Source organism: Phodopus roborovskii, unplaced genomic scaffold, assembly GCF_943737965.1.
Source record: "Phodopus roborovskii unplaced genomic scaffold, PHOROB, whole genome shotgun sequence".
Lineage (NCBI taxonomy): Eukaryota > Metazoa > Chordata > Mammalia > Rodentia > Cricetidae > Phodopus > Phodopus roborovskii.
The window spans coordinates 1,352,539-1,475,723 of record NW_026126598.1 but is presented as its reverse complement, the minus strand read 5'-3'; the positions used below and the strand labels follow the sequence as shown (position 1 = coordinate 1,475,723).

General features: G+C 49.1%; 1 protein-coding gene across 1 annotated transcript; it reads left to right on the top strand.

Moving 5' to 3' along the window:
- The first annotated feature begins 33,884 nt into the window (after positions 1 to 33,884).
- Scarb1 (scavenger receptor class B member 1) lies at positions 33,885 to 101,458 on the top strand. The gene is made up of 13 exons (XM_051205098.1): positions 33,885 to 34,194; positions 73,189 to 73,346; positions 74,564 to 74,705; positions 76,934 to 77,137; positions 78,621 to 78,716; positions 80,095 to 80,210; positions 84,033 to 84,199; positions 89,963 to 90,081; positions 92,777 to 92,850; positions 94,891 to 94,942; positions 95,577 to 95,723; positions 98,250 to 98,378; positions 100,681 to 101,458. Exons 1-12 carry the CDS (start codon positions 34,069 to 34,071, stop codon positions 98,376 to 98,378), a joined length of 1,530 nt encoding a protein of 509 aa, XP_051061055.1. The 5' UTR covers positions 33,885 to 34,068; the 3' UTR covers positions 100,681 to 101,458.
- The last annotated feature ends 21,727 nt before the right edge of the window (positions 101,459 to 123,185 follow it).

Here is a 123,185-nt window from a genome sequence, read left to right as displayed (position 1 = left end):
CAACACCTGGCTCACTTAGGAAGAAAGCCAAACTGTGGAATCATATTCTTTTTTTAATTAACTAAGTTTTAAAAATGTACAATGGCGTTTTACCTGCATGTATGTCTGTGTGAGGATGCTACATTCACTGGAACTGGAGTTATAGACAGTTGTGAACTTCCTTGTGGGTGCTGGGAATTGAACCCAGGACCTTTGAAAGAACAGCTAGAGTGGCCAGTGCTTTTAACAGCTGATCCATCTCTCAAGCCCCAGAATCATATTCTTGTAAAAGGTAAAGAGATGGAAGGTAAGGCTGGGCACCTTTAATCTCAGCACTAGGGAGACAGAGGTAGGTGGATCTGTGTGAGTTTGAGGCCAGCCTGGTCTACAACGTACACAGAGAAACCCTGTCTTGGGGGGAAAAAAGAGACGGAAGGCACCAGCCAAGTGTTGTTTGCCTCTTCACAGATCTCTGACTTGTATGTAGGCAAGCAGCCATACTGCTCATGGACAGCAGCTTTGGATGAGTAGTGAGGACAACCCTGAATGAGTCCTCTGTGGATGAACTGGTGACAGGTGTTTGGTGTCCACCCCTCAGGACCACAAATGGCTGGTTCTGCAAGCAGACTGTTCTACAAGGACAGCTTTCTTCTCTCACGTGAATCAATTTCCTCTGTGTTGTCTGGGAAAACACCTAGCTTTTATCATGGAGAAGAGGAGGGGAGAGGAGAGGAGCTGAGTTCACTGAAATCACACCAGGCACTCTATGTTAGACTGCACTGATATGTGTGTCAGGAGTGTGTGAGAAAGAAAAATCAGAGAAGTCCAAGGTAAGAGGTGATAGCTTTCTCACAAAGGTCCAGATGTGAAGAGTATATAGATCTCTAACTTCAGGGTCTTTGTGGTTCTCTCTCTCTCTTGTTTTTCCTCTTTCTTCCTCCTCTTCTTTTCTCTCACCTTCTTTCCTTTTCTCCTTCTTCCCTCCCTCTTTCTCTCCCTTCCTCCCTCCCTTCCTCCCTCCGTCTCTGAAATGGGTCCTAACTATGTAGCCCCATTTGGCCTGGAACTTAATAGAGTTCCTACCTCTGTCTCTCAAGCTGGAGGAATGGCTCAGTGGTGCACACCTTTAATTCCAACACTTGGGAGGCAGAGGCAGGCTGATCTTTGAATTGGAGGCCAGCCTGGTCTACAGAGTGAGTTTCAGAACAGCCAGAGCTACACACAGAAACATTGTCTCAACCCCCTTTCTGCCCCCCCCAAAAAAAGCATAGAACCTAGGTTCAGTTCCCAGCACTTACATGGCAGCTCACAACCATCTATAACTCCAGTTCTAGGGAAATTACACTGTCTTCTGACTTCTGTGGGCACCAGGAATGCATGTAGCATACATATATGTGTACAAGCATTCACATTTTAAAAAATCTAAAAAGTAAAAAGAAAAACACTGGCCATGTCTGGCAGTTTTCTTGTTCAGTCCCTCAGCATTACAAGATGGCTGTCACGGCTCTAGCCATCACAAAAGAGGAAGGAATGGGAAGGTGAAGTCAATCCCACCTGTTTGTTTAATTTTTATAGCTGAAATAAAAACTGTTATGTATATGAGTACAGTGCCAGCAGAGGCTATAGAAGGCATAGGATCCCTGGAACTAGAAATACAGATAGTTGTGAACTGTCATGTGGGTACAGGGAATGCAACCTGGGCCCTCTGCTTTAGCAATCAGTGTTCTTTAATTGCTGAGTGGCCTCTCCAGTCTCCACATCTGTTTCTTTTATGGAGAAAACAAAGGCCTTCACTTGCTCAGCATCCTTCTGAGGTCCCATTTGTCCTTAGTGTCATTGATCAGAACTGTTAGAAGCTGCTTTTTGTAGCCATGGAGATGACTGGGAAGAAAGGGGTGGGGTTTGCTGATTGGCTTCTGACAGTTCCCCCCCTCCAGCCCCCCTCCAGTGCCTTCCTCAAGGCTTTGATTGGTTTGGGAGGCCAGGCATTGTGACACCTGCCTGTAAACCCAGCACTTGAGAGGCAAAGGCAGGAGGATCATGAGTTCAAGGTCAGCCTGGGCTACAGAATGAGATACTGGCTCAAAAAAAAAAAAAAAAACAAAAACAAAAACAAAAAACAAAAATACAGGGTCTGGGGAGATGGCTCAGTGGTTAAGAGCTCTGGCTGCTCTTCCAGAGGACCTGGATTAAATTCTCAGCATCCATGTGATGGCTTACAACTACCTGTAACTCTAGTCCCAGGGGATACTTTTGACATCTGCAGGTACCAGGCATACATATGATACACAGAAAAATATATAGCCAAGTTACCCATACACATACAATAATTGAAAAAAAAAGAAAAAGAAAAGAAATGGAGACACGCATAAATTCAAAATAAATTTTAAAAAGTCCTGATTGAATACAGAGGTATATATCTTTAATCCCAGCACACAGAATACAGAGGCAGGTGACCCTCTGTGAGTCTGAGGTCAGCCTGGTTTACATAGTGAATTCAGGCCAGCTGGGGCTGCGTAGTTAGACCTTGTCTTAAAACAAAGTCTAGGAAAATGTGACTATTCAAATCTTGTGCTACACCAGGGCCTGGACAGATGTTTTAGTGGTTAAGAGTGCTTGCTGCTCAGCTGAGCGTTGGTAGCACACACACCTTTAATTCCAGCACTCAGGAGGCAGAAGCAGGCAGATCTCTGTGAGTTCGAGGCCAGCTTGGTCTACGGAGCTAGTTCCAGGACAGGCTCCAAAGCCACAGAGAAGCCCTGTCTTGAAAAGCAAACAACAACAAAAGAGTGCTTGCTGCTCTTGCAGAGGATGTAAGTTTGAGTACCAGCACCCTATCATTCCACCATCCATCTACCAACTGAATGCCAATCATCTATCCATCTGGTCAACCATCTGTATAAGTTGGGGTTGTTTTTGTTTGTTTGTTTGTTTGTTTGTTTGTTTGTTTTTCTCCCTCATGCTTTTGACTAAGTACCTGACAAAAAGCAACCCAAGTGGAGAGGAGTTTATTTTGGTTTTCAGTTTCAGGGGATCCAGCCAATTAGAAGGAGAAAGCATGGAGATAGCTGTGACAGCTGGAGGCTGCCAGTTGGACCCACAGTGGGTCAGGAAGCAGACAGAGGATGCTGGTATGCCTGACTCTTTCTAATCCCTCTTCTCTTCAGTTTAGGATCCCAGCCCGTGAGATGGTGCCACCTACATTCAGGTAGGGTCTTTTCTCCCCGGTTTTTCTTCTCTGGAAGCAGCCTCCCAGGTATAAGCTAAGGTCTCCTTACTAATGCCATAGCTACATTTTCTTTTTTTAAGGAAGGGTCTTATGTAACCCAGGTTAACTTTGAACTCTCTACATAGCTAAGGATGACCTTGAACTCCTTATCTTCCTGTCTCTGCCTCCTGAGCACTGGGGTGACAGATATGAGCCACCATGCCTAGTTCATGTTGTATTGGGGTTAAATCCAGGGCTTGTACACATTAGGCAAGCCTCCACCCACTAAGCCACTTTTCCAGCCCCTCTACATTTATAAATCCAATAAGATGGACAACGGAAAGTAATACCATGCCACTAACTGTCAACTTTTGTAAACCTATGCAGATCTGTCTCTGAGACCTGGGATTTAAGGACCTTAAAGAACTAGGTGGACTACAGTCTAATATATAGACAACCTTACTTCATTTGTTTGTTATTCTTTGAATGTAACAAAGAAAACAGTGCTCCAAGGAAGGTTGAGATCACAAGAACATGTAAATAAATGCCAACAAGCATATTCTAAATATTAACAGAGCAACCTTTTCTTGTCTAGTCCAGTCCTGCAGTCTTTCAGTCCCAAATAAATACACAGCCTGGGGCTGGAGAGATAGCTCAGAGGTTAAGAGCACTGGCTGTTCTACCAGAGGACCTGAGTTAAATTCCCAGCAACCACATGGTGGCTCACACCATCTATAGTGAGATCTGGTGCCCTCTTCTGGTGTACAAGCATGCATACAGATAATTGTATACATAATAAATAAAATCTTTAAAATAAATAAATAAATAGTTTGGCCAATGGCTCATCTTACTGGCTAGCTCTCTCTTAATTATTAACGCATTTCAGTTAATCTGTGTATCTCCAAGTCTTGGCTTACCAGAGAATACACGATGTCACATCTTCTCAGTAGCTACTTGGCATCTTTCTGGCATCTCACTGTCTGAGTTTCTCTTCTCTGCCTTCTCCTAGTCTGGCAGTCCTGTATATACTTCCTGCCTGGCTACATCCGGCCTGTCCATTGGATGAAACAGCTTTATCCATCAGCCAACAGGAGAAACATTTTCACAGCATACAGAAGGACATTCCTCATCACTTTCCCAGAACTTTCTCAAGACAGACCAGTTTAAACACAGTTGTCTGGCACCAATATAGACTATTTCTGGGAAAGCAAGAAAGCAAGGCCAAAGGGCATCTCCAGATTCAGGCTACACTAAAGACAGCACTTAGCATATCCTTTCATCAGATTGGGTTCTATAGCCATGTTTTACACCCAACAAGAATAAACATGTCTTATCAATTGAATGTAAATGTTTGTTGTAAGAGGCATGAAATCATGTCCAAGAGCAATCCAGGGCACAAAATATGCCTGAGGTAAAAGTCTTCTATTTGTTTCCCTGGAGCCTCTCTCACAGTTCCTCAAGGCACGGTTCACCATGTATTATTCTTTTGACCATGTTTGAACAAGTAACCATTCTGTCTGTTTTATTATCTACTATCTATCTATCTATCTATCTATCTATCTATCTATCTATCATCTACTCATCAGCCTATTAGCCAGTCTTCCTACTTCTTACTCTTTCCACCCATTTATTTGTCTGAGTCATTAGAAAGTGGATTATAAACCTCACTTTTTTTCTTTGAGGTGCTGGGGATGGAACCCAGAGCCTTGTACATGCTAAGCAAGTTTTCTCCAACCAAGCTGTAACCCTAACCCTCAAACCTCACACAAAGTTTTTATTCTGAGTGTTATCTTGCTGCCCCACAATGTGCAGCCATGTCACTATTATCTAACTAAATTCCAGAACTCTGTGTGTGTGTGTGTGTGTGTGTATGTATGTGTGTGCATGTGTGTGTGTGCGAGTGTGCTTGCTATGGCACATGTGTGGAGTTCTCTCTTTCTACTATGTGGATCCTTGGAATTGAACTCACATTGTTTGGCTTGGCTGCAATTGCCTCTCATTGGCCCTCAATCTTTTTTTTTCTTTAAAAAAAAAAAAAAAAAACAGAACAGTTCACAAACATCCTGTTATCTACAGATACCTTGCTGATTAATAGCCCACCAACACATTTCACCACCTGTCCCATCCCCTAGTCTCCCAAAACCCTGCTACTGGCCCTGACCTCCACTATTGGCTGCCCTGAGTCAATGTGAGTGGGCTGGTGTCTGTCGGTATGACAGCCTCCAATCTGGGGACCAGCTGTCAGGACTAGTGTTAGGACCCCAGTTCCTGAGGTGTCTGGGGTCATCCACCTTTCCATCTTGTTTCTCTCTTGAGTTCTTGGGGTGGCTGAGCGCATTCTTCAGCCTTAGCTCTCTGCTCTTTCTTCCTCACGCTCTGCTGTCTGTCATCTCTGCCTTCCCTGCTCCTTAGAACTCTTCCACTGTCTTAATGTTGTCACTCAGCCACCCCTTTAACATTTCCTCTCCCTGTTACCAATTCAGCACAGTTTACTAAAGATGAAGACTTAAAACCCAAAACCTAACCGATCCAAAACACAGGGCATGACTGCAGAGGGCAGCTTATTGTTGGTCCTAAAGTTGCGCCACCAGGGGAAGCACTGGGGTGTCTCCAGGCTGACGAAAAAAGTGGGCTAAATGGCCAGTTTACATAGCCAGAGAGGAGATTGCTTAAGGGTGTCGCACTAACTCCAGGCATCATATGAGCCACAATGGAGGTCCCTCTCTGACCTGTGTGTAGACTTACCAAGGCTGTTGGTGGCAGAAATATCCAGAATAAGCTTTCCTTTTTTTTTTTTTTTTTTTTTTTTTTTTTTTTTGAGACAGGGTTTCTCTGTGTAGTCTTGGCTGTCATGGAACTTTCTCTGTAGACCAGGCTGATCTCAAAATCACAAAGATCCATCTGCCTCTGCCTCTCAAGTGCTGCTGGGATTAAAGGTGTGCACCACCACCTGGGATGAGCTTTCTTTTGTTAATTTTTATTTATTTATTTTGTGTACAGTGTTCTGTCTGCATGTTTGCCTGCAGGCCAGAAGAGGGCGTTGGATCTCATTGTAGATGGTTGTGAGCCACCATGTGGTCGCTGGGAATTGAACTCAGGATCTTTGGAAGAGTAGCCAATGCTATTAACCTCTGAGCCATGTCTTTAGCCCTGGGGTGAGCTTTCTTAACCAATCCTAGCTGAGGCAGAAGCCAGATTTACAGTCCAGCAGCAAGCATCTTTGGTTACTGTACATTTTCCTTGTGTTGTCTATGGGATGTCCAGAGAACCCAGGCTGACCTGATGGTTGTCCAGCTGGCTGCTTGCTGGACAGTCTTCCATACAAGGCAGCCAGGCACCAGGTAAAAGTCTGGCAGCTGTCAAGCATGACTGGTCTCCAACGTCTTAGCATATTTGTTGGAAAAGTAAACATTCAAACTATGGGCTTGTTAGATGGCTCAGTGGGCAAGGATGTGTGCTGCCAGGTCTGATGAGTTTGATCCCTGGACCCCACATGTGAAAGGAGCAAACCAATTTTTGCAAGGTGTCTCCAACTTCCATGTATGTGCTGTATAGCATGTACATACATACACAATAAGTAAATAAAATGTAAAGTGTGCTTACAATAAAGTCCCTCTGCTAACCTTATTTAATGCAACCAAAAAACCTTAGGGAGAGTAGAGCTTTCAGTTGTCTTAAGTTGCTAATTACATGTGGCTAATAACACGTGGCACCTGTGGTTCAAATACAGACAGGCATTGTGGCTTGGACATATCTTCTCAACACTGGGGAGGCTGAGTCAGAGGACTGCCATGAGTTCAAGACCAGTCTGGATTTCAGAATGAAGCTCTCTCTCAAACAACCGAAAAGACAATGGAGAGTTGAGGCTTAGTACATTAACTGCATTCAAATAAAAGTTGCTCCCCGTTTTGGACTAGCCATGATGCTGTGTCCAGAGCCTGTTTATTAAGCCCCTCCTAGCAGGGCTCCAGTTCTTCAGAATGGTTCAATTAGGGAAAACAGAACATTTTACCCCCCCCCCCCCCAAGTCCTCAGTGACTCAATGTTTTGTGCTTCATTTCTGTCTTTCCAGGTCTGGTTTGGGATGGGGAACTCAAGTCAGAGCTAACATCAAAGGTATCCTACACTCTCCGGGAGGTGATTTACAGCAGCCCCCTGGAGCATCGTGCTGGAGCATTTTAGAGGAGGCCTGAGAGATGCAGAGATGGAAGGAATGTGGTCTCCAGTTCATGCCCTAGCTCTGGTCTGCCTCTTTGTCCCTGGAGCTCTGGCACCAAAAAGCTGATTTTTCATCTCTATAACAACAGTCCCCTGAGCCTACTGGTCACGAGTCACCATCTGCACACCTTGGCAGGTTTGAGGAGTTTCTTCATTGCATGTTCACTGTCTAGCCAGTGACTTCTGGGATACAGCTGGATGTTCCAACAGAGGAAGAAAACAGACTATCTTGAAGACCAGGGAAGGAAGTACAACTAGAATATTTTAGCCCTTTTGTTAGAATCATAGCAATTCTTTAAAAGTATATACATGGCTGGGCAGTGGTGGAGCCCACCTTTAATCCCAGCACTTGGGAGGCAGAAGCAGGTAGATCTCTGTGAGTTCGAGGCCAACCTAGTTTACAGAGTGAGTTCCAGGGCATGTTCCAAAGCCACAGAGAAACCCTTGCTCAATACAAACAAACAAAAAGTTTATACATGCTTGTGAAAAGGTAGCTGTGGGATCTAGTAACAGGAGAGGGGTCCCAGGGCAGCCCCTGAATTTGAAGGACAATGGCTGCTGGGTTTTCTCTTGCAGGAGCAAGGAAACAGAATACAATGTATGCTTCCAACTCTTCCTCCATTTTTTATTTTTATTTTTTATTTTTTTAATGAGACAGGTTCTCACATCATGAGGTAACCTCTGCTGGGCTGCCTGGGAACTCACTATGTAGATCAGAATGGTTTTGAACTCAGAGGGATCAGCCTGCTTCTGCCGTCTGAGTGCTGGGCTTAAAGGTGTGTGTCACCATGTCCTGGCCCCAACTAGTTTAAAAAGATAATTTGGGTTGGATGAGAGGCACGAAGGCTCAAGAGGGTAGAGGTGCTTGCCCACAAACTTGACAACCTGAATTACATCCCAGACGCCACAAGGTGGCAGAAGGGAACCGACTCATAAGAGCAGCTTCTGTGCTCCTGAGCACACACATACACACAGATGATAGATAAGTAAACGAGGGCTGGTGTGTCTCAGCAGCAGATCTCATTGAGTATGCATGCGGCTCTCGTAAATTCTCTAGAACTAATAGAACTAATGTTTCTCTTGTTTTTTTTTTTTTTTGTTTGTTTTGTTTTTGTCTGTGTAGCTTTGGAGGCTGTCCTGGAACTAGCTCTTGTAGACCAGGCTGGTCTCGAACTCACAGAGATTGGTCTGCTTCTACCTTCCCAGTGCTGGGATTAAAGGCAGGCTGTCCCTCCAGCCCCACCAGTGCTTGTTTCAACAGACCAAAATCTAGGCATACTACCCTTCCTGTCAGAATTTGGACACCTTTAATAATAATTAACTTATTAATTAATATTATAATTATATATTTATAATTTATATATAGTTATGTATAATTAATACTATAATCCAGGAAGTAGAAAAGGCTTTTATTTTTATTTTGTGTGGTTCTGGGGATCAAATCCAGGCCCCTTGCCGGGAGGTGGTGGTGCATGCCTTTAATTCCAGAACTCAGGAGGCAGAGGCAGGTGGCTCTCTATGAGTTTGAGACAAGCCTAGTTTACAAAAGCGAGTTCCAGTACAGTCTCCAAAGCCACAGAGAAACCCTGACTCAAAAACCAAACCAAACAAACAAAAAAACCAAACCAAACAAACAAAAAACCCAGGCCCCTCTATGCAATAAGAAAGCTTCACTACTGTCATCTACAAAGAATAATTCCCCTTTAATTCCAGCTTTAGGGGCTCAGATCCTCTCTTTTGACCTCAGTGGGCACCTACAGTCACAGCACACACACATACACACACACTTATACATATTTAAAAATTAAAGTTGAGTGTGGTGGGGCACGCCTTTAATCCGGGCACTAGGGATGGTTCCTTGTAAGTTAAAGACCAGCTTGGTCTATGTAGTTCCATTCCAGCCAAGGTTACTAAGTGAATCCCAGTCTCAAAAAAAGGGGAGAGGGGGAGGAAGCAAAACAAAACAATCCTATGCCTAGTCATGTCTACATGACATTTGCCATCCCCCACAGTAGTCATGGTCCCTGCACCCAGGCCACACAGGAGCCTCAAGACTTTGATCCTTGCTTATCTGTTTGGAAATTAATGGTATCCACGATAACTTTACCTTCAAAGTCAACTCGTGTGTCCTCGAATGAAAAAAGGACCTCGCTGATTATCATTCTTGGCAGAGTTGCTTCCAGTGTGGAAACTGCCTGAAAGCAGGTCTCTGCAGGGAGACTTTGCTCCCGGGGAGGGTGGCTCATGTTGACACATTACCTCCTGTGGCACCAGGTAGAACTGTGCAGAGGTAACAGATCCACAGGGGACTGTCTAAGGTTCAAATCATCTTTAAAAGTGGGGACCTTGAGGTAAAGTGCTGAGTATCTTGTTGGCTTGAAGAGACCAACAAGGGGCTGCCTTTCTTACCTCCTCTTGTGTGGAGTGGCTGATGGTCCCAAGTCTGTTGGCTTAGCTAGGCTGTGTGACATAGAAAAGTCACTATGGAGCTGGGTGTGGTGGTGCACTCCTTTAGTCCCAGTGCCTGGGAGACAGAGGCAGACTGATCTCTGTAAGTTTGAGGCCAGCCTTGTCTACAAAGAGTCTCAAGACAGCTAGGGCGGTTACACAGAGAAACTGTCTTAATGACAGTCACTGTGGTGTCTGTGTCTTCAACAGCACCATACTCACAGCCCTGAGTAGAGAACATCCTGTCTTGGGATAAGCAGATCAGAATGTGGGGCCCAAGCACATGTTCTGTGCAGCCTTGTCACAGAACTGCCTAGATCAGATTGGCCTATGGACCTGTTTGTGGGGCACGATCTTGGTTGTTAATTGATGCAGGAGAGCCAGCCCACTGTGAGTGGTGCCGTTCCCTAGGCAGGTGGTCCTGGGCTGTATGAGAAAGCTGGCTGAACATGAGCCTGTGAACGAGCAGCATCCTCCATGGTTCCTGCCCTGACTCCCCTCAGTGATGGACTAGAAAGCATGAGCTGAATGAAATAAACCCTTCTCTGTCCTAAACTCCTTTTGGTCAATGTTTTATCACAGCAACAGGGGTGAAGCTAGGACACACCAAATCCCCGACACTCATTCAATAATCCCTGCCTGCTGCCTGTTTTTTTTTTTTTTTTTTTTTTTTTTGTTTGTTTTTGTTTTTGTTTTTCAAGACAAGGTTTCTCTGTGTAGCCCTGGCTGTCCTGGAACTCACTTTGTAGATCGGGCCAGCCTAGAACTCAGAGATTCACCTGTCTCTGCCTTCCGAGTGCTGGGATTAAAGAAAGGCATGCACCACCACCGCCACTGCCTGGCCCCTGCCTGTTTCTTCTGGTGCTGAGAGAACCCAGGACCTCATTCATGCCAGACCAGAGCTCCAGCCCTCACTAGCCCTTGAAAAGAAGGATATTTGACCCAGGCTGCAGTGGCTAGACCTCCAGCATGCCATGCTAATGAGGTAAGCTCCTTACGGTGAAACATAGCACATAGACATGAGCACACAGCTTATGGAAACAGAGTGGAAGGGGCTGTGGCTATAGTGGGGGTTGGGGGTTTTCAGGGTGCAGTGTTCTGGGGATGAATGGTGGGAGTGTTATGGATGTGATTGTTCCCCGAAATTATCCTGAAAAGTAGGTTAGGTATTTTAAATTCAGTGGTTTTCAATCTGTGTGTGTGTGTGTAGGGGGGTGTTGAATGTCCCTTTCATAGAGGTGGAATATCAGACATCCTGCATATCTGATACTTACATTATGATTCATAACAGTATCAAAATTATAGTTATGAAGTAGCAACAAAAATGACTTTATGGTCGAGGGTTAGAACCATGACATGAGGAACTAACTGTATTAATGTTTGCAGTATTAGGAAGGTTGAGAACCACTGTTTTAATTAATGGGAGACTGGCAAATGTTGTATAGATTGTGAAATCGGGCCCATCTACCACCCCAGCCTCTGCTGGAATCTCCACATGCTCACAGCCAGGAGGAGAAAGTCTTGGGTCCCCTGCAAGAGCAGCCAGTGTTCTTAACTGCTGGGCTGTCTTTCCAGCCACCTCTGCCACATCTTTGACTGTGATGGGCAGTCTTGGCTGCTTCAGGGTTCCCCATCCCTCTCTGGGCTCTCCAGCTTCTATTGGCCACCAGGCTTTCCTTCAAAATGGCCTCCCAGTCCTCAGCCATCCTTGCCTCTAGTGCCTGCAGAAGATTCCATGAGGTTTGGCATGTCAACAAGCCCTGCCCCAGGCCTCCTAACAGCACCATTTCCCAAGAGAGCTGGGGGCTGTCCTATCTGTCTTTTGCCCTCTTCCCTGTGGCCCAGGCTTTATTTCTTCACCACCACCCCCCCTATTATCCTTTGACAGGATTAAAGGGAGAAACTCAGCATCCAGCACCTGTCCACCTTTTACCTCCCATTCTTTCCCAACAGTAACAGACCAGATCCTGCTTCGGGCCCCTTGTGCCTATGACTCTGCTACCCAGAAAACTCTGTTTTCCTTGGTGATTTCTCAACCATTCAGTTCTGTTTCTGATTGCACTTCCTCTTGACTGGGTATGGTGGTACATACTTTCAATTAGGTGGACTTCAACAAATTTGAGGGCAGCCTGGACTACATACTGAGTTCCAGGCCAGCCAGGGCTACATAGTGAGAGCCTACATAGATAGACAGAGAGACAGACAGACAGACAGCTAATAACAAAACAGAAGCCTCACAGGTGGGCTATCCCTTGGACCATGCAACTAGTGCAATGACACTCTTCTGTCTATATTCCCTTTGAATCTGAAGACCTTAGATACTCCCTACAAATTTTGCCATCTTTGTCTTTTTGATTGGCTTATTTTGCTTTCCCTTATGGGTTCATCCACAATGGAGCTATTGATAGTGTTTCCTTCCTTTTCAAGGCTGAGTAATATTCTACAGTGTTGATAGACCATATATTCGGTCACCCAGAGGAAGACTCTTGAGTTGATGTTCTCCTGGATCACAGATAATATGACCATTGACATGATGAACAGATATGCCTTTGAGACCATATATGCTAAACTCTGTGTCACTGTGGGAAAACATCTGACAGAAACAAGTTGAGAGACAAAGATTTGTTTTGTCTGTGGTTTTCGAGGTTTCTGTTCATCGTGGAAGAAGTGTGTAGGGAGTGGTTTGTCAAGGTGAACAGGAAGCAGTGGCAGGAAGGGCCCAATGGAGATACAGCCTCCAAGAACACCAATCAGACCCTGCCTCTCAGAAGTCCCTTTGAACTTTGAGTCCATCCATGGGTTAAAATACCAATCAGTGCAGAGTCTTAGACCTAACCAGCTCTGGAAACTCCCTCAGGGACACACCCCAAGGTGGCTTCACTAATCTCTTAGGCATCCCTTAATCCAATCAGTGCAGGTCACCAGTCAGGATCAGCCATGGCACCTGGCCTCCAGTGTGTATAGTTGTGCGACCAGAAGGAAAAAAATCCTTGCAAAACATGTTTGAGCTGAACACATGAGACAGAGGGATGGGAAGCAGTGTACTGAGCATGTGCAGAAAGTTTTCTTGGCATTAGTCCCTAGTCCAATTTGCCAGTTGTCAGTGTCAGGAAGAATAAGCAGACAAGTTGTTAACAGAAGCACAAAAGAGGATGTGTGGGGCTGGCAAGAGGGTTCACCAGCTATAGGTACTTGCTACCAAACCTGATGACCTGAGTTCAATCCCTGGGACCAGCATGCTAGAGGGAGAGAACCAATGCCTGCCTGAAAGTTCTCTCTATATATATTTAGTTGTTTTTTTTTTTTTTTTTTTGAGATAGATTTTTCTCTATGTAGCCCTGACTGTCCTGGAACTTGTTCTGTAGACCAGGCTGGCCTTGAACTTGCAGATATTTGCCTGTTTCTTCCTCCTGAGTGCTGGGATTAAAGATGTACACCACCACTGCCTGGCTTTCAAGTTGTTCTTTGATCTTCTATATATGTGCTTTGGCATGTGCACACATACACAGACGTATGTAAAATTTGAGATAGGATCTCACTATGGATGGATGCTAGTAGTGCATGCCTTTAAACCCAGCACTCAGAGGCAGAGGCAGGCTGTGAGTTTGAGGCCAATCTGGCCTACAAAGCAAGTTCCAGGACAGCCAGGGCTACACAGAGAAACCCTGTTTCTGGGAAAAAAAGGGTCTCACTATGTAGATCAGGCTGGCCTTGGACTCAGATCTACCTGTTTAGGTCTCCTGAGTTCCAGGACTACCATGCCTAGCAGGAACACAGCCCTTTGGAAAAAAAAATGTATTGTGTGTATGTGTGAGAGGTATGTATCACACTGAAATCAGAGAGCAACCAGGAGTTGTTTTTTTCCTTCTATTATGTGGGTTCAAGGAATGGAACTTGGGTCACTAGACTTGGTGGAAGGTGCCTTTACCTTCTGAATCATCCCGCTGGTTCCCGACATTCCTGTCTTGTTTGCTGGTTTTCTTTCAAGATAGGGTTTCTCTGCAACAGCCCTGGCTGTCCCAAAACTCATTCTGTAGACCAGGCTGGCCTCGAACTCACAGAAATCCATCTGCCTCTGCCTCCAGAGTTCTGGGACTAAAGGCATGCACTACCATGCACTACATCCTTCATCTTTACAAGGGCCCTGGGGGTTGGACTCTGGCTGCCAAGCTTGTGCAGCAGGGGCTTTACCCACCTGATACTCTCATCAGCTCTCCGTTTAAGTTTTAAAGAAGATTTGGGCTAGAAATAAGTCTTAAGGATTAAGAACACTTGTTGCTTTTGCAAAGACACAGAGTTTGGTTTCCCAGACCCCCTTCCTCCCCTCCCCCCACACACATGTAGGCTCACAACTGCCTGTAAAGCCAGCTCTAGGAGATCTGATGTCCTCTTTTGGCCCCTTAGGACACTAGACACATACAAGGTACACATATACTGCAGACATTTATATATACACATAAATCAGGGTTGGAGAGACTGCTCAATGGTTAAAAGCACTGGATGTTCCAGAGGACCTGGGTTCAATTCCCAGCACCCACATGGCAGCTTACAACTATCTGTAACAGTAGTTCCAGGAGATTAGACACCCTCACACAGACATACATGCAGGCACAGAACAAATGCACATTAATTTAAATAAAAAATATTTTTTTTAAAGTGCAGATTAACTTGTGAGACTCTGGGCCCAGGTTTAGGAACTGACTACTGGAGGAGCAGTATAGTATGTGCTGTTAGCTACTGAGCCATCTCTGCAGCCTCTTACAGTGATAGGCATGGGAGGGGCAGCCGACATGCTTACCATGAGCTCTGCCACTAAGCCACACTGGGCGATGGCTCTGCTCTGGAGAGGGCCCTGCTCTGAGCCTCAGCTGCTGGTCATGCTGTGAATGGAGAGTTCCTGTTTGCTTCTGTGAAGAGGAACTTGATTCCGCCTGGCCCACTGCGCTGACAAAGCTCTGATTTAACTTCTTCATTTCTCAGACTCCATAGATGAGAAATGAGGGGTGGCTGGAAGCACTGCCCCATGGGAAATGTTTTGATCTGAGGTGCAGGCCTGCAGGACGGTTACTGAGGAAGAGAAGGCCCAGAGGTGGGTGGGTGCTGTGGGGATTCTGGATGGCTCCCCAACCAGCACATTTCTGTTCTCTTTCACTTTCAGAGAGCCTAAAGTTCCCATGAGCCATTCAGTAAGTGTGTGCTGTGCAAAATGAGGACCTGCATTGCTTCCCCAGCACTCAGGCTAAAAAGCTGGGCATGGTGGCCCTCATGTGTAATCCCACTGCTGGGGCTTGCTGACTAGAGAGCCTGACTGAATCTAGAAGCTCCCCAGGACAGTGAGAGACTGTCTCAAAAATAAGGTGAATGACTTCTAAGGAACACCTGGGATTGCCCTCTAGGCTACACACACACACACACACACACACACATATGCACACGCACACACACACACACTTACACTAAAAGCTAGAAGAGATGTCTTTCAGCTTTTATTGAAGAGCTTTATAATCTGAAGGTTATTTTTTGACCAACAAGATACAGACAGGTGATGGCCATAGCTTTGGACCCAGCAGACATGCTTCCTCCAACCTGCTCTGGGCAGTGTTAACACAGAGGCCTCCTTCCTGTATCGCCAGCTGCCTCTGCACTGGGAAGTGAGAGCAAACTTAATTTCCCATTTCCCATGTGTTGGTTGGAGGTGCTGGGACTTCAGTCCTTATGTTTTCCTCTCTTCTCTCTGTCTCTGTCTTTGTCTCTCTTTCATTTTTTTGAGTCAGGATTTCTATGTATAGGTTCGGAGCTTGTCCTCAAGCTAGCTCTGTAGACTAGACTGGCCTAGAATTTACAGAGACCCACCTGCTTCTGCTTCCCAAGTGCTGGGACTGAAGGCGTGTGCCACTACTGCCTGGCTTTCCACTCTCTCGTAACTATGATGAAACAACCAAGGCAGGCTGCCTTTACAAAGGGAAAAAAGTAGAGGAGCTGATGGCTCAGCATTGGCTGTTCTTCCAGAATACCCAGGTTCAGTCTTCAGCACAACTGTCTACCATTCCAGCTCCAGGGGCTCTGATGTCTTCTTCTGGCCTCCGGAGGACAGCAGGCAGGATTGTGATACAGAGACATATATATTCAGGCAAGCACTGATACACCAAAAATAATATGACATGGGCTTGGCATGAGCTTTTGAAACTTCAAAGCCCACCCCCAATGACATACTTCCTCCAACGAGGCTACACCTCCCAATCCTTCTAATCCTTTTAAACAGTGCCACTCTCTGGTGACTAAGTATTCAAATATGAGCCTGTGAGGGTCATTCTTATTGAATAACCACATTGGTTAAGCAAGCAAGGTGTACTTAGTTCACTAGGCTCCCTCACACTTAGGTGGCTGTCCAGTGTGAGGTTACTGGAATTTGATAGTTTCTGAGCTACATTTTACCTTCTTATTTGGTGGCTCTATGGCTAGCATTATAATGCTAATATAAGGTATCTGGAAATGCTGCTGGCTTTTTTGGAGCAGGGAGGGGTTGATGATACCTGGGATGTCTGTGTTGAGAAGAAACAGGTATGGGCTGGGAGCTCTGAGCAGTGAGGTATCACCCTGCCATAGTCCAGTCCATAGTAACTCACCAGAAGGGAAGAGCAAGAAAAGTCAGGTGGCTGGTAGTCCCAGGCTAGCCTCAAACTCAATACATCTGCTTCTGACTTTGAGGGCTGGGATTACGTGCATGGGCCATCTCACTCAACTATAAAACCCGAAAAATTGTCCTTTCAGACCTACAGAACCAGGCAGTAGGGTGAAATGAGTCACGGGGGTCCCAGGCCCTCAAAGGAGGCCTGTGCAATGCAAGCTAAGACATGGTAGTGAGGGCTTGGGTTTGGGATTACAAAGAATTTGTCTAGAAAGAATTTGTCAGAAATAACAAAGAATTTGTTTAGAAAGAATGTGTCTAGAAAGAATTTGTCTGAAACAACAACAAAAATCACAGCTAGATTTAAAACAGTGGAAAATGGGCAGGGGTAGAGCTCTTAGCTTTTGGAGTCCTTAACATACAGAGTCCTGGGTTTGAATCTAGCACCATATAAGCCAGCAGTTCTCAACCATCCTAATGCTGTGACCCTTTAATGTGGTTCTTCATGTCATAGTGATCCCCCAACCAAAAAACTGATTTTTATTACTACTTCATAGCTGTAATTGTGCTACTGTGTTTTCTGATTGTCTTAGGTGACCTGTGGGAGAGGATCATTCAACCCTCAGGGAGTTGTGACCCACATGGTGAGAATCACTGACATAAAGAGTGATATACGTGTATGTAATACTAGTACAAGGGAGGTAGGAGCAGAAGGATGAAAAGTTCAAGGACAGCTTGGGCTATATAGTGAGTCTGAGGCTAACTTGGGCTACAGGAGACCTTATTATCAAAAGACAAATACAAACCCAGGAACTATTCTCTCCCAGCCTGGAAGCCGAAATTCCAGATGTGAGGCCCCAGGGTCTGAGCCTTCACACACCCTTTCCTGAAGCCCCCTGAAGCCTCTAAGGTAGCAGTTTTCGACCTGGGGTGGCAACCACATTGGGGGGTGTTGTTCATAGCATTGACTGGGACTATTGGAAATACCAGATCTTTACGATTAATAACAATAGCGACCTTACGGTTATGAAGTCGCAACGAAAATAATTGTAAAACTATATTAAAGGGCCAGGGCAGTAGGAAGGTTGAGAACCACTGTTCCAAGCGTTCCAGGGTTGGTGGGGGCTCAGGGCCAGATATGCTACTCTGGTCTCCACAACAGCTGCCTCTCATCTTCCATGAAGGGGTACACTGAGGGGTTTGGATCAGGTCCATGTAGCCTAGTGTGATTTCTCTAGTCATCCATATCTACAGAGCCCTGCTCCAAAAAGAGAACAGTACAGGGCCAGGCAGGAAGTGGACATATCCATGGGGGCCTGGGGGGCATAGTTCTGCAGAAGAATTCAAGAAACAGGAAAACCAGAAAAATCTATATGGTGCAGGGAGAGAATGTGGACTGAGAGGTGCTAAGGTAGAACTCTGGTCTGGCTGCCATTATAAATCCTGTCTTAGAGCTAAGGAGGAGCAGGTGCCAGCTTTGGACATAGCTATAAGATCTTGTGTCCTGATAAATAGCTTGCTGAGATTGATCTCTCTCACCTGGACACTTTTCTGGTTCCATGAAGGGCAGTTGGGGAAGGGGAGGAGGCAGGGAAAGCAGGGCTTGTTCCCATTTGCTCTGACCCATGTCTCAGATTGCATTAACTTCCCTCCCGGCATGTGAGACCCAAGTTCCCATTCAAGATCCCAGGGCCCAGGAGCACCGGCAGTGGTTCCAAGTCGCAGTTGAGGAAAAGATGTACGGGAGTCAGACAGGAGCCAGAGTCTGAGCATTGTGTGTGTGTGTGTGTGTGTGTGTGTGTGTGTGTGTGTGTGTGTGTGTGGCCTGTGTGGGAGGACCATCCTCCAGTACCAAGCTCAACCTTCAACTCCTGAGGGCTAGTGACTCACAGGTGTAGGGGATGGCCAAGTGACACATGACCTGGCTCAAGAGGAAATCAAAGCCACTTAAGGGGCTGTTAGAATGAACTTGGCCTTTGTGTCAGACCCTAGACGTTGGGGTTTTCAGAGGGCTGGCAAAACACGGAGGGCCCCCAGGGATTGGGTCGGCTCCGTTCCTTCTTGTCTTTCAGATGGCAATTCAGACGCCATGGTTTCACAAAGCCTCTCTGGCTCCAGGTGCCAGCAGGTCCTCCTTTCCTTGGCTCTCTTTTCTCTCCTCCCTTTCTCCTATTGAGATCTGTGAAAAAGCAAGCGACTCAGGTTGTGTTGGAATGAAATAGAAGGCACAATGGCCATAGCTGTGGTTGCAGACAGGCTGGAGCTGAAGCTTGGAGATGTTGCCATGGAAACCCTGAGGTCTTTTTTCATGGGGGGCATTTGAAGCAGGGGCAGAGTGGTTCGAGGGTGCCAGGACAGCTGCTTATGGGGCTGGGAGAAGAGGTGGGGTGTTGGGACAGTTTGTAACTGAATCTTTTTGCAAAAGGCCACAAAGGGAGCAGAACTGCCTCCGCTGGGAGCATTTACTCAGGTATCATTATAAGGTCTTGGTGTGTCAGTCACATGTTTTTCTGCATATGCTGGGATCAGGGAGACACACAATTGATGCATCCCAGGTCCCCTGGCCTGCTGGAAAAGACATGGCCCAGCCACAGATCTTATGTGTGAGCATTCAGGGGTCCACTTGGCATGACCTCATCCTGCTCAAAAGAGACACCATTGCATCCGAGCTAGGAAAGTGTGCATGGCCTGCAAAGACCATGCCAGGCCTGTGTGTCAGCCAGGTGCCCAGGAACAGTTCTCGCCTCAGGAGGGAAACTGAACTCTGCAACTTGATACTTCATGGAGCGAGGGCGGGGCCTGATCCCAGGACACTCTTTCTGTGCCCTGTGGCCTAGCTGTTCTAGGTGTAGTGCCCACTCCAATGTGAGGCAGGAGGCCCTGGCCTTCACAGGTTCTAGGGTGCTGGGCAAGAGGCAGTCAGGACAAGAGTGGTGGTTCTCTGGGTTGGGAAGAGAATATCGCTGAATAAAGCAAGAGTAGTAGGGGTAGCTTTTAATCCCAGCATTCGGGAGGCAGAGGCAGGGGTATCTCTGTGAATTTGAGACCAGTCTGATCCACAGAGCGAGTTCCAGTACAGTCAGAGCCACACAGAACAATCCTGTCTCAAAGGGGGGGGGGAGCTGGAGAGATGGCTCAGTGGTTGAGAACACTGGCTACTCTTCAAGAGGACCTGAATTCAGTTCCCAGCACTTACATGGCAGCTTAAACTCCAGTTCCAGGGGATCTGACACCTTCACCCTAATACACATAAAATAAAGTTAAATACATTTTTAAAAAAGAGAGAAAAGAAAAAACGCTGGAAAGAATGCTCAGTGGTTAAGAGCACTGGTTGTTCTTCCAGAGAATCTGGGTTCAATTTCAGAACCATCTATAATAGGATTTGATGTCTTCTGCCATGAAAATGTACAGGAAGACAGAGCACTCATACACATAAACAAATGAATCTTTTAAAAAATAGGGACTGGTGCTGGGTGTTGGTGGTGCATGCCTTTAATCTTAGCACTCAGGAGGCAGAGGCAAGCAGGATCTCTGTGAGTTTGAGGTCAGCCTGGTCTATAGAGGCTCCAAAATTACAGAGAATCCCAGTCTGGAACCCCCCCACTCCAAAAAAAAAAAAAAACCTCCAGGACACACATAAGAGCCAGAAACTTGCATGTCTGTAATCCCAGCATGCCATGATAGAAATGGGAGGCAGAGACTTGTGGGACAGTCTGGTGTATGGAGCAGTGAACAAAAGATCCTTTTCAAACAAGGTGGGAGGCAAGGACTGCCACCCATGGTTGTCCCTGACCTCCACGTGTGCCATTACACATTAGTGCCAGTACAAATACATGAAAACCCAAAGCACACGTGTGTGTATGCACACACACACACACTACACACACACTAAACAAATTGGAAACAGAATAGCGGGGCAGTCCTGAGGGGCTTGCAGCAGAGCTGGCAGGTCAGGCCTAAGTCTTTTGTTTGAACTTGGACGTGAGGATCCATATACTAGCTCCCTCTTCAGTCAATTTGTCAATTTATGCAAACATGGTCTTACTATGTGTGGTGGCTTGTATAGGAATGGCCCTCATAGACTCACGTGTTTGAATGCTTGGCCTATAGGGAGAGGCACAGTTAGGAGGTGTGGCCTTGTTGGAGGTAATGTGCCACTCTGGAGGAAGGCTTTGAGGTCTCATATATGCTCAAGCCAGGCCTAATGTAGCAGTCTCCTTCTGTTGCCTGCAAGATAAAGAACTTCCAGCTCCTTCTTCAGCACCATGTCTGCCTTCATGCTGCCATGCTTCTTGCCATGACAATAATGGCAAACTGAAATGGTAAACTGAAACAGTAAGCCAGCCCCAAGTAAATGTTTTCCTTTATAAGAGTTGCTGAGGTCATTCATGGTGTCTATTCACAGCAATAGAAACCCTGACTAAGACATTATATAACCCAGGCTAGCCCCCAATTTTGAGCACTCATTCCTCTGCCTCCTGGATGCTGGAATTATAGGCATATACTATCACACCTACAGTCTGGATACCCTCCAACTGTCAGTCCCCCTGCCTCAGCTCTTGGCCCCTGGCTAGAATTCCAGGTGTTTGCTGAAACTCTCATTCATCTCTTTCTTAGAGCTGGTCCTCTGTGTCTTCAGGTGTGCTGAGTAGCTTGATGTCAACTCAACACAAATTAAAGTCATCTGTGAAGAGGTAGCTCAATTGAGAAAATGCCTCTGTTAGATTGTGCTATAGGCAAACCTATGGAGTATTTTCTTTATTAATAATTGATGAGGGAGGGCCCAGCCCATTGTGAGTGGAGCCACACCAGGGCTGGTGGTCCTGGGTTCTATAAGAAAGCACGCTGAGCAACCCAGGAAGAGACAGCCAGTAAGCAAGCAAGCACTCCTCCATTGCCTCTGCATCAGGACCTACCTCCAGGTTCTTATCGTGTTTGAGTTCCCATCCTGTCTCTCTTTAATAATCAACAGTGATATGGAAGTGTGAGCAAAATAAACCCTTTTCTCCCCACCTTGCTTTGATCATGGTGTGTCATCACAGCCATAGAAAACCTAGGTTGCATTTCTGATTTGTGTTCTGGAGGATGTATCTAGTTCTGGCCAATCACCTGCCATGTTGGATGAGGTCTTTGTATGCTAATACCTGTCTGAGCCTGGGAAACAGTTTCTGTGTTATTAGGAACACCACACCTGAAACTATTTTCTTCATAGTGTGCATACACCTGGGTGTGGGTATGTGCATGTGGGTGCAGTGCCCATAGAGGCCAGAAGAGGGCTTCAGATAACACAATTTTGAGCTCTCATGTGCTCAGAATTAAACTCAGGTCCTCTGCAAGAACAGCCTGTCAGTGCTCTTAACCACTGAGCCACCTTTCCAACCCTTAGAATTTTGTATAAAGAATGCTGGGCAGTGGTGGCTCAAGCCTTTAATCTAAGAACTTGGGAGGCAGAGGCAGATGAATCTCAATGAGTTAGAAGCCAGCCTGGTCTACAAAGTGAGTTCCAGGACAGCCAGGACTGTTTACACTTGAAAAACCATTTTAAAAAAAATTGTAGACCAGTGGTTAGTGGTTAAAGTGTTCAAGGCCCATTGCTTACTCCCTGGCATTGAAGTAGTTTGACTTTTTGTGGCTGTCTTTGTTTTCACTCTCTGATCTGAACATCTGGAAAAGCAAGCGCTTTCTGTGGATCTCCAGAGCCCAGCGCTGTCCTGAGCAGGGAAGTTTAATGAATGGGAAATCAAATTCCGGGGCACAATATAGGCTGATGGATGTTTATTTGGGGAGAAATCACTTACACCAGAAACAGATGACCTCAGCAGGGTCATGTTCCAAGGATGCCTCCAGATGCTCTCTATCTCCAACCAGGAAGTAAGGGTGAGAGCTGGGGTCTGGGACCCCAGACCTAGTCCCCCCAAGTCATACCTGCATCTATCCCCACATCCCAATGGGCGTGGTCAGTGCAACAGGTGTGGGCGGGTGGATATTGCACTACAGAAGTTGATCCCTGAATGGTTAAACTCATGAAGCTGCTGAAGTGGGAGTCACCTCCACCTACATCCACTAAGATGCCCTGGAGCAGAGACCTAGCAGTTCAGGATGTTGATGAAGACAGAGTTCCAAGGTGAGCTGGCTCCAGCCATGTCAGTTTCAGAATCAAGGCTTTTGATGAAGATCCAGTGCCAAAAGATCTTGATCATAAGAAGGCTGTTGTCTATTCAGCACTTTACCTCGGCAGCGGACATCCACAGAAGAACAGAAGTGCTTTGCAAAGGCCCCTTTTAGAGACAGCGTCTCCAGGCGGTGGTCACACAAGCCTTTAATCCCAGAACTTGGGAGGCAGAAACAGGTTGATCTCTGTGAGTTCCCTGGACTACAAAGCAAATTCCAGGATAGGCTCAAAAGCTACACGGAGAAACCCTGTCTTGAACACTCCCCCACAAAAAAAGTATTTTAAAGACAGAGCCTTACATAGTTCAGGCTGGCCTTGAACTTGCTAGATAGCGGCGGATGGCCTTCTGCCTCCACTGCCCACGTTATTGAATTACAAGCATGGACCACCACTCTAGACTCGCAGGCTCTTTTTTTTTATTAGTGGGTCTCCAGAATTCCTTTAATATTTTATCAGTCAGAACTTGGTCACATGCCCTCTCCATAGCCAATCACAGCGAGAAGCATGGCACGAGCCGAGTTGGCTTAGATAATGAGTTTTGTTTTTCTTGTTGAGGTGCTAGGTTCCCCTTTTTTTGAACACATGTGGCTACAGGGGGAAGTAAAGCCTCAGCCTGCAAGAAAGGAGAGGGGATGGAGGCTGCAGAGTGTGCTTGTAATCCCAGCATTCTGGAAGCTGAGGCAGAAGGATTGCTGGATCCAAAGCTAGCCTGGACTACACAGAAAGGTCTTGTCTTTCTCTCTCTCTCTTTAAAAATAATGTATTTATTTTTATTTTATGTGCATTGGTGTTTTGCCTGCATGTATGTTTGTATGAGGGTGTCAGATCTTGGAATTACAGACGGCTGTGAACTGCCATGTGGGTTCTGGGAATGGAATCCAGGTCCTCTGGAAGAGCCATCAGTGCTCTCAACTGTTGAGCCATCTCTCCAGCCCAAGGACCTGTCTTAAAATACAAAATACAAGAGAAGAGAGAAAATGGAAGACTGGAGATGCATGGCACTTGCCTTCTGTGCACAAGGCCCTGACAGGACAAAAAGGAGGCTGTGGGAGATAATTAGGGAAAGCTACCAATTGTGCCTATGGTGCATGCTTGTTGTCATATTCCCAAAAAATCCTGGGGCACATTATCCCCCCACACTCCCAGTGGTGTCTAATACTGAGCCCTCTGTTGGGTCTCAACAGTGGCTGCCCTAGTGGTGAGCCGTGCCATCTCATCATGGATTTGCTGTCTCCTGTGACCGAAAGTGCTATGACTAGAAATTTTGACATGATCTGAGGAGTCCTAGGAATTCCTCACCTCTGGCATGTCCTGCATAGAGAGCTGCACAGGTTGGAAGCCACACCAAAGTCAGAGAGTGACTGATGTCAGTGGAATGTGATGAAGGACCCAGGGACATGAGGGTTTGGTGAGTCATCATGTCTGGATCACTTGGGACTTGTTAACTGTGACTGAAGTCAGTCATAGAGTCATAGTGTGCATGCCTTTAATCCTAGAGCTCAGTAGGCAGAGATACATATCTGTGTGAGTTCAAGGCCAACCTGAGTTTCAGGACAGCCAGGGCCTGAGTTTCAGGACAGCCAGGGCTATACACACACACACACACACACACACACACACACACACACCCCTGCCCCCCCAAAAAGTGATTGCCTTCCTTTCTTGTTATGATACAACATCCCTTCAAATACACTTTAAGGGAAGGAGACTTTGTTTCCACTCAGTCTGAGGGTGCTACCCCATCATGTCAAAGTCCTGACAACAGGACTTTGTAGGTAGGTAGCTGTGATAGACCAAAAGACAAGAAGCAGACAGCAGTGATTGCTGGTATTCAGCTCGCTCCCTTTCTCTAGCAGTCCACTACCCAAGCCCACACCAAATCAACCAGCTAGCTGGTGGCCTGAGGGGTCATGGAGGGACTCCTGGTGGAGTAGGTGGACGGTGGGGGTTGGTCTCCTCCCAGTGGCTTCTCCACAGCTTGGGAACACCAGGGCCCCCAGGAGTGCTCCCAGTGGGAATGCATCTCTTGGGGCAATTGGATGTCTCTTCTTCCAATGGTCACAGTCTATTTGAGAGGGAAGGAGACAACACTGGCTTCATTTGGTACCTGAGAAAATGCCATAGAGCTTTGGGAGCCATAGCCCACTGTTCCTGAGTCCTCTTCAGCTCTCCCAGGCCATGTCCAGCCTGAATTTGGAGGGCCAGGAGGCTTCAGGGTGTGTGGGGAAAGGGGCCTCTATGGGCATTTCACATATGTGGTACATAGGCATACATGCAAACACTCTTACACATGAATAAAAATTATACTTTCTTTTTGAGACAGGGTTTCTCTGGGTAGCTCTGACTGTCCTGGAACTCACTCTGTAGACAAGGCTGGCCTCACAGAGATCCACCTGCCTCTGTCTCCTGAGTGTTGGGATTAAAGGCATATGCCACCACTGTCCAGCAAAAACTTTAAAATTTTTGAGAAAGTTTGACCAAGGAATTAATTCAGAGTCCAGTATTAGCCTTCTGGCCAGGTGGTTCTTGTAGTTGAGATTGTCTGTTAGCATCTTTCCAGGTAACAAGGGATGGTATGTAGAGGCCTAAATGGCCTAAGGCTACTAAATTTTGCATTCCTTTTCTCAGGACAGCTATCAACAATGCTCACACGCATATTCTCCAGCAAGAAACATAGACCTACTCTTACGGAGTGTGCAGAGCCCCTGTCATAACCATGGCCAGGAAGAGGGTTTTGGGCTCCCTTGAATGACATTTTCCATGGGAGAGAGTTATATAAACTTTTCTTTATGTACATGTGTGCACCCATTTGTATATGCAGTACTATCAGGAGCCAGAAGGGAGCATCAGATCCCCTGGAACTGGAGTTACAGGTAGTTGTGAGCTGCCTGATGTAGATGTGTGGATCTGAACAAGAATCCTCTGCAAGGATAGTAAGAGTTTACAGCCCAGCTGTCTTTATTTATTGGAGACCTGCCTTTGCCTCCTGAGTGCTGAGATTAAAGGCATGTACCACTACCACTGCCTTGCCTTTTGTTTGTTTAATGTTGTTGTTGTTTTATAAAAAAGAAAAATGAACAACTTGGAAATAAAAACATCACACACCAAAATTAACCAAACCTAAAGTCTATACAATGTAACAATACCAGTTAGAACTGGTATTCCAAATGGAAGCCATAAAACTTCACAGTAAATTAACACCTTTTTTTTTCAAGACAGGGTATCTCTGTGGCCTTGGAGGCTGTCCTGGAACTAGCTCTTGTAGACCAGGCTGGTCTCGAACTCACAGAGATCCACCTGCCTCTGCCTCCCAAGTGCTGGGATTAAAGGCATGCACCACCAATGCCCAGCTAAATTTTACACTTTTAATATAGGATATATTCTATGTACTTGTTCAGCCCCACCCATCTACTGCAGAATTAGATATCTTATTAGATACCTGCATTCAACCCTTTCCTAGTCCCTTATATTTAGTCTTTCTTGTTCTTTTCATGTTATAACATAGCCACATGTTTATTTGTTGGCTTATATACATGTATTATTGGCTAAATTCTGCATATGAGAGATCGTGAGAGCTTACAATATTATACATTCTAAGTCAGTGGTTCTCAACCTGTGGGTGGAAACTCTCTGGGGGCCAGGGGTTGAGAGACCCTTTCATGGGGGTGGCAAATCAGATATCCTGCAACAGATATTTACATTATGATTCATAACAGTATTGAAACTCCTGTTATGAAGTAGTAGCAAAATGGGCTGGAAAATTGGCTCAGAGGTTAAGAGCATTGGCTGTTCTTCCCAGAGGTCCTGAGTTCAATTCTCAGCAACCACATGGTGGCTCACAACCATCTATAATGAGATCTGGTGCCCTCTTCTGGTCTGCAGGGGTACATGCAGAACAATATATAGGGTAAAATAAATATTTAAAAAAGAATATTATATAAAAAAAGAAGTAGCAGCAAAATAATTTTATGGTTGGGGTTCACCACAACATGAGGAACTGTATTAAAGGGTCACAGCATCAGGAAGGTTGAAAACCACTGACCTAAGTTGATCTATTTCCCTGAAAAAAAAAATTTAACTTTGTCTTTATAGCTGGTTAGTATTCCATTTTGTAAAAACACCAACCTTTTGTTATCCACTCTTTGCTACAACAAATAAAGCTTGTCTGTCTATCTCTCCCCAGGCAGGAAGGACAGGCAATGTCCTCTTGTCTCCTGCTGCCATCTTTGTGGGGAACCAATCCCATGTTGGGGGTGTAGCTCAGCAGTCCAGGGAGACCTCCCTCATGTGTGCCTCACCCAAGAGGAGACATCAAAGCTCCTGAAGGACAAAGGTGAGACGTAGCTGGGAGTTCTAGGAAGAGGAAAGTCGCTGAGAAAGAATATAGGGACACACAGGGGGCAGATCTCTGATTTAGACTGTAACAGAGTGTCAGAGCCTGTTTGTTTGGTTTGGTTTGGAGATATATACATATATACATATACATGTATATGTATGTATATATATTATGTACACATATATATTTATTTATTTTTAAATGGGGTTTCATCTGGGTATCTCTGGCTGTTCTGAAACTCACTCTGTAGAGCAGGCTGGCCTCGAACTCACAGAGATCCACCTGCTTCTGCTTCCTTGAGTGTTGGGATTAAAGGCATGTGCCACCACTGTTCGTTGTTTTTTAGACAGGGTCTCAGGATGCAGCCTTGGTTGGAATTCACTAGGTAAACCAGCTGGCCTCGAACTCACAGAAATCCAACTACCTCTGCCTCCTAAGTGTTAGGATTACGGGTGTGTGCTACTGCATACATCTTAACAGTATGTTTAACACTGTTTACCCAAGAATTACCATTCCATTCTGGAATCAATTTAGGATTTTGGAGATCATGTGGTTCACATCCTTCTTTTACCAGGTATGTCTGAAGACTTCTGTAGAAGACACATAAACATACCACAACACACACACACACACACACACACAATCACCCTTGGATCTGTCTGCTTCAGGGACACTGTTGGGTCTCTCCCTACCTCTTCTTGAGACAGGGTCTCATTCAGTAGGTAGCCCAGGCTGACGTTGAACTTCTAACAATCCTCCTGCCTCAGCACCCAGATTACAGACCATACCACCAAGCCTTACTCCAGTTCCTCAGCTCGGCAGTGTAGACTTTCGCCTGTCCTTGGGAGATAATGACAATAAGCTGGGGGTGGGAGTGGGTACAGGACATGAAACTGAGCCATTGCCAGGCATGTGACCATGGTTCACCCATTGTGTTCTCAGGACTCCCCCACAGGCTCCTCCATTCCCCAGACTGTAGATGAGGAAGCAGAGGATTTAACAGCTTTTCGAGGCAGAGGAAGAAGGAAGCCAGGGAAGCTAGAAAGTCCATTGGCTGCCTGCTGAGTGGAGATAAGTCCAAGGGGAAATGGACAGAGGGAAGGACATGGCCAGGATGTGGAGTCCTTGTCATTTTGAAAGGGTGGACAGGAACCAGTGGTCATTGATATGATGTTTGAGCAAGGATGAGGACTCTGGATGCTGGTGTGGGGGGAAGAGGGTGCAGATGTGCAAAGGCCCTGAAGTAGGATCTGGCAGCTTGAGAGGCAGGTGTGGCTACACCAGAGTAGAGCAAAGAATGACAACCTTACCAATTTCAGCAAGGACTTGGGTCTTTACTGTGAGGTAGGAGGAAGCCAGAGAAAAGGGGTATGTGTGTGTATAATTATATATAATACATATTATATCATTTGTATATAGTAAACACACTCATTTATAGTATAAGATTGTGGGCATGGTGGTGCACATCTTTAAGACCAACACGCAGAGGGCAGAAGCAGGCACATCTCTGTGAGTCTGAGACCAGCCAGGGCTACACAGTGTGACTTTGTCTCAAAGGTAAATAACTGTAAGATTCAGTGGCACAGTGACAGGGTAGGAAGGGGAAGTGGGTAGAGCTTAGCCCTGGAAGCCATTCAGTCCCTGTCTGTTTGAATTCACTTATATCATTTCATGCACACTTGGAACTGTGGTCTGTGTCTGGCTTCTCTCCTTTACTGGTGTCTTTTTGGATCCATCCACATGGCAGCATGCATCAGAGACTCAGTATCCACTCCTGTGCACAGACCACATTTGATGTATCCACTCAGTTGCTAGGTGGCTGGACTGCTGTGGAAAACAAGAACACAACCTTGTGCACATGAGTTGCTGAAGGTGTGTGCATTTTTTCTGGGGTATAGACCTGAGAGCTGAATTAGGGCCTCATGGAGTTTCCATGTCCAGCATCAGGGCTTTGGAGGCTGTTCTGGGACTGGGACTAGCTCTTGTAGACCAGACTGGTCTTGAACTCACAGAGATCTGCCTGCCTCTGCCTCCTGAGTGCTGGGATTAAAGGTGTGCCCCACCACTGCCTGGCAAGAGCCATTTACTTGATGCCAGTCAAGCGCTCGTCTGCTGACCCATCCCACCCTCTTTTTACTCTTAGAAATGGACTCTCACTGAGTTGCTAGCCTTGACATCATTCTGTACCCTAGGCTGGCCTTGATCTTGGAAACCTGAGGTGAAAGGATCGTAAGATCAAGGCCAGCCTAGGGTACATAATTATGTCAATGCCAGTGACTTGAGTTTCTTATTGGCTAGCTATATCTTAATTATTAACCCATAATTACTAACATGGATTTTTACATGGTCTTATCTTACCGAGAACACCATACTCACATGTCCTCTCCTCCCAAGATCACTTCGAGACTTTGCTCTCTCCCAGAATCCTCCTTGTCTCCTAGTCCCGCCTATCTTGCTTCCCTATTAGCCAACAGTGTTTTACCCATCAACAAATAAGAGAAACATATGTACAGAAGATTTCCCCCATTATCTCCTCTTTTCTGTCTAAATAAAAAGAAAGGTTTTAACTTTCTTAAATTATATATGACAAAACAGTTATTGATCAAGAACTATAATTATAATATTTAGTTCAATAACATTTAGCAAGATTTAAAAAAACTATTTTATCTATCCTATCTTTGTGATTCTGAAGTCTTATATGTAACTTACCTTTTATCATAACTAAGGAAAACTATAACCATGACTATCTGTTTTCTAGCTGTCTTTGATTACAGAAGGCTCTGTATTGAAGGGGCCCATCAAATGGGGCCTTTAGTACATGACCAACCTGTGCTTTCTCTGACCTCGTGCTGATTGGTTTTCTCAACTTTACACAAACTTGAGTCACAGGGGGAAAGGAAACATTGGTTGAGGAATCACCTCCACCAGATTGGCCTGAGGGCAGAGTGAACAACATTTTTTTTTTTTTTTTTTTTTTATGATTGATGTGGGATGGTCCAGCCCACTATGGGTGGTGCCACTCCTAGGCAGGTGGTCCTGGCCTGGTACAAGAAAGTACACAGAGCAAGCCACAAGAAGCAAGTCAGGAGCAGCATTCCTCCATGACCTCTGCACCAGTTCCTGCCCCAGGTTCCTGTCCTGAGTTCCTGCCTTGGCTTCCCCTAATGATGGGCTGTGAGCTGTAAGCAGAAACAAACCCACTCTTTGCCAAGTTACCTTTGGTCAGTGTTTCATCACAGCCATAGAAAGCAAACTATGATAGACTTTTTCCTGGGGGGGGGGCTTCTCTGCAGGCACCTGGAATCGACCTTCCTCTCCCATCCCAGGCCATCCTGTGTTGTCTCTCTGACTCCCCTCAGCAAGGCCAGTGTTGAGTCACATGCATTGCTTATCCTTTAATGTCTGTTTTCTCTGTGTGTCATCCAATGATAGTGTAGCTTGTCCCCAGAGCCAAGGCCATGGCCAGGGCTCTCTGAAGTAAGCATCACGCAAATTTGGGCCTTGAAGGCTTGGAGACAGTTTGGACTTCATGAGTTGGTCAAGGCAAGTGGGTATCAAGGAAGGGGGATGTGGGGCCCTGGCAGACCTGAGCTTTCTGCTGACTGGCAAACTCCCAGGAACCACTGGCGTCATCAAAATAAAACAACCTAGAGCTGAAGAAGGTTGAAGGCCTCAAAGGATTCAAGGACATCTTATTTTTAAAGGTTTATTTTATTTTTAATTATGTTTTTGTGTGCATTTGTGTACATGATTGCAGGTGCTCGAGGAGGCCAGAGGGATCAGATCCTCTGGAATTGGAGTTAAAGATTGTTATGAGATGCCCAACAAGGGTGCTGGGAGCCAAACTCCTGTTCTCAGGAAGAATAGCAAGTGATTTTAGTCACTGAGTCATCTTTCTAGTCCCCTTTGGTGAATTTTTATTAATTAAATGATTAGTGAGTCCATGAGTAATGAATGAATTCCCTAAAAGTTTGCTTAAACATTTAAAAAGCGTTTTATATGTTTATTTTATTTTTATGGTGGCATATACCTTAATTAATTAATTTATTTTGTAAGATTTATTTGTTTATTATGCACACAATGTTCTGCTGGCATGTATACCTACATGCCAGAAGAGGGCACCAGATCTCATCACAGATGGTTGTGAGTCATGTGGGTGCTGGGAATTGAACTCAGGACCTCTGGAAGAGCAGCAGCCAGTGCTCTTAACCTCTGAGCCATCTCTCCAGTCCCATGTTAATTTAATTTACTTATTTATTGTTTATTTACTTTTGAAACAAGGTCTCACTATGTAGCCTTGGCCATATAGACCAGGCTGGCCTTAAACTCAAAGAGACCCACCTTCTACTCCTGCCTCAGTTTTGGCATCAAAGGTGTACACTGCCTAGCCAGCGGTGGTGGCACAGTTTTAATCCCAGCACTTTAGAGGCAGAGGCAGGTAGATCTCTGTGAGTTCCAGACCAGCTTGGTTAGTCTACAAAGGCTAGTTCAGGACAGGTTCCAAAGCTACATAGGGAAACCCTGTCTCAAAAAAACTAACAGAAAGTTGTGCACTATAGTGCCTAACTACATGTATTTATTTTGTGTGTATATACCTTGTTGGTCAGAAGACAACTTGAAGGAGTCAATTCTTGACTTCCACTAAGTGGGTCCTGGGGTTTGAACTTACTTCATCAGGCTTAGCTGAAGATGACTTTATTCAGTGAAGCATCTTGCCAACTTCAATGCTTAATTTTTTATCCAGCACCTGCTTGGTAGTTTATTAGGCATAGTTCTAGGTGCCAGAGATACACTGATATTAAAAAAAAAAAAAAAAAAAAAAAAAAGGCCAACTTCTGGGATAGAGAGAGATGGCTCAGTGGTTAAGAACCCTTGCAGCTCTTGAAGAAGGCCTGGGTTCAGTTCTCAGCACCCACATGGCAGCACACAACTACCCTTAACTATAGTTTCAGGGGATCTGATGCCCTCTTCTGACCTCCGAGGGAACCAGGCACACACACAGTGCACAGATACATTCAGGAAAGATATTTGCACACATGAAATAAATAAATCTAAAACAAAGAAACTCAATGCTGGTAGTTCCATTGCTGGGGAGACAGAGACAGGAGGGACTATCTCAGGGGCTGGACGGCCAGCCAGTTCCCAGTAGGACATTCTGTCTCAAAGGGCATATTCAGGTGCACCCACAAACATGCACACACCTAGATACAGGAGAAAGACAGATAGGAGGCTGTGAGTTCAGTGGACACAGGGACAGAGGTGGGTGGGGCCTGGGAACATCAACTGAGTTGTACCTGCACATTCCAGGCTTTGGGGAGTGGGGGTGGGAGGGCTGGCCAGCTACCAATGGGCTTAAAGCTCTCAATGGAGTACAGTTCTGATCCCTTCCTCATCACAGAAAAGGGCATGAGGCAGAGGGGACTCAGGGCTCTGTGCTGGGAGTCTTCACAGTTCAGGTTCCTCTGCACCTGTTCCTATTCTGTGCCCCTGATGGAGGTCAGGGCTGGAAATAGGCTGTCTCTCCAGAATTTACCAGATGCTCTGTAAATCCTGACTTGGGGACATTTTGCTCCCAAGAGGAGACCTTCTGGGATTTAATGGGAGCTGGAGTGGCCAAGTATTAGCTTGGGGTACCTGATGGTATCCACTGCCGGGCCATCCTTGTGTGACCCAGGAGGAGTCTTATAGGGCAGCAACACCCTTGAGAGAGCCCAGGACCTGGTCTGTAAGAGGTTGCCAGGGGGAGGCTGTGACACCCAACACATGTGGGACTGGGTTTTCTCAGTTACAGTATCCACTCTTCATGTCCTGAGTGGGAAGCAGGTCTTGCCTCACTAAGTCGCCCTGTGCCTCAGTTTTCTTGGCAGTAACACAGATCGGTTAGGATTAGAGCAGCGGTTCTCAACCTTCTTAATGCTGTAACCCTTTAGTACAGTTCCTCATGTTGTGATGACCCCCAGCCTAAAAAATTTTTCTTTGCTACTTCATAACTGTAATTTTACTACTGTTATGAATAGTAATGTAAATATTTGATATTTCTGATGGTCTTAAGCGATCCCTGTGAAAAAGTCTGTCAAGCTTACAAAGGGGTCGCGATCCACAAGCTGAGAAAACTTGGCTTAGAGGCTCCGGCTGTGTGCTGGGCATGAGCTAACTGCACGCTGGGCAAGTCGGGGAAACACAGAATCCCCACCTCCCTGCTGGTATTCTGAGTGGGGTTTATGTCAGAAAAACGCCCAACTGAGCGCAAATGAGCCAGTGGTGCTGGGTGATAAGCAAGAGTCACCGGGAGCATAGTGGCCAAGCGAGGCATCTCTTCTGTCTGATAAGCCCCTAGAACACCTTCCAGAATGGAGTCGGGGCCCAGAGGGTGTCTGCGGCCTGGAATTCCGAGTGAAGAGTGTGCAAAGGCAGTAAAGGACACGGAATTCCTAGTGGAGATCGTGCAAAGGTCCTGAGAGACAAGGAATTCCGAGTGGACAGCATTCAAAGGCCGGGGAGGGATACGGAATTCGGAATGGAGGGCGTGAGTGGCCCGGAGGCAGGCCCCAGATGACTGCAACTGATGCAAGGCAGGGGATACTGGAGTTGGAGGCATTCGCGCCAGTCCAGAGAAAGAAGAGATCGCAGGAGTAGGGGTAGCCAGTGCAGAGGTGCCAGGGTCTTCTGCGCTCTGTGGAGAGCGCGGTCGTTCCCACTTTAACAAGCGAAAGACAAGGAAGCTCAGAGGGGAGCCCGCAGCAGGAATCCAGGCACACTGTGCACTAGTTCAGAGAGCTGGGACAACTCGAAGGGGCCGCTCCAGATGGAGGCCACGCCCACGACTCATCAGAGCACCGCCCACTTCCCGCCCCCCCTCCCCCCCCCCGGAATCCCGCGCTGCGCGAGGGGGCGGGCTGCTGGGCCATGGCGCATAAAGCCTCTGGCCACCTGCAGGGTTACTGCTGCGCCGACCACTGCCTGGGACTCACCTTGCTGAAGCGTGAGCCTCGGCTTCTGTCATCTCTGTGGCCTCCGTCGCCTCGGTCGTTGTCCCCTTCAGGCCCTGAGCCCCGCGAGCCCGGGCCGCACACGCGGACATGGGCGGCAGCGCCAGGGCGCGCTGGGTGGCGGTGGGGCTGGGCGTCGTGGGGCTGCTGTGCGCTGTGCTCGGCGTGGTTATGATCCTCGTGGTGCCCTCGCTCATCAAACAGCAGGTGCTGAAGGTGAGTGGTGCGTCCTCCGGCGGAGGGGCACAGGGTGGGACAGTGACGCTTCCCACCATCTGGGAGGCCCAGGCTCATTCAGGAGGCTTGGAGGTCTGAGTCACCAGCGTCCCAGGGGCCTGACCCTCACTGAAGCAGAAGTGTGGCCTGGTTGTCCCTGAGTTTCGATTGCTGCTGCCCTGACCTCCAGCCTTTCTACACATCCCGCCTGATGACTGTACCTAGTGACCTTAGGGGTGTGGGCAGCCGGTGGCCCCAGTATCTCTGTAGGTTCCCACGGGCACCCAGTTTTCAGTGGGTACTCTGCCTGGCTCCTCCCGCCCAGATGCCCTAGCGATGCCCTGGCTCGCCCCCACACTGCTTGCCAGCCTGGAGAGTTAAGCAGCTTTCCTCCCCACGCTCTGGCAGAGGCAGACAGTACCCAGCCAGGTCTGCGAGAGCCTCTCTCCTGATCTCACTCAGCCTTAGGTCCCGTTGCCCTTTCAACCGGGGACCTATATTAGGAACGGGCGGAGCCGGTAAAGCCACAGACTCTGCCCCGAGAGCCTGTGACCTCCGATTGAGCCCAGAGCTCATTAAGTCCTGGAGATTACTATGTTATTACACTCCAGCGAAGGATGTTTCTGAGACTCTGAGCTACCCCGGAAGGGGAAACCGAGGCTGGCTGGCTTTTAGGGAACATCCAGTTAGAACTGGACCTGGGATATAGAAGAGGCTGCTGTTACGTGGGTTGATTGACATCTTTCATCTTAGTAGGTTTGTTTACTGGGAGTTTAAGAATGGCTTCGTATACTGTGCCCCATCATAGGGTGAATGAAGGAGGGAATGAATGAAGGTTGCTCTTAGGCTGGCTGCCACCTCCCAGGACCTGGCTAGCCTTCCAGAAGGAGCCATAGGTGACTTTCCTGGAGTTCCGGTGGGCAGATCAGAGTCCTCTTGGCCACACTGTCAGCTAGCGCTTTGGATTTTCCACCCTTGTACCTGAAGATCCTCGGGTCTGGTGGCAAAGAAGTCCCAGGGTCCCAGGGTTGCCGTGTCTGGGGAAGAGGGAAACCCTTTTCCTTTCGAGCATCAGAACTAACAAAGTAGCGGTGACAGCCTTGAGTTAGTGGCAAGCCTGTGGTTTCACCAACACCAAGACCCGCCCTGTGCGCCCAGCACGTGGACTGGCTGCTTGCTTCTCACCCGGATTACGGTGGGTGGAGTGAGCAGGTGACCCCTGCTTTCTTACTTGGGGGTGAGGGGGATATCTCAGCTGGTTCCCAGGCTCCTTTCAAGAGTGTTGTCTTTATTGGATTGTCACAGAGACTAAGGATGTCTGCGGGGTATGGGGGTAGTGGGGTGTTAACGTGTTAGCGTTGGAACTGCCTGGGTTAGCGTTGGGACTGCGCATGCCTGTCGGGTCAGTGGGGCGTGTGCCCCAGGCTTTGAGAAGGAAAACCATGTTTGGCTGAGTTGTCCTACAGCTAGAAGCTTGGGACTTTAATTTTGAATAAGCGGCCTCCAGCACCCTGCTTGTGAAAATCCCAAAGGTGATTGGTTGGGGGCTGAGTGGTGTGAAGGAAGGAAGACAGGAAGACACGCCTAGTCCAAGACAGCTCCTTCTTAGACGCCCTGGCTGGAGTGTAGCCGACCTGCTGTGGGAGAAGAAAGCTCATTTCAGGGGCTGGCTGGAGGGCGGGGGCGGAGGGGAGCAGGGAGGGACCCTGGAGTTGACTTTGGCTACTTTCATTCTGTACGACTTGAATGGAAGCCTTGTTTTTTGAATTTTCATGTTTTGTGCTTTTTTTTTTTTTTGTCAGTTAAAGAAGTTGATGTATAAATGGCAGGAATACTTGGTTGTTTAAGAAAAACAAAACAAAACAAAACAAAAAAACAGGGGAGCTAGAGAGATGGCTCAGTGGTGCTCTTCCAGAGGACCTGCGTTCAATTCCCAGCATCCACATGGGAACTCACAGCTATCTGCAACTCTAGTTCCAGGGGATCTGATAACCTCACACTGACATGCATGTAAGCAAAACAGCAATGTCATAAAATTAAATAAATTATAAAGGGAAAAAATCAGGACTAGGGGTATAGCTCAGTGATAGAGCAGTTATCCAATATGTAGCAGATCCTGGGTTCCAACACCCACACAACAGAGAGAGACAGAGACAGAGAAGAGCAATTTCTTTGATCTTATTATAGGTACAGTATCTCTTTAGATGTTTTTATATATATATCTGCAATTATTACAATCATGTGTGTGAGTGTACGTGTGTGTGTGTGTATACACTCCAGTGCACCTGTGTGGCTGGGCGCGGCACACAAGTTGAGGCCAGAGGTTGATGTCTGGTGTCTTCCTCAATTGCCTCCATCTAGTTTTTTGAGACAGGCTCTCTCATTGGATATGGGGCATACCTTTTCTTCCAGACACTGCCTGGTGAGTCCCTGGGATCTGCTTTGTCTCCACGTGCCCCAATGGTGGAGTTCCAGACATGAACTACTGTGCTCAGTTCTATTTGTTTTGGTTTTTGCTTTCTTTCTTGTTTTTGTTATTTTTGTCTCTTTGCTTTGAGACAAGGGTTCTCTGTGTAGCCCTGGCTGTCCTGGAACTCACTCTGCAGACCAGGCTGGTTTCAAACTCAGGGATCCACCTTCCTCTGCCTCCAAAGGCATGCGGCACACTGGGCCACACCTGGCTCAGTGTCCAGCTTTTGTTTGGGTTCTGAGAATCAGAACTGAGATCCTTTAGGAAGCACTTGACCCGCTGAGCTATCTTCCCAGCCCTGTTCAAAGGTTTCTGCATGACAGGTAGAACATGCCAATTTGTTATTGCCGCCCCATTGTGTGGTAGTCCTTTGTTCACCAGGGCTACAGAGAACACACACCCTCCTGTGTGAGTCCCAAGACACTTCCACGGTGTGATTCTTAGCCCATGGATCCACAGGTGTGCTCCATTTCTCTTTTGGCCTTTTCATCTTTACTCCTACTGGCAAGCCGTGGGATCATCTACTTGCCCGTATTTCTTTCATAACATCACCCTCTTTGGCTATTTGGTGGCTTTGATTCACACCTTTGGCTCCAGGAGGTTGGGCAGGAATGTGATGCCCATGTAGGTGACAGTTTCCAGAGCTTAAGGGTGTAGGTGCCCTGTGCCATGTGCTATCGGGGGCCAGTCCTTTGGAAATGTCCTGCCTGCCTCTCTTTCTGGTTTGAACCCAACCACAGCGTTGTGAAACAGGCCGAGGCTGCGGAATTTTTCCTTTCTACAGATAAGGGATCTGGGCCGTAGCAAAGGTCGGGGAGCTGGTTAGTAAGCACAGCCTATGGTGGTGGGCTGGGAGGGACTTCAAGTGTCCATGCTTAATTTACCCTCCTCTGGGAAGCAGGAAATGGGCAAGAGCCCACTCTGTACAGTGAGCTTCTGGGCAGAGTCAAAAAAAGAATTAAGAAGGGCCAGGTTACAAAAACACATGGGCTGGGCAGAGGTGGCTCATGTCTTTAATCCCAGTACTCTGGGAGGCAGAGCCAGGCCGTTCTCTGTGAGTTTAAGACCAGCCTGGACTATAGAGTGTGTTTCAGGACAGCCAGGGCTACACAGAGACCCTGTCTCAAAAAACAAAACAAAACCCCCCAAAAAATCAACCAACCAACCAACCAAACAAACAAAAAAAATCCCCAAAAAACAAAAATCAAAAGAAAAAAGAAATAAGGAAAAAGGAAAACACATGGATAATGGAGAAAAATGCTGTTTCTGTTAAAGTTCCTCTTCCCCAACCTCTTGCCACTTGCAGGCTGAGGCAGGAGGAATGTAAATTCAAAGCTGGCCCTAGGCTATATAGGAAGTTCAAATAGTGAGACCCTGCCTTTAAATAAAATGTAAACTAGGTACGTTGGTGTGCACTGTTAATCCCAGTATTCAGAAGGCAGAGACAGACAGATTTCTAAGTCAAAATCCTGGACAGTCAGGGATACATAGACCCTTCCTCATAAATAAATGAGTGAATGAATAAATACGAAGGTAAAAAGAAAACTGAGGATACAGCTCAGTTACAGAGTGCTTGCTTAACATATACAAGAGCCCTGGGTTCAATTCCCTGTGCTGCAAAAACATAACAAACAAACAAAAAGGTTTTCTGCGTTTTCAACAGAGTCATGTTAGTGCAGAAAAAGGTGTGGAAAGATAAAGTAGATAATGCCTGGTCCATGATTCTCTGTGCATTTCTGCTTTATTTTATGTCATGGGTGTTTTGCCTGCATGTACATCTGTGCACCATATGTGCGCAGTGCCCTCTGAGACCAGAACAGGGTATCAGATCCTCTGGAACTGGATTTACAGATGTTTGATTGTGAGCCATCATGTGGGTGATAGGAACTGAACCCAGGTCCTCTGGAAGAGCAGCCAGTGCTCTTTCTTAACTACTGAGCCATCTCTCCAATCCACCATGATTCTTTTTGTAAAATATTATATGCATGTATTTATTTGTGTGTGTGAGTGGAAGGGTTGTGCCACAGCATGCCTGTGAGGCCAGAGAACAACCTTCAGGAGTCAGTTCTCTCCTTCTACTGCTGCTTCTGGGATCGAACTCCAGTCCTCAGGCTTGGCAGCAAGCACCTTTACCTGCTGAGCCATCTCACCAGCCCCAACGGTTATTATTTATTTTGTAGTCTTTTGAGGCAAGGTCTTGCTGGGTTACCCAGGCTTTATTTGAAATTCTTCTGCCTCGGCCTCTTGAGTGCTGGGGTAATATGCCTGCACCAACCCATGTGCTCTCTTTACAAATAAAAAGAGAACATATCCATGTGTTATGAGTTTAACTAAAAATGACAAGTGAGGCAGTGCCTTAGTTATGGTTATGATTGCTGTGATGACACACCATGACCAAAGTAAGGTGGGGAGAAAAGGGTTTATTCCCTTTTCCACATCACTGTTGATTATTAAAGGAAGTCAGGACAGGAGCTCAAACAGGATATGAACCTGGAGGCAGAAGCTGATTCAGAGGTCATGGAGGGGTGCTGCTTACTGGCTTGCTCCTCATAGCTTGCTTAGCCTGCTTTCTTATAGAACCCAGGACCGCCCTGGAGTGGCTCCACCTACAATGGACTGGGTCCTCCCATATCAATCACTAATTAAGAAAATGCTCTACAGGCTTGTGTACAGCCCAATCTTATGGAGGCATTTTCTCAATTGAGGTTCCTCCTCTCAGATGACAATGACTCATGTCAAGTTAACATAAAAACTAGCTAGCACAGGTGGCATGGTAACACAGATCCGTGTCAATTAAAGAAGCAGCTGAAGATGATTGCCCTGTGACTTTCCTGGAGTGTGTGTGACAGTGTCCCACCAACACTGAGACCCTGGATGCTTCACCTAGAACCCAGCCTGGAATGCAGCTGCCTGTCCTGGGGCCACCACCTTCATCAAAGGGCCACCACATCCACAGGATTGCGGCATCTCTGCTGTCCTTAAGTGGGTTTTCCTGGTGGACTCTCCCCAGGTGCTTGGTCTGTGCATCTGGTGATGCCTCCTTCATCAAATTTGTCCCTTAGGCACAGAGCAGAAGCCCGGGGCTGTTCATACCTTCTGGCTTCTGTCTGCTGCTTCCTGCTGCCTCATGGCTGCTTCACCAACATCTTAACTTCACATGCCTGGGGGCTCACCCTTTACCCCCCCCCCCCGTAGCCCTACGGCCTCTCTGCCTATTTGGATCCCAGCTTTTCACAGGTAGCCAGAGGGATGATGTCCTCCCTGCTCAGGCCCTTTGATATCCCCCATCTTTCTCCAAATGAGCCCCGAATTTCTCTCAGCAGCTTGAAGCTCCCCATTCTGTCTCCCTTTCCCCTCCCTCAACTCAGCCACCCCCCCACCTCCCTCCACCTTCCTGGTTTGAGCCCACTATACATACTCCCACTTCAAAGGCCCTGGCAGTTCCCTCAGCCTGCACTAGAGTAATAGATGGTTGTGATCTGACATATGGGTTCTGGGAACCGAACCCAGGTCATCTACAGGAGCGGCTGGTGCCATCTGAGCCATCTCTCCAGCCCTCCATCCTTACTCTGTCATAGGCCTGTGTGTGGTTCTTTATTTTTCCTGAACATGTTTGTTGGCCAGGGGAGGAGTCAGGAGCTGACTGGGATGCTGGCAGATGACTGTTTAGTCCTCTCCACCTCAATTTTGTCTCCTTCTACTAATACTCCTTACAGACACCCAGGGAATGTGTAGAAGTTGGGCTAGCCTGGGCTATCTACACTGTCCCTGGGTTGTTTTGTGACCTTTGGCAGAGCTCCTCGGCCTGGCACTTGGAAGGTGGTGCTGATGGCTGATAGTGGCTTGTAGACACTGTGTTACCCCGAGTGTCTGATGTTTTGTAAAGCCATTCATGTAGTATCTGAATGGCTACAGTTGCCTTCTGTTTCATCAGGGAGACAGACACAGACACACATAGATAGAAAGTGACTTGTCCCAGGTCACACAGATTTAGGTAACAGAACCAAGATTTTCAGTGAATTCAAAGCCTGTGGAGGTGTAACCTTTGCTCATAGGTAGACTGTAGCTTCTGGGTTTTGAACAGCTTGCCCTGACTGGAGAGGCCCAAGGACACCTTCCTTTACCCTTCATGGATTAATCTTACATTTATCTACATGGCCAGTGGGTGTACTCTAGGCCTTTGTCCTGTGACTACCCTGAGAAAGCTGCAGGTTCAGAACAACTCAGGAGGACTCAGTGGAAAGGTCTGCTTTTCCTCAGCTTACCCTGTGACCTCGAGGCTAAGGTTTGCCTGGGCCACTGTGGGCTGTTCTCCCAGTGGGTTCTGGGGCCCTTAGTGTCAGGATGGGTGTCTCTGCTCTCCAGGCCCTAGGTAGAGATGCTTGGGTGTGCTGGGATTTCTTCTGTTTCTTTATCATTTTTCTTTTTCCTACTGCCTAGCTTCCGGTCCCCCTGGCATGTGAGGGGCTATTTTAATTCCCTGCAGGGCTGTGACTGTAGACTGCCTATTTTTAGTTCCAAGAGTTTGCTTCTGTTTCCTTCTGGCTCCTTGTATATCCACTAGTACTCATGTCTGCAGTTCATGTGTGTGTTGGTATACACACGCTACACAATGACGTCCCCAGGTGTACTAGCACATGCAGCTGGGTGTATGTATGGTCCAGTGTTGACATATATGTGTGTGTTTCTGTGTACCACATGAGTTGCAACCCATCCACATGTGGACACATGCACACATGTATTAGTTCATGTTCCCATGTGCTGAAGGGCATGGGGCGTGGCTCCAAGGTGGAGTGGTGGCCAAGCAGGTGCAAGCCACTGGACTCCAAACTCAATACGGCAGACAGAAAAAAAAAGGGTCATTGTCACTATGTGGTCACCGTGTGCAGTACTTAGGTGCTCCTATCTGGTATTGAAGCCAGGCTCTCCTTTTTCTTTCCTGGAAGGACCCAGGGACCTTTCCTGGAAGGATGGACGCCTTACTGTCCTCACACAGTGACTCACCCCGATTCACCCCCAACTCCAGGAGTTCAGCTACCTGGAATGTTGTGCACTGGTCTTAGATCCCAACAACCGGCTCAAGCCAGTCCTGGGGAGACCACTTGGCTCTCTGTAGAGCCTATCCTAGGTGTATGTTGGTTCCTAAGAGGTTTGTTTGGCCCAGACTGCCAGCTCTGTGGCCATCTGTGGCTCTTAGAGTACAGAGGAATTGTCACACATCCTTCCTTGGCCAGCAAGAGAGGTTCCAGGCTGCTACGAGTCCCTTCCCAGGTTGCTTCTGGGTGTTTGACACTGCCCTTTTTAGGGCCTGGGAACTCAGTGAGAAGCCCCAAGCCTTCTGCTCGAGATTCAGGGTCACCAATTTAGTTTGAGGAGGATTCAGCCAGGGGCTTTGTGAAAAGTCAAACAGGAGAGGAGGCTGAATCAGGAGGATTGGCAATTCCAGGCCAGCCTGGGCTACTGTGTGACAGGCCTTAAACAAAAACAAACAAACAAAAACAGAAAAAGAAAAGAAAGTTGATAAAAATGGAAAACAGAAACATGAGAACAGATGACCCTTTTACCTCACCCCTCTCCCTCTTCCTCCCTCTCAGGTGGCCTTGGCCACCACTGGCCTAGGGCAGGGTCAGGCCAGGCTGAGCTGCAAACAGAGGCAAAACAACAGGCCTTACTCAGCCTGGCTCAGCCTGGCTCTGAGCCTCAGGAGCTGAGGAGGCTCCATTGCTGCTCAGGGGTGATTTCCACTCCAAGCCTTGGTGGTGGTGGTAGTGGTGATGGGATGTTCTATAACTTGTCAGAGTCATGGCCTCCTCGGACCAGGGACTTTCTTTGCCCCCAGCCCCTTTCTTTGTGATCTTCAGCTGCCTGGGGAGGGGAAGGAACAGGAGTGGCCTGACCCTTGCTTGCTTCCTGGCTTTTCAATGAAATTCCTTCCACCCTCCCTGGAAGCTTCTAGAAGGGCTCTTGGGCCACTTTAGCTGTAGGGCTTCTGGATATCTTTATGGTTCTCGCTGGGGCCCGTTTTGCTCCTGAATGCTCATAGTTGGTAGGTGAGTCCTCACCTTGCCTCAGTCATACTCTGGTGGGTTATGTCCAGGCCCAACTCACTGTTCAGGGCCTTAGCCATGCTCAGCTCTAAACTGTTCCCTGTGGGCCTTTACCTTTCTCTTGAACTCTAGCCCTGACCTCAGAGGAGTACTCTGGTTTGCCAGGTGTCTTACCTTGTGTTGACCTTCCTCCTCATGTCCAGGCCTGTCCACCTCACCTCCTATGATTAGCTTGGCCTTTTGTCTTCCATACTGTGGCCACCAACCAAAAGCTTGGGGGCAGCCATCGTCTGCTTCCCACACTTGAGCCCCAGAGAAGAGAGAACCTTCCGTCCCCCTGAGGCTGGCTTCTGCCACTGTATCTTTCATCTGGATTCTTGAACTTTTCCAACATCTCCTTTGCTCTCCCTAGCTCTCAGTACAGCAGCAGAGACAGCCTGGGTCCTTCCCCTGTGCCAGGAGGCTAGGACCCTGCCCTTTCATACCTTCCTGGCCTGTCCTCCTCCCTTCCCCTTGTGTGTGGGCCAGGTTTGTGGTCTAATGCCTGTGACATGTCCTAGTGAGATGTCAATTCAGATGGCACCTGCTTGGGAAGCCCACACTGGCTCCTGTAGTTGACACTGAACAGCTCTCTGGTCCCAATCTTCACCCTTACCCACCGTGTTTTTCTTCAGCCCAATACACTGTACTGTTTACCTGTGACATTTACCTGTATATTGGGCTTTTTCCTTCTGCCACGTTGTCCGAATGGGAATCCTAAGCTCAGGAGGGCAAGGACCTCTGTGATGTTTGTTCTCTGTCCCCAGTGTTGTAACTAATGCCTGGCACTGGGCCTCGGGTTCCCAAATAATTAGCCAAAGTGGACAGGCCAAATCACAAGGTGTCCTGAGACCCTTAACACTGTGAGGTCCCATGCCAGGCCATGGGTGCCATGATGCCAATGCCCAGCCATGACTGTCCTTGCAATTCTTCCTGTCTCAGACTGCTCTTTAGAACACACAGGTGCTATGGTTTAAAGAGCTGGTTCAGGTTCCAGGCAGGTGAGATGATGTGAAGATCTCATGAGATTTGATCCCCAGAGCCTAGGTCAAAAATGCTGATAATCTCAGGGCTGGGGAAGTGGAGACAGGGCAATCCCTGGGGCTCAGTGACTCCAGGCAACCCTGTGGAATCATGGAGCTCCAGGCCAAGGAGAGACCCTGTCTCAAAAAATAAGGTGGATAGTGTCTGAGGGACCACACCTGAGGTTGTTCTCTGGCCTACAAGATACACACACACACACACACACACACACACACACACACACACACACACACGAATATACACCCAGACACATTCACAAACACACAGATACACAGAGAGACATAGACATATATACATATACACACAGAGAGACATACACACAAACACACACAGACATACAAACTTTTGTCTGGCCAATCAGTATATCAGTATCCTGGCCTCTACACACACACACACACACACACACACACACACACACACACGGAGGCCCATCTTTTCTTCCAATCTTAGGTGCTGTTCTTTCTGCCTGAATACTTTCCCCTTGGCTCTTTTACTCAGTTCCTCTCCTGTGTTTCAAAATAAATGTCACTTACTTGTATTTTGTGGTGCCTGGGAGTGACCCAGAGATGCACTCATGCTAGACAAGTGCTCTGTCACCCATCTACACCCCACACCTGTAAGTGGGATTTTTTTCTAAGACACTTCCTGGCCACCAGCTTCCCCCACCTCCCCTAAGGTCCCCTCTGGGACTTTCCCTGAGCTCACCCTCCAATGAGCTCATTCATTTGGTTGATGTCCTACCAGGATAGGGATTCTGTGTGTTTTCTACATGACTTTACTCCACAGTGGTGACCCTGACTGGGGTGGGGCCTGTGCTGAGGCAGGGGGGGACCCTAGTGGCCATTATTGAAATTACAGCCTTACAGCCTGACTGCTCCATTCCGGGGACTGTGGGTGAGTCACATGGCTTTGACGTGCCCCAGTCTCCTGGGACTGGGACCACCTCGTGAGGTCACTGAGTGAACTGGAGTTCTTATGTCCCAGACCACACCCAGTGGCCTGAGTCCCTGGCAAGGGCCTTTCAGGGTCTGATGCTTGATGTGCTTGTTCTTGACTCCAGCGACTTCTCTCTGGTGTCAGTGCCAAGGTGTACCCCACATCTATGCAGTTGACTTCCCCTAGTGACCTCTTTCTCGTCCTAGCACAAAGGCAGTGGGCCAGAAGGGATAGACCCAGTTTTCAGAGACGTGAGCTGTACATCATCAGGTCTGCTGTGGGCGGTGGGTAAATAAATCACACCTGTCTTAACCAAGGGCGGGAGAGATCAGGAGGCGGGGAGTAGGGTTGCGGTGCACAGCCTTTGAGAGTGAGCGGCCTTCAGCAGCCCTGGCTTGCGGTATGCTCTCCTCTGCAGTCTGTAAGCCTAGTGTTATTACCAAAGCAGGGTCACTTCCTCCCATGGTTTCCTCCAAACAGCACCAGTGTGGGGCTAGGGTTCTCCTGCTGGGAACAACTGCTTCTCCTGCTAATGATCTGCATCCCTCTGCTAGTGATCTCTATCTCTATATTTGGGGAGGTGTGGTCCACAGGCATGAAGAACAAAATAAACTGGCTGCTGTCACACACCTGTAATCCTAGCACTCCAGAGGCTACGGGTTAATCATCCTGACTACATGGGGGATTCTAGGCCAGTCTGGGCTACATGAGACCTGTCTCAAAAACACACACACACACACAAAAAAAAAAAAACAAAACAAACAAAAAACAAAACAAACAAACAAAAAAACAAAACAAAAAGAACAAAAGAAGAAAAGAAAAGCACCAACAAGAAAGCCAGAGAGTAAAGATTGTTGCCACCAAACCTGTTGACTGGTGTTCGATCCTGAGAGCCACACATTGGAAGAAGAGAAGCAACTCCTTCAAGTTGTCGTCTGACCTCCCTGCATGTACCACAGCACATTCAAACTCATGCACACACACAAATAACAAACATGAAACAATACAAACCAAAGCAATGATGCTAAGAGCTGGAGACGGCGGTTATGACTGTCCATCGCCTCTGATCGGCTGGGCTTGAGTCACATTCTTTTCACCGGGCAATCACTGTGAGCCTGGAAAATGGCTGTGAAAGAGGGGCCCTCTCCCGAGGGCTCAGGCTGGGATGCACTGATGCCCTGTGTGTTAGCAGAAGGCAAGGACGATAGGCTGCCCAGGTAAGAGAGGAACCCTTGGCCCCTAATTAGCCCCGGTCGCCCCCAGGTTCCACTCCCTCCTCTCATGGCTATGTACTTGGGATGCTTTCTTTGGCATTGGCTCCAGCTTTTGTTTTCTTTTGACTGATTTTCAAGACTGTTTCTCTGTGTTGCTTTGGAGGCTGGCCTAGAACTCCCTCTGTAGACCTCGAACTCACAGAGATCTGCCTGCCTATGCCTCCCAAGTGCTGGGATTAAAGGTGAGCACCATCATGCCCAGTTTATCATCATCATTATTGTTATTGTTGTTTGAGATTATTTGAGACAGGGTCTCCCACTCTAGCCCAGGTTGGCCTCAAGCTTTTGGCAATCCTGCCTCTGCTTCCGGTCCTGGGATTATAGGCATGTGCCACCATGCCTGGCCCATCTTTCCTTTTGTTAAAATCACACACACACACACACACACACACACACACACACACACACACACACACAGAGGTCAGAGGACAATTTGCAAGAGTCAGTTCCCTTGTTCCACCATTTGGAGCCCAGAGGTTGAACTCAGGTCATTCGGCTTGGCCACAAGGGCTGTACTGACTGAGCCATCTCGACAGCCCCCAAGTTTAATTTTCTCTTTAAGGACAACAAAGCTCAGAGGAAGCCCTGGTCTGTTCAAGGCCATAGGGATGGTTGGTAGCCAGTGCTGGCCTGTTGTGGGCTATGTTGACAGTTCCAGGTTAGCTGGTAAGTGGGATGCTCGACCTAGGTAAAGGGAAGGGATCTTGGTAGGTGAGGGGTAGTCGGGTTATTCTATGGTGACTTCCAGACAGTCCCTATGCTCCTACCTTCCTTCTCTTTGTTCCCATCCAGCTGCAGGAGTGGGAGGAGGTGTTTTGATAAAGTGGGAGAGATGTCAGGGCCAGCTATGCCAAAGTTGAAGCTTAATGTACATCCCTTGAGGCTCAGGGGGGGCCCTAGGATGAAAGTGGGGAGAAGGAGCCTGGGCCTCTGTGACCTTCACTACACTCGGCACCAGGCTCTGATGCAGAGGCGTTGATCCGCTCTGGGCATGTTCTGCAATGTGGCTCAGGAGTCAGCTCTGGCCACAGACAAAGCAGCTGTTGGCTCTTGCCCTGGACTCTGGGTCATGCTCCACCCTTCTGGAATAGTATAGGAGCTGCAGCTGGGCCTCAGGGATGGCACCTCTGCTAATGCCTACCTTCCTTCTTTCCTTCCTTCCTTCCCTCCCTCTCTCCTCCCCTCCTTTTTGTTTTGGCTTTTTGAGTCAGGGTTTCTCTGTGTAGCCTTGGCTATCCTGGAACTCACTCTGTAGGCCAGGCTGGCCTTGAACTCACAGAGATTTGCCTGCCTCTGCCTCCTGAGTGCTGGGATTAAAGGCTCGTGTCACCACCGCCTGACTCGAGTGTCCCTTTCTAAGCTGAGCTATGCCTTGGGTACCCACACCTTGGGTACCCAGGCCATCTGCCTGGAGGAGAGGTGTGAAGTGGGTGCGGTGCTCCTGTAGGATCACTGTTAAGATGGTATAAGAGTTGGATAGTTCTAGGGTTAGGCCTTAGAGCCTGGATTCCATATTTGAATCCCAGCTTTGCCAGTTCCCAGCTGGGTAACTTCAGGCAAAGCCTTAATATCTCTTGTGCCTTTTTACCCTGTCCTGAATCATGTCCTATGGCTGACTTTTGTGGGGGGCAGAGGAGCTAGTATTTGTTAAACACCTAGACTAACAAACTGGTGAGTGTCACTCACCTTGTTGACACACCCCAGGTCTGTCATCAGTGCTGCAACAGAAGTCTGCTCTGCTTGCTGCTCTGAGCCATCAATCAGCAGCTTTGCTCATGGGGTGCTTAGGTTTCCCATGGCCCTTCAGACTGGCTGATGATGTCTCAGGTTGATCCTGCAGTCACCCGAGTATCTTGCAGAAGAACATTGCCCTGCCACATCCAGCCACCTCTCCAGGGCACACTCAGCTGTGGGACATTCTCCCGTCTTCTAGTTTTCTTTATTTTATTTTATTTTTTTGTGTATGTGTGTGTGTTTTGTTTTGTTTTGAGACAGAGTCCCAGAACTCACTCTGTAGACCAGGCTGGCCTTGAACTCACAGAGATCCGCCTGCCTCTGCTTCCTGAGTGCTGGGATTAAAGGTGGGTGCCACCACCGCTCAGCTTCAGGTTTTATTTTTTGTTTTTAATTATTCTTTTGGAAAAATTGTTGCCACAGGACAGTCAACTACATTGGCATTCACTCAAACCCCTTGGGCCTGCAGAGAATACATGAAGATCTGTGTTAGGGTCAAGGACACTTGTCTCTTTTCCCATAGCCTGCAGCTATAGTCTGGCTCCTGTCTGCGTCTTCGAAACCTCTGCTTCCTATTCTTCCTCCATTCTAATCCATTCTAATCTATTTTACTTACTGAACTAGGGTCCCCTGCCTGACGTGCCAGTCCTTTTTCTTTTGTTTGTTTGTTTGTTTTTCGAGACAGGGTTTCTTTGTAGCTTTGGAACCTGTCCTGGAACTAACTCTGTAGAACAGGCTGGTCTTGAACTCACAGAGATCTGCCTGCCTCTGCCTCCTGAGTGCTGGGATTATACACTTAATTATGTCTCTCTGTGTGGGTATGTGCACATGAATGCAGGTGTCTGTGGAGGCCACATGAGGGCGCCAGGTCCCCTGGGTCGGGAGTTACAGTGAGCCACTGACTAGGGTGCTAGAGGCTGAACTTAGGTTCTTTGCAAGAACAGTACATGCTACTCACTCTTCAGTAGCTGAGCTGTCTCTCAGCAGTTTGTTTGCTTATAGAGGGGGCATGTAGAGGTCAGAGGACATCCCTGGGGAGTCAGTTCTCTTTTTCCATCATGTTGGCTCAGGACTGAACTCAGGCTCTGCAGCAAAGTACCCTCTTGAAACCCTTACCTTTCGCTTATTATTTTGAGATAAAGTCTTATTTGGTTTCCCAGGCTAGCCTTGAACTCACTCTTGGAGTTCAGGCTGGCCTCGAACTTTTCAATCCTCCTGTTTTAGCCTCCCTAGTAGCTGGGGTGGCAGGCTTGCCCACCATGCCCCACTTGGTTGTAGCTGTGAAGTTTAGAGGCTTGTCCTGGGTGGGTCTTGCTTCCTCCTATCAATTGTGCCACCATTCTCCCAGCTCTGTTTTCCAGGAGCTAAGAAGCTGGCCAGGTTCTAGGCAGGGTGCCTTGGTTGTGATTGCTCTTCCCATAGGCCCTGCACAGAAGCTGCCTACTGTGACGTCGTGTGTCATGTGTCCTGGATGAGCAGGCATTGGGCTTCACAGTAGTAGCAGCGGGCTTGTGGTAATAGAACCTATGTGGGTTAGAGTTGATTGCACTGGCTTCTGCTTAATCGTCCTGGTATTCCTAGCCCCATTCCTATACTCCAAGAAGTGTTAATCCTTCCACTGGGCAGGCTCAGGCCAGCCCAGGGCTCACGTCCACCATGGCGGATGTCGGAGTCCTAGGGCGTCAGGGCTGGCCTTTTGGAGTTGGAGACCTAAGAAGGCTCCTTCTGTCCTACTTACCCCATCCCGGCCTCTGAGCCCTGCAGGAATCCTAAGCCCTGGCCCTGGTCCCATCTGGCCTCCTGGCCCGGGAGGCCCTGCTGGCTGCCTTGGGCTGAGAGCCCATCTCAGCTGGTGTTCCTTTGTAGCTGGGGTCCTGACAGGCGCAGGCCTTGAGATTCCCTTCTACTCTCTGTTCCCAGCCCTCATCGTGCCCCCTGCTCTTTGTTTCTTATTATTGTGAAATAGGACGGAGTGCTAGCAAAGGTCCCGATACACACCCGTCAAGTTAAAAGAGCCCCAGGTGAAAAAGATGGCTCCTGTGGCCCTGCCAGAGCGGACTGCTGCCCTCAGGTGTTCCTTGCCTCTCGTAGAATCCCTAGGTACGCGACTGGGTCTGTTCTTCCAGTGTACACAAACTCTGATTTTATTATGATATTCTGCTTTTGTTGTTTTGAGACCAAGGCTTGAGCTGGTGTCAATCATTCCGTCTCGGTCCCTGGAATGCCGGGTCTGCATATGTGCACAACCAAGCCTGGCCTCATTTGTGTCCTGGGTACTGCTTCTTTCACTAGGCCACTAGGCCTGTTTTCAAGTTTGTCCATGTGACCGTGTATAGCCGTGCGTCCTAACTCTTTGGGACGGAGGGATTTTTTTTTCTCTCACGGTATCCGTCTTTAGCTGGTGGCTGGTAGATGGTAGCCTTTGTGTGAGTGGGAAGCATGCTGCTGTGAGGTATGTGGACACATGCTTACTTCTCTTGTCCCCTTTCTCCTTCCTTCCCTGTCTGCCCTGCCGAATCTTAACCTCATCCTCTCCCTAGCTTCGATCCTGGATGTGACCTTCAACCTGCTTCAGCAATGGGAGTCGGTGTGGGGCTCAAGTTTGTCATCCTCTGGCTGGTAGCCAAGCCTTGGTTCAGCCTCCTGCCAGCTGTGTGACCTACAGCAGTTGGCTCATGGTTAGGTGACTTACTTTACCAGGCCATCATAGTGAAAGGCCATCAGTCGGGTGGCTCAAGCCACACTCATTTCCTTTTGGATGTTCTGGAGGCTGGGTGCCCATGGCTGCCACTGTGGCTCCTAAGGGTCCCCTGCCTTTAGCTTGCAGCCACTGCCTGCCTTGTCTGTCTCCCTATGGTTGTCCTTGGTATCTCTGTCCTAGCTCTTCTTGCTGAAGACTCCAGTCACCTTGCCTCAGGGGCCACCCTGACTAATCAATTGCCTCACCTTAACCTACCACCCCATTATGGACCCTGACTACAGTACAGTCTCAGTTTGAGCTTGAGGGTGAGGTGGGTAGGAGGTAGTGGTTCAGCACCATGTGGGACACTTCAGGTATGGCCACCTTGAAATTAGAGTCTCTGTGATTAGTGGCTGAGACCTTTAAAAGATTGGGTCCTGTGGGAGTGAGGAGGGAGCCCAGGAAAATCTAAGTAGTAGGGAATTGCTGAGGGTGTGGGGGATGGCTAACACAGCTGCTTTGAGTCACCCGGTGCTCCGGTAAGTGACCCCAGCAAACATGTTGCTGCACTCATCTGGATGAGCTAGAATCACCTCTTTGGTCAGAGGTCACCCTGTCTGGGGTGAATCGAAAGAGTCCCCAAAAAAGGGGGTTTTGGTGTTTGTTTTGTTTATGTATTTATTTTCGTATGTCGTTGGCATCAGGTGGCTTTCTCTGTCACTCTCCACCACACTGATTTTGAACATCAGGGAACACTAGCTGCAGTGCCCAGGGAGGTGATAGCATCTCCAGGTACTGGCTAACCAGCAGGGTGTCACTGTCTTATCTGGGTTGCTGTGAGCATATCCGGCTCCTGGCTTCTTCTTGCTGTTGCCTGGACTCCCTGTTTAATGTCTGTCGGATTTAGTCTGTTCCCATGGTGACAGATGCCCTGGTTTTTCCAATTCCTTGCCACACACAGCATACTTCACACACTTCTTGGGACCTGCTACATTTGGTGGCTTCAGATCTGCCTTTGGGGTGTTTGGGTAAGTTAGCAAACAGAGTGGCTTTACAAGTGGCCATTCAGAGTTCTGTGTGACCAGCCTTCTAGAAGCTCTTTGGCTTTGAAGAGGGCCTGTGGGTGTTTTCAGTTTGCATTTCTCTGTGTGTGTTCATCTGTGATTGTGTGCATATGTGTACGTGGGTGCATTTTCTGTGTTGGTGTATATGTTGGGTGTTCTCATTAACTCTCTAGTTTGCTTGTTTGTTTATTCTGAGACAAACTCTTATTATGTAGACCAGGCTGGCCCGGAACTCACTATGTAGATCAGACTGGCCTCAAACTTACAGAGATCCACCTGCCCCCAAATGATGAGATTAATGCCATGTACAACCACACCTGGTCCAGAAAAAAAATGTATGTATGTATTACATGCACATGTACATATACATGTATATTATATATACACATGTATATATGTATATACCACACACATGTATATACATATACATATATACATATATGTATATGTGTGTATATGTATATTAGAATATATATGTGTGTGTATATTACACACATATGTATATGTACACATATATATATATATTACATATATACGTGTGTGTGTGTGTGTGTGTTTTGGTGGTGCTGGAGTTTGAACCCAGGGCTTCGTAGGTGCTAGGTAAGCACTCTGCCACTATCCTACCTCCCAAGCCCAGTTTATGTTTTTGACTCAGGGTCTCTATGAATCTGGAGCTTACTGATTGGCTAGACTCTCCATCCATCAAGCTTCAGGAACCCTCCTTGCTCCACACACCCCAATGCATTAAATGTTGGGGTTATAGACCTATTGGCTAGGCTTGCTTGGCTTTTCACAGTTCTGGGGTCATTTTCATGTCCTCATGCTTGAACAGGAAGTACTTGTAGCTACTGAACTGACTCCCCAGCCTGTTGAGCCTCTTCAACTTGTAGGTAGGACTCCAAGAATTTGAAGGACATTGACAGGCTAACCTGAGGCTGGGGCTGCATTCATTCAGAATTTGTGTTGTGTTGGGCTTGTGGCTCACTTTGTAGAGCACTTGTTTAGCATGCCTGAGGCCCTGGGTTCAGTCCCCAGCACGCCGTGAACTTTATATGCTAGTCCATACCTTCATCCCAGCATTCCCTTTGGCTACCATAAGGAGGTCAACCTGGGCTTGAGACACTGGTCCAAAAAATAGGTCGTGTTGAAGTTCATGGAACTCAAGGGTGTCTGGCTTATTTGGGATGGGAGAGGCCGGTAGGAAAGTCCTGCTAAGGGTTGGATGCCAAGGGACTAGTGTGTGTGTCCCCTCACCAGTGCTGAGATCAGGGGGTGTTCCCTTCAGTGGTGAGCCCTCAGCCCCCTACAGAGGTGCTAGTCACCTAGGTCTAAAATAGTGTCTTAAACTGTGGGAACCTGCTGGTTAGGCTGGGAGCTCCTTGTGTTGGGGGCTCTTGCTCTCTCCACTCCTGGAGGTTTGTTTACACATCTCTTCAGTTGGTGGAGTGGATGCTCCTGCTCTGCCTCTATCCCCGTGTGGCCTCTGTCCTCTAGTGGCCTCTGTCTCCACATGACCTCCATCCCTACGTGGCCTCCATCCCCTGGTGACCTCCATCTCCACGTGGCCTCTGTCTCCATGTGACTCCTCCTGCATTCTCTTCCTCCTCTTCTTCAAGAATGAGTTATTAGTGTTGTGTGTGTATGTGTGTGTGTGAGACTATATGAGTTTGTGTGCATTGTGGAAGTGCTTGGTACCCATGGAGGCTAGAGGGCATCCGATCCCCTTGACCTGTAGTTACTGGCAGTTGCCAGTCACCACGTGGATGCTGGCAACTGAACAGTGATGGTCTTCTCCACTGAGCCATCTTTCCAGTCCCCCTCCCTTTCTTATAAGTCCACCTGCCATTGCATTTGGGACCCATCCTAAGTCCAACCAGTTTTGAGATTCATCCTATTTTGAGACAGGGTCTCACCATGCCACTCAGGCTGGCCTCAAACTCACCATGATACCCGGCACAATCCTACTGTCTCAGCTTCCCAAGTGCTGGAATGACAGGCTTGTGCCACTGTGCTGATCAGATATCCTTAACTTGATGACATCTGCCCAGATCCTGTTTTCAAATAAGGTCCCATTCTGAGGTTTGGGTGGGCATCAACTTTGGGGTCACTGTCCTTACCATTGATCATGTGCCAAGTGCGCAAGCCCAGACTCTGGTCTGCAGGATTCTGGGACTCAAACCCAGCCGTCACGACATAAGAGGCTGGATTCCCTTCTGAATGTTAATTCCACATCTGTGGAGGAGTTCATCACCCCCTCACCACCACCTGGAGGTCACACAGGGCCATTGACATGGTCAAATATCTTAGGGTGACCTACATGTGTGCATGGAAGGGAATCTTTTGCCCAGACAGCCCCACTATGAAAATAAACTACAAAACAAAGATCGTCAATACGTTCTGATGACTGGGTCTCAGTACCTGAGAGGTGGAGGCAGGAGGATCAGAAGTTCAAGGTCTTCTCCACTAATAGTCAGTTTGAAGCCAGCCCAGAGGGGAATGACCCTCTGGGAAGACAAAGGTGTCGTGACACTGCCCTCCCCCAGGGTCCTAAGCACAGAGGTAACTTCGGTTCATGGCTTTTTGTTCCTTCCTGCAAAAAACATGTTTATGTCCAGGGTAGCCCCTCCCTGCCCTCCCTGCCCTCCCTGTCCGGGCCCCCGGTACCCATGCGCACTTCCTGCATTTTGCAGCCTTTGGATTGGACACCCAGATGGGTCCTGGGTCTTCCTCTTCTCGTCTCAGCCCCGTTTCCCATCAGCCAAGTCAATGGAGAGAGGGTGTGCATTCAACAGCGTGTCTCCAGGACGTTGGGCCTATTCCAGAACCATCTCCTCATGTCTTCCGGAGCTTTCTCAGGGGATGTATTAGCTTCTAGAGATGCCACCAATTCCCCCTGGCTGGGTGCCTGGAAGCCACATGTGTGAGTTAAGGTGCCACTAGGGCTAAACTTCCTCTGACGCCCCAGGAATCCTGACATAACCTCCAGTTCAGCTCCTGTGTCCCTCAGCTTGTGGCCCTATTGGTCTCTCTTCTCCCTCCACCTAAGAAGAACAGTTGTTGTTGGAGTCAGGGCTCACCTCCATCCCGACTGTTCGCAAGACCCTCAGTCATAACATCCGCAGACCCTTCCTCTTGACAAGGCCATGTTTATGCATTCTGATGAATGTGACTTTGGTGGTGGTGGAGCACATCATGCAGGAGAGAGATGGTGCTAACAGCAACAGTCAGCACTGACCAAAACTGAAAGCCGATGAAAGGCTGAGCGAGGGACATCACAAATTCAAGACCAATCTGGACTGTGACTGAACACAAGGTGTCAGGCATTAAATAGCCCATCACATCAGCCACAGTCCAGAGCAGAAAGAAACAAATGCTTGCATCTTTGCTCACTTGCTTGTTTGTTCCTGGTTCAATTTATCCACTCCTCTATAGTTCAGGATCCCCTGCCTAGGGAATGGCGCCACCCACAATGGACTGGATCTTCCCACATCAGTTAACCTATTCAAGGCAACCCCCACAGACATACCCACAGGCTGACCCAATGTACACAGTCCTTCATTGAGACCCTCTCCCCAGGTGCTTCTAGGTGTGTCAAGTTGACAGTTAAATAAAGCCAAGCATCATAAGCTTCATAATTTTAAAAGACAAGACATGTCTTTGGGTGTGCTTAGCTCAAAGTTGTGGGTTATGTAGATAAGAGATTAAAGGTTCATCAACATAGAATTTGCCATGCTTAGTCACCATCAGAGCGTCACAGTAAGACTCTTTCTCAAACAAGCAAACAAAAAATAACCTGGTCCAGGGATGTAGTTCAGTAGGGGAAGGCTTGCCTAGTGTGCCCAAGGCCCTGGGTTCCAACCCAAGCACCATGCACACACACACACACACACACACACACCAGCTTCCATAGAGTGCTTGCTCCTCTAGCACTGAGCTATGTGTGGTCCAGGCACGTTCATCAGAACCAGAAGCATACCCATCTCTTAAGGTCTACTCCACTCAAGCCATTGTCTGCAAGGGGAGACACACCTGCTATGTGAGGCAGAGGTACCTCCCTGAGGCCACACAGGTGTTGGGAAGGTCAGGTTTTATCTGGCATCTGGGTATATCAACCTTGCCTGGAGGCTGCACCCTGACCTTCAGGATGAGTGTGTGTCTTGTGTTGGAGTTTTTGTTGACATTTACAGAGGAGTGAATCTTAACTTAAATTCACATTTCCAGGCACCTGTGTGCATCAAGGTAGCAGAATTTTATGTGGCAGCTGCTGGCAGAGCTGCATTGGCAAGGATGGCTGCTGTTCAGTGGGGTCCTCCCTCCTCCCCTGATGGTGATCTCTAGTCTGTAGCTGAGGGCAAGAGGCTGGACTTCCTTGTGCCTCAGTTTCCCAGCTTGTCAGCGGAACTGTGGCTGTGAGAGATAAGTGAGTGATAACTAGGACATGTGCTGTGCTACCAGGATTGTATTGAGTTGCTGGCTAACACGGGCAGCCAGGTGGTCAACTTAATTCGGCAGTGATATCATCAACATCTGGCTTTTTTGTTGTTGCTGTTTTTGAGACAGGGTTTCTCTGTGTTGCTTTGGAGCCTGTCCTGGAACTAGCTCTGTAGACCAGGCTGGCCTCCAACTCACAGAGATCTGCCTGCCTCTGCCTCCTGAGTGCTGGGATTAAAGGTGTGCACCACCAACACCCAGACAACATCTGGTGTTCTTGTAAATCCAGTGTGTCTGAGGTCCTTGGGTGATGGGTTTAGGAGCTTCATGGTTGTAACCATCTACCACAGTGTCCTCATTTGCCCTGAGCCTCCTACCTGGTCAGGTAAGGTGGTAATAAAGGCTAAGAGAGCCAATGGGATGACTTAGCAGGTAAGGGTGCTTGTGGGCAAGCCCGATAACCCTGAACTTGATTCCTGGAACCTACATGGTAGAGAGCAGAACAGACTCTTACAAGTTACCCTCTGACCTCCACACATGTGCTGTGCAGCATCTGTGTCCTGGACCTACAAAATAAATAAATAATTAATTAATCAGTAAACAGATGTAATTTTTTAAAGATTGGAAGGGACTAGGAAATGTCATCTGTCCCCGTAACTCTCCAAACCTCTGTGTATGGACGTGCAGAGAGGGAATGAAAACGACAGGCCCAGGTCTAGCTACTGACTCAGGCAGGGCCTCATCTTCTGAGAACCCAGTTCCCCCATCTGCAAAGTTGTGCTGTTAGCCCCTGTGTCAGGACTTAGGCGTCATAGCACACTAGGGCTGTCATCTTTGGTGGGAGCAACGGTGATGAATGTGTCCCTGGGAACCTCCAACATCAGAGGACAAATCAAGCCGAACAAAGAAGGGTGGATGGGGCGAAGAGGTCAGCCAGGGAAATGACCATGGCTGTGGGCAAGAGGCTGCCCTTGGGCTGAGCAGCCCAGCCTTTGAGGTCTCCCCACAGCTGACCTTCCAGTCTGGGCTTGTGTGTTTGTGGTCCAGGAGCAGATAAGTAGGCCAGACTATCAGTCAGGGTCAACAAGTCCTCATGGTCGAGGGAAGAGACTAGATGGGCTCTGTTTCAAGGTAGAGGCTAGAGAGCCCTGTGGAGAACCCCACAGCTTGGCCTTGAAGGGGCATTGTCCCCTTCCCAGGTCCACAGCTGGTTCTGACTGAGCTCTCTTTAGTAAAACTGTGGGAATGGAAGGTATCTGTCCCTTAGCAGACGGCACACTCAACAAATTCCAGCACGAGGCCTCCTGCTCCAGACCAGGAGGAGCCCTTGGTGCCTTAAATCGTCCCCAGGAGTCCTCAGAGTCACCCTGGAGGCCTGGGGATTATTGGTTTTGTAGATGGGACAGACCCAGAGAACAGGATAGACAGGAGGAGGACTCTCTTTTGGGGAAACAGGTACTCCCTCTTCTCATTGAGCTGACTGCTCCGTGGCATGCTAGGCCCTTCCCAGTCCCTGGAGCTGCAGGACAGAGAAACAAAACAGGACAGAGCTGGACAGGGGAAACAAGGTCTTAAGGGACTGTCTGCAGCACACAACACCTGCATGAGAGGGAATGTGGTGGCACAAAGGGCCATGGTAAGCGTGGACAACCAGGAGACTGGTGGGAGAGGGGCCAGACCAGGAGTAGACGACTTTCCACTTGACTCACAGGTAGTGGTAGACTTGTGATGTTCGGGACAGATGTTCAGGACACCTGTCAGGCTGCAGGTTGCTGAGAGTCAAAGGTCACACACATCCACAAGGACAGCCTCTGTAAAGCCCAGTAGGTGACAGGCGTTCAGAGCAGCAACAGCAGCTATGTGAAGCCATTGTCAGGGTCTCGAGAAGCTAGATGGAGAATCACTGTCCCGTGCAGCCATCCTCGTGGGGAGTCTGAACACACACAGCTGAAGGTAGAAGTGATCGAAGCACTTAGTGACGGTGGATGGGCAAACAAATAAAAAGATAAAAAGAGGGGGACTGGAAAGATGGCTCAGAGGTAAGGAGCACACACAGCTCTTCCAGAGGACCCGAGTTTGGCTCCCACATCAGACGGGTCATAGCTACTTGGAACACCAGCTCCTAAGGACCCTATGTTTTTATTTTGGTCTTTAGGTGCTACACTTATGTGCACAGAGCCACATCCATTTTAATAAAATTAAAATTAAATCTTCAGAAATCAAAAGAGGGCTCTCCATGAAAGGAAATTGTACACAGCTCTACAAAGAAAGAAAGGTTCCATTTGTTATAAAAAGAAAAGTATTATTTATTTATTTATTTATTTATTTATTTAGGTTTTTCAAGACAGAGTTTCTCTGTATTGTTTTGGAGCTTGTCCTGGAACTCACTCTGTAGACCAGGCTGGCCTTGAACTCACAGAGATCTGCCTGCCTCTGCCTCCCGAGTGCTGGGATTAAAGCCATTTGCTACCAATGCCCGGCTTAAAAAAAAAAAAAGTATTTATTTTTATTTCATGTGCATTTGTGTTTTGCCTGTGCATGTGTCTGTGTGGTGGTACCAGATCCCTTGAAACTTGAGTTCAGGCAGTTGTGAGCTGCCACAAGGGTCCTGGAAATTGAATCTATCTAGGTCCTCTGGAAGAGCAGCCAGTGCTAGCAACTGCTGAGGCATCTCTCCAGCCCCTCATTTATTTGTTTGTTTGTTTATTTATTTTTAGGCAGGGTCCCACTGTATACTTCCTAGGCTAGCTTCAAACTCGCGATCCTCCTGCCTCGGCTGATCATGCTGAGATAGTTGCTGCAGTGGAGGGAATTCTACTTTGGGCTGAGGTGTAGATGAGCCCCGAAGTCATGTTCTGAGAGAAGGTAGGGCAGATGCTGTTGTTGCTTGTTTTTCACTCTGTTCTTTTGGAGGGCCCGCTGCCCAGCTCCCAAATAAATCACACATGGAGGCTTATGATCATTTATAAATGCCCGGCCTTAGCTTGGCTGGTTTCTAGCCAGCTTTTCTTAAATTATACTGTCTATCTTTTGCCTCTGGGCTTTTACCTTTCTCTGTTTCTATAATCCTTTCTTTACTTCTTTCTCCATGGCTGTCTGGGTAGCTGGCCCCTAGTGCCCTCCTCGCCTCCTTTTCTTCTGTTTATTCTGCCTGCCAGCCCTCCCTGCCTAGCTATTGACGGTTCAGCTCGTTATTAGACCAATCAGGTGCTTTAGACAGGCAAAGTAACACAGCTTCACAGAGTTAAACAAATGCATCATAAAAGAATGCAACACATCTTTGCATCATGGAGCAAACGTTCCACAGCATAAACAAATGGTAACAGGTCTTAAAATAATATTCTACTTCAAGATGCAGTGTGATTTTGTTTGCAGGAGCTCCTAGAGTACCCAGGTGTTGAGGTTGGAGGAGTGGAGTCAAGGGGGGAGGGGGAAGGGGTTGGGTAGAGTGTTGAAAGGGGACAGGGTCTCAGAAGGACAAGAGGTAGTATGTAGCCATTGGTGGGGATAACTGCCCAATGCCATGGGAGTGGATGTTTAAAAATGGCCAAGTCTGGAGGCTTCACCCCAATGCAAGTGACTAAACCAGCTGTGGCCGGTTTCCCCCTGAAGGGACATGGTCACAGCCCTTCTTAGTCTGGCTTGTAGATGGAGGACCCACTGTCCATGGTGTCTGTGTTCCAGCCAGATGAATGAATGTGTTAGAAAATCCCAATTCCCTGGAAGTGTGGCCCTGAGCCATAGCTGATGCCTCAACCACTTGCCCTCCCTCTGAGAGTTGGCCGGCTTCTGGCTGCATTCTTGAGCCTCAGCCAGTACAAAGCTGGAGGCCCTGGTGGTATTGTCTTCACAGGAGTGTTTTTGTGTTTGTGAGTAGGTGTCTTCCTTGTTCCCCAAGCCGTTGAACACATTGGCACTGGAAGGGACCATGAAGGGACCATGCAGCAGTCTGGGAACCAGGCTGGATTAAGCTGAGTCTGGAAATCCTAACCCCACTGTCTCATTCGGCCTTGTGTGGCGCTGGCTCAGTGGAGGAGCTCTCACACATTTCTAAATGTTCAAGTCCACAGCTCCTACTGAAAGAATTCTCTAGAACCCTCCCACAGATGCCTCACCCAGTCTGGAGTCAGGGCCACCTTCTCTGACAGGTAGGGCTCTCTACCCGATAGGTGCGCCACGTGAATTTCTGGTGGGGGTAGGATGCAGAGAGCCTTGGGTGGGTAAACAACATGGTCTGCTGTGCGCGTCAAATGTGTATCTGGTACATGATAGCCATTGCCATTATTTAGCCTGACACTTTGGCACTCTGGCACAGGAGCCCCCAGAATCCCTTGGGGTACCTGGAAGGTGAACCAGTCTTCTTCCTTTTTTTTTTTTTTTTTTTTTTTTTTTTTGAGACATGCTCTGGCTGTTGTGGAAGTCACAGCAATCCCTTTGCCTTAGCCTCCTGAATGCAGGGTTTACAGATGTGAGTTAGCACACCCTCTCTCTGCTAGCTTCCTAAACCGAGCTGGAGTCTATGTTCTGCATTGACTTGTCTCTGTGCTTTCAAGGTGGGACCCTGGCCCTGCTCTGCAGTGGCTTCGGGCAGCTCAGCCTGGTGAGTCGCAGCTGGTTGCTTTTTGCTGGGTCGTGTCCTGAGCAAACTGGCCGGTTCAGTGGGCCCCAGCTTAGGGCTGGAGTGATGGAAACCTCTGGAAGCATCATTAAGTCTTTTGCTGATGTTTCCATCTTTCTGAGTGGCACCTAGGATGGGTGACAGATTGCAGGTTGGAGGGAGTGGGTGACAGGCTCCAGGGACCGGATGATATTCTGCTTTAATGACTTATTTCCCAACGACGCTGCTCTGTGTGATGCCCACTCTGAGGGTGCTGGTGCTGCTACCACCGCATGCCAGCAAATGTGTCTGATGCTGAGTGTTTCCTCTCATGTCCCTGAGCATCATGCAGGTTAGCGGAGTCCTCTTGCCCACTCACAGCCATTTCCCTGAGGGCAGAATCCAGTTTGGTTCTCTTTACTTCATTGTGTTAAGTTCCAGTTTGGGGCCGTGGGAGTGCTTGGGCAGATTGGAGTGAATGAAAACGATTGAATGGATGGGATGGATGAACAAATGAATGAATGAATGAGTATTCTCCACCTGGGTTGGGGCAAAGGAGGAGTGTCAGTGGGTGCAGTCACCACATGAACTATGGGGTTAGGGTGTCTTTGGGCTGTTCCCATGTTGGAATGAAATATGTGTGTTTGTGTGTCTGTATATATATGTATATTCATACACACATACACACACACACACACACACACACACATTTGAAGCCAGGGCCCTGTGCACATACCACACAAGTACTCTGATGTTAATGCCTGGCTCTTGCAACTTGATACTTGCAGTTGATATTGAGTCTGGGAAAATGACTGCTCAACAGAAATTTGTTAAACAGTAATAGACCCCAGAGCAAAAGCCAGCCTCACAGACTTCCCATGAGGCTTTGTCCACTGATAACCACCCATGGTCCAGACACCTTTGGTATACGAATGAATCTGTAATGTGTTCAGCGCTGTGGGGATTCTCCTCTACAGGACTTTATCTGGGCAGTCCCTTGTTGCAGGCTACCCTTGGAAGCAGAGGGAGTGTGGCTCAGTGAATGATGTACACACAGGTAGGTACCCATGTGTCTGTATCCACTCCTGGCCCAACCTGGGAGCTTCCTGAGCTTCTCACTGCTCTTGAGCCCAGAGAAACTCACTGGCAGTGAGAATGCTTTCGACAAGACCCCAGGTCCTGAAGCTGCCCTGGAGGGGCAAATAGGGACCCTCTGATGGAGCCAGCAGATCCTTCTTCCCCGGGGCCTGGTTTTTATACTTGGACAGGTTCCCTGCCCTGTCAAGCTGGGGCCAAAGCAGGGTTCCAAAGGCTTGTATCTTGAGGCCACCTTCCACCTCTATCCCTAAAGATACCGGTCCCTGTGTGTCATAGAAGCAGAAACCAGTTTTCTCATAGCCAGAGGGACTCAACAGCCACGCCCTTTGACGTCTAGGGAATGTTCTAGCCTATGGCCATGTGGACAGTGGCATCATTCTTATGTGTTAAGCTACTGTAGCAAAACTCTTGAAAACATGGACGGCCTGTGGGTGGCTGCTGACATTTCCCCAGGATGACAGGAGTGGACTACCATGTCACCGTGGACAGGGACTCAGCTTCATTAGGCAAAGCCATGGCACCAACACCCTCCCTCCCCACCAGCATCAAGTGCACATTCCGGTGGCCCCACATCCTTGCCAACATTTGTGACTATCAGTCTTTCTCATTTTAGCCATGCTGGTATCTGGCATAGAGTTCATTGTGAATTTAGGGGACATTTTTCAGAGTTGGTGAGATAGCTTTATGAAGTCATAGGTCACCCATCTTTATCTCTGCCATACTTGCCTTATTTATAGTGTGTGTGTGGCTTGTCCCTGAAGCCACAGGAATTTTGGGTGTGGGAGGGGTGAGATGGGGGAGGGGCTGATTTTACAAAGATTGGCCCCGTCCATTTTCTTCACACAGCCTCTGGGGGCTTGGCAGACGCTGTGGAAGAAGATGGGGAGGTCTCGTACAGAAGATGAGCGATGTCGTGAGTGGGAGGCATGGGAGGGTTAGGGCAACGGACCACGAGCTTGGGAGCACCCTAGGGGTACATGGAGAGTGAGCTAGGTAGGCGGTACAGAGAAGTGAGGTTGGAATAACACAGGGGAAAGGGACTATGCAGGACCCCGCTGGTCGCTGGTGATTGCCAGGAATTTGCCCGGCTCGAGACACAGGAGCCCCTAGAGGGGTGGGAGGGAGTGTTCCTTGCTGACTTCCCTATGAAAAGATTTCTCTGGTTCTGGGAGAGGGCAGGCAGCGCCTGGGGGGGAGGGGTTGAAGCAGGAAAACCTGGAGGAACCGGTCCAAGCAGGAGTGGTGGGGGGCAGGATGATGCTGAAGGCAGTTGGACAGGTGGGTGGATTTGAGGCAGATTTTTAGGAGTGACTAGAACTGAGGTGGAGATGAATGAGCGCTGTATGGGAGGAGCCGAGAGTCGAGCCTGTCACAGTGCCATCTCTTGATTCAGGGGCAGGTGTCGGTTCTTTGTAAATTTTCTAATAAAGTTTTTTTGTTTATTTTTTTTTTTATGTGAGTGAGTGTTTTGCCTGCATGTATCTCTGTGCACCACATGTGTGCCTGAGTGCCCGTGGAGGCCAGAAGAGAGTGCCAGGTCCCCTGAAGCTAGAGTTAAGGGTGGCCATGCATTGCTATGCAGGGTGCTGGGAACCGAACCCAGGTCCTCTGCAGGATCAGCCAGTGAACCCAACCACCAAGCCATCTCTCAGCACCCTCCCTGGCATATGGTGACCCTTGGGACCCATCCTCCCAGTGTGTGTGGCACCCCACTTGGCTGGTACATTGTGACTGACTGGCTGACTGAGGGTGGCAGGGTCTGCAGACCTCAACCCTGAACCAGGCCTGGTGAAGTCACTGGCAATGACTAGAACTGTGTGTTTTTGTTTTCCTTTTTTCTCTGTGTAGCCTTGGCTGTCCTGGAACTCTTTTTGTAGAACACCCTAGCCTCAACTCACCCGGCTCTGCAGGTGAGTGCTGGCATTAAAGGCGTGCGCCACCGCCACCCGCCACCACTGCCAGGTCAGAACTGTGTCTTTGAGTCTGAAATGTGTTTCTTAGCGGAGGGATCAGGTTTTACAATTTCCTAGGTCAGATTAATGATTGCTTCACCAAGCGCAACACCTGAGCTGAGCCACTGGGAAGTGCCTGCAGAGGCTGGGAACAGTGCCTGAGTTGGGTTCCATCTCCATGATCTTCGTGGGACAGAGGCTTCCGAGCCTGGTGCCGTGCCTGTGATATATGGCCAGATAGTCAATGTGGTGAAATGTGTCTTGTTACTCACACAGATGGTCCCTCAGGTTCCTAGCACCTCAGGTGGGGGCCTTTATCATTCCACCTGTTTTTGTTTTTCTTTCACATGGAGTCTCTGATGTCCAGGTTTGTTGGGCTCCCGCTGGCTAACCTTTAGTTGAGAATTACCCTGGCTACAGTCAGAATGCCCTGGACCACTGTGGTTTGGGTGGCCCAGAACCCACCTCCAGCTAAAAGTATTTGTTTTCATTTGTTTGTTTATTGAGGCAGGGGTTCTCTGTGTAACAGTTCTGGCCATCATGCAACTTGCTTTGCAGACCAGGCAGGCCTCAAACTCACACAGATCCTCCTGCTTCTGCCTCCCAAGTGCTAGAATCAAAGGTGTGACCCCCAAATCATTTGTTTATCTGGTGCCCAGCCACCCCATCCAATTCTACTCTGGAAGGCAAGCTGGCTTATTCTCTGCTGCACCCTGGCACACATGTCACTGCTGGGCATTCAACACATGCCTAGTATATAATTGCAGGTACAAGAAAATGACGGGCACCAGTCCCTCATTGTCCAGGGCATGGAGGTTGCTCCAATTTTTCTGTCTCTTGGGGACTTGGAGTGCATTTTTGGGGTCCCCAAGGCTTGCAGATGGGGTTGAGGCAGCTCATGGCTACTGACAAAGGAGGAAATCCCTGTGTGTTATTCTGTGGGTGTTACTGTAATGAAGGATCCAGGCTTGATGCTAGCATCACCTCCTCTGAGGAGGCCACTTCATGCTGCTGCGTACTGCTGGGAACATCTGCGGGCAGAGAGATCATAGTGGGGAAACCAGAAGCCAAAGAGAGTCTGCATCCCACGCCCCCTGAGCATCCCATCCCATCTCACATAGCTTCTAGTCAGAGACCAAACCTCCAACCCTGACCCTAAGCATAGGAATAAGGTCTTTGCAGGCGTCTTTAAGGCAAGCATCTGATGGACCAGTGAGTGTCCTTGAAGAACAGAAAAGGATGTGCAGTGGAGAAGAGGTGACGGGAGCCAAGAGGCTGAGAGGCAGGGAAGGTCACCTCTCTGGAGCTCAGGTGCCCCATGTAAGCCTCAGCCTGTGTGCTTTGGCTACCGCTGGCCCAGGGGGTTGGTGTTTTGGACAGGGTTTGGTAAGGCTCCCCACATGGGAAGTGTAGTCATCGGAGCTCCCCCATTCCCCTCCAGGGCTGTCTGGGTCCCTGCCCTCAGGACTATGTTCACCTTCTCTGGCCAGCGCTCAGCCGGGGCAGGAGGCCTGCTGCAGACCTCTTGTATGGAAGTCAGCTGTCCTCCCACTTTATCCTGCACAGGTCTGGGGACCAGCTGAGAGGTTCAAGCGTGTGGAAGCCAAAAGTATTTAATTTAATTTTTTTTTTTTTTTTTACGAATCACTTAATTAAAAACTAGACAAATTGCCAAGAATGAGGGTAGGACATTTTACCCATCACATATCCCAGGCTGTTGCCCCCAGCTTGGACTTGAAGAATCTAAGCTCTGGGTGGGCTCAGAAATATTCTCTTAGGCTAGAAGCACAGCTTAGTGGCCCAGTGTGTGCCTAGTGTATGTAAGAACCTGGGCTCTGTTATGGCACCCCCAAATGCCATTATTGGTGTTACCTGTGTGCATGTATGTGTGTAGAGGTCAGAGGTCAACCTCAGTTTTCAGGTCCAATTCACCTTATTTTTTTTTTTTAAGGACTTATTTCTATTTTACACATATAGGTGTTTTACGTGCATGTATGTCTGTGTACTGTGTGCGTACCTGGTAACTTCAGAAGCCAGACTACAGCGTCAGTTTCCCTGGAAGTGGAGTTACAGGTGGTTGTAAGCTGTCATGTGGGTGCTAGGATTTGAACCAGGTTCTCTGGAAGAACAGCCAATGCTCTTAACTACGGAACCACCTCTCTATTCCCTCGCCTTGTTTTTTGAGGCAGGGTCTCTCACTAGGATCTGGGTTTTACCCCAGGCATCCTGCTATCTTCCTTTTTCCAGCTCTGGGATTACAAGCATGTACCGCCACACTTGGCTTTGTGTATGGGTGCTAGGGCTGTGTGTGTCAAAGTCGGGCCCTTATACTTACGAAGCAAGCACTTTATGACTGAGCTATCAAAACTCTGTTCTCAAGATCATACTATGTCAAAGGTGCCCACAGGATGCCTGGTCCTCTGAGACTTTGCTTCCCACACTGGTGGATTATGGTGTTCCAAGATTGGCTTCGGCTCCTTCCTCCAAGTCTTCTGAGGTCTTGCCAGGTGCCTGGCGCTGCCTAGAGTTCACGGATGCAGCATGAACATCATTGGTGGGATTTATGGCCTGGCAGGGAGACATAAGCACAATACACAGGATGAGTTTGTTAACCCGACTGGGAAAGCAAAGAGTACCTCGGAAAAAACAAAAGTGGGCGAGGGAGCTTGGGAATCAGGGTGAGCTGTGTGGGCCTTCCTGAACACAGACAGTATCCCAGCAGAGCTTGCCCATGAGGCTTCCTTGGCAAACACATTGAAGACAGAAGAAATAGCTGTGCAAGTGTGTGGGTCAGAGTGTTCGAGCATCCAAGGCAAAGCAAGGATGCCAGGCTGATAGCGTGATGTGATGGGGACAGTGGCAGGACGTGACATTAGAGATGCCACCCAAGCCAGACAGAGGAAGGGTCTCATTCATCAATGACAACATGGTACAATTTATAATAAAAAAAAAATCATTTTGTTTAATCCCAGCACTTGGGAGGCAGAGGCAGGCGGATTTCTGTGAGTTTGAGGCCAACCTGGTCTACAGAGTGAGTTCCAGGACAGGTTCCAAAGCTACACAGAGAAACCCTGTCTCGAAAAACAAACAAACAAATAAACAAACAAAAAATTGTTTTGGTAGGGATGTGGGCTTGCAAATGCCAGAGCACGTGAAGAAGTCAGAGGACAATTTGCTGGAGTAGGTTCTGTCCCTCCATCGTGTGGACCCCAGGGACCCAATTCCAGTCCTCAGCCTTGAGGGCAAATGCCTTTACCCGCTGAGTCATCTTGTCAGCCAAAGAATTCCAAAGTTAAAAAATATTGTTTTTGAAAGAAATGGACCCTGAGCTTCAGATAAGAGAAAGGCCACACCACCACAGGAATTATGCTCCCCACATTAATCACTGGGCTCAAGGCATTTCATACTTCAGCCTCTGGCAACCCCAACCACCTGTTCTCAGTGGGAACCGCCCATCGCCCCATGTTTTTGAGATTCTGGCTAGTTCCCTGTGAACCAAAAGAGCCGAGCAGATTTTTGGGGAGCTTGCTCTGCCAGTGTTCCTAAGAGCCCTCTGGGAGAGGAAGGGAGCCAGTCTGTTCCAGACTAGGACCTGCAGGCACTTTTCACATCTCTGCTGGGTTCTTGCACTTTGAGAATTCCTCTAGGGTAGAGTTTTCCAACTGTGGGATGCGATCTTTCTGATATGGGTTGTGACATCCCCAGAGTGTGTGGGCAGCTGGCATTTAAAACACGGTGTGTGGGCAGAATGCCAGAGAACTGGCTCTGAAGTTGAGTGTGTGTGTGTGTGTGTGATGTGTGCAGGCGTTCTCCTGGAAGCTGAAGTCACAGTTTTGTGAGCCACCTGATAGTGAGAGCTAGGAACTGAATTCAGTCTCCCAGAAGAGCAACAGGTGCTCCTACCCCCATCTCAAGTTAAAAACAAACAAGTAAATAAAAGTGTAAACCTCTAAGAGCCTGGTGTAATGACATCCTGGGACCCCCTGTAATCCCAGCACTGATGGATGGAAGCCGGAAAAGATCAGGAGTTCTCAAGGTCATCCTCAACTATATAGAGGGTTCAGGGCCAACGTGGGCTACATGAGGCCTCATCACGTACAAGGAATCCAAAAAGCCACCCTAGAGGTTCAGGGCAGAGTATAGAGCCAGAAATACTGCAGTTGGGGGTGGAGGTCTTTTTGGCTGGGAGGTTGCCCCAGGTGGCATTTGGAAGCTGGTGTTGTGGGTGCTGTGCTAAACAGGGGCTCTGTCCACAGAGCCAAGGGGCATTGCACAGATATGATCATTTCAGACATGCACATGGCTATGGGCTCGCTCCCCAGGCTCACTCCCCAGGCTGTGTACCTACCTCATTTTTGTCTCATTTATTTTGCTTTGGACTTCCTATTTCTGCACAGTTGTTGGGAGATTACATCCTATTTGACTTTACACTTTATCTTTTCTAAAATTATGGGCGAATTTTAGTTTGGGTATACAATTTAGGGGCCAGCGAGATGGCCCAGCGGATGAAAGGCACTTGCTGCCAAGCCTGATGGCCTGAGTTCAATCCCTGGGGAAAACCAATTTCTACAAGTTGTCCTCCGACTTCCACACATGTGCCTTGGCATGTGCAAACCCACACAATTACCCGTATACTGAAATAAGTAACTGCAGTGATTACAAAGATAAAAAACCTTTATTGAGGCATGCCAGCCTTGTCTGTCCTGGAGCTTTGCACAGTAGGACTCACACAGTAGGGCTCTCACAGTAGGACTGTGTGCTTTGCTTCTGCTTTCTCTGCCTCCTGTTCTACATTGCATCCTTGCTTGCCCTTTTCTTTCTGAGACAAGCTTTTATGTAGCCCAAGCTGGCCTTGAACTCACTATGTAGCTGAGGATGACCTTGAACTCCTGATCCTCCTGTCTCTGCCTCTGGAGTACTGGGTTGACAGGTGTGGGCCACTGTGTCTGCTTTGTTCAGTGCTGGGAATGGAACTGATTTAATCTGTCAGGTCACACTTGGAGTCATGAGCACCCATGGGGCTTGTCCTGTGTTGCCAGAGGCGGGTTGGTAATCTCCCAGCGGCTCTCCAGATGTTTCCTAGAGTCTCGTTTCACAAACCCCCGTCATGGGTGGACACAGAGCCTGGCATGCTCTCACAGCTGGCCAGCCTTTGCTGGAACTCCCTCACAGGACCTTTTCCTGGCACAGCCTGTTTTGTCTTTGTTTTGTCCTCTTGCTATTGTGAGATGGATGGTTGCTGTGCAGCCAGGCTGGCCTCAGCAAGGCTGCCAACCTTCTGTCTTAGCTGCCTGGATGCCGAGGTAACAATCGTGCATCCTAACACACAGCTAGATCCCTTTTCTTTCAGTTTTTCCCATTTTGTCTATTTTGTTATGATGATAGGGATTGAACCTAGGGCCTTGCACCTGCTAGACAAGCTCCCTTCCACCGAGCTGCATCTTTAGCCCTTGTCTGCATTTTCTTTTATTTTAAATATAGTAAGTATCGTTTATTTATTCTTTGAGAATTATAACATCCATACAATGTATTCCAATGGTATATACTTGCTACTCCTCCCAGATTCTTCTCAAGGCCCCTCTTAACTTTATATCTCTATATTTTATTTTGTTCTTTTGTTTTTTGTTCTTTGAGACAGGGTCTCACTATGTAGGTAGCTCTGGCTGTCCTCAAACTCAAAGAGATTTTCCTGCCTCTGCCTCCTGAGTGCTGGGAGTAGAGGTGTGAGCTACCAAATCCAGCCTTTCTTATTTCTTCCTTTCTTTCTTTCTTTCTTCCTTCCTTCCTTTCTTTCTTTCTTTCTTTCTTTCTTTCTTTCTTTTTTAGAGACAGGGTTTCTCTGTGTTGCTCTGGCAGTCCCGAAACTCTATAGACTAGTCTTGCCTAGAACTCACAGACACACCTGCCTCTGTTCCCGAGTGCTGGAATTAAAGGTGTGCAGGCCAACATCAGTCTTTCCTTCCTTCCTTCCTTCCTTCCTTCCTTCCTTCCTTCCTTCCTTCCTTCTCTTTCTTATCCCACTGAATCCAATTACTGTGGCCCATATACACATAAATGGGAGTCAGTTTTACACTATGTCCATTTAGCAAAATAGTAAGTAGTACATTCCCCCGTCTGGAGCCTGTGGAGTCATCAGTTCTTGGCCAGATTTATAGTATCAGACATGTTTTTCATTTAAGGCCTATGGAGCAGGCCTTAAATCTAGTCAGAAAGTGGTTGGTTACCCTCCCCCCAATATTCTTGCCACTAATGCATCCGTGGGTGTATCTTACCAGGCTGGTTTTCATGGTAGCTTGCAGGGGTCTTAGCCAGGTGAGACTGTTGGTGGATTTTTCTGCCCTAGCAGCCTGCATAGTACCTTTCTGCACTGTGAAAGCTGAACAGCAGGGAGGAGGCTTCCAGGTCAGTAACAATGTGACTTCTCTAAATTCTGTAACCGGTCCGTTACAGCACTAGAGTCTTACCATCAAGTTCTGGTGGGCAAACAAGAGCAATGGTAACAGCTTGTATTGTTTTCATCCCCTTGACCAAAAATCTGAGGGGATGCTGGTGGGGGGGTGTACTTGGTGGGTGGAGGAGGGTGGATCTCTAGAGTTTGAGGCCAGCCTGGTTAACAGAGTTACACAGAGAAACCCTGTCTTGAAAAACAAAAACCCACAAACAAACAAACAAACAAACAAACAAACAAACAAAACTTGAGAGGAGAAACCACACACCTGGTACTGGGTTTATCATAGTTATTTTGTTTATTTAGTTTTTTTTTTAAAATGAGCTTTTAAAAATATTTATTTTTATTTTATATGCATTGATGATTTCCCATGGGTGTTGGGTCCCCTGGAACTGGAGTTATAGATAGTTGTGAGCTGACATGTGGGTGCTGGGAATTGAACCCAGGTCATCTGGAAGAGCAGCTATTGCTCTTAACCACTGAGCCATCTCTCCAGCCCCCTGTTTGTTTGTTTATTTATTTTTGAGTCAGGGTCTCACTATGTAGCCCTGGCTGGTCTGGAACTCACAGATCCATCTGCTTCTTCCTTCAGAGTACTGGGCTTATTTACCTCTGGGATAAGTATTCTCTCTCTCTCCCTCTCCCTGTCTCTCTCTCCCTGTCTCTCTCTCTCTCTCTGTGTGTGTGTGTGTGTGTGTGTGTGTGTGTGTCTGGAAACAGAGTCCCTCATTTGCATGGTATTTGGCGACTAGGCTGGCAAGCCTGTGAGTCCCAGGGATTCACCTGTCTCTGCCTCCCGGTTAGATGATTAGAACCTTGTACCACTATGCCTAGCTTTTTTATGTGGGTTCTAGGGATTAAACTCTGATCATGCTCACTCAAAAAGCACTGAGCCCTCACCTCCCCACTGACCCATCATCCCTTGATGGGGTGTTTAATACCCAGCCCAACTGTGCTCTCCTGGAAGCCTTACTACCTGCTGGGCTAGACCCAGGGGATCTTTGGGGTCAGCACTGTCCTTAGGGAACTCATCCTGGCTTTCTCCCACTCTTTGTCCTGGGGCTATGATCCTAGGCCTTGGGAAGGGGGATGGACAGACTGACAGAATCAAGTATCTTCGGCCTTGAGCTTCATGATCGCTATCTAATCAGCTGGTCCTGGTGTCTCTGGTTTCTTTAAAAAACAAAACAAAAAGAAAAGTTTTACAGTCACAATTGGCCAGAATCCACTTACTTGAGTGGGTGTGGGGCCAAGTGGGTGTGGGGCAGAGTGGGTAGGGTCTCTTCACTAGGTGACAGGGGCCTGCCTGATCCTGTCACTGCTCCTTGTCAACTGTCATTTAAACCTCCCCGTGGCCCATGAGGTGGACACCGTTTGGTCCCTGGCATGTGTCACCAGGATAAACCGGCTATGATAGTCACTGCCTCCAAGGGCTGTGGTGCTGGAAGTGCAGTACAGAGGGCAAGGCCTGGCATGGGGCACCCAGGGACACTCTGGCGGCTGCTGCCAGGGTCCTGAAATGCCTCTCTGTTTGTGCCAGATATTCAGGCTGTGGTTGAATGTCTGCCACAACTGTTGGAAGGTATGCCGTATCCTCTCCTAGTTGGTGATTCATACTCGGAAGATGATTTATGTTCCTTGAGTCCCATGGAGGACAGGCTAGACCCAGCGTGGCTTCAGTGACAGGGCCTTGTAGTATTCAAGAACAAACCCAGGCCCAGAGAGGTAACTAAGCCTGGGAGAGTGTTGACTCAGTGTCTGCCTGCCTTGGAGTCCATCCTGAGCTGCCAGCTCTGGACCAGCGCCTCTGGGGCCTCCATTTGTTGGTTCTGGCTGTTTGCAGATGGTGGGATGGTTGTCCTTGTTTAAAGACAGTCGAAGGTGATGTAGACTGCCGGAGACCTGGCTTTTGGACATTGCTGTCTCTGATGAGCTGGCTGTGGGGACTCAGCTCCATGGAAAACAGTGATCAGGGGTCAGGGAATGGCCCACCTCTTCCTTCTAGCCTTTGGAAAAATCGGTGGTTTAGTTTTGAGACGGAGTCTCATTCATCATGTATCCCAGGCTGACCTCCAAGTTACCCTCTTCCCGCTTCAGCATCCCAAGTGCTGGCATGACAGCCCTGAACCGCCATGTCTGCTCTATACAGCTGGGGACTGAACCCACAGCTGCCTGCGTGCTAGGCAAGCTCTGAGCCCTGGCCCTGGTCCTGCTTGGAGTTTTTCTGGCCCTCGAAGCTGGTGACTGTCAAGAATCCAATCCTCTTCCCTCTCCTCTCCTTGATCTCTCAATGTGTCACATGACACTGGCTTCCTTCCCCTCAATGCACAGAGCCAGTGTTTCCCTGATTCAGTTAAAGTCCCACAAGGTTGGGGACAGTCTGTCTCATTACCACTGCTGTCTGCCACACCTTGAACCTGACCTTCAAGAGTAGCTGCTCACAGCATGCTTGAATGAATGAATGAATCAATGAATGAGTGAGTGAGTGAGTGAGGGGTGAATGAAAGAATTAATGAGTGAATAAAGGAACAAATGGATTAGTAAAGGAACAAATCAAAGCAAATCAAAATGTGAAATGATGAATGAATGAAACCCTTTGACTGGAGGCTTGTTAACAGGCCTCATCCATCATCCTTTATCCTTATGGCAGGGAGCATGGTAGCAAGTCACGTGGGCACGGTGTCTGAGGACTAGCTGAGACCTTACTTACACCCTGATCCACAGGCAGAGAGAGAACTACCCTGGGCCTGGAATGGGCTTTTATTTGTTGGTTGTTTGTTTAATTCTTTTTGTTTTTTCGAGACGGGGGTTTCTCTGTTTACCCTGGCTGCCCTGATACTGGCTCTGTAGACCAGGCTGGCTTTGAACTCAGAGAGATCCTCCTGCCTCTGCCTCCAGAGTGCTGGGATTAAAGAGAGTACCACCACCACCCTGCTTTGGAGTGGGCTTTTGAAACCTCAAAGCCCATCCCTAGCAGGACACCTTCTCCAACAAGGCCACCTCTCCTAACCCTTCCAACAGTTAACCAACCGGGACTAAACATGCAAATATAGACGCCCACGGGGGCCATTCTCAACCACCTTTTCTGCCTTCCGGGCCTCTGGCACAGGCCGGTCTCAGGCAGCTGCTGTGAGCCTAGGTGGGGAAGCCCCTCATGGTCCTCGCTGTGTCTCCCTACAGAATGTCCGCATAGACCCCAGCAGCCTGTCCTTTGGGATGTGGAAGGAGATTCCTGTCCCCTTCTACTTGTCCGTCTACTTCTTCGAGGTGGTCAACCCCAGCGAGATCCTAAAGGGCGAGAAGCCAGTAGTGCGGGAACGTGGACCCTATGTCTACAGGTGAGACCAGGCAGGGTGGGGCGGGGCTGTGGTGGTGGGGGTCTACTCTATCGAGCCTTGGAGGTTGCTCCAGCGGTGGACTAGGCACAGAAGGGGGAGGCTATAATGCTGACTGTTTCTTTAAGGGGTAATGTTGTGGGGTGTGTGCTCATGTGCGGGCCTGTGTTTGTGTGTATGTGCCCATACGTGTGTGTGTGGTGTGTGTGTGTGTGTGCGTGGGGGGGCACAAAAGGGGTAAAATGGGTGCTACTGAGTCAGGAAAGTTAGACAAGGGCACAGAAGTGAAGCCAGTTGACATGGCACCTAAGGAGTGGGCCACAAGCAGGGAGGGGACAGAGAGCTTGGAGAGTGCTTGTGTCTTAGTTGACGTGGCCTGTATAGATCTGTGTAGGCCTGTGTGAGGAGACTTGTGACTTCAAGGGTGGAGGGGGACAGGTGGCCCTGGTACGGTGGGATGAGCGTTGCAAAAGTCCTGAGGCAGGAGGATGGTGGCGTTGAGGAAGGGCCAGGAAGCCAGCTGTGGCACGGGTTCCTTGGGGCTGAGACCTGCAGGGCCTGGGGGTTGCCTGCTAGCAACTCTCTCCTTGGCTCTCAGTGGATGCAGCCACCTACTGAGGCGGGAGTATTATTGTTTCGCCCTACAGACGCAAAACCTGAGGCCCTAGAGGTAGAGATTCATTCAGTGGCACATGTTCCAATCCTGGGCTCCCATGGTTGAAACTATGGACTCTTAAGAGTGGCTGCCTGGCCCTCCACTCTTAGGAAGGAGTTTTACTTCCGTGAGCCTGTTTCCCCATCTGTGAGATGGAGATAATGGTACCCACTGCGGGTGCATTCAAGGACCAGATGAGATGGTTAGTTTGAGCATTTGGCCTGCAATAAACTCTCAGTAAATGCTGGCTGTGTGGATTTCTACTTGGTGCTGGGTGATGATTATCGAGTGGAAAGGAGATGTGAGGACTTGGGGTGCGTTCCAGAGGGGCTCAGAGAGCCTGGTGGTGGGTGAGGGAGAGCAGAGAAGGGTTGTTTGGTGGTGGCAGCATCTTGCCATGGGCAGACGCTGGGGTATATAAACAAGAGAGGGCAAGGTAAACCTTGGTGCTGTTGGTTATCAATACACTAACACTCTGGGGTCCCTGGCTCCCAGGGTGTGCTGGGAGCTGATGGGAGCATCCATATGACCTTACACACCCAGCTGATCCAATGTGTCTCCACAGGGAATTCAGACATAAGGCCAACATCACCTTCAATAACAATGATACTGTGTCCTTCGTGGAACGCCGCAGCCTCCATTTTCAGCCTGACAGGTCCCACGGCTCCGAGAGTGACTACATTGTGCTGCCTAACATCCTGGTCTTGGTGAGGCTATGGCCCTCTGTCTACCCCATGCTTACCCCACTCTCTCCCCCACTGTCTCCATAGTGACCATCCCATCCTTCTCATTGCCTTACTTCCCATTTGAGACCTGGGACCTCCCTTGTGGTCCCTGATGAAGCCTGAAGGTCAGCGCCACTGGGGACCAGTGTGGCAGGGTCACATGATGTGGGCAGGTGGGAGTCAGGAAAAGCAGCCATTTATTGAGCACACGGTGTTTGGAGTTGCTGGGTCAGTGCCTTGGTGCATGCTGGGAGCCACTCAACTCAGAGCAGTCCCAGCAGTCCTGCGGAGAAAGCAAGAGTGAAGACAGGACGTTTCTTTCCAGCCAGGTCCCGCAGTCCCGTTAGTCCCAAATAAACACACAGAGGCTTATAATAATTATAAACTGTTTGGCCGATGGATTAGGCTTCTTTTTGGCTAGCTCTCTCTTAATTATCAACACATAACTATTAATCTATGTATTTCCACATGGCCTTATCTTACCGGAGAATGCCTGGGCATCCTACCTTCCCAGTAGTTACATGGCTTCTCTGGTGTCAGCTTCTGCCTTTCCTTTCTCCTTGTCTGATAGCTCCGCCTATGCTTCCTGCCCGGCTACTGGCCAATCAGCATTTATTCATCAACCAATAAGAGAGACATATTCACAGCATACAGAAGGACATCCCCATCAGACATTTATACAGAGGGGCCAGGAGGACCCTCCCCAAGGACAAAGTTCAAGACACCAAGTGGGACAGCTTTACCAGGCCAGGGTCAGACCCCATGGTCTGACTTTCATACTTCTTGGAAGATTCTTTTAATTCTCCCACCCATCCACCCCCAGCCATAGGAAATTGTCAGAAACACCAGCTTTCATGAAGGCAACACAATTAGGTGATGTCTGGCTTTGCCCCTCAGCTAGCTATTCTGCCTACCAACCCAGGTCCATTGTCAGAAATGTCCCCAAGGACCGATGGAGGTGGAGGAAGAATTTTTGTTTTTAACCTTTATTTATTTATCTACTTACTTGTTATCATTATTTTGAGACAGAGTCTCCACTATGCAGTCCTGGCTGTCCTGCAACTTATTATGTAGACCAGGCTGGCTTTGAACACACAGAGATATGCCTGTCTCTGCCTCAAGTGCTGGGATATTAAGGTGTGCACAGCCACATCTGGTACATGGCTCCTTTTTAGGTACTAAGAAACAACAACAATCTGTCCTGAGCGGGCAGGATGGCTCAGTGAGTAAAAGACACCTGCCACCAACCGTCTTGATTTGAGTTTAATTATCTCCAGGACTCACATGACTCCCACGGGTTTCCTTTAACATCCACACATGTGCTATGGTGCCCGCCCAGTAAACATAATAACCCTGTATTGATTACTGATGATGAAGGGGACCTATAAGGATGGGGAGCAGCACAACACACTCTATGGAAATACCTGGAAACTGCAGCTGTGTGTTGCTCTGGAGGCAGAAGGTGGCTTGTGGTTGCAACCTTTGGAAAAACCAAGGACCTCCATGCATGCTGCAGAGGAGAGCAAACACAAACACTATAAACTCAACTGCACTCAGGACACTTTGACCCTGGTGGGAGTGGATGTCCTGGACTCCCAGTGTTAAGGTGGGGAGGAGACATGGGAAGCGGGGTGGAGTCCCCATGAAGAAGCTGAGGCAGGAGGATGCCGAGTTCCAGGTCAGCCTAGACTACATTTTGTGAGGGGGCTGCAGGGCTCGGTGAGACTGTCTCAGTATCTCAGTATCCTGCTTCCAGGATGTTATTGATGGAGGGGCGCGAGGGGATAGCATCCTTGTTATAAACACAGCACTGGCATCCTTGCTGGCCCTCTTCTCTGGCAGGCCTGCTCTTAACCTTGGCTACAGCCCCGTTGTTCTCAGGGTGAAAGACAGCCTGGGGACCTCCTCTGTGCCCCAGCTGTGCAGAGTGTTTCCTGGTATTTCATTGGCTCCTACCAGGGCTCAGGTGTGGCTCTGCAGTGACAGTGGCTGAGTAGGGCCCCTGAATGCCATGCCTGAGCTTCGTGACTGCCGTGCAGTTCATTTAGTCTGAACGCCATGGGTGTTCTCTAGTATATGTTGCCCTGGCAACAAGGATCAGGGAAGGAAGGGTTCACATGGAGGGTCTGAGCTATTTGCCTGAAACCTGAGGATGGTGGAGGGTGTCCCACCATGCCCACCTCCCTAGCTCCATGTCCTTGGCTTTGCAGGGGGGCGCAGTGATGATGGAGAGCAAGTCTGCAGGCCTGAAGCTGATGATGACCTTGGGGCTGGCCACCATGGGCCAGCGTGCCTTTATGAACCGCACAGTTGGTGAGATTCTCTGGGGCTACGAGGATCCCTTTGTGAATTTTATCAACAAATACTTCCCAGACATGTTCCCCATCAAGGGCAAGTTCGGCCTGTTTGTTGAGGTAAGTGTCTTCCGTCCACACAGACTGCTGTGAAAGGCAGCTGTCAGGCGAAGACCCTAAGAAACCGTCTTAAGCAAAATTGGAAAATTAGCAGAACATCAGTATCGCATTCAGGTGTGGACTGATCCAGTTCAAGGGGTGTGTGACTGGGGTTTAGCTTAGGAAATTGGAGGCTTTGCTGCAGGAGGAGGAGCAGGAGGACTGGGTTCTCGAGACAAATACCTAAAATGTACTACTCAGAGGTGCCAACTTATTCTCAATCTTAACTGTTGGTAACCTGAGGTAAGATCTGACCCCTGACCTCAACTCCCTATTCCAGCTCAGCTTTTTCCAAGGGGTCTGCCGATAGGGTGGCCTTTTAGTGAGGGTCAGTGGCATGACCCAGTGACCCAAACCTCCAGGACCTGTTGTACCAGGTGTAGATGAAATTCACTGCTCAGTGGTTAAAATCACTGGTTGCTTTTCAAGAGGATCCAGGTTCAATTCCCAGCACCCACGTGGTGTCTCACAGTCATCTGTATGTAGCTCCAATTCCAGGGGATCTGATGCCCTCTTCTGGCTTTCTTAGGCACTGTATGTGTGTGGTGCACAGATATAACATGCAGGCAGATGACTCAGGTACATAAAATAAAAATACATGCAGTCTTGTGGAGAGCAGGCTATATACGTAAGGCACCATGTCTCCCAGAGACCAGGTGACGTTCCTGTGGGGTGAACATGTAACAAGATGGGCAGCGGTTGAATGCTCAGTGTCAGAGCTTTTACAGTTAGGAGCCCTGGGTAGAGTCCTGTTTCTGTATCTGCCCTTCCCAGGACCTCCTATACAGACCTCCATCCCTTTCTCTTCCTCACAGCTGAGGCTGGGGCTCCTATGGGGACAGCCCAGGAGACAGGAGCAGAACACATTCCACCTAGTCCTGCTCTCCAGCCATTCTGGGATTAAATAATATTGCTTCTGTGACCTCTGGTTCATTCTACCATTGCTAGCCCTTCCATTCAGCTTCTACATCTTTCCATGGCACTCTTTTCCCTTGGGGAATTTATATTGAATGCTTTATTTCTTTTCTTTTTTGGTTTGTTTGTTTTGATACGGAGTCTCTATGTAGCTATGTCTGTCCTGTAACTAACTTTGTAGACCAGGCTAGCCTCGAACTCAGAGATCCATCTGCCTCTGCCTCTTGAGATCTGGGATTAAAGATGTGTGCCACTATTCCCCACTTAAATGCCTTTTTTTCCCCCTTAATTAACTGCTGGGCCTGATGGGGTAGATTTGCCATCTCTGTACATGGGAGTATGAGGCAGGAGGATGGCAAGTTCAAAACCAGCCTGGACAACTTAGTAAGACCCTGGGTCTATCCCCAGCAATGAGTCAGTGCAGCAGGGAGAGGGCCTGTCCACAGCTGAAGAGCAGGCCAGCTTGTGCCTGTGTCCAGGTCTCGAGCCCCCAACTCAGGGCTAATGGCACGGTTGCGCCTGTTTACAGATGAACAACTCAGACTCTGGGCTCTTCACTGTGTTCACGGGCGTCCAGAACTTCAGCAAGATCCACCTGGTGGACAGATGGAACGGACTCAGCAAGGTGAGCAGGAGGGGGGACAGTCCCTTCCCCTAGATTGGGGACAAGCCTTGGGCAACAGAAAAGGCTCTGGAGATGGTATCAGGGTCACCCAAGGACTTCAAAGGTCTAGGAACTGTCCCTTGAGTGTGCTTCTGCTGGGAACTCTTCACTCTTCTGTCCCTGCGTTTCCATTAACAAGGCGGACAGGAAGACATTCCCATAAGATAAGACAATGGAGGCCTAGCACCTTGCCTAGACCCACCCGGAAACCCCCAGCACCACTTGTGGGGCCCGGCTTCCTGGCCATTTAACCACCACCACGCCTCTGTGTATCCAGAGAAATGTGTTTTCCTTCCTTCTTTGAATACACAGAAATCCTGTTGTGTGCTGTTTCGCAGTTGGCTCTTCTCCTTAGGACATCTTTGCTCTATATTGTGTTTTTGTGCTGTTGTGTTTGTCAGTTACTGAAGATGGAGCCCAGGCCCTGTGCATTCTTTACAGGGGCTGTACCACTGAGCCACGCCCATAGCCCCTCACTGGGGGATTCCAGGTGGGGGCTCTGCCACTGAGTCACACCCCAATCCCTCACTGGGGGATTCTAGGCAAGTCCTGAGCCATCTCACTGTCCCTATCCTTTTTCTTTTCCTTCCTTCCTTCCTTCCTTCCTTTTAGATTTTCAAGACAGAATTTCACTGTATAGCCCTAGCCATCCTGGAACTCACTCTGTAGACCAGGCTGACCTCAAACTCACAGAGATCTGCCTGCCTCTGCCTCCTGAGTGCTGTGATTAAAGGCATGTGTCACCACTGCCCTGCTAAATTATTATTTTGGAAAGGTCTCATTTTGTATCCCATGCTGGCTTCAAACTTTCAATCTTCCTGTCTCAATTCCCTCCTGAGTGCTTAGATCATAGATGTGTGTGCTACCACACCCGTCCAGCGGCCGTTCTCAGTGGGTGCTGTTCACACTAACCAGATCCTTCCTTTCTTCTTCTCACTCTTCTCCTCCTCCTTCATTATTATTACTATTATTATTATTATTTAGTTTTGTGAGACAGCGTTTCTCTGTGTAGCCCTGGCTTGCCATGGGACTTACTCTGTAGACCAAGCTGGCCTCCAAGCTTTACTTGTTTGCAGGGTGTGCATGTTGACTTATACAGGGAGAGGGAGCAAGAAGATGTGGGCAATGGGCCCATTGTACAGATGACTCAACTGAGTCCCCAACAACACTGTGTGGAGCAGGCCCCACTGTGGGGAACAGGAAGTTGGGTCAATGCTCTGTCTACACAGCCTGCTCTGTGCCAGGGTTGGGTATGATGATATCTGTCTGCACTGGAACAAGTATTGGGTGCGAGTCTTGGCTGTCCTTCAAAGTTGCATCTCTTCCTGTCCTCCCACAGATCAACTATTGGCATTCAGAGCAGTGCAACATGATCAATGGGACTTCTGGGCAGATGTGGGCGCCATTCATGACTCCCCAATCCTCACTGGAATTCTTCAGTCCTGAGGCTTGCAGGTAAACTTGTGTGGGCATGCGATACAGGTGATTCCGCTTCTGAGATGATTTAGGGTCCATTCAGCTAGCTCCTGGGGTGTACACTCAAAATGCCTCACCCTCTGTGTACTATGGCTCAGTTTATTTCTTGTCACTATGGCAAAATAGCCTGACAGAGGAGACTTGGGGAGGCGATTTATTTTGGATTTCTGTTGCACCTTGAAAGTTCATCCACCTCCCAAATAGCACCCCTCACCCCCCCCCCCAGCTGGCATCCAAAGGTGCAAGCATGTAGCCTGATTGCCCTGACTTTTCATGGGTGCCACAGCTTAAGTAGAGCCCAGAGAGGCTGTGAGTGGGTGGTTGCTGGGGGCTGTCATGATGGTGGTGGTGACAGGTGATGGTAGGAAAAGTCAGGGTCTCGGGTGAAGCTGTGGTGTGGAGCTGGAGGGCTGGGGTCTCCTGGAATCCAGACCTTTGACAGTGAGGTGCAGTTCCCTGTGTCTACCAGTCTCTAACTCCTTTGCTTGGAGGTGTGCTGAGGCTTTGTAGCTTGGGCTTCACCATCCCAGGGTCCCGACTGTAGCCTGGGAAGACATGGTGGTCTCTGAGCCCATCCCCAAGTGGTGCCCTAGCTGGTGATGCATTCTGGCCACGCTGGAGGTGACCTTGGCTTGGGAACTCACTGGGCTGATCTTTGAGCCCTCTGCCTCTCTAGCTAACACAGACAACTATGCTCCCTCCGTGCCTGTGTCCCGTTGGATACTTCCAAAAGCAGGACTTGGTTATTTTTTAAAAAAAGAATTGCTATTTTTCAATTATTTATATCTGTGTGGGTTATGTGCACATGCATGCAGCTGCTCATGGGGGGCCATAAGAGGGCGTTGGATCACTTGGAGCTTGTGTTATAGGTGGTCGTGAGCTGCCCAACTTGGGTGCTGGGAACTGAACTTAGGTCTTCTAGAGGAGCAGTAAGTGCTTTTAACCATTGATCCATCTCTCCAGCCCATTTATAGTGTGTGTGTGTGTGTGTGTGTGTGTGTGTGTGTGTGTGTGTGTGTGTTGCTAATAATGGAACCCACAGCCTCAATACACTATGTAAATGGTCTCCCCTGATCATGCTCTAGTCCCCTAAGTTCAGACTTAAGAGAAAACATTTTCAGCCCAGCCTCTGTCAGTGGCAGAGATGACTGAGATGGCTCAGGGTTGGGGAGAGGCTCAGTCAGTAAAGTGTTCACCATTAGCAAGAGGAGCTGAGTTCACTCCCCAGAGCTCAGTAGCAGTGTGTGCCTAGAAACGCAGCCCTAGTGAGGCGGAGATGGGAGAGTGCTGGAAAGCCACCCAGCCTGACAGAGTGGATAAGCTCCATGTTCATGGAGAGACCCTGCCTCAAAAAATAAGGTGGAGGAGCTGGAGAGACGGCTCAGAGGTTAAGAGCACTGTCTGCTCATCCAGAGGTCCTGAGTTCCATTCCCAGCAACCACATGGTGGCTCACAACCATCTGTCATTACATCTGGTGCCCTCTTCTGATGTGCAGGCAGAACAATGTATGTACAATAAATAAATAAATCTTTTTTTTTTTTTTTTCCCGAGACAGGGTTTCTCTGTATTACTTTGGAGCCTGTCCTGGAACTTGCTTTGTAGACCAGCTGGCCTCAGACTCACAGTGCTGGGGCTAAAGGTGTGCACCACCAATGCCCAGCAAATAAATAAATCTTAAAACAAATAAATAAATAGATAGATAAATAAATAAGGTAGAGAGTGATTAAAAAAGAAATCCAGTGTCAGCTTCTCACCTACAACACACAGGCATGCACGCACACACACAAACACAACCATAGACATACAAATATCTGTATACTCAACACAAAGAGGAACGAAACTCAACGAACAGTTGAGTTTCCCTCTCAGGTTTTGAGCTTCCTGTGCAGGGACAAGCTGTGGCTTTTGAGCGTGTGTCAGGTGGTGTTGTGTAGTAAGAGTCCTGAGAGGTATAGCTCAGTGGTATAGCAGCACTTGCTTGGTTTACACAAGGCCCTGGGTGCAGCCAGGGTTAGTGTTTCTGATAAACCCGTGACTGAGAAAGAGGCTCAGCTCAGGGCTGGGAAGCAAACAGGAAACTGAAGAAGGTCCCATAGCCCCTTTCAAAGGCCACCTGAAATGACTCAAAGACCTACCATTAGATCCCACTTGGTTTGTTTTCTAGTCAGGGTCTCTCTGTGTAGCCTTGGCTATCCTGGAATTAGCCTGGTCTCGAGTTCACAAAGATCCGCCTGCCTCTGCCTCCCAAGTGCCGGGATTAAAGGCGTGCATCACCAACCACTACCAGTCTTAGAACCCACTTTTTAAAGGTTCCCCCAATCCAGTAGCATCCACCCCCAACACACACACACACACACACACACACACACACACACACACACACACACACACACACACACACACAGAGAGAGACCAGCCCTTGACCACAGGGCTCTTGGGAGGCACTCCTCATCCACATTCCAGCCAATTGTTCTCTTTGTTTCTGTTTTGCTCATCTCTGGAACCCTTGCTCCACACCCTCCTGTTTGCCCTCCTCTGGAATCCTGTGTGATTGAGATGCAGGCCAGGTGTCCCTCTCCATCAGTTAACCCTTCAGGGGATATTCTCCAAAAAACAAAGACATTTTCTTACACAGTCACAAGGGCCAAATCCAAGGAATTTCACATTGACTTGATAAGATCCTCTGAACCCAGTGCTGCTGAATAAATTAGAAAATAAACCATGCTTACAATTCCAGGTTCATTCTTGTGGATGGGGATGAGGGCCAGAGCAGGAACTCCAGGCAGCTAGTCAGTTCAGTTACAAGAGCAGAGTACTGAATGCACTCATGCCTAGGGCTCAGACAGCTGGCTCCCCTTTTATATAGTCTACGGCCCAAGCCCAAGCCCAGGGAATGGTGCCTGGATCTTTTCTTTTGCTTTTTTTTTTTTTTTTTTATAGACAGGGTTTCTCTGTATTGTCCTGGAACTAGTTCAGTAAACCAGGCTGGCCTCAAACTCACAGAGATCCACCTGCCTCTACCTCCTGAGTGCTGGGATTAAAGGTATGTGCCACCAATGCCCGGTGTGTGGGCTGGATCTTAAGGGAATTAAAACAATTTCACAGGCCAGCCTTATCTAGACAGTCTCCCATTGAGAGTCTCCTTGAAGGAGATTCTAGATATGTCAAACTGATAAACCTTACTATCACATTGTTGACAATGTTTTATTTGACTAAAATATTAGCTAGACACATTTTACTTATCTGAAATATTATTCTAAACATTATTTCTTTAGTAATGGGTCTTAGGAATCTGAGTATCAGCTGAGCAGTGGTGTCATGTGTTTTTACTCCCAGCACGCAAGGCAGAGGCAAGTGGATGCTTCCCTGGGATTTGCATCTACATAGCCAGTTCCAGGCTAGCCAGGGCTATATAGAGACTACAGAGATTCATAAAGAAAAAAGAAAAGGAGAAAGGGAGAGGGAGGGAGAGAGGAAAAAAAGAGAGAGATTGACATTTCATTGTAAGTGGACAAGGGCTCTGTAAATTTCAAACTCTCTCTTAGTGCAACAGGACCCTGTGTAAATGCTGGCTTTCTTTATTGCTTGGGGGACAAGGAGAAAATTTGCCAGGTGGTCAGTATGGGTGCAACTTTGCCCCCAGTGGTTTGTTTTGTTTTGTTTTGAATTTTTTGAGACAGGGTCTCATATCATCAAGGTTGGCCTCGAACTTGCTGTGTAGCCAAGAAGGACCGTGATCTCCTGATTTCCCTTCTTAGAAGAATGCTAAGAATAGTTCTCACCGTGCCTCCTCCCTACAGGTCCATGAAGCTCACCTACCATGATTCAGGGGTGTTTGAAGGCATCCCCACCTATCGATTCACGGCCCCTAAAACTTTGTTTGCCAATGGGTCTGTCTACCCACCCAATGAAGGCTTCTGCCCATGCCTCGAATCTGGCATTCAAAATGTCAGCACCTGCAGGTTTGGTAAGTGTCCCATCTGTGCTCCGTCCCCACCTCCAGGCTGAGTTGAGGGTGGCACCAGGATTTTATCTGCTGCCAGCTTGCAGTCCCATTAATCTCTGGTCTCTGCACCCCTGATGATCTCAGTGCTACAGATACGAAGCTAAAGATAACACCACCCTGATAAATGTCCCACCAGCACTCATTATCCACGGGCTCTGTTGCACCGAAGTCCGAAGGGTCCTGCCCTGAGGTTAAGATCTGACAATGGGCACTGGCTCTTGGTCATGGAGAGGAGTCTGCCCTCATCCCCTTCCTGCTTCTGGAGTTACCACACTCCTTGGCTTGTGGCCCCTTCCTTTCAACCTAGCATCCAGTTTGGGACCGGGTAGTGCTGTGTGACCCGAATTAGCTTCTTACGTCCATTCTTCCTGCCTCAGCCTTCTGAGTGCAGAGATTGTGGGCTTATACCCTGACACCAGATCCCCCCAAACCCTTCATTCTCTGACCTCCTCTGCCCAGCTCTTACAGTTTTCGGGACTCCAGAGACTGACTGGATGTGGGTGGGAACACCCTTTGGGGCCATTCACCTGCTGAGGAGCAAGGGCTTGGCAGAATCAAACTGGCAACTCTGCTGTTGTGTAAACCTTGCCTCTTCGGCATAGTTGGGTGTGAAGCTAGGTGCTGGCTGTGTCCCCTGGTGTCTACTCTGAGCTCTAATCGTGTGCCAGACCCTGCTATGCCCCATCTCCGTTGCTCAATTAGGATTCTTGGGTGTCAGCTCCAGGCCAGGCCGCGCCCCTCACCCCTCACCTGGTGGTCAGGCCTAGGCAGCTCCAGGGACCTCCCACGTACGTACATAGTGTTTCTTCTTCCCACTGGCTTCTTCTCCAGACTGCCACTGCCGTCCCCTCTGTCCCTTGCCAGCTCATATTGCACCAGATGTGAATCAATTTGAAATTAAAAGCTTCCTCTGCTCATATCCTCCTAGAGGCCCTCACTGATCTTCCAACCTCTTTGGCCCTCCCTGGTGCCTGCCATGGCAGCTGATGTTATTTAACCCTTCCCTGCTTGCCCCCTCCCTGGACTGAAAACCTTGTGCCATCCCTCCCCACCTTATAGTAGTAGCCGTGCCCCCCCACATTCAGGAGGCAGAGGCAGGCGGATCTCTGTGAGTTCCAGACCAGCCTGCTCTACAGAGTGAGTTCCAGGACAGGCTCCAAAGCTACACAGAGAAACCCTGTCTCCAAAAACAAAAGAGAGGGAGCGAGGGAGGGAGGGAGGGAGGGAAGGAGGGAGCGAGGGAGGGAAGCATTAGGCCTGAGACAGGGTGGCTGCCTGGGTCTGGAGGTTGGTAGGCACAGCCTGTCTCTGTGTCTGACTTTCAGAGCCTGTTTGGGTAGAACACCATCATGCAGATAGGGAAGTGGACCCTGGGGACACTGCCACGGGGGTGGGAAGAAGAGACATGAAGAAATGACTGACAGATCCCAGTCTGTGCTTTTCCCTTGTGAGACAGAGCCTACTGGTCACCTGCTGCACAGAGTCACCGGGCACCTGCGGGGGGGGGGGGGGCAGGTGCCTGGCCTGACTGGGGAACGTGTTGGTTGATGGGGTTCAAGCTTCCAGGGTAGAGCTCTACACAGGCATGGGTCCAGGGCTTTCCTGTGGGTGGGAAGCCGTATCCACAGCCTAGCTCTGCCTTCCCCTCAGTGCCTGGTCCCAGAGCTTGCTGCAACTGGTCCAACTATGACCTAGTCACTGAGGCCAGGCTTAGGCTGCGCTGATTGGTCAGGGTGGGTCACACACACACACCGCAGGAGCAGTGACATCCTCTGCTGACAGGGAAAAAATTTCATATATGCCAAAGAATCTAAGTGTACTTGTGTCTGTGGCTTGTTCTTTTGTTTGTTGGGGGCGGGGGATGGGGCACAAGCATGTGTGTGCACAGAGGCCAGAGGTGGATGTCTTCCTACATCACTCTCTGGATTGATTGATTGATTGATTTGTTTGTTTATTTATTTGTTTATTTATTTATTTTTTTTGAGACAGGCCCTCTCACTAATCCTTGACCTGGCAAGCTCCAGGAAATCATCTGTCTCTGCCTCCCAAGACTGAGGTTACAGATGTGAGATGCCACATCTGGTTTTCTGTGCGAGCGCTGGGGACCTGAACTCAGGCCCTCGTACTCTCACAGGAGACACTTTACTTACTGAGCCGTTTTTCCTGACCCCCTAATGCTTGCCTTTTTAAATGGGAGGAGACTAAGAAAGGGGAGGGGTGGCTCCAACTGCTAAGGGAACACAGCCAACAACAATCCCACGAAGAAGAAAGAGGTGGACCTTGTAGGGTGCAGGGTTTTCCTGCTCTTCCTGCCCACCAGCCTGACTTTTGGTCTCCAGGCTCTCTGCTTGGCAACAGTCTTTATGTAGATGGAGTCATAATGTGTGTTCTTTCCCCCTTGTTCCCCGATGCTGCCCCTTGTCATGTTGATACGGTCCCATCTGCCAGATGGTGGGTGATTTGAGCTTGGCTTCTGGGTTGTTGTCTGGTATTCCATGGTGGGACTATGCTTGCCTTAGCCCTTCCTGGCTCATGGAGCTCTCTCTTGGCATTTCACTATTACAAGGTTCACTATTACAAGGAACATTCCTGCACATGCTGTGAGGGAGCACCTGAGGCCACATTTCTGCGGCATTTTTATCTGACGATAAAGAATACACATAGCTTTCTCCCTCTGGGTCATGAGAACTTCTTGGACTCAGGACTCCCTGCGTCTCATCTCCCTGTCTTGGGAGGGCCTTGGACCTTTCCTAGAGCGTCCCTTAATCACAACTGGGGTAATCCTGAGCAGTTAAGTCTGGATACATGGGCCATAAAGCTATAAATTAATTATGCTTATTGCCCGGGTGCATCTCTCTGAGCGTGTTTGAAAATAAAAAAAAGAAGATGAAACACACATGGGCATGCCATCTGCAACAGGCTGAGCTGGCAGCCATGTCTGTTAGAATCTGTGCCTTCCAGGTTTGGTTAGGTGGCAGCTTCGTTTCCCTGGGATGCCCGGTGTCCCTTCTACAGAAATGGGCTTCCAGTGTTTGCTTGTCATCCTGTCACAGATTGGATGAGAGGTCGGAGATAGGGTTTTCCAAACTGAGGGCAAGCATGGATGACTTTCAAGGGTCCGTGGATCCATCTGGATTCTCAATGACTCTTGCTCTACTGTAACGAATCCTTCTCTGACCCGCCAGCCAGTTCCCAAAAAATGATATAGAGACTTCTTATTTATCGTGAACAAGCCTTAGCTTAGGCTTGTTTCTAACCAACTGATAAACTTAAATTAACTCATTTGTATTAGTCTATGTGCTGACATGTGGCTCATGGCTTTTACCTCTCCTGAATGTCCTGCTTCCTCTGAATCCGGCTGGCAACTCCTCCTCCTTCTTCCCAGAGTTCTCTCTGACCAGGAGTCCCTGCTATGCCCCCTGCCTAGCCATTGGCCATTTAGTTTTTAATCTAACTAGTCACAGTGACATATCTTTACACAGAACAATCAAATATCTCGCAATATTTTCCCCTTTTCATATAAATAAAAAGAAAAGGGTTTTATTGTTTATGTATTTATTTATTTTTTGGTTTTTTTGAGACAAGATTTCCCTGTGAAGCTTTGGAGCCTGTCCTAGGACTAGTTCTTGTACACCAGGCTGGTCTCAAACTCACAAAGATCCACTTGCCTCTGCTTTCCAAGTACTGGGATTAAAGGCATGCACCACTACTACCCAGTGGAAAGGTTTTAATTCTAACATAGTAAAACTATATACAACAAGAAAAATTATCAGGTAAGAATTATATTTATAATATCTAGTCCATTTGTATTTGGCAAATTAGAAGAAATTACTCTATTATCTATCTTGATGAGTTCAAAGTGTTATACTTAAACCATTTTTTTAATTATAACTTGTACTACCAACCCAAAACTACCTTTTTTGAGTGTGTGTGTGTGTGTGTGTGTGTGTGTGTGTGTGTGTGTTTGAGATACAGCTTTTCTGCAGCTTTGGAGCCTGTACTGGAACTCACTCTGAAGACCAGGCTGGCCTTGAACTCACAAAGATCCACCTATCTCTGCTTCCCAAGTGCTAGGACTAAAAGTGTGCACCACCACCACCCAACCCCAAAATTATCTATTTAGACCTCAAAACATTTCTTAGATAAACAGTTTAAGCTTTTGTGTTTCTCAACCTTATACACTTTATACTTCTCTGAATTTGGTAACAAGGAAAACTAAGTATAACTATCTTGTCCTTAACTCCTGAGAAGTATATAATATTACCTGAGTAAACAGAAAGTATAAAGCAAACAACTTTCAAAACTATAAGAAATGACAGCAATACCAAGACTGAACAACAGAACCTGATCTTTATCTCAATTTTCCAGGGTTCCCTAAATATGCTGTCACCCCTAGGCAACAGGAAACAGTCCAGAGAACACAACACCCACATTCTCTTTTGATGGGTTTATGGGTTATGAATGTTTATCATTGTTTCAGGGGATTGGTTACAAGTTGTTAGTGGTCATGGTCAGGGAGGAAATTAAGTAAAAGAGATTAGGTTCTAGGATTTCGTTCTGAAAAGAAAAAAGGGATATAGGATTTTGTTTATTTGGTTTTGTTTGTTTGTTTGTTTGTTTTTTGAGACAGCCCTAGCTAGCTATCCTGGAACTCCCTCTATAGACAGGCTGGCCTCAGACTCACAGAGCTCTGCCTGCCTGTGCCTCCTGAGTGCTGGGATTAAAGATGAGCACCCAACACTACCCAGCCTGCTTTCGGTTTTTAAAGATTTATCTTATTTTTAATTATGTGATATGTATTTATTATTGTTGTTATTATTATTTCTGTCTTTCTTTGTACACACGAACGCGGGTCCCTTCAGAGGCCAGAGGTGTGCGATCTCTGGCTGCTGGAGTTACAGGCAGTTCCCAGCCTTCTGACATGGGTGCTGGGAATCAAACCCAGGTCCTCTGCCAGGGCAGAAGCACTGCTAGCTGCTGAGCCGCCTCTCCAGCCCCAAGGTTTTCCTCCTTTAATTTTAGAGTGTTGGGAATGTAAAGGCTTAAGAGATATAACTTTGAAAGGTAGGGTGCCTCCCTTCTGTGGATCCGTTGCCCCAGGGCATCTTGTGGCCTCCTAAGGGGGGCTAGTAACTCACACATCAAGCCTCTTGTCCTGAGATGGCTGTAATGGGCCACTTTGCTTGATTGACTTGAGGCCCTGCCTCAGGGTCCTGGCTGGGAATCTCTTGAAGGGGCTGCCCCCTCTCTCCTCCTGGGATTGATGTCAGAGACCGGCTCATATGCACCCCTGCTATGACTCTTGCAGAAGTAGCCTGTGGGCCTGGCTTGCCATTGAGCCGGGGCTTCCACACTCAAATTCATGTGACCTTGTTTTCCTTTTCATCTTCATCTCCCATGATTCCCTCTTGCACCTCTGGCTCTCACCTCTACCACACTCCAAACGGGAATGTCCTTCCCTTGCTTGGTAGCAGCTGCCCTCTCCCCTTCTCAACCTACCCCCACCTCTGGAATCGGCCACCCTGGCTCCATCCACCCTCCCCATGCCCTGTGCCCAGCTTCTTTACGCAATGAAGAAAGGGTTCTTCCTGCCTGGTCTCCGGTATTCACATCTCGTTAATGCCCCACTATAGGTCTGTTTCCTCCCTTGTCCTGCACCCCTGGCACCCAGCCGGGCCGATGTGAACCCCTTTGTTTTCTGACCCTGTCCTTCCCCTTCTCCAGGTGCACCTCTGTTTCTGTCACACCCTCACTTCTACAATGCAGACCCCGTGCTGTCAGAAGCCGTTCTTGGTCTGAACCCTGACCCAAAGGAGCATTCCTTGTTCCTAGACATCCATCCGGTAAGCTCTGTGCCCTTCTAGAGTCTGGGGTTGGTTCCCATGGGTTGCTACAGTCTACTGTTCCCCTCTCTCACCCCCGCGCCCCCCCCCCCAGCACAGAGCTGGCTCACTCTGGGGCAGGGGAGCCCAGTTCCTTCCACAGTGGTGGCTTCTAAGAACTTCGAGCCATCAAAGGTCCCCAATTCCATAGTTCAGTGATGTCGTTACTTTTTTTATTGGGGCCTATAAAAAAGATATATGGTGGTAAATTAATTAAGAAATATCAGCTGGGACGTCTCCTGCACTAGAGATACCCTTGACAGTGTCAAGACACTAAAGATTTCCAGACATCAGTATGGGCCACAGTGTCTCACAGAGAAATCAGTGTGGGGAATTTGTCCTGTGTTAACTTGTATCTACCAGCCAGGGACAGAAGGGTGACACTCAGACACAGGCCCTCTCTGGGATGCACAGCCCTTCTCTCTGCCTCAGGTCATTTGTGACCAGTCAGGCTACTGTCCTTGCCATTAACTTGGGGACTCTTAGGGCTTCTATCCTTTATGAACACCCATGACACCCTGAAGGCCTTTTGTGAAAACCTTTTTGTTTTACTGGGCCTCTCACACTCGACAGATGCTCTGGTTCTGAGCTAGGCCTCCAGCTGTCCTTGAACTTGCAGTCTCCTGCCTCAGCTTCCAAGTGTGTCTCCACACTGGGCTTACAGGCAGCGGTTATTGCAGAGGGAGGGTAGGTATGTAGGAAGAAGTTGTTGGATGTCTTCCCCAGCTTGTGCCTAACTCCCCAGCAAGAAACCTGATGCATAGGAAGTATTGCATGTCAGGAAAGAAAGAGTCTGGGTGTTGACTAGAGACCTGTCCCTCTCCTTGGGGTAGATCCATATGCCAGACTCACCGAGGACATGGGTGCCCAGTATTAACTGTCTATAAAAATGGGTATGGCATGGTGCGGCCAAAACCCTAGCTTAGGGAGTGGGGGACCCCCTGGAACTCAGGTTCCAAGACCCTGGGGAGGGTCACTTGGGCACCCATGGTGGAGCTGTTATGATCCCCACACCTCTGTCTGTAAGTCATATCCAGTTTGTAGAGGCCTTGCCCAGTTTCCCTTTGCCCTGGGAACAGGAGGGACCAGAGAGCACTGGGTTCAGAGGAAAGGCAATGTTCTTGTCCTCTACTGTGGGTGGTTGTGACCTGAGAGGTGGCCTTCTGCTTCCATCATTCTTGCAAGAGTCACATGATCTGGGCAGGGCTAGCTGCATTCCCAGAAACAGCACGGAGCCCCAGTCCTAATTCTCTCTTCACCAACCTTCTCTCATTTCCTTCTAGAACTTTCTTCCTGATTTAGACGACATGAGTATCAGTTCTCCTAGTGATTATTATCTTTATTTTGTAAAACCTCTCATTTTAAAAATAGGGCCACATATGGGAACCCTCCAGCTGCTGCCTCTGCAAGGAAGTGGCAGGACCCTGCAAATTGCTATGAGTAAAGAGAAAAAAGGCTGCAGTGCAATTAAACGTACTTTCCCTGGATCAGGCCCTGCACTAAACTTCCTGAATCCGTGGGCACTGTTGTAAACAGACTGAGAAAGCCATCCTTACAGCACGTGCCCCAGCCACACATGCCCCACACTTGGGAGGCACTATCTGAGGAAGCTATGTGAGGGCTGGGAATGTAGCTCAGTAGGTAGGGTGCTTGCCTGGCAAGCCCTGGATTCTATCCCAGCCCCGTGTAAAGTTAGGCATGAGCCAGGCCTCAGAAGGTGGAGGCAGGGAGATTGGGAGTTCAGGATCTTCCTTGGTTACGTAGCAAGTTGGAGTCCAGCCTGGGCCACATGAAATTCTGTCTCAAAACAGAAAAACAAAACAAGCTGGGCAATGGTGGCACAAGCCTTTAATCCCAGCACTCAGGAGTCAGAGGCAGGTGGAGCTATGTGAGTTTGAGACCAGACTGGGACAGCCAAAGCTACAGAGAAACCCTGTCTCGAAAAACCAAACTATATCGCGGTAAGTAAGGATCAGGATAAACAAATAGGCCGAATAGATGTTTATTTAGGGAGAAATAACATACAACCTAGACAGATGAACACCAGGAAATTCAACCCGATCCTCTCCTGTCCGAGTCACGCCAGAAAGAGAGTGCCTTTCCTGGCTCCCTCCGACCTCCTTCCACAGGTCACTTCCGCCCATGGCTCCACCCCCCAATGGGTGTGGTCAGTGCCAGAGAAGGACTATCTCGCTACAGAACTAAACAAAAACAAAACCCAGATGGAGATCACCCCTCTGGTGACAAGTGGCTCTATAGGGGACCTTGAGATGGCAGGTGTCTGATCCCTTTGGCAACATGTATTTCCTGAGAAAGAGCCTAGTGTGTGAGTGGGAAATTTCTAGAAGGGTGGCTGTCCCAGCCTGTTGGCTGGGACATATGGGTGAGAAGCCTCTCAGAGCCCCAGAGCTGGAGCAGGCTGGGAGCTAACCTCCATGGTCTTTTCTTTTCCCCTTTAAGATTTATTATGTATGCACAGGCCAGAAGAGGGCACCAGATCTCATTACAGATGGTTGTGAGATACCATATGGTTGCTGGGAATTGAACTCAGGACCTCTGGAAGAGCAGGCAGTGCTCTTAACCTCTAAGCCATCTATCTCTCCAGCCCCATGGCCTCCATGGTCTTACATGCTGTCCTCGCTGTTTTCTGCTCCAGGTCACTGGGATTCCCATGAACTGTTCTGTGAAGTTGCAGCTGAGCCTCTACATCAAATCTGTCAAGGGCATTGGGTGAGTAGGTTGGTATGGAAGCTTCTGAAGGCATCAGGGACCATGAGGCTTCATACATTGGTAGATGCAAGGCATGGGATGAGAGAAGGGTCCATCCACTTCTTCTTCCCTATGAAGGCATCTTTGCTCGGATGGAGACCCAGCATGCACCCCAACACTCTTTCATTCCCCCTTTCCTAAGGTCTCTCCTCCGACAGTCAGATTGGTCAGTCCAAACTGTCTCCCCATAACAGAATAGATTCCCTGCTTGCATGTCTGTGCACTGCCCACAGAGGCCAGAAGAGGGCATGGGATCCCAGGGGATTGGAGTTGCAGACTGCTGTGAGCTTCTAGATGGGTTCTGAGAATTGAACCTGGGTCCTCTGGAAGAACAGCCAGTGCTCTAAACCATCATTCCTCTGGATTTACTTTAATTATGTGTACAGAGTGAGACTGTGAGGGCTCCTGCCTAATTCCAAGTTTGCCAGGCAGAAACTCGGTCTTGGAGCTGATCCCTGGTTCGTGTCATAGGTCAGATGCCTGGGAATCACTTAGAAAGAGGTGACTGAGGAAGAGGTGGGCTCTGGGCTTCATGGCTTGAGTGGAATGAACCCAGCAGGGCCTACAGGTCTCATACCTGACCTTCTGTGGGGAAAACCAAGGCCAGGAAGCACCAGACTCAGCTAGACTCCTACTCCTACACACACACACACACACACGCGCGCGCGCGCTCCTGATTGCTGGAAAAGCATTCTTTCACTGAATTATACCCCCAGCCCTCTTTTCACTTTTATTTTGCCACAGGGTCTCACTAAATTGCCCAGATTGCTCTTGAACTCACTCTGTAGCCCATCATGGTCTTGAACTTGGACCTGCATCACTCTATCTGGCTCACCCAGGCCCTTGAAACTGGAGGCCAAAGTGGGCTGGTGTGAGCTCCTGAGCCCAGCTTCCAAAGATTGATTTGTTTCGCTGCCGAAAATACTCTTTAGAATCTTTATAGATTTATGGAGAGGTGGCAGAAATGGAGATCTTTGTCCCTGTCCCCAGCACCCTGTCAACTTCCACACCGTCAACTTCCAGAAATAGTTTTGTCGCAGTAAGGAACCAAAGTTTAGTGTTGTGTTTTTGCTACAACCCTTTCCCCTCAGCTTTTGACTTCAAGATGTAGTCTGCTTGGGCCTGTGTGTGTGTGTGTGTGTGTGTGTGTCATGCACACTCATGTGCAAGTGTGCAAGGCCAGATGAGGATGCTGCATGTCCTGCTCTGTCACTCTCCACTTTTTTCCCTTGAGACAGGGTTTCCTACTGAAGCCCCAGCCAGCCTCCTGTCGCTACCCCTCTCAGCCCTGGGGTCAGAGGTTCAAAGCCGCACATAGCTTTAGGTGTGGGCTCTGGGATCTGCCCCCAGGTTCATATGCCTGAGCAGCAGATGCTTTACCCGTTGTGCCAGCTTTTGGCACCGTGACAGTTTCTCCTCTAGCCTCTGGAGTATGTGAAAGTACTTGCTGGATCTGGACCTGTGTCGTGGCATCAGGTTTGCTGTGGACAGCTGTTAATGCATCCACTCAGGCTTCCATGGGATGGGATTCATTGGTATTGTTTATTATTTATTTTTTAATGTATTTATGGGGGGGAATGCAGGTGCATGCTACAATGCAGATACAGAAGTCAGTACAACTTTTGGAAGCCTGTTCTCCCCTCCTACCTTGTGGGTCCTGGGGATGGAACTCAGGTCATCAGGCTTGGCCACAAACACCATTACCTGGTGAGCCATGACACTCCCCTTAATTTTTTTTTTTTTTTTTTTTTTGAACCAGGGTTTCATGTAGCCCAGGCTGTCCTCGAACTTGGCTAAGGATAGTCAAATGTACGAAGCTCTTGCCTTCCAAGCTCCCTCTACATCTTTCTGTCCCCTTTTCTTGTGAGGTGTTGGGGATTGAACCAAGCCCATGCACATGGTAACCAAAAGCTCTACCGAGCAACACGGCACCCCAATCCCAAACATAGCTTCCATCCTCAAGGTCACCGTCGGTCACTCACTTTGTCCCCTTATTTCTAGGCAAACAGGGAAGATCGAGCCCGTGGTCCTGCCACTGCTATGGTTTGAACAGGTGAGGCTCTGAGGGCAGTAGGGAGTCTGAGAGTGTCTGAGGCAGGTGGGAAAAGGTGCAGGCCTGGCTTATTTATTTTATGTCACTTTGGTGCTAATGTTAGCCTAACTTCTGGTACCTAAATTTAATTATTCATATGGATGTTTTGCCTGCATGTATGTATGTGTACCACATGGAAGACTGGTACCACAGAGATCATCAGATCCCTTGGAACTGGAATTACAGATGGTTGTGGGTGCTTGGGAAGGGAATCTGGCTTTTAAACCAATTATCCTTCTCGAGGGTTTGCTAATCCTGAGGGTCGGATGCACTTCCTTGTTGTCTGATGCAGTGCGTTGAGGTGGAGATCCCGAGGTGGAGATCGGCACCATACCACCTGATCTTTCTCATGACCCTTCAGGTCCTAAGACTAGGTTCTAATCGGTGAAAGAGATTAGGGTCTTTTGGGGTCAGCTCCACCTCCCATTGGCCCGTGTGAACAGCAAGGGCCTCTGGGAAATGTAGTTCTCCTTGGACTTCTAGCTGCCCTGGGGCTCTCCCGTCTGAGTTTGGGAGGGATGAGACCCAAGAGAGAGTTCTGGGAGGTGCAGTGTGTAGCCCAGCCCTCCTTACCTGTCCGTCCGCCCTGTTGCAGAGCGGTGCCATGGGCGGCGAGCCCCTGAACACGTTCTACACGCAGCTGGTGCTGATGCCCCAAGTGCTTCACTATGCGCAGTATGTGCTGCTGGGGCTGGGCAGCCTCCTGCTGCTGGTGCCCATCATCTACCAGTTGCGCAGCCAGGTAAGTAGGAGGGGTGGCAGGACTCTGCTCCGGTCGGTCGGGGTCGGGTTTGTCTCCTGCAGCTAGCTTTCATTCTAGCACCTCTGGCATCCTGCTCTGACTTCTTCTCTACCCGACCTGGAAGGCCCGGGACCCTCCCTGGTGGGTGCTGGGCTGAGAAAAGATACCCAATCATTTGACCAGCAAGTGGGTACCACTTGGTGCAGGCTCTGTGAAGTGGGAGGCTGGGGCCTGGCCTGGTCAGAGAAACAAATGAAAGCCAGGTTAAACCAAACAGAAAAGATAATTTATCAAAGGTGAAAGACAACAGAAAATGGATGGGCCAGAGCTGGGTCTGAGATGGAAGTGGGAGGGGCCGCATGTGGGCTCTTGAACTTAAATTTTCTAAGTCAAGAGAAACAAGTGAGTTTGGTTATAAATTTGTTTAACCCAAATATATCAAAATATGGGGTTGAGGGTTAGCTCAGCAACAGAGCCCTTGTTTAGCAAAGGCAAGGCCCTGCATTCAGTCCTCAACACTGTCCGCGTAAAATCTGCAATCAAAACTGGTAAAAAGATGGGGGGGGCAGGGGCAGGAGGGGGAAGGAGGGAGAAAAAGAAAAGAGGTTGGAAGCACTTACTGCTTTCAGGGGACCTAAGTTTGACTCCCAGTACTCATATGATGGTTCACAACCATCTATAACCCTAGTTCCAGGGGATATAACAGGTACGCACACAGTGCATGTAGATGCAGGCAAACTATTCGGACACATAAAATAAAAAAAAAATTAAAAAGTAGAGAAGGCAAGCAATCAATATTCAAGATACAAAGGCTCTCTCAACTCTTTTCCAGGTTTAATCTTTGAAATCTGGTGACCATTTCACACCTGGTGTGGTGGCTTGTTCCTATAATCCCAGCATTCAGGAGGGAGGTTGAGGCAGGAGGATTGGAAATTCAAAGTCATCCTTGGCTACATGTAAAATTTAAGGCCAGCCTGGGCTACACAAAACCTTGACTCAGGAAATAAAATAAACGGAATAGTGTGGTTCAGACCTGGGGGGGGGTGACTTATATAAGGAAGGAAGCAAAAAATGAATGAAGACTGTAACCCTAGGACATTAGCCACTAAAAGCAGGAAGCAAAGGAGGGTGACTAGAAGCTTAGTTCCCTTCTGGCCTTAAAGCCATCCATCCACTCGTAGTGAGAATTGTGTTTTCAAGGCTGTGTCCATAAATCTTGGAGTTACAAAAATGAGTAGAACATACAGCTTGAAATTCAGGGCCAAGTCCCCTCCCGTGGTGCTCATAGCTGTAGTTATGAGGGCCAGGGCAGTTGAGGACAGGGTGATGACCCGCTGTGATGGGGGAGGGTTGCTGTCTGTGGCCACCCACAGGGCCCCATCTGAGACGTCCTGGGGCCACAGGCCCTTCTTTCTGCTCGGTGTGCTTGGTGGGGGGAACCTTAGTTCCTGCCTTCCTGTCCTGTCAGTCCACTGGCTTTCTTTCTGAAGGTGTGTTTGCTTGCTTGCTTGCTTGCTTACTTGCTGTGGGAAGAACAGATTCCTTTCAAGCCATAAGCACCCCACTTCCATGGCCCCAGGTCCCATGTCGTCTCGAAGGGGCATCGGGGAGCCTCTGGCTCTCTATGTAAACTGACGGACAGTCATGGGCTGGGCTTCCAGGCTGGTATTGCCCTTCCCTATGGCTGCCCAGTGAGAGCCTCTTCCAGTCAACTAATGGAGAAGAGAGGGATCAAAAAATAGAAGGGTTCTTCTCACCTCACCTAGGGGGCTAGCTAGGGTCAAGGCTGCTTGCCCTGCAGGTTCCATCAGAGGCCAAAATAGCAATCCATACTCTACCAGCCTTGCCCTAACAAGCCTCACATACGTGTGTGTGTGTGTGTGTGTGTGTGTGTGTGTGTGTGTGTGTGTGTGTGTGTGTGTCTGTCATTTTTTTAACTGCATGCTGACTGGTTAACAACATATATCCATACATCATTCTTTTGTTTTTGTTTTTGTTTTTTGTTTTTTGTTTTTTTTTGAGACAGGGTTTCTCTATGTAACAGCTCTGGCTGTCCTGGAACTTGCTTAGTAGACCAGGCTGGCCTAGAACTCATAGAGATCCGCCTGCCTCTGCTTCCCAAGTACTGGGATTAAAGGCATACGCCACTACCGCCCATTCCTATACATCATTCTCAAGGAGAACAGCATTATGTTAGTATTTACCCCTGATTGAAAACTCCATGGAATTGGGGAAGTAGTTAAGCGAGACATTAGCAGGCCCCGGCCCTGTGTTCAAGTGCAGTCCAGCTCCCCCAAACCAGACCGGAGAAACCCAAACTCTCCACACTGGCCCTACTGTGGCCATCTCCTCCCCTTGCCTGTTGGTGGCTCTCTGATGCTCGGCTTGCCCATCTTCTGGGGCAGTTCGCCCATGATGCAGGGTGGAGGACTCTGCTTTCCTGTTTTCTGTCCCTTTGCTTCTGGGGAACCCAGGGACTTCCCAGTGACACAGTGTGGAATATAAACAAGCTTGGTTGTCTTCCAGGAGAAATGCTTTTTATTTTGGAGTGGTAGTAAAAAGGGCTCGCAGGATAAGGAGGCCGTTCAGGCCTACTCTGAGTCTCTGATGTCACCAGCTGCCAAGGGCAAGGTGCTGCAAGAAGCCAAACTGTAGGTGCGTACCAGGTAACCCCTCCCCCTCCCCATCTTGCCTGTAGCCGGTAGACCTGTTCAACCCTCTCCACCCCTAGCATCTGCCTGGGTGTCCTCCACGTAGAAAGCCACCCTCCTGCCATCATCACCTTGGGTCCCATCTTGCCTCAGTTTCTTGGACCTTCAGTCAGCGACTCTCATTTACAAGGTCCTGTGAGAAGATGGAAATTAGGCCAGTTGCTTCTCAGTGTTCTGGCTCGGTTTGCTCAACTCAGGTCCTTGGACATCCTGGAAGCCCAGAGACCCCTGCAGGGCAGAGGGTTTGAAAACTAGTTTTCCACACCTCAAAGGCACACTGGCCCCAGTCTGGAATAAGAGACTACATAATTTAGGCATAGGTTGAGCGCCAGCTGTATACTCAGGGCCCCAGGCCTGAGGATAGGATCATCAGGTTGAGCACATAGGATCCATACAGATTGCTCAGTGCAGTCTAAAAGTGTGTGCTCTGTGCAGTGCTGGGATCGGTGGTCTCGGTGGCTCACCACCAATGCAGGCATAGCTGCTTACTCAGCAGCCCACCCTGTAGGGACCCAGGGCAGCACTTTCCCAAGATCTCCAGGTCCTGTAGGGTTCAGGGCTAAGGAGAGGCCGAGCCCTACCGGGTGTGTCCCTGCCTGGGAAGTGACAGGAAAAGCAATGGGCCCTGCAATTTGAGGTTAACAGAGGTGAGTTGTGTCCCCAAAGAAGCTGCTATTTTAGCGTTTAAGCCAGCTTGGGTGTGAATACTTCCTTGGAGAGAGCTAGGAGGGTGGAGGCTACAGCTGGGCTCCTGGGTTTCTGGGGGCCAGCTGGCTGCTTCCAGCAATGTTAGCTGTCAGAGAAGGAAATAAAACAGAACTCTGGTGGGTATGTGATTGTCCTGAGAGGTGCCACCTCCCCAGAGGAGAAAGGACAGGCCTAGTAGACTGGGCCTCTGCAGCTCAGTGGGTCCCATGTGTCCCTGGAGCTGAGGAAGGGTCTGGGTAGGTGGGGCTTCCGGGAGGGGTAAGGGTGGGGGCCTTGTGTCCTGCTGCCTTCCAGCAGTGGAGCCCTCTGCAGGTGATACTTGGTATGCCAAAGGGCAGGGAAGGCATCCTGGGTGGGAGATAGAGTACCCCCAGGGGGCAAACGCAGGCTCCAAGCAGAGATTGGATAGTCACATTAGCTCAGATGGAGCCCATAGCTGCACAGCCTTAACCCTGTCCAGACCCCAATAAAAGAAATTAAACTGGGGCTTCCTCTATTTTCCCAGCCTGGTCCAGGCTTTGTTTGGCCTATGGAGAGTGGGGTACCTCACTCCTGGCCATGTGCTAGGGGGAGCAGGGTCTTCAAGGACCAGTTTCATTGTGTGGGCTGACATGTGGGTCCTTGCCTGGGGTACCTCACTGCCTGGCTAAGTAAGACTTGCTGAGGCTTCACACTTACTTTGCCTTGCGCGTGGGGGTGGGGGTGGCCCCTCGGGGCCTGTGCTGTTCCTGGAAGAGAAAGAAGACAGGGCCACTGTTAGCCCAAAGGGTATTATTATAAAAAGGCGCTTCCTCTGGGCAAATGGGCGTTGCTGTAAGGTAAGGGGTTGGCGGCATGGTTGGCTGTGTAGTCAGGTGCCTTGAACAGACAAGGCTTTGGGGAAGTGCTCTGAACCTCTGTTTCTCATTGGTCTGTCTCCCATTCTAAATTATCCTGGCAAACACGGTCATGGGGTGGGGCTGCAGGGCAGGGATAGACACCCGGTATCCTTATCATTTCCCTAAGTTGGTAAGTCTTCTCAAATGGGAGTCTCTCAACATCTACTCCATCTCTCCCTTCTCTATACCTTATCCCTTTTCTTCATATCCCACCGCCCTAAGGCCCAACGGCCACTATTGCAAGGATTTGGCGGGAAGATGTCTCCCACCTCCATGAAGAAGGGCCGTTTTTAACAGCTGACCCTGGCCTGTCATGTGACTGTTTTACACACGTCCTCCTGTGGACAGGCGTCCATTTCTAGTCCTCCCTGTGCAGCAGTGCTACACCCACTCTGGGCCCTGCTCTGCTCTCCCCCACTGCACCCTGCCAGTCTCTCTGGCTTCCGTTCCCCATCTCTGAAGGGAGGGGATGAAACCCAGTGACCTGTAGGACTGAGGAGTCTCCATGTGTGAGAGGGTGGCGTCCCTCAGTTCATGGCGGACAGCACTGTGATGGGGAGGAGGTGGATTCCGTGCTGGTGGGATGCGGGGTGGCAATCAGGGCTAGGCAGGGCAGGGCTAGGCGACAGGCTGGTGACTGACCGTCTGCTTTCTCCACAGGGTCCCAAAGACATCATGAGCCCCCCAAACCTGATAGCTTGGTCAGACCAGCCATCCAGTCCCTATACCCCACTTCTTGAGGACTCTCTCAGCGGACAGCCTGCCAGTGCCATGGCCTGAGCCCCCAGATGTCACACCTGTCCGCACAGCACACATGCGTCCAGGCGTGTGCAAAGAAACACTCAGGGACCAGGGACAGACCCCTGCTGAAGGCGCATGCGCATGCTGAGTCACAGGCACACTCTTCTAAATGGTCTGTGAGCCAGGCTTCGGGACTGCAACTGCCACCAGCCCCTCCCATGGGGAGCTGGCCCTACCCAGGCCCGCCACTTCATGCTACCCTCATCTTTCTCCATCAGGCTGAAAGGCGCAGTCCCCAGGGAAGACAGAACTGTCACTCCTAGGGGTTGGGCATGCATCAGCCTCTTGTGCCAAGGCCAGGCAAGTAGTTCCAGGTCCTAACGGGTCTACACATGCGCTCTGGAGCTGCGCCTGGCCCTTTTCCTCCAGTCTCTGCTATGTCGCCTAAACACTGAATTGGCCACAGTAAGTGACCAGAGTGGCAGGCCCCTCAGGGTCCTTAGTTTTCAGGTGTGGGCCATCTACCCCTGGCACCTGGTCCTCTGGCATCTGGCCTGGTGTCCTGGTGTACTTCCCCAGAGGGTGGGGGACAAGGAGGCCCAACGCTCTGCAACTGTTCCTTTTTCTACTGGAAGAAAAATTTTATCATCTCTTGGAAGAAACTCATGATTGAAGCAATAAACGTTTTCACAGATTTCACACTGCCTTTGGTCTGCTGGGCAGGGCTGGGGCTCCGGGGTCGGGGTCCGGGGTCCAGGCCACATCACTCACTCAGGATGTGTTCCCCATGGCTGCCAAGCTTGTCTGCTGGTATCGGGCCAGCACCCGCCCCTAGCCAGTTTTCCACGTCAAGCCTGATGAACCAGCATCAGGCTGGCTGTGTCCTTTTCCTGTCCCGTAGAGCCCTCTGGGTCTTCCTGCAGTCAGCACCCAGGGCCAGAGCATCCTTGTCACCCACATGACCTGGGATGGAAAGGGTTGGAAGGGAAGGCCTAAGTTTCATCCCAAGTTCCCCCAGTATCCCTGTTCTAGAATAAAGCCATGCTTCGCCCTCAAGGGACTTGCTAGAAACTGGGCAAGATATTTGCAGTGTGAACATTGAAAAGTACGGGAAGAAATTTTGATGGTCGCTACGGTCTGCACCCCCTCCCTTTTTAGGATTAGTCTTATTATGGTGTGTGGGCCCATGCCATGGTGCAGGTGTGCAGGTTCTTTTCTCACCATGTGGGTCCTGGGGACCGAACTCAGTTCCTCAAGTTTGGCAGCAAGCTCCATTACCCACTGAACCCTCTCCCTGGCCCTGCACTTCCTCTTCAACTTTCAGTTTTCTTCCTGCCCTTCTACCTCCTACTAATCCCTCCATTATACTTTGCGACATAAACATTTATATAAGGCAGATTTTGTTTTTGTTTTGTTTTTTGAAGTCGGAGTCTACATTTACAAGGCTAGCCTGGGGCTGGAACTTATCCCCCGCCTCTGTCTCCCAAAGGCTGGGGTGACAGGCATGGCCCACCATGTCCAGATTCATAATTTCTGTGACTGGGAATAGCCAGCCTTCCTATGCTTTTCAGGTTGCTATGCTTTTCAGGTTGGTCGTGAACTTGCAGGCTCAAGGACTCCTCTGGCCCCATCTGCGTGGCTGGCGCCAGAGACATGTGCCTCTGTGCCCAGCTTCCGTGTCTTTCCTGTATCTGTGCTGCTTCTACTGCACCATAGACAGGGGACTCAGAGGCAGACATTCCTGCTCAAGGGTCTGGAAGCTCAAGCAGGTTCGGACAGGTTGGCTGGAGTTCTGGGGAGGTCTCTGCTCGTCCAGTCTGTCTTTATCCGTGTGTGGAGACTCCAGCCTGGCCTGTGGCCTCCTTCCTTCTACCTCCTCTCCTGATCCTTCACCCAGTGTGCAAGCTTTGTCGTCCCCTTCTCCCCCCAATCACATGAAGTAAGGGCAAAGGTGCACACCTCTAATCCCAGGGCTGGGACACTGGCAGAGGCAGGAGGATCAGACATTCAGCTACATAGTGAGTTCAAGACCAGCCTGGGCTATACATAAGACCCTGTCTTAAAAACAAAGGAGGAGGAGGCTGATGTGATGCACGACTTTTATCCCAGCACTCAGGATACAGAGGCACATGGGGCTCTGTGAGTTCGATGCCAACCTGGTCTACAGAGTGAGTTCCAGGCCGGCTAGGACTGCATATCGGGATTCTGTCTCAAAAAAATAGAAGCAAAACTTGGGGTTCAGACACCATTTCCCCAAGGCTACCGCCCCGCTTTACTGTGACCTTCCTCTCAGTGCCTAACATTTGGCTAGCTTGGCTTGTTCCAAAACATTCTCAGAAGGAACCACGCAGCAGGAGGGATTCTATCCAGTTGGCTTCAGGACTCCTCCCCTGCTGAGCAGTTTGCAGGGATCAATGCCATCAGCTGTCAGCAATCAGTCATCCAGGGTATTTTTACCCAGTAGGCTGACACACCCACTGACTTCTCTCCACGTTTATAGAAAGCTGGGGAGTGGAAATAACCCGCTTGCAAAAGCTGGTTGCCCAATCTGCAGCTTAGTGTGGAAAGGTTCTCCAACAGGGTTGTGGAAGAAGCTTGAGATGTGGAGAAACCCCAAGGCCAGGCGGTCCTTGAGGTCCAAATCTGGGAAATGGTCACTTACAGCGCCCCCTGCTGGCTCCTGAGACAGAATCCTTGTGTGTGTGTGTGTGTGTGTGTGTGTGTGTGTGTGTGTGTGTGTGTGTACCACTCCCAGCTTAAGGTACTGAGCCCCGAGTCTTCATATTTGTACTTCATTGATGGCTCTCTCCAGCCCTTCCTTTTGTTGTCTGTTTGAGACAGGGTCTTGCTGTGTAGCCCAAGCTGGCCTCCAACCCTAGGCAATCCTGCTTCAGCCTCTTCCTCCCCAGGGCTGGGGTTCAGGCACCTGCTACAGTTCTCTATTTCTAAAGACATTTGCTTTAAAAATAAAAAAAAATAATTAAAAATACTTTTGCATTTTCAAGGCAGGGTCTGTCTCTCTGTAGCTTTGGTTGTCTTGGAACTTGCTGTGTAGACTGGGCTGGCCTCCAATTCACAGAGATCCACCTGCCTCTGGCCTGGGAATACTGGGATTAAAGAATACGCCACACCTGGCTTCAAGAATTAAATGTGTTTGATGAGGAAGCCATGTGTCTGTGAGATCCTGTGGCACCTTTGAGGGTTGACACACAGCCCTTAGACCGGCAGACCCTTCAGGGACCCCCAGGAGGATCCTTTCTACTGTCTCACCACATCCTATACTGCCAGTAGAGTGTGTATCACCCCTGGTCATGCTCCTGCCTCATCCAGGCCTCACTTGCATCAACCACTCTACCCTAGCCATCCTAACTTCTCTGGGAAGCCCCCTGTGCTGGCTAATTATAACTGTCAACTTGACACAACACAGAATCATGCTAGAAGAGAATTTCAGAGAGGGATTGCATAGATCCAGCTGGCCTGTGGGCACATGTGTGGGTATTTGCCTTGACTGTTAATTGAAGTGGGAAGACTCGCCCTGAATGTGGGCGGCACCATTCCCCAGGCTGGACCCTGACCTGTGTAGGAGTGAAGAAATCTAGCTAAGCATGAGCGAGCAGGCAAGATGGCGTGTTTGTTTCTCTCTGCTCTTGCCCGTGGATGTGATGGGACTAGCTGCTTGAGTTCCTGCCTTGACTTCCCCAGAATGGTGGATGACTTGAAACTGTAAGTCATGTTACTTTTGTCACGACAGAAATGAAACTAGGACAACCCCCCACCCCTGAGTGACAACTACTCACTCAGCTTTTGCATCTCACCTGGAGTTGATGCCAGAATGCTTTGGGATACTGGGGATTCTAACTCCGCCCCCCCCCATCCCTGGCCCTGTGAAGGAACCCTAGTTTGTGAACTCAGAACATGTTGTCAAACTTCTCAGAGGCAGACTGGTCCAGCAAATACCTGTCCGGAGCCTGCTGTGTGCTGCACCAGGGTGCTGGTAGAGGTGTCCACTCCATGTCCTTCCTCTCAGGCGGCTTTGTTATCTGCAAGGGGCATGGATGAGTCCTTAGCACACGTCCCAGCTGACTCTCCCTTTAAAACAGTACACCTGAGAGAGATGGGGATCAGGTGTTCAAGGAATAATTGAACTGTGTAGCAAGTTAGAGGCCAACCTGGGCTGAATAGGGCTCTCGTCAAGCAAACAAACCAAAATGAAGCCAAGCTCACTCACTGGTGCGTACCTGTCACCCCCAGCACTCAGGAGGATGAGGCAGGAGGATGGTTGGAGCCCAACCTGTGGGCCCTCTCTTGAATAAAAAAAAAAAGCAACGGGCAAAAGCTAGAATCCCTGCAGGAGAGGGAGTAGACAAGGAGGTGGGTGGAACCTGCCTGGAGCTCGTACTTGCTGGCTCTTGTGTTCAAGTTCACTACCTGGTCACACTTTGATCTAAGCCTGGAGTATTTAGAGTATCTGCCTGGCTGCTCCTGGTTCCTATATGTGCCCTGTGCTTTCTGTTCTCGGTAGCTACCCAGGAGTCTTTCTGAGATGTCATCTGCCACAGCTTGTCCTTAACCACATGGGTAGCTTTTCTCTACTCTGAGAATAACCCCCCTATAGTTATCCTGCACCTACAGGATCTGCTTCAGCGCAATTCCTGATTCGGCCACTGGAGGGCGGGCTTCACACACAGAATGCTCAGCAATTTCCTATAAGGGATGCGAGTCCTCCCACTCCTGGGATGTGGAAAATCCATCTATCCACAGGCTGGCTCGGGGATTGGTGGCCTTGAGGAATTTCACTTTATGTGTTCCAGAATTGCCCTCCCATACAACCAATATTTCTTTAATAATCTTTAGAATGTGTAAGGGTTTTAACCCTAAGACCCTTAACCCTAAGCTAAAACTTAGGACTCATGATAGGGGCTTTGGCCATGGAAAGCAGCCATCTGTGTTGCCGATCTCTGCTGTAGTCTCTGGGCCACCTTGGAGCAATTCTCTACATCTCTGAACCTGTCATTCCCAGCTCATGGAGAGGAGTGGTGATCACTGCCATGCAAAACTCTGGCAGCATCTTAAAGATAGAACAGAAAACTGCATGGTAGTGCAGGCCTATGACCCCAGGACTCCGGAGGCTGAGGCAGGACACTCGTAGATTTGAGGTCGGTCAAACTGGGCTACATAACAAGAACCTGTCTATAAGCAAATAGTCCCAGAGATGGGACTACAGAGAAAACGCTTGGATGCCAAGATTCCAGAAAGCAACTATTAGGCACCCGCTGTAAACAGAATGCTTTCAGCTCTGTGAAGGTGCTTAGATTTTCTTGTTCAGCAAATGTCTGGGTGGGCCCCATGTGTCCAGTGCTCAACTGTGTAGTGGGATCGATCACATTGGGCTGAGTTTCCTAGAAGGAATATGTGAAGCAGAGAATTATGACTAAGAGGAATCCCTTGGGAGAGGGATTGGGATCTGTAGCCAAGGGCAGTTGTGCAATAAAGGCTATGGTCACAGAAGCATAGGAATCGGGGACATGAAATAGCTTGGAGCAATTGCAGGTACAGGGAACCGCCACCAGGGGTCACTGTGGTTCTAGTTACTGGAGTGCCTGCACTAGAGCTCAGCGTCCTTAACCACTCTGGGTTTCTGTGGCAGCTTTGAGGCAAAGCTGCATCTATTTCATGAGGCTCTGGACATATTAAAACAAACAAAAAGGGCTACACAAAGTATTCTGTTAAATATGTTTATGTTTAAAAGGCTATTCCCATCTCCCACATACAAGAGCTGTGTAGTGTTGGCAAGTCATGGGTCTTGTGGACAATGTCTATAGAAATAGTGACAGTTCTTTTAGCCAAGAAAGCCAGGCACTGGGATGAGACATGGGATTCAGGCCACATGGCTGTTCTTGGGGGTGAGTGGGAACTATGAAATAGCAGATTGCAGAGTTGGAGAAATAGCTCAGCACTTAAGACTACTTGCTGCTCTTGTAGATAACACAGATTCAGTTCCCACCATCCCCTCAGGTGGCTGGCAACCACCTGGAATTCCAGATCCAGGGGATCTGACACCCTCTACTGGCCTCTGTGGGCATTGCACTATACACACAGTCATACAGACACATAATAAAAATTATAGGTTCCAGTCACTCCCTACCAGTGAGACAAAAGCTGGGCTGTTTCTAATTCCCTGGGATGCTAATGTTACTTGAGTACTTGTTGTTTACTACATAAATGTTCCCTATTTACCATGCATGTTCAATATTTTGTGTCAAGGCCTGGGGAAGTACTAATATTATCATTCCCCTCATTTTTCCAGTGAGGAAACTGAGGCACAGAGAGATGAGGTCATAGTTCCTGCTCTCCTGGTTGGTAGGGGAACAGATTTGCATTCAGCAGCCCAGTCCAGCTCTTGAATGTTCCTGGCTCGTTCCTCTAAGTGCAGTATGCAGGCCTGCCCACTGTGCTGCTGTGTAGTTCTCAGGACCCCAGAAAGAATTCCAACCCTGGGAAGCATGGCAGCTGCTGAGGCAGGAGACCCCCCCAAGAAGCCTGGGGAGGGCCTGGAGAGATGGCTCACAGGTCAAGAGCACTGACTGCTCTTCCAGAGAACCTGAGTTCAATTCCCAGCAACCTCGTGATGGCTCACACCATCTGTAATGAGATCTGGTGCCCTCTGACCTGCAGGCAGACATGCAGGCAGAACGCTGTATACATAATACATTTTAAAAAGAAGAAGCCTGGAGAGGAAGGTATATCACAGAGTCAGGTGCCAAACTACATCCCAGTCGCATCTAGCACAGTGGTCCTCAACCTTCCTAATGCTGCAATGCTTCAATACAGTACCATAAAATTATTTTCATTGCTACTTCACAACTGTACTTTTTCGACAGGGTTTCTCTGTGTAATGGCCCTGGCTGTCCTGGAACTTGCTCTGTATACCAGGCTGGCCTCAAACTCAAGAGATCCGCCTGCCTCTGCCTCCAGAGTGCTGGGATTAAAGGCATGCACCACCACCGCCCAGCCATAACTGTAATTTTTCTAACTTTTATGAATTGTGATGTAAATAATTTTGGAGATAGAGGTTTGCCAAAGGGGTCATGACCCACAGGTTGAGAACTGCTGGTCTAGAAGGAGTGCCATTTACCAGGCCAGACTGCTCCAGTAAGAGCCCAGGCCTGTCTAGTTCAGGCTTGTCCCAGACAGGTGGCAAGTGGTGGGCAGGGCAGGAAGAGTCTTGGATGTAAAAATAGTGCCTGGCTCCCAGAGCCTGCCACAGGACAGAACGAGACAGCAAGAGAGTGGGCAGGATTCCCTAGAATTTGGTGGCTGTGTATATAGATAGCTTCGAGGGAGCTGTCCTACTTTGCGGTCTGAGGGGTGAGGTGCTGGGGCAACAAATTCTGGTGTCAGGTTTGAGCCATTCCAGGCCCTGTGCTTTGAGGGTCAGAGCTTGCATAAAGAGGCTTAGAGGGGCATGTAGGAGGCGGGAAGGGCTCTGCAATGCGGCTGCTATGCTCATCTCTCTCTTCTACTTGTTACCTGCCTCCCCCACTTAAGATATGGGACTCCATACCCAAGCCGCCCTCCCCCACCCCACCCTTCCCTCACCCGACCTTTGCCCCTACCCCACAGCCACATCTCCACAGATGGTTAGACAAGGCCTAGTGTGGGGCAAATGCGTGTAAGCTGGTAGACACAGCGCAGTGGCCTCTCTGGTCTCCCCATGTCTGTGGCTACCATCTGCCCTGTGCTGGGCCACAGGAATGTCTCCTGTTTGAGGAGCAGGGACCCAGCGATGTCACACAGGCCTCTCTGACCCAGCTTCGTGCTGCTCTTGGGCCTCTGGTCTTAGACCGTGGGCAGCAGCTGTTTGGGGGCAGGACATGGTTTCCCCGTGACATCAGCTTTGGCAAGCAAGTAGGCAGGAGTGGGAGGCCAGCCCTGTGGCTGGAGGCTGGATGGCATTGTGTCTCCCTGGGCAAGGCTCTGTGACCATACCGTGCCCACGTCCAACTCACAGGAAAGCCACTTCCTGCCCCCACCCACTCCAGGGTCCAGATGAGGGTGGGCGAGAGGGACATTGCATGGGCATTACGCCGAGGACAGTGGAAATGGTTTTCAGATGTGTCACAGAATGTGGAACAAACCCTGTGACCTGGGGCAGACCCAGGCAGGCTGCTCTGTGATACCACATACCACCAGCAGATGCCGCTATTGGCCACACAGCAGGCTTGCTCAGCGGCAGAACTCGAACCTAGGACCGAAGTAGAGAGTCTTGGGCCAAGGGCTAACACACTGCAGGTGATTCACAGCAGGCAGGTGGGAAAGGCAGCCTGGCCTAGAAGCTGGCCAAAGAGAGTAGCTGCATGGAGCATGTGGGGTTCTGGGTAATGGTATTTCTTCTCCTACCAGGCTATGGCACCCATTGTTCAGGAAGGTGGGTGGGTCTCTCTGAGTTCAGGCCTGGGCTACAATTCCTCACAGAATTAATTTCCTAGAAGAAAAAAAAAAAAAAATCAATGCCCGTCCCTCGGTGCCAGACATTAAACTCCTTCTCAGGATTGGCGGTGGCGGGCTGTTGTGACAGGGTTGAGAATGGAGACACCCAGGGGAGACCGGTGGATGATGCCTCACTTCCTGACACCCGTGTGGCTGAGCACACTGTCATTGAATCAGGACATGCAGCCAACCACCCCTGCAGCCACTCACCCCTCCCCCAACCCCCACTTCATTTGCGAGCCCCTCAATGCTTAGCTCGGCGCCTGGCGCCTGTGGCAGAGCAGAACCCCAAATGAGCTATTTATGGGCCATCTTTCCACATTGCTTGCATATTATAATTAAGAGATAATGTCAGTGGAATAGAACGTTGTCACCCAGTAACGGCCTCCCGCCGCCACGGAAATGTCACGGCAAAGTCACAGATATATCAAGCGTAAAACTGACGTTTGTTTTCAGAGCAGGATCACTGATCCTGGGCCGGTGATACAGCTGCAGCTTCATTTCTGTCTCGGAAGTGATGGATGCCGATGGATGGCTGGGTCTGAAAGAGGGAGGGTCTTGTCTGTGGTGGGGACCAGCCGGGGCTGTGCTTCACATGGCAAGTAGAGGATGTGGCTGTCCTCTGTGTCCCACTCTGAGCAAAGCCACTCTCGGCTATAGCCGTGAAGGTGGCCTGGGTGCCCTGGCTCTCGATTGGGCAGTGTGTTTTCTGCAGCCCAAGAGGCTGCCAGCTGGCATGGTCCCCCTTCCTGTCACCGCGTTGTCTCTGGGGAACTGAGCGGCTGCTGGGTGGCTTGTCCTTGGACAACCTCAGTTTCCAAGTCACTGCTCTGAGCCACACGGCCTTGGAAGGGCAGTGCTGACTTCGTGACTCTGGTGTCTACACTGTGGAGTAGCTGAGGATCCCTAGGCTTCCAGACTGTTGTCCTGGTGAGACCACTCGCCTGGCTGATGTCGCCCAGCGACACTGTCAGACGCCCATCTGCTGAGTGCTCAGGGACACTCCACCGACACAGCCTGTCCCCAACACATCTTGTCCCCAGCCCTGAACATCAGCCTGCCAGCTCAGTCCCCACAGCACCTGCCAGTCATGCCTTTAACGCATCTCACTATCTTGGGACACCATTTCCCCACACACCCTCCTCCAGGCTGGCCTCCCCACTTCTACTGTGACCACTCATCCTGAGCACGGATGCTGACCGTCTCCAAAGGACAATAGCTTGGGCTCTCCCACTCCCAAGCCTCTGTCTTCAGCACTTGCCGTAGCCCTGCCCCTTTCTTTACTCTGCTAGGGATGGAACCCGGGGCCTCATGAATGTTAGGCAATCGCTGGCAGTGAGCTACAGCCCAGCTGGCAGACCTCCTCCAGAACGCAGCTTTCTGACGGTGTTGGAATAGCTGATTGAGGGAAAGGCCAGCAAAGACAATGAGGCAGTCAGGCACTGACCGGCAAACGGTGCTGCGTAACAAGTCGGCTCAAATCCCACTGATGGAGACATATTTGACTCCTGCCTTTGCAGGCTTGCCTGGCTGGTCCTGTCCCAGGTGGGGGTTACTTACATATCCTCAGGGTGGTCATGGCTGATTGCACCTCATTAAAGGGGTTGAGCATTTACGTGCGCTCCATGGTCATGAGCCTGAGACACTCATGGCTAGGGACAATCACCCCCACCAGAGCCCCGGCTGTGCTGTCCATTGGGGGAACAGATGGACAGTTATCTGTGCTGGAGATGGAGGACCAGAGCAGGCATAACTGTGACCATTAAGAGGTTTCGGCCACTGAATCTCCCACCTGGTACTTGCCAGGCAGCTGGCTTGTGCTGGCTCCTGCCGTGGGTGCTAGGGACAGCAGCGTACGGAGCAGCCATGTTCCCACTAGGTCACATTTAAGTGAGGAGTACACCCCTCATGTCTTGCTGCACATCACGTACATACCCAGGGGCTACATTCTCGCCCAGTGTGCTGGTGCCCTGCCGTAGACCCAATGGTGAGGTTCCTACCCCTCATTTTAGGGGTACAGTCTACTCACAGAAGCAATGAGGGCTACATTTGTCTGTCTGGTCCTTAAGAGACCTTGTATAGTCCCCACCTATGTCACAGTGTGCGACTTAACACACCCCGGCCCCATGCATGGAACCTTTCAGGGTGAGAGAAGGAGGTGCCACGGAATGACCCCTGAAGGCCAGCCCTGGGCAGAGGGGGACATGATGATGAAGGGTGGTTGCTGGGGCCACCGAGTGTGGGGCTCTTTTCTTATGCAGCACTTTGAGGCTGGAACGAACTGATACAACCTGTGATTGGTAAATGCCATTAATAGTCCCAGTTTACACTGAGGAAAGCTGTGGCCCAAATTCATGAGAGCAGTGACCAAATGCCCATATAGCACCCAGCCACATTGACTGGGCTTTGGTCCAGGTGAGACCACATGCCTACCCCATGGTTGTATAGAGAATGGCACCACCCCACACCCCTACACAGAGAGGGGCAGAGAAAGGTTTTTCCAAACAAGGCTGTCCAGCCATGTTTTAGGGGTGTGTAGTCTGCATACAGAAGCAATGCTGTGTTTATTTGACCAGCCTGGAAGAGACCATATAGTTTCCACTGGCGTCACTGGTGTCACAGTGTGCGGCACGCACACCCGGGCCTCAGCATTGATCTGAGGGATGAGAAGTCAATGGAGAGGGAGGTAGATGACAGCAGCATCAGACCTCAGCCCGAGGCACACACCACAGAAGCTCTGTAATCCTCTGCAAAGTCCCCCTGGCCATGCAGCTCCCGGCCTCCCACGTTCTACGTAGCTTGGAGAAGAAGATCATATGTGATTTATTCCTGGTGCTGGCGCCGTGAGGTACTCTGCTGGAACAATGAGTTACGAGGCCATTTATCTTGCTGGCAGCTTCTGATAAAACGGGCAGTCTGGACAGACGGGGCCGTTACCGAATGCAGCAGCTGAGCTGATCGTTTAGAGAACTGGAAACCTCCAAACTGACTTTGATTGAAGGGGTTGGCAAGCCAGGAGCTTGAGGGCCTGGGCTGAGGTGAGGCCCCCACCTCCGGGGAGAGTATGGGATAGTATCTCATGGCTCTAGCTGTCCCCAAAGACTTTCTGAGTGTGACTTGTGCAATTTAGGTAGCCAGTCCCTGCCTCGCTCGCTACCCCTCCGGAGGGATGTGTATTAGTCAGCCGCGGAGGGGGCAGGCTATGGTAACAAAGAGCTCCACAGTCTTCATGACTAAAAACCAGCAAGGTCACTGTTCACTTGACTTCCACGCTTGCTGAGGGTCAGCTGGGGTTGACTTGTACTGAGTCCCTCTCTCTGCAACCCAGACTGAAGAATATGCCTCTATGGGCTGCTGGCTGAAACTAGACAGGGGCTGTGCCTTCTGTGTGTGCCTGTGTGTGCATGTATGTATGTATATGAGTGTGGGTATATGTATATGTGTGTGTATTCACCTGTGTATGTGTGTACATATATGTAAATGTGTGAGTGTGGTTATATGTATATGTGTATGTGTGTATGTATTCACCTGTGTATATGTGTATGTATGTGGAAGTGTGTGTGTGTATGTGTGTGTGTAGGCCATAAGTCAACATGGAGTGTCTTCCTTACACTACAGGTACATACTTGGTTCTTTACATGGGTGCTGGGGATTTGAATTTAGGTCCTCAAAGTTGTATTCTGTACTTCTTTACTGACAGAAAGGTCTCCCCAGCCCTCTACACATTTTTACTGAGCACTTGCTATGTGCCTGAAGCTTTGAACAGCAGCTCCACACGTGTCGGATGTGGCATTGTTGTGTGTGTGTGTGTGTGCACGCACACTTGCTAGGCAAGCACTCTATCAAGTTAGCCACATCCCCAGCCTGGTGCTCGGACCCTTGTGGGGTTCCCCTCCCCTGATTCATGTTCATAGGTCTATGCTGGTCAGTCACATGGCCGCTGACTTCTGCTTGTGTGGGTATGGGAAGTCCCACCGATGGCTATCAAACCAACAGTTACTAAGAGAGAATGCAGCCTTGCCAGGCTACTGCCAGGGCTAATCTACTCCTCTGGCCTCTGCCACATCCCTCTGTCTGCTGGGGATCTCAGGCTTGCTCCTCACAAGAGAGCCAAGGCAGGCATGGAGAACACAGAACCTGATGCTTCTTGCCCATCAGTATCCCCAGCGGCTGGCCCAAGGCCACACAGCTTAAAAGACAAGGAGCCAGGCTCCAGCCCCTCCTTTAGGCTGAATTCTCAAGTTGGGGCCAGGCTCTGCTTCCCATGGGTGTGGCAGGCCATGGACCATACCAACAGGAGACCCCTTAAGGTGCTTTAGGGTTTTTCTCATGTGCCCTTGGATCAGCTAACTGGAGCTGGTGGCTTTCATCCATGCCAGTCTAGGCCAATGAATGTCACAGCCCTGTAGCTCTTGGTAGCTCTGAAAAACAGGAGATTGTGGTTTTCCTGCTGGGAAGGCGACAGGGAGCTCTATTGAAAGTCACCCACTTACAATAGAGACTCTATCTGAGCAGGCCAGGGCAGGGCTATGTAGATGGAAATTTCTGTCCTGCCTGGTCCCGCAGCTATTCAGTCTCAAATAAATACACGGAGGCTTATATTAATTATGAACTGCTTGGCTGATGGCTCAGGCTTTTTATTGGCTAGCTCTCTCTCAATTATTAACACATTTCTATCAAACTATTAAATATAAGCCTGTGGCTTGACCATATGCTCCTGCATGTTACTTCTTTGGCAGCTACATGGCGTCTCTCTCTAGCAACTTCTTCCCTGCCTTTCCTCTTCCCAGAATTCTCCTAGTCTGGTAGCCAGGCATACAGAAGGACATCCTCCATCAAGGCTACAGGTCATGGTGTCTCTGGCATAGCCATCAGGAGCTGGCAAGGCTGACCTGTCTTTCTCCTGCTGTGGCCCACCCTCCCTGTGGGCTAGAAGTCTCTTTCCCAAGCAATTTGGAGCCTCTTAGTCCATAGAACTGTGCCTTCTGCTGAAGGCTGGGGTCCTGAAATAATTCTGTCATCCACCCACCCCCTCGTTCATCAACCCACCACTCACCAACCTATCTATCCATTCATCCATTTATCTATTTATTCATCTATTCTATCCAACCACCTACTTATCCATCCATCTATTCATCCATTTTACCTTTCTTTTCTCTTTCCTTCCTCCCACTTTCCTGAGAATAAAACTAAGCCAGAACTAGGCATGGCAACACATATCTGTAGTCCCCACATCCAGGAGACTGAGGCAGGAGGATTACACATCAAGACTCTGTGTCAGCAAAACCAAAATCCAAACAAAACAAGAAAGCCGAAGAAACAGTGAGAGTGAGTGCTGGGCTGACAGCCTGGATCCGAGTGAGTCCCAAGCTGGAGGACAACAGGCCCCAACAGGGACATGAGCCAGCAAAGGGATCTTACCACTGAGGAGCAGGCTTTCCCTCTCCTTCATTCCACAAGACAGTTCCCACTGCATGTGGACACTCTGCAGTGGAGACTGCAGTGGGCAGTGTGCGTGGACACTCTGCAGTGGGCAGTGCACGTGGACACTCTGCAGTGGACAGTGCACGTGGACACTCTGCAGTGGGCAGTGTGCGTGGACACTCTGCAGTGGACAGTGCACGTGGACACTGCAGTGGACAGTGCACGTGGGTACTCTGCAGTGGACAGTACGCGTGGACACTCTGCAGTGGACACTCAGCATGTGAACAGTGCACGTGGACACTGCAGTGGACAGTGCATGTGGACACTCTGCAGTGGGTAGTGCGCGTGGACACTCTGCAGTGGACAGTGCACGTGGGCACTCTGCAGTGGACAGTGCACGTGGGCACTCTGCAGTGGACAGTGCATGTGGACACTCTGCATGTGGACCAGGCAGGATGAATTCTTTGCTTTCTAAATTGCTGGTGAGAAGCTGGGACTGAGAGAGGCCATGCCCAGGCTCCCTTCTCTCCATGTGGGGACATTTGTCTTACTGCTGGCCACAGACTTCTTCTCTAGACAAGAGAGAAGGTCACTGGGTTTCTGACTCAGTCTCCTACTGTGCAGAAAGTATGGCAGGCTCCAGCAGTGAGCTGGGGACAATACACTTCTGTGAAGGCCCAGACAAGGTGGCTATTTGAAGTTTTGTGGGTCAGGAGGTGTCTGTTGTCTGTTTGGTTTTCTACCACTTTGGGCTTCGGAATAGGTTCTTACGGTAACCCAGGCTGGCTGTGAATTCTCAATCCTCCTGACTCAGCACTTCACCAGGCTGTTTGTATATTTTGTTTTTATGATTCTTTGGTAAGATAAACAGTCTTGGTTTGTGTTTTGGAGGCTCCTTGTCACCTCAACAGCCCCCAGGAAGATCTGGCCCTTACTGGGATGCCCAACTTTGATGGTGGCTGTGAGATGGAGTCCAGTGTTTGCCTCCCCATTTCATTCTTGTTCTCTCTCTCTTTCTCTCTTTCTTTCCTTCTTCCTTCCTTTCTTTCTCTCTCTCTCTCTTTTTTTTTTTGGTTTTTTGAGACAGGGTTTATTTGGGTAGCCCTGGCTGTCCTGGAAGTCACTCTGTAAACCAGGCTGGCCTCAAACTCACTTAGATCCTCCTGCTTCTGCCTCCCAATTACTGGGATTAAAGTTGTGCACCACCACTGCCCAGCTTCTTTCTTTTTTATTTTGTCTGCACCGGTGTTTTGACTACTGTAGTGAGATAGTCATTCTGTGGCACTGACCACGCTCATTGGGGGTGGAGCCATGGGTGGATGCGACCTGTGGAAGGAGGTCTGAGGAAGCGGGGGGGGGGGGGGGAGCTCTCTTGCTGGCGGGACTCGGACAGGAGAGCATTGGGTGGAATTGCCTGGTGTTCATCTGTCTAGGTTGTAAGTTATTTCTCCCTGAATAAACATCTATTCGGCCTATTTGTTTATCCTGATCCTTATTTAACTGCGATAGACTACCCGTATGTCTGTGTAAGGGTGTTAGATCTTTAAGTTACAGACAGTTGTCTGTAGTTGGTCTTCTCTTTGGGCCACCAACCTATTCCCAAATAAAGACACAGAGACTTGTTATTAATTATGAATGTTCATAATGTTAGCTTAGACTTGTCCTACTAGCTCATAACTTAACCCATTTCTATTTATCTACGTTACGCCTTGGGGCTTTTTACCTTTCTTTCATTCTGTATGTCCTGTTTTCCTGCTTCTTCTGTCTGTCTGTCTGGTTCCTGATGTCTCTTTTTTTTCTTTCTTGTCTGAGACTAGATTTCTCCTCCCCCGACCTATGCCTCCTCCCTCACTATTGGCCATTCAGCTTTTTATTAGACCAATCAGGTGCTTTAGGCTGGCAAGGTAAAACACCAACACATCTTTACATAATTAAACAAATATTCTGCAACATAAAGAAATGCAACACATCTTTGTATAGTTAAACAAACATCCTGCAACAGTTGTTAGCTGCCATGTGGGTGCTGGGGATTGAACCCAGGTCCTCTTGAAGAGCAGCCAGTGCTCTGAACCCCCGAGCCATCTCTCTAGACCCTTTGTTTCCTTTCTGTTCCTGGGGTGAAATCCTCTGTCCCAGGCCAGGGCTATCCTGGGGTACTGGGCATGGAAACTCCCATCTGAGGTACCGCCTTCCTCTGCCTTTTCCCCACATCGCGCTTATTAACTTCGACGTTGTCCATGTACCTGTCTTTACTACAGAATATAGCTGCTGGGAGAAGGAGGGTCTGTGTGGTGTGGCGTGGCCCGGGGAACTGTGGGGACTCTGATGTCAGCCACCTGGGGCCAGGGTACGGACGTGGTGGCAGGCCTTGTTACAGGGCAGAGATGCCAGTGCCAGATGGGTGAGCAGAGTCAGCGGGGCTGGGCCTACTCTCAGGCGGTGACTTAAATCACCATGGAGAAGGGAGGTCCCTGTCCCTCATATGAATAGAAGCCATAGGATCAGCTTGTTGTTGGGGATCCTGCTGCTGAGGGCAGGTCTTCTCCTCAATGGGGCCCCAGCTCCCTAGCCATCCTGAACCTACCTTATGGAACCCAGACCCTTGTACTTCTTGCCTAAGTCCTGAGCCCCAGTTCTAGGAGGTGGAGATTATGGTGAGAGCCAGGGCCCTCCCAGAGCCCAGACCACCCATGTTCTTTTTTGGTTTTTGTTTGTGTGTGTGTTTCTGAGACAGAGTTTCTCTGTATATCCCTGGCTGTCCTAAAACTTTCTCTGTAAGCATTTGCCTGCCTCTGCCTGCTGAGTGCTGGGATTAAAGGCATGCACCACCACTGTCCAGCTTTTTTCATTTCTTTTTATTTGTATGGGTGTTTTGTCTGCATATCTGACATTATGTATATGCAGTATCCATGAAAACCAGAAATGGTTGTCAGATCCCCTGGGAATGAAGTTACAGATGGTTGCCAGCCACCAGTGTTGGGAACTGAACTTCATCCTCTGCTAGAACAGCCAGTGCTCTTAACTGCTGGGCCATTCCTCCAACCTCCAAGGGATGTGTGTGTGTGTATGTGTGTGTGTGTGTGTGTGTGTGTGAGAGAGAGAGAGAGAGAGAGAGAGAGAGAGAGAGAGAGAGAGAGAGAGAGAGAGAGAGACTGCTGGGCCATTCCTCCAACCTCCAAGGGATGTGTGTGTGTGTGTGTGTGTGTGTGTGTGTGTGTGTGTGTGTTAGTACCTATGGTGGCTGAAAGAGGGCATTGGAGTCCCTTAAGCTGAGTTATGGGCAGTTTTCACTGCTCACCATGAGTGCTGGGAAACAAATTATTCAGGTCCTCTGCACGATCCATACCCATTCTTAACTGATGAGCTATTTCTCCAGCCCTCTGTGTTTTATTGCTGTTTTGGTTTTGGGTTTGGAAGCAGGGTCTGGCCATGTAGCCTCAAACTTGAGATTCCCCCTGCCTTGACTCCTGAGTGCCAGAGTGAACCATCTTACCTGGCTTGGAAGAACACTGTCAGACCCCAAAGCACTTCTGAAGCCCTCATCAGAGTTGCTGTCAGAGGGCTGGTGGGGTCATTGTTATTGTTACTCCATTTCACTAAGGAGAAACTGAGGTACAAGAAGTATTCAGGGAACAATGGTGGCCACGTAGGTATTTATTTGTGTTGATAACACCCCCCAAGAATGATAGCAGAGGCCCTCCATGTAGGGGTAGAGGTGACCCCACCCACAGGAGCCTGTGTTGGAGCCGCTGGAGCTGGCACAGTTTGGGGTGAACACCTGGCCCCCGGGGCCAGCTCTGTCCTGTCACTGTTGCTGTGCCTCAGTTTCTCCTTCATGAAACCTAGGCTTTTGGTGACAGTGAAGTAAGTTATATATCTACCCATGATGCCCAAAGCATGGCACTCACACTTAGGGTTTAGTTGCGGAGTTACTATAGGATCAGCTGGCCATTTCTGCTCGGTCTCCCTCCATGCAGGGAACAGTGTTCCTGGTGGGAGGAACAGCATGAACAGAGGCTCGGCGTGCCGAATGCATGTGGGCTGTGACGGGGTGAGTGTCATCTGGCCACACCTTGGAGATGCCCAGAGGACAAAGGAGGTGTGGAAACAGCAGGTGACCAGCCTCCTCCTCTTGTCTCGGGTGGCAGATGCTTAGAGGCAGGACCTGCTCTCCTGTGCTTTCCAGCCCTACAGACTGAAGTCTGTTGACTGAAGTCACAGTCATCACTGGAGATGGGGACATGCGGGCTGTGTTGGGAGGGGTCTTACCTCTGTCTCCCCTTCCCAACTCCCCCCCCCTGGCGTGAAGCCCTCCCCACAGCCTGCAGCTGTGGAAAATGCCAAGTCTGTGTTTCCCTGAGCAGGACCCCGGTGACTTATTACAGACACAGACGAGCCGTTTCCTGCCCTGAGATGACTCAGAAGGATTCACTGTGGGTGGGGATGGGGGGGGGGCTGCAGCTGCCATCCTGGATTAATCTGGAAATGCTGGCTCAGGATGTGGTGCTGGGCACTTTGCCAAGGTCACAATCTCTCCACTGTCTCTGGGCTTAGGCTAGGCCTTGAGGGGCCACTATCTGAAGAAGTCACACCCCCAGAGGGGGCTGTGCTGACCTTCAGGGACTCCACAGAGGCTTTTCTGTCTCCCTGTTTCAGTAACAGCAGATAGAGAAGGGTGGGCAGGGGTTTCTTTAGTTGGCCAATCAGTAAATTATTCAATCAACAAACATAAGCACTCATCTGTTTCTGGTGCCAGCGCCACACCAGGCACTTGTGGTACAAAGTAAAAATAAAGGCATGGTTTTCCCACTCAAAGAATTCCAGCCTCACTGGAGACCTGTTAAACAGAGCAAAACCGTCAAGCCAGCTTAGACCAGAAGGAATTGAGTGATCATCATGTGACTGAAAAATTAAGCAGGTACGGCTTGATCCAGGTACCCCAAACACTTCTTAGGGGCTGGGGAGATGACCTTGTCAGGAAAGTTCTTGTTATGCAAGCATAAAGACTTGAGTCTGCTTAACAAGTCAAGCATGGCTGTACACGCCTGTAATCCCTGCACCCAGAGGCAGAAACAGGAGGAGCTGTGGGGCTCATGGTTGAGACAGTCAGTAAGAGACCCTGCCTCAAAAAATAAGGGAAAAGTAGCATGTGGTGGTGCCCATCTTTAATCCCAGCACTCAGGAGGCTGAGGCAAGAGGATCTCTGTGAGTTCCAGGCCAGCCTGGTCCACATTGCCAGTACCAGGCCAGCACCTGCATGAAAGCATGCACACATGTAAATCATTACACACACACACACACACACACACACACACACCACACGCACACACGCACACACGCACACACGCACACACCACACGCACACACCACACGCACACACCACACACGCATGCACACTTTTCAAGGATTTGATTGTCCTGTATCTCAGGACTCCATCATTTGTTTCCATTGTGGCAACATGCCCTGCAGCCCAGGGGACCACAGCCGGTGACATCTTAAGCAGGGGAGGGTGTGAGCCTGCCAAAGTCAGACTTCCCTCAATGCCTATGTCCTGTCCCTGGTGATTGTAGATGGAGCCAGCTTGGGCCACATGCCCAGCTCCGAGGCAGTCACTAATGCTGTGATTGGCCAGGTCTCTGAGTGGATGGAGACCACCTACATGCTGAAGGTCCCTGCAGGTAATGGAAACACTGGACTATGCTTCCACCAAAGGAGAATGGAGGTGGGGCGGTCAGAAGCATGGGGAGCTCCCCACCTCTAGTCCTTTCCTAGCTTCCTGGCTCTGAGCTGTGTGACTTTTGGTAGATGGGCGGCCTCTCTGGTCATCCTTTCCTCATCAGTAAAACTCAATCAGTAGTTCCAGCTGTTCCTCTTCCTGGGCTGGGACCAGCCTGGAACACTGTGCTGGCTGGCTTTGAACTGGCCCTGGCTTGTTTCTGCTGCCCCAAGCCTAGGAGGCTGACTGGGCTGGCAGGGCTCCTGCCTTTAGAGTTCGTTCAGAGGCTGGGCTTTATCTGGGTGTGAAATGGAATCTTTGCTGCTGACTCAGACTTCAAAGGATGGGGTGAGCCCTTCTGGGCTGGGCTTCCCACAGTAGGAGAGTAGGAGAGAGATTATTGATGCTGGGCCAGGGAGGCCAGCTTTTCCCTTCAGCTTGGCCTGGCAAAGGCTAGGCACCCTTCCTGCACTAGAAGCTTCTATCAGAGCCGTCTGTCAGGGCCAGGGGCTGCTTTGAAATCACCCCTCAGCCCACCCATCCATCTTCCCAGGCAGCCAACAGCCAGTGATGATGCAATTAGCCCTCGTGTGTTTATAGAGGAAGGAAGTATGTATGGACAGAGGCGAGCAAGAGGGTGTCTGCCATTTCGGGGACTGTGTCTCGTCCCCCACCCCACCCCACCCGAGCCGAGCTGAGCCCCAAGCTCCTGTGTACTCCATTGTCTACTTGAGCTCTTGCTGCCGTCTCCACCTCTGAATGCTGGGATGATGAGGATGTACCACCAACCAGCCTCACCCAGCTCCAAGCTGGACTCCTACAGATTCCAGGGCAACCCTGGGTGCTTCTGGTCGCTAGTGTCCCTTATTGGCTATCCCGGCTTGCCAATATGGCTGGAGGGGCACAGATGTAGCATTGCTGTGAGGAACAGTATGTAGATTTAGCTGGTCCCTGGGCAAAGCCTGCCTCCTCCTGCTCCATTTGACTGGGAATTCAAGCCCTTAAACCATGCAAGCTCCATGGACATGTGTACTGTAAACCCTCCAGTATGTCCACGCTGCCCTGGCCCGGGCTTGTAGACTTGGCTTGCACACTAGCCTTCCACTGCAGACTATCACTGCCCAGCTTACTCTAAAATGTGACCTTCCCACAAAGGGACACAAGGAAACACTTAAAGATTTCCTTATTTTGTGTTCGAGCTTTTTTTTTTTTTTTTTTTTTTTTTTTGCCTACATGTAAGATGTAAGTCTGTGCACCATATGTATGCAGTACCCTCAAAAGCCTGAAGAGGGCATTGTATTCCCTTAGAACTGGAGTCTCAGATGGTCAAGAACTCAGGCTGTCAGCTTTTCAACAAGTGACTTGACTGAGGGTCTCTCCAGTCCTCAGTCTTTTTTTTTTTTTTTTTTTTTTTTTTTTTTTTTTTTGAGATAGGTTCTCTCACTTGTAGTGATATATTATCTATAAGTTACTAAAACTTGACTGAGAATCAGAAAAGCAAAGCAGACAGCCACTAGCTCTTACCTCTAGCTCAGGTTGAAAGGGCTGATCCATGCACGAGCTCTTTACCAAGTCTCAAATTGCTGCCTCTCCTCAGTGTGGCTGGAGAATGAATGAATGCCTCTCTGAGACCTTGCTTTTGTCTTATATGTTAGGATTAAAGGTGTGAGCTATAATTCTCTTTTAGACTCATTCACTCTGTGTAGATGTGGGTGGCCTTGGGCTCAGAGGGATCCATCTATCTCTTAATCCAGAGTCCTAGGATTTTAAAGGTGTGTACCACCACCTCCAAGATCCTGGCTTCTGGGATTAAAGGTGTGTGTCACCACTGCCTGATCTCTATAGCTTGAGGCTGACTTTGCTTTTCTGAATCTTCAGTCAAGCCTTAATCAATCATAAACAGTATATTACTGCAGTCTCATTGAACCTGGGACTCAACTGCTCAGCTAGGCTGGCCAGTGAGCTGCTGTGATCTATATCTCCCTGGCACTGGATGTACAGTCCTATTAATACCCAGTGATTCTGTTCTCCTGGGGCTGTGGGCCCTGGGCCCTTGGCTTTCTGTTGTAAGGGATGGCCATGGGTAGCTTTCATAGTTAGACTACAAAATCTTAATATGGAAAAACACTTGCAAATCTCTCAGGGACAGAATTTTTTTTATGATTTATTTCTTTTTATTTTGTGTGCATTGATGTTTTGCTTGTACGGATATCTGTGCAAATGTGTCAGATTCCCTGGAACTGGAGTTACATACAGTTAGTTGTGAGTTGCTATGAAGGTGCTAGGAATTGAACCTGAGTCCTCTTGAAGAGCAGTCAGTGCTTCTAACTACTGAGCCATCTCTCCAGTGCTGGGGGACAGTTTTTAAATGGATCCACCTCAGATGGTAATTTATGGGACTGAATTGGGCTATGAGGAATTTAAAATCATTGTACCTGGTGTATGTCTTTCCCTGTCAGTCTTTGTGTGTGAGTTTTTGAAACAGGACTTCTCTGTGTAAAAGCACTAGCTGTGCTTGAACTCACTCTGTAGACCAGGCTGGCCTCCCACTCACAGAGATCCACCTGCCTCTGCCTCATGAGTGCTGGGATTAAAGGCGTGGGCCACCACCACCCAGCCTTTCCCTGTTTCTTGCCATGGCTGCTGGTATGTTTCAATCCTGCCCACAGAGGTCTATGCTATAACCACTCTGTCCGTGGCTCAAAGGTAGACTCACCGGCCAGCCCTTCTCTATCACAGCCTCTGTGTCCTTAGAGGATTCTTTATGTGCTGAGCCTGCCATTCAGAGTGCTCA

What these genes read in the sequence shown, in the direction of transcription:
- Scarb1 (XM_051205098.1), top strand. Translation starts at nt 34,069, where the DNA reads ATGGGCGGCAGCGCCAGGGCGCGCTGGGTGGCGGTGGGGCTGGGCGTC. An exon ending in TCAAACAGCAGGTGCTGAAG is followed by an intron (nt 34,195 to 73,188) that starts GTGAGTGGTGCG and finishes GTCTCCCTACAG; the next exon opens with AATGTCCGCATAGACCCCAG. An exon ending in TGCCTAACATCCTGGTCTTG is followed by an intron (nt 74,706 to 76,933) that starts GTGAGGCTATGG and finishes TTGGCTTTGCAG; the next exon opens with GGGGGCGCAGTGATGATGGA.